General features: G+C 37.4%; 2 protein-coding genes across 7 annotated transcripts; both read right to left on the bottom strand.

The window, feature by feature from the left end:
• Positions 1 to 2,653: 2,653 nt before the first annotated feature.
• mid1 (midline 1) lies at positions 2,654 to 52,992 on the bottom strand. Of its 5 annotated transcripts, none has more exons than XM_048194872.1 (10): positions 52,847 to 52,992; positions 24,829 to 25,559; positions 12,994 to 13,089; positions 12,559 to 12,666; positions 10,890 to 11,038; positions 8,624 to 8,751; positions 8,114 to 8,257; positions 6,566 to 6,727; positions 6,214 to 6,421; positions 2,654 to 4,838 (listed from the first exon to the last, which is right to left on the bottom strand). In XM_048194872.1, exons 2-10 carry the CDS (start codon positions 25,504 to 25,506, stop codon positions 4,490 to 4,492), a joined length of 2,022 nt encoding a protein of 673 aa, XP_048050829.1. In that variant the 5' UTR covers positions 25,507 to 25,559; positions 52,847 to 52,992; the 3' UTR covers positions 2,654 to 4,489. The 5 variants fall into 5 exon arrangements, with proteins under 5 accessions (XP_048050829.1, XP_048050828.1, XP_048050827.1 ...); XM_048194871.1 differs by lacking the exon at positions 52,847 to 52,992 and adding an exon at positions 46,390 to 46,588; XM_048194870.1 differs by lacking the exon at positions 52,847 to 52,992 and adding an exon at positions 40,809 to 40,965.
• Positions 52,993 to 73,366: 20,374 nt separating this feature from the next.
• On the bottom strand, positions 73,367 to 115,044 carry LOC125270864 (rho GTPase-activating protein 6). Of its 2 annotated transcripts, none has more exons than XM_048194866.1 (13): positions 114,372 to 115,044; positions 92,679 to 92,838; positions 92,482 to 92,550; positions 89,166 to 89,446; positions 88,865 to 89,060; positions 88,551 to 88,606; positions 86,088 to 86,238; positions 85,856 to 86,004; positions 79,955 to 80,134; positions 77,806 to 77,903; positions 77,380 to 77,552; positions 77,149 to 77,229; positions 73,367 to 74,110 (listed from the first exon to the last, which is right to left on the bottom strand). In XM_048194866.1, the coding sequence occupies exons 1-13, from the start codon at positions 114,795 to 114,797 to the stop codon at positions 73,740 to 73,742; spliced, it is 2,391 nt and encodes a 796-aa protein (XP_048050823.1). In that variant the 5' UTR covers positions 114,798 to 115,044; the 3' UTR covers positions 73,367 to 73,739. The 2 variants fall into 2 exon arrangements, with proteins under 2 accessions (XP_048050823.1, XP_048050824.1); XM_048194867.1 differs by lacking the exon at positions 114,372 to 115,044 and adding an exon at positions 98,537 to 99,435.
• Between the last annotated feature and the right edge of the window lie 5,470 nt (positions 115,045 to 120,514).

Below are 120,514 nucleotides of genomic sequence, written 5' to 3'. Positions count from 1 at the left end.
TTCCGGTCGGACCATCCAACACAAACCTCCGTGTGACGATGAAAACATCATCAAAGTTAAATAATTACTTGACTATAAACTCATTTCAGGATATATCCGTACTTCTTACGTCACGTGATAAGCATGCCAGCGAAGCGGGACCAAAACAATCCTGAAAATTAAATTAATCAAATGAAACGTCACAGTTTTCTTGCAGAGTTACAGGGTAAAGGTCAGATACATAGAAAAAGTGCACGTACAATATGGCTCTGTTCGGAATATCATACTACTGTACTACTTCTGCATTATTTAATAAGACGCTCAAAAGTTATCTGTCAGAACTGTTCACATATTAATCACTTTATTGCCAATGTGTGAACAGCTTGTAGGAAACCTAAAAAACGAGACGATTGTTTCTAGGTGGTCTATGAAAGCCTGCAGACTGATTTGTATGTGAAGGACTCGGGACATTTTTGCCAGGAAAATCAAACGGTTATGTAGCCAGATCTGTCTCGAATAGCCTAAACACTTTATAATTATAACAGTGTAATTTTAATGACTTCATCTGTCGACATGATGCTGGTGCAAGCATATCCACATCGCTGAAAACAGATGCTTCTTAACTGCTGTTTTCTGTCAGTTTTGTTGTTCATTTTGTTATTGAGAGGAAAGAGAGCAGCACAGATTTACATTGTCATCTAACCGTCGCTCTCAGCAGCGTGGACGGCGTCGGGATGTTCGTCAACAGTAAAGGTTTTTACTTTTTACTTCTAAGTGAAGAATGAAAAGGTACGGAAGCTTGTTTCGACACTGAATAAAAAATAAAAAAGATAATTGTGACTTTTTTCTCACAATTGCGAGATATAAACTCACAATTGCAAGAAATAAAGTCAGAATTGCGAGAAATAAAATCAAGATTGCAAGAATTTATATCTCCCAATTCTGACGACTTTTCTCACAATTGCGTGATATGACGTCAGAATTGCGTGATATAAAGTGAAATAAAGATTTAAACTCGCAATTCAGAGAAAAAAAGTCAAAATTGTGAGTTTATATCACGCAATTCTGACTTTATATCTCGCAATTGCGTTCATATCATGCAATTCAAAGAAAAAAGTCAATATTATGTTTATATCACATAATTCCAAGAAAAAAGTAAAAATTGCGAGTTTATATCGCACAATTTAGAGAGAAAAGTAAAAATTGTGAGTATATATCACACAATTCAGAGAAAAAAGTAAAAATTGTGAGTTTATATTGCACAATTTAGAGAGAAAAGTAAAAATTGAGTTTATATCACGCAATTGAGAAAAAAAAGTAAAAATTGCGAGTTTATATTGCGCAATTCTGACTTTATATCTCGCAATTGCATTCACATCATGCAATTCAAAGAAAAAAGTCAATATTGTGTTTATATCACATAATTCCAGGAAAAAAAGTAAAAATTGTGAGTTTATATTGCACAATTTAGAGAGAAAAGTAAAAATTGTGAGGATACATCACACAATTGAGAGAAAAAAGTAAAAATTGCGAGTTTATATTGCGCAATTTAGAGAGAAAAGTAAAAATTGTGAGTTTATATCGCACAATTTAGAGAGAAAATTAAAAATTGTGAGTTTATATCACGCAATTGAGAGAAAAAAGTAAAAATTGTGAGTTTATATCGCACAATTTAGAGAGAAAAGTAAAAATTGCACGTTTATATTGTGCAATTCAGAGAAAAAATTAAAAATTTTGAGTTTATATCACACAATTTAGAGAGAAAAGTAAAAATTGTGAGTTTATATCGCATAATTTAGAGAGAAAAGTAAAAATTGTGAGTATATATCACACAATTCAGAGAAAAAAGTAAAAATTGTGAGTTTATATTGCACAATTTAGAGAGAAAAGTAAAAATTGAGTTTATATCACGCAATTGAGAAAAAAAAGTAAAAATTGCGAGTTTATATTGCGCAATTCTGACTTTATATCTCGCAATTGCATTCATATCATGCAATTCAAAGAAAAAAGTCAATATTGTGTTTATATCACATAATTCCAAGAAAAAAGTAAAAATTGTGAGTTTATATTGCACAATTTAGAGAGAAAAGTAAAAATTGTGAGGATACATCACACAATTGAGAGAAAAAGTAAAAATTGCGAGTTTATATTGCGCAATTTAGAGAGAAAAGTAAAAATTGTGAGTTTATATCGCACAATTTAGAGAGAAAATTAAAAATTGTGAGTTTATATCACGCAATTGAGAGAAAAAAGTAAAAATTGTGAGTTTATATCGCACAATTTAGAGAGAAAAGTAAAAATTGCACGTTTATATTGTGCAATTCAGAGAAAAAATTAAAAATTTTGAGTTTATATCACACAATTTAGAGAGAAAAGTAAAAATTGTGAGTTTATATCACGCAATTCAGAGAAAAAAGTAAAAATTGTGAGTTTATATCGCACAATTTAGAGAGAAAAGTAAAAATTGCACGTTCATATTGTGCAATTCAGAGAAAAAAGTAAAAATTGTGAGTTTATATCACGCAATTCAGAGAAAAAAGTAAAAATTGTGAGTTTATATCGTGCAATTCAGAGAAAAAAGTAAAAATTGCATGTTTATATCGCGCAATTCAGAGAAAAAAGTAAAAATTGTGAGTTTATACCGTAATTCAAAGAAAAAAGTAAAAATTGCGAGTTTATATCATATTTTTTATTCAGTGGCGAAAACCAGCTTCTATAAAGCCCTTTGCTGTGAGTATATCAGGCCTTGAATCACGTTCAGTCTCTTGAAAGTCACGTGTGCATGAGCAGTAATTTGCTGCTGCAGTTCACTTAACAGCCACCGGTGTTGCTAAAAACAAGGCTTTCTGAATTCTACATATAACCCCTATAATTACATAATCCAATTGTTATAAGAAATAAACTGTAAAATAACTTTATTTCCCAGCTAACAGAGTTTAGCTCACAGTATTGAGTACGCAGTAAGCTAGTATTCCATTCCGAACACAGCCGAGAAGAGCACCAGTCAGTCACACGGGAGCAGGATCACAACAGTAAATCATGTGAGTGTCAGCGCTGATTCCATCTCATGAATTTGGTGTTCGCACACAATCTTACACAGACGCTAAAACCCTAAAGAATGAGTAAATAAAGTGACTCGAGGTGCAGGAGACAGAAGAGTCATAAATAATTCTGCTCGGATGACAACTATTACGATTCAAGGTGCTTAATTATGGAATGTAGGTCAAGCGATTATTATTAGGTGAACCCGGGAACAGTGTTGTGGGATTTTCTTACAGGCAAACAGAGATTCTGGTCCAGTTCTGCAGGAGCCTGGTTTACCCCGTATTAACATCCATCTCAAATTATCACGTTCAGTAAAATATATCATCGGAATCGCTCAGATGATTGATTATATTAAGAACTGCAAACATTTTCTGAAATGTAAATATGCAAATGAGGCATTATCTAATTAAATATGCACTCATTTGCATACATTTCCAGAGCAGAAATCTGAACTTTGTATAAAGCCAGATTCATCATTCCTGTTTGATTTTGTTGACATATTAAAAGGTTTTTCCAGAGAGGATTCTCTTCATCACTCCAGAAACCAGAAAATACTGTCAACAGACAGAAGAAAAATTTATTTTCATCATGTTTTTAGGAATGAAATGTTCTATAAATCAGGCGAATGATACATGAACAAAGCTTCAGAATATAGATATGAAAGAAACTGTAAAGTTTGTGAATGTAAAGCTGATGAAGTGAAGATTTGACGCAAATTAAAACTTACAGATGCAAACAGATAAAGTGCAATAAAATAAACACTTAAAAGTGCATTTTTGATGTTTTCTTTCCACTAGTCTGGAAAAAAAAAGCCAAAACAGCCCAAAATCTTGATATTGAGCAGTGCATGAAAATAAAAAACAATATATTTGCCTGTAGTGTCCTGCCTTGAAGGGACATTCACCCAAAAATGATAATTCTGCCATCATTTACTCCATAACACTTTCCTTCATCTTCGAAACACAAATGAAGATATTTTAATGAAATCTGACAGATTTCCGTCCCTCCATTGAAAGTCTGTTCAAACAAAACTCGCTTGCAAACATTCATAAAGAGACGGTAAAATAAATCCATATGTTTAGAGCGGTAAATTTTACCAGCTCTTTATGAATGTTTCTCAGATTTCATTAAAAAAATCTTCATTTGTGTTTCAAAGATGAAGGAAAGTCTTACGGGTTTGGAACGACAAGAGTGAGGAAATCATCACAACTTTCATTTTGATGTGAAATATCCCTTTAAATCTGCCAAGTTTGTGGTTTTCCAGCAGAATTGGGCTCCTTGTAAACTCTTTCCGCAGATTGATTTTTCTCCGGTGGTTTAAAGGTTCGACATATTGCATAAATTGACTGAAATGTGTGTACTGAAAATGTGTGTTTTAGGTATGAGAGTGGCATGTGTGTTTTTGAGTCGGTTCTGGTACACAACCCTTCATCTGAGATGCATGTTAACAGCAGGTGTAACGGCTTCAGTCGTGCGGGTCACTGATCTCTAAGTGGTCAGGAATGGGCAGCCCCGTCAGGACGGTCAAGCACTTGTTCCACACGCTGAAGACGGGGCAGATGGGCTGTGAGAAGGCGATGTCGAAGGTGTAGAGGTGCTGTGTTCCCGCGGCGTCGTAGAACGCCAGAGAGCCGGAGTCGTAGTCCAGCAGGACGCCCAGACGCCGCATGTGAGGGGACGGTTCGATGGGAAACTCTTTACTGTTGTGACGCACGGCCCACGAGGTGTTGCAGCGGCTCAAGACCCACGACGCCGAGTCCTTACCGACCCAGCCGTGTTTGGGAGCAGATTTATATGCGATGCCAATGGCAAACCTGGAGGGAATTACAGAGCATCAGTACAGCAGGCTTCGGTTATTATATTAGAACAGCTACAGTTTGGAACAATTAGGACTTTATCATGTTTCTGAAAGATGGAAAGACTTATCAAAAATACAGTGAAAACAGTGAAATATCGTTATAATATAACTGCTAGTGTCACCTTATTTATTGCCTTTTTCCCTATCACATATTTTAGAAAACATTATAAATTAGGTTTCATTGGAAAGCTTAAACACAAAATTCATCCTGCGAAAAACATTTTAAAATTTGACATTGCATTATCATGAAAATGGTACTTAAAATCATTTTAGAGGCTTAATTTATATGATACTTTAAATTTCGAACACGACTTAGACTCTTTAAGGTTAAAAAGGTTAGACTAACATTTTTAAAGTGTTCGTGAACTACAACCATTAAAGTTCAAATGTGTGGTAAAAATTAAGCTAAATACAAATGTAAAAAAATAATAAAAATGACAAAAGCACAACAAAATTACTAAAACTGAAATAAAAATTAAGCTACAAAAAAGGTAAAAAATAATAAAAATGACAAAAGCACAACAAAATTACTAAAACTGAAATAAAAATTAAGCTACAAAAAAGGTAAAAAATAATAAAAATTACAAAAGCATATAAAAGTACTAAAAGTGAGATAATAATTAAGCTAAAAAGAAATGTAAAAGAAATAACTAAAAAATTTCTAAAGCACAAAATTACTAAAACTGAAATAAAAATCAAGCAAAAAAAATTTAAAATAATAAAATTGACAAAAGCACATAAAATTACAAAAACTGAAATAAAAATTAAGCTAAACAAAAAATAAAGTAAAAAAAAATAATAAAAAATGCAAAAGCACAACAAAATTACCAAAACTGAAAAATATACAAATACAAGCTAATTTAAAATAGTAATAAATACTAAAATATTACATAAATAATACTAAAATAACACTTTAGGCTCTATTTCAATATATTGTCATGTGACATATTATCATAATGTCACTAAATTTTAATTAGACAAGGAAACAATGCAAATGTTGGGAACTCTTTACTTAAAGCCTTTATAGACGATGCATTATAAACTTTTATGAAGGCATTAATTTGTCATTGTTTGATCTCATAACAGTTATAATACATCATGATGCTTATCTATTAATTGTTACACCTTTAAAAAGTATAATGCATTACAAACACGAGAAACAACCAATTTCAGAAGAAATCTGCAGAAATTATAATGCATTTTAGCTTTATTTATGAAGAGATATCATGCATTATAATGTGCATTATAGATTTAAGTGAAGTGTCAGCAAAAGGCCAATGAAAGAGTGTAAATCTCTGCTGACCCGGTGTGTGTGTGTGTGTGTGTTTTACCATGTGCTCCCTCCAATCAGAACCTCCCAGTAGTGCCGCCCGCTGTCGATGTACACGTTCCCCGTGACGCCGTAGTTCCCCGTGCCGCCGAAGCGGTCCTGAGCGTGGCTCTTCATGGACGAGGCTTCGTCCCGCTCCACCGTCAGATTGTCATGCGAGACCTTTAACTTCCTGTGGGCCGACTTGGGGTCAAGCTTAAACGGCTGACCTGCGATTCAACAACAATGCTGTTACTGCATCTGTTAGCAGTGACAGTGACTTCTGGAACATTCAGGACATCCTAAAGTATTTTACTCTGAGCTCAAAGACACTAAACTTCAGTGGATCTCATAATGGAAATGTGTGAACTCACTGTTTGTCTTGAGTTTTCCCGGCGGACTGCTGCGGCTCCCGGCCTGATTCATGGCCTTCACGATGAAGATGTACCTGGTTCCGCTCTGCAGGCCGTGAACGGTGTAGTGGTTCTGCTTAATGTTGGGCACGATCATCCAGCTGTCCATCGAGTTACACAGACCTGACACAGCACAGACATTTAAAACATCTGGACCATATATTGAAATGAACAAAAGTTATTAAAAATAGATTTGCATGTGCTATTTTAGAAAATTAAATTTCAGACATTTCAGACTTCGTTCTAGTATTGCTGCTACTATGTATATCTATAGTTAGAAACAAAACAGAATTTTAATTAGTAAATCAGTCCAGCAGGCCAGACATTTTTCCAGATTTTTGCATCCCAAAATGACTGATTGATATGATGTGGTTTTTCTTAAAATTTACAGTGATATTTGTGGCATTTCTTGTGTTGTTTTGAAGTGAAAACATCATATATTTTTTTAATTAGCATCATTGACTGTAAAAATACAATTAATTGTAAGTGTGCATAATCACTGAAATAGATTGTGTTCAAGTCAATAGTGACCACAGCATAGAAATATTCATAATTCTGCAAAAAAAATTTTACATTTTTTTTTAATATTGCTTAATATATTTTATATTTATATATAATATAATTAGTATTTTATATATATATATATATATATATATATATATATATATTTTTTTTTTTTTTTTTTTTTTTTATATCATTTTAAATATATAATACAATTAATATTAGTATATATGTAATTTAATATAAATATAATGTAACATTAAATAATAATTATGTAATATAATACAATTTAATATTATTTTTTAATGCATTTTGATGCAAATCATGCATCGATCACAAAATCTGGGCGGCACTGACGTTTACCTTTATATATATATATATATACACACTACAAATAAAATTCAGATCAATTCACACTCATGATATTTGTGAATAAACTCACTTTATTTCAGACAGACGAGGGAAATAAAGTGTCTGGAGTAGCTGTGAAGCGTGACAAAAGCAGAAAGACGGTTCTGACGATCATAATGGCAGCCATCTAATTTTATCGTTTGGAGATGCATCACGTGCTTCGCGTGCTTTGGTTCTGTGTTTTACATTCTTCCTCAGATCTGCCTGACACCAGCGGTTGCTCTTTAAGTACGCCGTGACCTTATTCACTCAGTAAGCTTTTCCGTCTGCAGCGGCCTCGTCTCTTCAGGCTATTCTCGACTCATATTGTACATTATAATCTGCTCTACTTTCTGTCTAATCCACACATCTACGCGGATACAAAATCAACGACACATTTCTGGCTGAATTCTGTTTGCTTTTGTGTCATAATTCCATCACATCCCCTGCAGTGCTTTATGAAGTGCTGGATTTATAATAAAATCACAGCACGAGATGATTCGATTTCTGTTTATTCAGATAATGGCATTAGAGACGGATACGGTCGACCTGTATATTACAGACAGCTCATATGGGCCGAGTTTGAGTTTCTGTTGACTTCCCGCTCGGTTTACTTACTGACAACATTAGCCTGGCCGGTGGAGATGGTATACTGGAGTTCATATGAAACCACGCTGAATTCATCCTCTGATGTCCAGTGGACTGTGATGGTGTCGTGAGATGCCGTGCAAAGCTCCTCGCGGATGGTGGGAGCATTCGGAGCTGTGACAAAACAACAGATTTCAGAAAAATGTTTGTGTCTTATGTCACACATCTCACATATGCAGTGTGTCAGTGTCTCTGCCTGTATTAACAGGTTGCATTATTCACACTGCACGCAAAAGGCCAGAAACATACGCTTGACATTATTTACTGTACATACAGTAACATGCAATGTTAAACAAACATTAAGCTGGAGTCACAACTCAGATAGCTAAAGTAGTTTCACTTCATAAGCAGGAAATTATCTTCAAACTGTTTCTGCACCATGACACCAGAAAACGTGAAAATGTATAATAGAACAATAGAAGTAGAACCTTTTATATATTAGCTGCATGATTTTACATACAAACCAAGCATTGAACCAACCTGTGAGATAATCCAGACCTTCCAGCATCTTCTTCTCTCTGGAAAAGTCCAGTGCGAATGCGTCAAACGCGTCATTCAGGTTGATCTCCGGAATCAGGACCTGTGAGGACGCTGTTGCCATTGAGACTCTGTAATTATATATCATGAAATAGCTTAAGACAAACTAATAGAGGCCACAATTTGATGTATAAACTTATCTATTTGCTTCCGTTGCATCTTTTGCACCAGTTATGAAGCCAAGTGTGGATTTCTGCAGATTGGAGTAATGGGCCTGCTGAAAGGTAGGGGGCATATCAAAAAGTAGGGGGCGAGTCGAAAAGTAGGGGGCATATCAAAAGGTAGGGGCATATCAAAAAGTAGGAGGCGAGTAGAAAGGTAGGGGGCATATCAAAAGGTAGGGGGCAAGGCGAAAGGTAGGGGGCGAGTCGAAAGGTAGGGGGCATATTGAAAGGTAGTGGGTGTGCCAAAATGAAGGGGGCGTATAAAAAGGTAGGAGGCGTGCAAAAAGTAGGGGGCATGCCGAAATGAAGGGGGCGTATCAAAAGGTAGGAGGCGTGCCATAAGGTAGGGGGCGTGTCAAAAGGTAGGGGGCGAGGCGAAAGGTAGGGGGCATATCAAAAGGTAGGAGGCGTGCCGTAAGGTAGGGGGCAACTTGAAAGGTAGGGGGCGAGTCGAAAGGTAGGGGGCATATCAAAAGCTAGGAAGCAAAGCGAAAAGTAGGGGCAGTGTTGAAAGGTAGCGGGCGAGTCGAAAGGTAGGGGTCATATCAAAAGCTAGGGGGCGAGGCCAAAGGTAGGGGCATATCAAAAGGTAGGGGCCGAGGAGAAAGGTAGAGGGCATATCAAAAGGTAGGGGGCGAGTCGAAAGGTAGGGGGTGAGTCAAAAGGTAGGGGGAATATCGAAAGGTAGGAGGCGTGCCAAAATGAAGGGGCGTATCAAAAGGTAGGAGGTGTGCTGAAAGGTAGGGGCCGTGTCGAAAGGTAGGGGGCGTGTCGAAAGATAGGGGGCATATCAAAAGGTAGGAGGTGTGCTGTAAGGTAGGGGGCGAGTTGAAATGTAGGGGGCGAGTTGAAAGGTAGGGGGCATATCAAAAGGTAGGGGGCGAGGAGAAAGGTAGGGGACATATCAAAAGGTAGGGGGCGAGGTGAAAGGTAGGGGCGAGTCGAAAAGGTAGGGGGCATATCGAAAGGTAGAAGGTGTGCCGAAATGAAGGGGGCATATCAAAAGGTAGGAGATGTGCCGAAAGGTAGGGGGCGAGTCAAAAGGTAGGGGGCGTGTCGAAAGGTAGGGGGCGAGGTGAAAGGTAGGGGGCGAGTCGAAAAGGTAGGGGGCATATCGAAAGGTAGGAGGTGTGCCGAAATGAAGGGGGCATATCAAAAGGTAGGAGATGTGCCGAAAGGTAGGGGGCGAGTCAAAAGGTAGGGGGCGAGTCAAAAGGTAGGGGGCGTGTCGAAAGGTAGGGGGCATATCAAATGGTAGGAGGCGTGCTGTAAGGTAGGGGGCGAGTTGAAATGTAGGGGGCGAGTTGAAAGGTAGGGGCGAGTCGAAAAGGTAGGGGGCATATCGAAAGGTAGGAGGTGTGCCGAAATGAGGGGGCATATCAAAAGGTAGGAGATGTGCCGAAAGGTAGGGGGCGAGTCAAAAGGTAGGGGGCGTGTCGAAAGGTAGGGGGCATATCAAATGGTAGGAGGCGTGCTGTAAGGTAGGGGGCGAGTTGAAATGTAGGGGGCGAGTTGAAAGGTAGGGGGTGAGTCGAAAGGTAGGGGGCATATCAAAAGCTAGGGGGCGAGGCGAAAGGTAGGGGGCGAGTTCGAAAGGTAGGGGGCATATCAAGATGTAGGGGGCATATCAAAAGGTAGGGGGCGAGGCGAAAGGTAGGGGCCATATCAAAAGGTAAGGGGCAAGTCAAAAGGTAGGGGGCGAGTTCGAAAGGTAGGGGGCATATCAAAAGGTAGGAGCCGTGCCGAAAGACAGGGGGTGAGTCGAAAGGTAGGGGGCGTGTCGAAAGGTAGGAGCTGTGCCGAAAAGAAGGGGGCGTATCAAAAGGTCGAAAGGTAGGCCACTAACTGCTCTCTAATCGCTCTTGCAGTACTTTGATGTCATACACAGCTAGGGGGCGAGCGCCGCTTAGGTTCTGCGCAGCGCCGCTTCAAGTCGAACACACCTATTGTGTACCTTTCAACAAACCCATTACCCGACCTGCAGCTATTCCAGTCTCGCTGCAGCCAGTTCTACTCTAGCGTGGCATTATGTCATGTTTTCTCACCTCTCTGAGATGCTCTTTGCAGTCTGTAGGAATCGAGCATGATCGGTCTCTTTCAGAGCCTGATCCGCTTGAGCGATGAGGGAGGACGATCTCTCCACAAACTGTTTGCAGTTAGCTATCTGTTGAGCTAGCTTTCTCAGCCGAACCACCTAAACACAGACAAACATGTTATGAGACCGAAAACAGGCCATTAGGATTCAGATACACACAGACTTTGCTAAACCAACATTAAAAGATGGCTTTCATTTTCTTTTTAAGTAAAAAGGCAAATGATCATCCATTTTGGCATTATGTGTAAACAGAAATATACACGTCAAAACTAAATCCCTAATATCACATGGTCTGAATAACTAACCTCTCACTTTGGCGATACACAAGTGGCCTTTGACACCGACACACAGTAAGGAAGGAAACAGAGTTTCCTCTGAGAGAAAATCTCAAAGCCTTTTGTTCTTTCCCATTTAAAGTACAACGAAATTTAGAGTGGCAGCTCTTAAAGAGCAAGAGACACCACACAACCTTTGAAAGTTAGGGGTCAGTAAGATTTTTACTTTTATTCTGCAAGAACGCATGACAGTAAAGACATTTATAATGTTACAAAAGATGAAGTTACTTTTGAAGTTTCTATTCAAAGAATACTGAAAAATAAAATGTATGACGGTTTCCACAAAAATATGAACTGTTTTCAACACTGATAATAATCATAAATGTTTCTTGAGCAGCAAATCATCATATCAGAATGACTTCTGAAGGATCATGTGACACTGAAGACTGGAGTAATGATGCTGAAAATTCAGCTTTGATCACAGAAATAAATTACACTTTACTATATATTCATATAGAAAACAGCTGATTTACAATGGAATAATATTTCACTATTTTTACTGTGTTTTTGATCAAATAAATGCAGCCTCGGAGAGCAGAAGAGACTCTCGGACAAATCTTACTACTCCTAACTTCTGAACAGTAGTGTGAACTTACAAAAAAAGTAAGAAAGAAGTATACAGAAAGAGGTACACGCTAAAATATATGCAATATTAATGTACATATAATACAATAATTTAAAATATAATTACAATAATTAGTTGCAGAAGTAGAGCAAGTTTTACTAAAACATTATGAAGGCAAACAGACCAGGAACATACATTAAGAAAGTAAATTTATCAAATTTCATGTTGACTTTAACAGTGACCACTGAACTATTCCTTAAAGAATATTAGTGAAGTCATGATTAACTATAACATTTTTATGCAAATAAAAGGTGCAATCATAGTTTAAATGTTTGAGGTCTGTAAGATTTTTTAATGAAATAAGTCTCTTCTTTTCACCAAAGCTGCATTTATGTGATCAAAAATACAGTAAAAATTGTGAAATATTATTCCAGTGTAAATCAGCTGTTTTCTATGTGAATATCTAGTAAAGTGTAATTTATTCCTGTGATCAAAGCTGAATTTTCAGCATCATTACTTCAGTCTTCAGTGTCACATGATCCTTCAGAAATCATTCTTATATGATGATTTGATGCTCAAGAAACATTTATGATTATTATCAATGTTGAAAACAGAATCTTTTATAACATTATAAATGTCTTTACGGTCTCTTTTGATCAATTTAATGTGTCATTGCACTAATTTCTTTACAAATGAGATGATTATGTTGATGATCGTACTTTTCCCTCTTTTATTTTGGTCCCGATGATTTGTCTCCTCTGCTGTACGATGTTGATCAGCGTGTCACACTCTTCCGTCAGTTTGCTCTCCTGATGAGCCGCGTTGTGCTGAAATCAAAACAAGCAAATCAGCGGAAATGTCAAAAATAACACAAAGTTATGTGCACAAGACAACAATAAAATACATCAATGTTGCAAAAACAGCTCATCCAATCAGAGAATCAATAAGAGTCTGAACTGAATTACTGTCACAAAAACATGTTTTCAAGCTTACAAGTGATAAATAACAATAAAAACTTTGGTAAATTAGTAAAACAACACGGGGAAAGTGCCTGACTTCCTCTTATCGTCCGTTTTATTTTTTATATTTTATGTAAATCACTAAAATCAAGTCAATATCATATAAGAAGCTTAAATCCAGCTGTCCGGCTTTACCTCCACATGTTGGCACGTCTGGATCAACTTCCCCATGAGGTTTTCCAGCTCGCTGTTCCTCTTGATCAAATTGCTGAGGTTGGAATCCAACATTTGCTGAGGAAAAACAACAGCAAAGCAGCAACATCAGAAAAGAGTGCCAGTTCACATCAGTGCAGCACAGTTTAACTCATTGAGGGAAAAAGTGATCATCTACCAAACATCCTACATCCATAATTCAGCGTGGCGGTTTCTGCTCCTTCGTTTGAAGCAGGGTCTCGCGCACCGATGCACCAATCTGTCGCTCAGCACGTCAAACAGCGTCTGGCTGAAGCCCGCGGGCCCAGCGCTCAGACTCGTCACGGGGGAGGGAATAGAGCGTCTGTCACGGATTTGGAATTAGACAAAAAAGTAGATCGAGTGCATTTGATGAGCTTTAACCCCGAAGCAGCTTGTGTTTCACCGTAACGTCCGCGAGCACTAATGCAAACGCTTTTATTGCGCATAAACAGCATGAGTGACAAATAAACATGAAATAAACCAGAGAATCTGATTTTAAAATGTAAACCAAAGCTGTTATTCAATTTCAAGCTATTTATAATTGAAATGTACTAAATTGCAACTTCATTATACTCCAAAAAAATAACTGTAAAAAAAAAAAAGAAAGAAAATTTTTTTTTAACAAATTTACACAATACACAGTTTTCCACTGAAACGGTTATGTTCCAAAAAAACATAAAAGCAATGCATTCTGGGTAATAATATTTGTCATTTTCGAGAAAGTAGCCTATAGGCCTCTTTTTTAAAAAAAAAAAAAAAAAACATATTACCTAGAATGCAGTTTTTATGGTATATTACCGTTTCAATGGAAAACGGTATTTTACTGTATAAATTTGGTTCGTTTTTTTACTGTTATGTTTTAGAATGTATTGCAAATGTGTGAATACAAATATATATAAATATATGCCATCAATAGAAATGACATTAACATATTTGTTTACTATAAATGCTTGTCAGTACATTCAGAACATTCTTTAACCATATTAAACCTCACCAAATCTGCATTTATTTGATCAAAAATACAGTAAAAATTGACATATTCCAATGTAAATTTTTACTGTATTTTTGATCACATAAATTCTTCATAATTCACATAAATACACTTATTTCATTAAAAAATCTTACAGACCTCAAACATTTAAACTATGATTGCACCTTTTATTTGCATAAAAATGTTATAGTTAATCATGACTTCACTAATATTTTTTAAGGAATAGTTCAGTGGTCACTGTCAAAGTCAACATGAAATTTGATAAATTTACTTTCTTAATGTATGTTCCTGGTCTGTTTGCCTTCATAATGTTTTAGTAAAACTTGCTCTGCTTCTGAAACTAATTATTGTAATTATATTTTAAATTATTGTATTATATGTACATTAATATTGCATATATTTTAGCGTGTACCTCTTTCTGTAATTCCTAATTTTTCTTACATTTTTTGTAAGTTCATACTACTGTTCAGAAGTTAGGGGTCGTAAGATTTGTCCGTATTTTTGAAAGAGTCTCTTCTGCTCACCAAGGCTGCATTTATTTGATCAAAAATACAGTAAAAATAGTGAAATATTATTCCAATGTAAAACAGCTGTTTTCTATGTGAATATCTAGTAAAGTGTAATTTATTCCTGTGATCAAAGCTGAATTTTCAGCATCATTACTTCAGTCTTCAGTGTCACATGATCCTTCAGAAGTCATTCTGATTTATTTGAAATAGAATCTTTTGTAACATTATAAATGTAACATTTTAACAAAGTAAAAATGTCACTTTTGTAAATCTGATGATCATTTTCTCCAGCATGATTTGAAGTAAATCTGAAGCATGTCACTAATTTGCTTAATTGTTTAGCGACCTAGAAACAGAGCAGAATAATAAAAATAACCTAATTTTGAAAAAACATTTAATATGAATATCATCTGATTCATAGGTATGGCCAGTAAATAAAACAGCAGAAGCATGTAAAATATGAGATTTGAGATGTTCATTTGTAAAGATAGGAAATGAGGTCGGTGAGTTCAAACGATGACAAGAGACCAAAGAGAGCATGTGTAATGTGCACAACGCTAAAAATAGATGGAAACCACATTCTGTGCTGGAGATCTGATTTACTGTATGACATTTAATTCTCTGTTTATCTTTGGGATTTTAACCCAAATGGCAAATGTGAAAAACAAACTCATTTTGGGAAACAATCATGAACAATCATGAATATTGCAGTAACGGAATCACTTCTTCAACTAGTAAAGTGGAGCAATAATGCAAAAATGAAACCAAGTATTCAATTATAGATTTGACATAATCATGTCCTGCACGTTTGGAAGTATGCATGCAGAATTAATCATGCAATGCAAGATTTTGCACTTTAGAAGCAATAAAAATCTGTATTACAATGTTGGCTATAATACTTTTATTGCAACTTTATCATAAATAATAGCATCCACAACCCTGATTCTGACAAAAGGTTTCTAGATGATTAAACCTGTTCAGCAGCATTTGTAGATGTGCAAAACACTGTAAATTATCCTCACTGATGATAATAATATACTTGTAGAAGACATGACAGCATTGTATAGCATGATTTACCCTCAGGAGACTGTAAACCTGCCATTTCTCCTGAACAGAACGTCTCATCTTCAGAGCAGTGAACAATAAAACGCCGTTATAATGGGAAGATGGAGGAATCAAGCAGGAAAATCCCACATGACTTTGAATGGAGCGGCTCACGTCACTTACAGCAAGTTTTTTAGGCCAGAGAATTTCAGTTGCGTTTCAAAGTGCCTCGGCCTGCACGAAAATAGAGGCTTTTATCTGAAACAGTGAATCATTTATGCAATACATGTTCAGGTGTGAAGAAGGTGGAGAAACCTTTCCTATTGTTAGCAGGCATTAGAGAGATTTCAAAATGGGATCCATTAAGCATGTGTAACACTGACATTTCAGAGCAAAACGAAAGCTGCTTAGTTAAATACTTTATCTCTGATCAGAAGAAGTCTTTGAGATATTAAAGAGTTCCTATTCTGCTTTTATTACATCTTAATCGGTCTTTAGTGTTTAATGCTGCTATGCTGCTGTCCGAACATGAAAAAGTTCTGCAAACTCCCTGAAACGCCTCCACTGTAGTCTTGAGTTTTCTTCCGGGAACAAACATGTCACAGTATTCCTCATTTAAATAATTCAAATGCAGAATAAAGGGGCGGGGCCTGGTTGAGTTAGTACACTCTGAAAAATGCTGGGTTAAAAACAACCCAAGTTGGGTTGAAAATGGACAAACCCCGAAGTTGGGTTAAATGTTTCCTATATGCTAGATTAAAATGAACCCAAAATATGTTGGAAATTAAAAATCAGACACAATTACTAGAGGCAACAAATAATATTCAAAAGGTGAACATTTATTAAGCAGTTTAATACATGTTTATTGTTTAATTATTATTCATTATAATAATTAAACAATAAATGTTTAAAATAATAAAAGTTAATTTCCAACATTTTGGGTTCATTTTAAGCAAGAAATACAGTAATTTTTAAACAATAGTTGAGTTAAATAAAACTACCCAGCAGGTTGGGCAAACTTTTAACCCAACCCCAAACTCTGGGTCAAAACAACCCAACCCCAACTGCTGGGTCAAAACAACCCTACCCCAAACTCTGGGTCTAAACAACCCTACCCCAAACGCTGGGTCAAAACAACCCAACCCCAACTGCTGGGTCAAAACAACCCAAACCTAACCCCTGGGTCAAAACAACCCAATCGCTACATCAAAAATAACCCAACCCCAACAGCTGGGTCAAAACAACCCAAACCGAATTGCTGCAATCGCTGGGTCAAAACAACCCAACCGCTGTAACCGCTGGGTCAAAACAACCCTACCCCAAACTCTGGGTCTAAACAACCCTACCCCAAACGCTGGGTCAAAACAACCCAACCCCAACTGCTGGGTCAAAACAACCCAAACCTAACCCCTAGGTCAAAACAACCCAATCGCTACATCAAAAATAACCCAACCCCAACAGCTGGGTCAAAACAACCCAAACCGAATTGCTGCAATCGCTGGGTCAAAACAACCCAACCGCTGTAACCGCTGGGTCAAAACAACCCAAACCTAACCCCTGGGTCAAAACAACCCAATCGCTACATCAAAATAACCCAACCCCAACCCCAACCGCTGGGTCAAAACAACTTAAACCCAATCGCTGCAAACGCTGGGTCAAAACAACCCAACCGCTGTAACCGCTGGGTCAAAACAACCCAAACCTAACCCCTGGGTCACAACAACCCAATCGCTACATCAAAATAACCCAAACCCAACCCCAACCCCAACCGCTGGGTCAAAACAACTTAAACCCAATCGCTGCAAACGCTGGGTCAAAACAACCCAACCGCTGTAACCGCTGGGTCAAAACAACCCAAACCTAACCCCTGGGTCAAAACAACCCAATCGCTACATCAAAATAACCCAACCCCAACCCCAACCGCTGGGTCAAAACAACTTAAACCCAATCGCTGCAAACGCTGGGTCAAAACAACCCAACCGCTGTAACCGCTGGGTCAAAACAACCCAAACCTAACCCCTGGGTCAAAACAACCCAATCGCTACATCAAAATAACCCAAACCCAACCCCAACCCCAACCGCTGGGTCAAAACAACTTAAACCCAATCGCTGCAAACGCTGGGTCAAAACAACCCAACCGCTGTAACCGCTGGGTCAAAACAACCCAAACCTAACCCCTGGGTCACAACAACCCAACCCCAACTGCTGGGTCAAAACAACCCAAACCTAACCCCTGGGTCAAAACAACCCAATCGCTACATCAAAAATAACCCAACCCCAACAGCTGGGTCAAAACAACCCAAACCGAATTGCTGCAATCGCTGGGTCAAAACAACCCAACCGCTGTAACCGCTGGGTCAAAACAACCCAAACCTAACCCCTGGGTCAAAACAACCCAATCGCTACATCAAAATAACCCAAACCCAACCCCAACCCCAACCCCTGGGTCAAAACAACTTAAACCCAATCGCTGCAAACGCTGGGTCAAAACAACCCAACCGCTGTAACCGCTGGGTCAAAACAACCCAAACCTAACCCCTGGGTCACAACAACCCAACCCCAACTGCTGGGTCAAAACAACCCAAACCTAACCCCTGGGTCAAAACAACCCAATCGCTACATCAAAAATAACCCAACCCCAACAGCTGGGTCAAAACAACCCAAACCTAACCCCTGGGTCAAAACAACCCAATCGCTACATCAAAAATAACCCAACCCCAACCCCTGGGTCAAAACAACTTAAACCCAATCGCTGCAATCGCTGGGTCAAAACAACCCAACCGCTGTAACCGCTGGGTCAAAACAACCCAAACCTAACCCCTGGGTCAAAACAACCCAATCGCTACATCAAAATAACCCAAACCCAACCCCAACCCCAACCCCTGGGTCAAAACAACTTAAACCCAATCGCTGCAAACGCTGGGTCAAAACAACCCAACCGCTGTAACCGCTGGGTCAAAACAACCCAAACCTAACCCCTGGGTCAAAACAACCAATCGCTACATCAAAATAACCCAACCCCAACCCAACCGCTGGGTCAAAACAACTTAAACCCAATCGCTGCAAACGCTGGGTCAAAACAACCCAACCGCTGTAACCGCTGGGTCAAAACAACCCAAACCTAACCCCTGGGTCAAAACAACCCAATCGCTACATCAAAATAACCCAAACCCAACCCCAACCCCAACCCCTGGGTCAAAACAACTTAAACCCAATCGCTGCAAACGCTGGGTCAAAACAACCCAACCGCTGTAACCGCTGGGTCAAAACAACCCAAACCTAACCCCTGGGTCACAACAACACAACCCCAACTGCTGGGTCAAAACAACCCAAACCTAACCCCTGGGTCAAAACAACCCAATCGCTACATCAAAAATAACCCAACCCCAACAGCTGGGTCAAAACAACCCAAACCGAATTGCTGCAATCGCTGGGTCAAAAACAACCCAACCGCTGTAACCGCTGGGTCAAAACAACCCAAACCTAACCCCTGGGTCAAAACAACCCAATCGCTACATCAAAATAACCCAACCCCAACCCCAACCGCTGGGTCAAAACAACTTAAACCCAATCGCTGCAAACGCTGGGTCAAAACAACCCAACCGCTGTAACCGCTGGGTCAAAACAACCCAAACCTAACCCCTGGGTCACAACAACCCAACCCCAACTGCTGGGTCAAAACAACCCAAACCTAACCCCTGGGTCAAAACAACCCAATCGCTACATCAAAAATAACCCAACCCCAACAGCTGGGTCAAAACAACCCAAACCGAATTGCTGCAATCGCTGGGTCAAAACAACCCAACCGCTGTAACCGCTGGGTCAAAACAACCCAAACCTAACCCCTGGGTCAAAACAACCCAATCGCTACATCAAAATAACCCAAACCCAACCCCAACCCCAACCCCTGGGTCAAAACAACTTAAACCCAATCGCTGCAAACGCTGGGTCAAAACAACCCAACCGCTGTAACCGCTGGGTCAAAACAACCCAAACCTAACCCCTGGGTCACAACAACCCAACCCCAACTGCTGGGTCAAAACAACCCAAACCTAACCCCTGGGTCAAAACAACCCAATCGCTACATCAAAAATAACCCAACCCCAACAGCTGGGTCAAAACAACCCAAACCTAACCCCTGGGTCAAAACAACCCAATCGCTACATCAAAAATAACCCAACCCCAACCCCTGGGTCAAAACAACTTAAACCCAATCGCTGCAATCGCTGGGTCAAAACAACCCAACCGCTGTAACCGCTGGGTCAAAACAACCCAAACCTAACCCCTGGGTCAAAACAACCCAATCGCTACATCAAAATAACCCAAACCCAACCCCAACCCCAACCCCTGGGTCAAAACAACTTAAACCCAATCGCTGCAAACGCTGGGTCAAAACAACCCAACCGCTGTAACCGCTGGGTCAAAACAACCCAAACCTAACCCCTGGGTCAAAACAACCCAATCGCTACATCAAAATAACCCAACCCCAACCCCAACCGCTGGGTCAAAACAACTTAAACCCAATCGCTGCAAACGCTGGGTCAAAACAACCCAACCGCTGTAACCGCTGGGTCAAAACAACCCAAACCTAACCCCTGGGTCAAAACAACCCAATCGCTACATCAAAATAACCCAAACCCAACCCCAACCCCAACCCCTGGGTCAAAACAACTTAAACCCAATCGCTGCAAACGCTGGGTCAAAACAACCCAACCGCTGTAACCGCTGGGTCAAAACAACCCAAACCTAACCCCTGGGTCACAACAACACAACCCCAACTGCTGGGTCAAAACAACCCAAACCTAACCCCTGGGTCAAAACAACCCAATCGCTACATCAAAAATAACCCAACCCCAACAGCTGGGTCAAAACAACCCAAACCGAATTGCTGCAATCGCTGGGTCAAAACAACCCAACCGCTGTAACCGCTGGGTCAAAACAACCCAAACCTAACCCCTGGGTCAAAACAACCCAATCGCTACATCAAAATAACCCAACCCCAACCCCAACCGCTGGGTCAAAACAACTTAAACCCAATCGCTGCAAACGCTGGGTCAAAACAACCCAACCGCTGTGACCGCTGGGTCAAAACAACCCAACTGCTGTGACCGCTGGGTCAAAACAACCCAACCGCTGTGACCGCTGGGTCAAAACAACCCAACCGCTGGGTCAAAACAACCCAAACCCAACCGCTGGGTCAAAACAACCCAATCTCTGTTGTAAAACCCAATTGCTGTTAAAACAACCCAGTCGCTGGGTCATAACAACCCAAATCCAATCGCTGCAAACGCTGGGTCAAAACAACCCAATCGCTGGGTCAAAACAACCTAATCTCTGTGGTAAAACCCAATCGCTGTCAAAACAACCCAATTGCTGGGTCAAAACAACCCAATCGGTGCAACTGCTGGGTCAAAACAACCCAATCACTGGGTCAAAACGACCCAATCGGTGCAATTGCTGGGTCAAAACAACCCAATTGCTGGGTCAAAACAACCCAATTGGTGCAATTGCTGGGTCAAAACAACCCAATCACTGGGTCAAAACGACCCAATCTCTGTTAAAACAACCCAGTCGCTGGGTTTGTCCATTTTAAACCCAACTTGGGTTGTTTTTAACCCAGCATTTTTTTAGAGTGTAGTGTGTTGAAACTGGCGGTTATGGTAAGGGGCGGGACATTTCCCAAACACCAATCACAACACACTGCTCCAGCCGACCAATCAGAGCGCATCGTGATTTTTAGAAGGAGGGGCTTCATAGAGACAGGAACTAAACAGAGCGTTACTGACAGACTGGGAAGAGAGGAGCTGCAACAATGGAGAATATGAGGAGAATAATCAACCTGTTCTAGTAGAGCCCAAAACAACATCAAGACTCGGCTGATATTTCTGCAGTACAAGTTCATTTTCAAAAGCACAAGCATCAGACAAACCCCAGTGAAATATGATAGCTGGAAATTATTACTGTAGTGTCTGTGAGCTTCAGAATCATTCCCAACGATCAGATTTTTCTCAGGAAGGAACGGGACGCTTCGAGACAAAGGTGTAGAAACAAACACACTTTCCAACAAGAGGAAACCGCCTGACTTCCCTTATTCATCCGTTTCCAATTACTTTCCACTCATTGTCCACCGGTGAGAAGGTCACAGTGTGTTTGGTTAGTGTTGCTGCTCCATTCAGTAAAATTAACATCTATATTATTGTTAGATTAGATTCGATAAACGTTATTTATCCACCGAGAGGGAAATTCACATGTTAAAGCAGCATTTGATATAAACCATATTCAGCAATACATTCAAAGAAGAGAAAACCGTGTATTCTTCTGGAGTCAGACGTGTTCGCGTGTCTTCACTAGGGTCTGAATGTTTTATAACACCACTTTAGGCTTTCTAAAATCTTCTAGCAGTAAATATAACCTCTGTCTATTATTTATTAGAAAACACAACAGTTATGAGGGGTTTAGTGTATAGACGGAGAGCAAAAATACTGTTTTACACTATCAGTCAAAAGTTTGGGGTCACTGAGGTTTATTAATGTTTCTGAAAGAGTCTCAAACTTGTGTTTATTTGATCAAAAATACAGTAAAAATAGTGAAATATTTTTACAATGTAAATCAGCTGTTTTCTATGTGAATAAATAGTAAAGTGTAATTTATTCCTGTGATCAAAGCTGAATTTTCAGCATCATTACTCCAGTCTTCAGTGTCACATGATCCTTCAGAAATCATTCTGATATGTGTGTGTGTGTGTGTGTGTGTGCACCCATCCGTGCTAATCCAAGCGGTCACAAACAACACAGCACATGTGCTCCTCTCTTCACAACACAAGCATGATCAGGCAGAGAAATCATGTAAAATAGGTCACATGACGCAGCAGTGACCCTCAGCATGAATCATTCATGGCCCGCAGCAGCGACAGACAGCAGAAGAGCAGAGGACGCCGAGATGATCTGCTGCATTCAGTTATTGTCTTCAGTGTGTAATAGTGTTGTGTTGATATGAAGGGATAGAGGGCAGGTCAAAGGTCACATATATAGAGAATCATAACAACCGTAAACATAAGACCATCTAAAGCACTTATGATTTATGCATTTCAGAAACATGTTATTCAGCCTGGAGGGGGTTATTGTTTTTATAAAATGTGGGCATGCAATATATGATAAATTATAAATATTTAAAAACTGCTCTGCCAAGAAATATAGTTTGTTAGCATAGAAGTTGGCGAGCAAAACAGAAACTTGGCACATTAATAGCTGGAAAAGTATTAGCATTTTTGAGGCGATACGTCAAAAACGGTTCTGAATCATAAAGATGTGAGTTAATGAGCTTGACGAATCAGTTCTTATAAAACACGGCTTCAGAATTCACTTTTGAGGTCTGACTGTAATTTATGCTGGAGAATAAAAAATGCACGTCTCTTCTAGTAACCTCAGACCTTACTTTATTCATAAACAGACAATATGGTATTATAAAAACCCAGAGGAACTCATGATGAATATCCTCAAAAATTTTTTCACTTTAGAAAATTGTCCTAATGTCTGTAGAAGCTACCTTCATCCTATTAGAAAATCCCTGTTTATAGAATCAAGATTTTACAACAGCGTCCAATCAGAATTTAGAGTAAACAATCCATTTTATATCAAGAGGTCGACCAAATCTGTTTGATTTTCCCTCAAATTCTGTGTTATGATTTAATACAAAATTGTATGTCAAAAATGGTGGTAATCAATGAAACAGTTTAATCTCTTAAAAATGTAATAAATGTAAATGTAACAATTCCTTTTATTAAGTGTTGCACAAGTTTACTGTTCAAAATAAAACGAGGAAAGAAAATTGTGATATTCCTTAAACATTTTAATAAACTGTATTATTATTATTATTATTATTATTATTACTACTACTACTTTAGGAAAGGACATTCTACTGTACACATTTCTTCAGTTGTAATGTAAAATAAATTATTATTACATTATTTTTTTACAGTGAAATATAACAATAGCAATTTCTTATTTTGTTTGCTTATTTAGTTATTTTTATTTTGTAGTAATAATAATAATAATAATAATAATAATAATAACAATAATAAATATTATTATTATTATTAGAAATCATATAACTTTAATGATTTAATAATTTCTTAACATTTTAACAATAATAGGAAAATAAATTTGAATTTTTCTGGATTCTGTGTTTTATGATTTAATAAAAAAAATGTATTTGTCTCATTGTGATAATGAAATGAAGGCATAACTTACATATGGATATAATAAAAATAATAAAAACAACAATGATAATAACAGTTATTATTATTACTATTATTTTTATTATTATTAATTTATATCCATATTGATATAATAATAATAATAATAATAATAATAATAATAATTATTATTATTATTATTATTATTATTATTATTATTATTATTGTCAGTATGGCTATAAAAATACTACTATTTCTACTACTACTAATAATAATTATAATTATTATTATCAATATTACACAGCCATTTTGATATAGTAATAATAATAATAACAACAATTATTATTATTATTACTATTATTATTATTATTATGTATCAATATGGCTATATAAATACAAATAATAATGATAATAATAACAACAATAGATATTATTATTTTTATTATTTTATAGCCGTGTTGATAAATAATAAAGGTAAGTATAATAATAATAATAATAATAAATAACTGTTATTATTATTATATTTATAGCCATATTGACAAAAAAAATATAATAATAATAATTAATATTATTATATTAATATGGCTATGTAATAATAAAATTTATAATAATAATTATTATTATTATTTTATGGCTGTATTGTATGGACTATTATTATTATGTCAATACAGCTATTAAAATACTATTACTTATTTTTATCATTATTATATAGCCATATTATTATAATAATAATAATTTTTATTTATTTATTTATTTATTTTATTATTATTATTATTATTATTATATGTCAATAAAAAATAATAATAACAACAGTTATTATCTTTATTGGTTTATAGCCATATTGCTTTATCATAATATTAATAGCATTATTATTACTAATTATTTAATAATTTATATATAAATCACAACATTTTCGCTCTAAAAACAAGCGTGGCAAACCTGGATTTTTTTTTTTTTTTTTTTTTTTTTTAAAATCACAATCTCAATTTTTATTCGATTTGTATTCAGTTTTTCCCAACCCCTCCCGTCTGGTGTGGGTGTTGGAGAGCGTCTCTCACCTTCAGCTTGTCGAATCGCTCCCCCAGCGCCGCCACCTGGTGTTCGCGGTGATGCCCCACCAGCTTGCACAGAGAGCAGATCAGCTGCTCGTCCGTCACGCAGTACATGTTGACCTTCTCCTCTCCGTGCTCGGGACAGGCCAGTCCTCGGAGACGCGCGTCCGGCACGGGCTCCGTCAGCCGGTGTCCGGTGAAGGGCTTCTTGTTGGGGTGAGTCGCACGCAGGCATTCCTGGCAGTAGGAAACCTCGCAGGTGACGCAGGTCTTCACCGCCTCCTGCGGCGGGTCCTGCTCGCAGAACTGGCACTGCACCGCCTCGCACGGTGAACTCATGGCCCTGCCGTCATCCACGGCCGGAGGGAACTGGCAGCGCCGGGTCTCGGTCGGCGAGTTGGGCCCGCTCAGAGAGGCCTTCTGGAAGCGGTCGATGATGTTCTGCAGAGTGACGTTGCGCTTGAGGCCGTCTAGACCCTGCTGGTCGAGGGTGATGACATAGCGACAGGTGGGACACTGGAAGGCGGAGTACGGTTTGCTGGACTCGTCGAATGAGCTGCAGTGGGACACCAGGATGCGGTGGGCGCAGTTGAAGCACAGGCTGTGGGCGCAGGGCAGCAGCAGAGGATCCTCGAAAAGCTCCAGACAGATTGGGCAAGTCAACTCCGACTCCAGTGTGTCCATCTTCAGTGAAGCGATGGTGACGTCAGCGAAACCCAGGGAAGCCGTTTAGCCGTCTGTGAAGGAATGAGAGTCTGCGTGAGAGAGCATCTCTGGTACTTTAACACTCGAAACACATCAAGACCAGTGATAATCATCCATTCAAGCGCATTAAACGGGACAGTGAAACACTGATGATAATCATAAATGCATCAAATCATCATATCAGAATGATTTCTGAAGGGTCATGTGACACTGAAGACTGGAGTAATGATGCTGAGAATTCAGGAATAAATTACACTTTACTAGATATTCACATAGAAAACAGCTGATTTACACTGGAATAATATTTCACTGTTTTTACTGTAGTTTTGATCAAATCTTTGCGCAGTAGTGTATTTTATTTATTTATTTTTTAACGGTAGTGTTCTTTATTTTGAGCGGTAGTGTTTCTCGCTTCACATCCCACTCAAAGCTTTCATGACTCATTTATATTTGATAATCATAAGCTGTAGGAGAGAAAAAGCTCAAGTGAGAGCTCTTTATCCTGAAGTTTTCTCCTGCTACTCCAATGTTCCTCCCAAGTAAAAAAGACCCCAGTAACAGTAAAATCCTTTAGTGTTTCAGATCTCAGATTTGTCTGTAATTAGATCTCAATATGAACTCATTTATTTCTCATTAAACCAGCTGCTCCACATTCAATGGGTTCAGTCCATCTCATGTAAATCATTTTAATTTTGACTTTGACTTTTTTTTGACTTTTTTAACTTGAGTAAGTGTGTAATGTTGCCGTTTGATCATAAACAACATCTGCAAAGTTACGACGCTCAAAGTTCAATGCAAAGAGAGATATTTTCTTTTACAGAAGCGGCTGGTAGGGACTACAAAGAGCTTCTTCCTGGGTTAGTGACATCACAAACCATAAAATTTACATAAACCCCGCCCCCGAGAACACACAACAAAGGGGGCGGGGCCATGTTGGGCTGCTTTAGAGAAGAGGAAGAGTTGTTGTAGTAGAGTGTTGTTGACATGCCGTCATTTTACGCCGGACTGCTTCACAAACGAGGGTCAATTCAACACAAAAGATGAACATGACGGCACATGCTAGTGGATGAGTTGAATCAACTCCACAGCAACTACATCAATTTATCCACTAACCATTCAGAAACGTCTAAAAGTTGTAACTTCTTCCTGAGTCTCTCCATCAGTGTCGACTCCGGTTTGAACAATGTAAGGCTGAACACTTTCGTCATTTTGGCTGCGTGAGATTCTCCAGCTTTGTTGTTGTTGAGCTGTTAAAGCTCCGCCCTCTTCTGGAGCAGCAGCTCATTTGCATTTAAAGGGATCCACACAAAAACGGCGTGTTTTTGCTCACACCCAAAGAGACGCAAATTTGACAAGCTATAATAAATGATCTGTGGGGGATTTTGAGCTGAAACTTCACAGACACATTCTGGAGACACCAGAGACTGATATTACATCTTGTGAAAGATGGTCATGGTATAAGTCACCTTTAACTGTATGTATTGTTAATGCAAAACCACCAGACAAATTTTACTTTATTCAACAATCTCTCACACGCATGCGTTGTGCTGATCACATGATCAGCTTTGGCCAATACTAAGCCAGCATTCGGATGTAAACACAGAAGCTTCACTGTGTTACTGCGTCACCTGCGTAAGGTTGAACCACTGCAGTCACATGACTGTTTTAACGATGTCTTTAGTACCTTTCTGGACCTTGAAAGTGTTGATTATAATGCTGTCTATGGACGAGCAGAGCAGCTCTCAGAAAGGCGGAGTTGAGAGAGACCGAATCTTTGATCGAAGCGTTTCAGACACTGAGAAAATAGCTGATGCTGCAGTGGATATTATGACTTTGGATGAATGTGAACCTGTTGAATGACACTCCAAAACTAAATTAGGAACCTTTTAAATTGCATAACAGGGGCATTTTTAAAAATTACCCAAATGTTTGAGTTGATAATCTCTAACCTAAAATGTTCAAATATAAGCCCTCTGGTTGCATTCTAGTGTAAAAATGTTTGAGATTTTACAACCAGCCAAAATCCAACTTCAAAGCAACCAACTTTATAATTTTTCAACCAGACCCAGTGACAACTATTGGCTCATTTGATGTAGTTTTGTTTCCCACAGGGAATTTTGGGAGAAACGTCTGAAATAAGTTGATACTTTCTGAACTATTAAACAACTGCAAACACAGTGAATGTTTGCATACGTCATTAAAGCACCACAGTGATTCTGCGTCAGGCCTGATTTCATTGTGTTTCTGATTGTTTAATGTTATACTATGATCTCCTTCAGAGAGTGGCTTGACGGCTCAGTCGAGCAGAATCGCCGCTCGTACACTGAGGCTTTGTTTCTGATGGGTCCATCACGCCAAACCGGCCAAATTCTCATCATCCGCTCATTATGTGTGAAAGAAGCTCAAGCTCGTTACTCCACAATGACCTCTGAAGCCTGTGAAGATGCAGTAATTACTGTCGGAGCAACTGTTCCTCAAAGCCATCAGGAAACAAAAGACCGATTGTTTAAAGTTAATTCAATATCTGTAAAAATTTGCACAGAAACAGTCGGCTGATGTAAACAATGACCTTGATTTTTTATGTGATGAATCTATGAATCTGAACCACAATGAGGAAGTTCAAATAAAGCATGCATTATATTAATATTAGTGCACACAAATACGGCCACACATATTTCATATTTTAAAATACACAAAAAAAAATCAGCTGGGTTAAAACAACTTCATTTTAAGCAACAATATAGTAATTTTTAAACATAATAGTTGAGTTAAATAAAACTACCCAGCAGGTTGAGCAAACATTTAACAATTCGCTGGGTTAAAAACGACCCAATCACTGTTAAAACAACCCAATCGCTGGGTTAAAATGAAATTACTAGATTAAAATGACCCAATCTCTGTGTTAAAACGACCCGATCTCTGTATTAAAACGACTCAATCTCTGTATTAAAACGACCCAATCTCTGTATTAAAACGACCCAATCTCTGTGTTAAAAACGACCCAATCTCTGTGTTAAAACGACCCAATCTCTGTATTAAAACGACCCAATCTCTGTATTAAAACGACCCAATCTCTGTGTTAAAACGACCCGATCTCTGTATTAAAACGACCCGATCTCTGTATTAAAACGACCCAATCTCTGTATTAAAACGACCCAATCTCTGTGTTAAAACGACCCAATCTCTGTGTTAAAACGACTCAATCTCTGTATTAAAACGACCCAATCTCTGTATTAAAACGACCCGATCTCTGTGTTAAAACGACCCGATCTCTGTATTAAAACGACCCAATCGCTGGGTTAAAACGACCCGATCTCTGTGTTAAAACGACCCGATCTCTGTATTAAAACGACCCAATCGCTGGGTTAAAACGACCCGATCTCTGTGTTAAAACGACCCGATCTCTGTGTTAAAACGACTCAATCTCTGTATTAAAACGACCCAATCTCTGTATTAAAACGACCCAATCTCTGTGTTAAAAACGACCCAATCTCTGTGTTAAAACGACTCAATCTCTGTATTAAAACGACCCAATCTCTCAAAACGACCCAATCTCTGTGTTAAAACGACCCAATGACCCAATTGCTGGGTTAAAACGACCCGATCTCTGTGTGCTAAAACGACTCAATCTCTGTGTTAAAAACGACCCAATCGCTGGGTTAAAAACGACCCAATCTCTGTGTTAAAAACGACCCAATCTCTGTATTAAAACGACCCAATCGCTGTGTTAATACAACTTGATCGCTGTGTTAAAACGACCCAATCTCTATATTAAAACAACCCAATCTCTGGGTTAAAAACGACCCAATCTCTGTGTTAAAACAACCTGATCTCTGTGTTAAAACAAACTGATCGCTGTGTTAAAACGACCCAATCTCTGTATTAAAACGACCCAATCGCTGGGTTAAAAACGACACAATATCTGTGTTAAAACGACCCAATCTCTGTGTTAAAAACGACCCAATCTCTGTGTTAAAAACGACCCAATCTCTGTGTTAAAAACGACCCAATCTCTGTGTGTATTAAAACGACCCAATCTCTGTATTAAAACGACCCAATCTCTGTATTAACCCAATTAAAACGACCCAATCTCTGTGTTAAAAAACGACCCAATCTCTGTGTTAAAACAACCCAATCTCTGTGTTAAAACGACTCAATATCTGTGTTAAAACGACCCGATCTCTGTGCTAAAACGACTCAATCTCTGTGTTAAAAACGACCCAATCACTGGGTTAAAATAAAATTGCTAGATTAAAATGACCCAATTGCTAGGTTAAAACGACCCGATCTCTGTGCTAAAACGACTCAATCTCTGTGTTAAAAACGACCCAATCGCTGGGTTAAAAACGACCCAATCTCTGTGTTAAAACGACCCAATCTCTGTATTAAAACGACCCAATCGCTGTGTTAATACAACTTGATCGCTGTGTTAAAACGACCCAATCTCTGTATTAAAACAACCCAATCTCTGGGTTAAAAACGACCCAATCTCTGTGTTAAAACAACCTGATCTCTGTGTTAAAACAACCTGATCGCTGTGTTAAAACAACCTGATCGCTGTGTTAAAACGACCCAATCTCTGTATTAAAACGCAATGTGTTAAAACGACCCAATCTCTGTGTTAAAAACGACCCAATCGCTGGGTTAAAAACGACCCAATCTCTGTGTTAAAACGACCCAATCACTGGGTTAAAATGAAATTGCTAGATTAAAATGACCCAATCTCTGTGTTAAAACGACCCGATCGCTGTGTTAAAACGACCTGATCTCAGTGATAAAACGACCCGATCTCTGTATTAAAACGACCCAATCGCTGGGTTAAAACGACCCGATCTCTGTGTTAAAACGACCCGATCTCTGTGTTAAAACGACCCGATCTCTGTGTTAAAACGACCCGATCTCTGTATTAAAACGACCCAATCTCTGTATTAAAACGACCCAATCTCTGTGTTAAAAACGACCCAATCTCTGTGTTAAAAACGACCCAATCTCTGTGTTAAAACGACCCAATCACTGGGTTAAAATAAAATTGCTAGATTAAAATGACCCAATTGCTAGGTTAAAACGACCCAATCTCTGTGTTAAAAACGACCCATTGTCTGTGTTGAAACAACCCAATCTCTGTGTTAAAACGACTCAATATCTGTGTTAAAACAATCAATCACTGGGTTAAAATAAAATTGCTAGATTAAAATGACCCAATTGCTAGGTTAAAACAACCCAATATCTGTGTTAAAACGACCCGATCTCTGTGCTAAAACGACTCAATCTCTGTGTTAAAAACGACCCAATCTCTGTGTTAAAAACGACCCAATCTCTGTGTTAAAAACGACCCAATCTCTGTGTTAAAAACGACCCAATCTCTGTATTAAAACGACCCAATCGCTGGGTTAAAATGACCCGATCTCTGTATTAAAACGACCCAATCGCTGGGTTAAAATAAAATTGCTAGATTAAAATGACCCAATTGCTAGGTTAAAACAACCCAATATCTGTGTTAAAACGACCCGATCTCTGTGCTAAAACGACTCAATCTCTGTGTTAAAAACGACCCAATCTCTGTGTTAAAACGACCCAATCTCTGTGTTAAAAACGACCCAATCTCTGTGTTAAAAACGACCCAATCTCTGTATTAAAACGACCCAATCGCTGGGTTAAAAACGACCCAATCTGTATTAAAACGACCCAATGGCTGTTAATACAACTTGATCGCCGTGTTAAAACGACCCAATCTCTGTATTAAAACAACCCAATCTCTGGGTTAAAAACGACCCAATCTCTGTGTTAAAACAACCTGATCTCTGTGTTAAAACAACCTGATCACTGTGTTAAAAACGACCCAATCTCTGTATTAAAACGACCCAATCGCTGGGTTAAAAACGACCCAATCTCTGTGTTAAAAACGACCCAATCTCTGTGTTAAAACGACCCAATCTCTGTATTAAAACGACCCGATCTCTGTATTAAAACGACCCAATCTCTGTATTAAAACGACCCAATCTCTGTATTAAAACGACCCAATCTCTGTATTAAAACGACCCAATCGCTGGGTTAAAAACGACCCAATCGCTGGGTTAAAAACGACCCAATCTCTGTGTTAAAAACGACCCAATCTCTGTGTTAAAACAACCCAATCTCTGTGTTAAAACGACTCAATATCTGTGTTAAAACGACCCGATCTCTGTGCTAAAACGACTCAATCTCTGTGTTAAAACGACCCAATCACTGGGTTAAAATAAAATTAAAACAACCCAATCTCTAAAACGACCCAAGATTAAAAAAATCGCTGTGTTAAAACGACCCAATTGACCCAATCTCTGGGTTAAAAACGACCCAATCTCTGTGTTAAAACAACCTGATCTCTGTGTTAAAACAACCCGATTGCTGTGTTAAAACGACCCAATCGCTGGGACCCAATCTCTGTATTAAAACGACCCGATCGCTGGGTTAAAAACGACCCAATCTCTGTGTTAAAAACGACCCAATCGCTGGGTTAAAAACGACCCAATCTCTGTGTTAAAAACGACCCAATCGCTGGGTTAAAAACGACCCAATCTCTGTGTTAAAAACGACCCAATCGCTGGGTTAAAAACGACCCAATCGCTGGGTTAAAAAACGACCCAATCTCTGTGTTAAAACGACCCAATCACTGGGTTAAAATAAAATTGCTAGATTAAAATGACCCAATTGCTAGGTTAAAACGACCCAATCTCTGTGTTAAAACAACCCAATCTCTGTGTTAAAAACGACCCAATCTCTGTATTAAAACGACCCAATCGCTGTGTTAAAACGACCCAATCTCTGTATTAAAACAACCCAATCTCTGGGTTAAAAACGACCCAATCTCTGTGTTAAAACAACCTGATCTCTGTGTTAAAACAACCCGATTGCTGTGTTAAAACGACCCAATCGCTGGGTTAAAAACTACCCAATCTCTGTATTAAAACGACCCAATCTCTGTATTAAAACGACCCAATCGCTGGGTTAAAAACGACCCAATCTCTGTGTTAAAAACGACCCAATCGCTGGGTTAAAAACGACCCAATCTCTGTGTTAAAAACGACCCAATCGCTGGGTTAAAAACGACCCAATCTCTGTGTTAAAAACGACCCAATCGCTGGGTTAAAAACGACCCAATCGCTGGGTTAAAAAACGACCCAATCTCTGTGTTAAAACGACCCAATCACTGGGTTAAAATAAAATTGCTAGATTAAAATGACCCAATTGCTAGGTTAAAACGACCCAATCTCTGTGTTAAAACAACCCAATCTCTGTGTTAAAAACGACCCAATCTCTGTTAAAACAACCCAATCTCTGTGTTAAAAACGACCCAATCTCTGTGTTAAAACAACCCAATCTCTGTGTTAAAAACGACCCAATCTCTGTGTTAAAACAACCCAATCTCTGTGTTAAAACGACCCAATGGCTGTTAAAACGACCCAATCGCTGTGTTTGTCCATTTTTAACCCAGCTTGAGTTGTTTTTAATCCAGCATTTTTTAGAGTGTAATAAAGTCAAGCCACGAAACCTCAATGATACAATATAATAAATATGCAAGAGAATTATGTAAAGCCCAAAAAGGAGCTTCGTCTAGATTTGTGCCTCATTTCTACTGTAAACGAAACCATAATAGATCATCAATCAAAAGTTGAGTTTATCATTATTGGAAAGATCTGAACGGGTTAAAATCGAAGCATCAGGGCGAATTAATGTTTAACTGTTCAAATGCCTTCAGAGCAACAGACCAAAAACCATCTTCTGTTACTCTAAACATTCACTGACTTGATAAGAGCAGTTTAACACAACAAAATCTGGACCATTTCCACAGGAATCAACTTTAAACTCTGTGCGGGCGCAGTTTCACACCGAACGCGTTTGATTCAACACTAAACATGCGGAATATTAGTCTGCTGTCACTCACACACACACTAACACACACACACACACACACACACACACACACACACACACACACACACACTATTACAGTACGCAGTTCTGTTTCACCCACCGATGGATTTCGCGTCGCTTCTCGCTTCACAGCCATTTCCAGAACTTCTGTACAGATTTCAGAAAGCGTGTTTTACGCGGAGAAAAGCTCTAGTGCCAGAGCAGCAGTTCCAGATGGTTCACGCTTAATCCAAAGTCACGGCCAGTGCGCAACGGTGAACTCACACACACACACTCTCTCACACACATACACACGCTACAGAGGGAAGTCCGACCCATTTCCGCGAATCGGTTCTTTCGAACAGTTCGTTTCAGCAAACAAGAGATTCGGCGATTCTTTTGCGTCATCACGTAACCCTTGACATCACGGCGTTCCCATAAATATGTCAGTATATCAGTTATTTCAGTGTCATGGATATATTATTATAGTTTTTGTTAATATTTTGAATTAGATTTTATTTTTTATTTTCATTTTAATAAAATATCTTATTAAATATCTAATTAAATATCTTTAAGTAGCTTTAGTACTTTAACTATTACTTTATTTCAGTTGATGTTTATTTTTCATTTCAATTAATAATTTCTTCTTTTTTAAATGTTTTTAGTTTTAGTTAACACTAATAACCCTGAAGGTTATGTATTTGGTTGTTTATTGTAATTTCACAGATGCCAGTTCAGGTTCAGATTTGAAATGGAAAGGAAAAGTTTTGGTCAATATCATTTTGTGATGATTTTGCATTAAAAGAAAACAAATAAAAAAAAAACAATTTAAAAAATGTGAAATCAGAACATAGAAAAATACTAGAACTTCACAAAATTAATTTGCATCTTTCAGATTTTGCATGTTCAAGCTGTAAATATTTCAGCACATTTTATTTCCTAATATTTCTGACAATTATACAGCAAATTATCAATCAAATCCTTGCATGATTATCAAAATGATCAAAAACTTGTTAACTGTAACTTGCATCACCAAATATAGTAAAAATTATATTTTAAAAGAAAATGCATTTTATTGGAAATGTTGAGGCTACATTCAAGTTTTAATGATCTTGATATTTAATAAGCATATATATCATTTTAAATAAATAGGCAGGATAGATAGCCAAGTAAAATATTATTAAAATTATTAATTCTCAGAATTAACTATGAGAACCACTAAAATTTACATATGTTATGACCCCATTGTTTACTGCAATGTTTAACAAAAATAAAAAAATAAAAATGACATTATGAATCACACATGAGCCGCTCCCAATGATTCAAAACGATTCATGAACGAATCCTTTAGAGTGCAGTATTGTGAACTGGTTCATGAGCGGACTCGACTCAAAAGAACGAATCTTTGGCGAATCGGACATCACTAATAAACACACAGACTCAGAGAGAGAGAGAGAGAGACGCTGGTAAGTGAAGTCAGCACAACAGGAAAAGCTGCTGATAATTCCAGGAAAAGCGACTCCGCCTAGAGAAGTGCCGTGGAAAGAGATTCGGGAGTCACTGTCTGTCCGACTCACTTCTGAGTGACAGAGAGAAGTAAAACACTGGGAATAAATGTGTTGATTTAGTCAAGAGCAGAGACTGATCCAGATTCAGCCGGTTAACTGTAATTATATGGTTTATCCTGATGGATTGACCTCCTCCTCTGCTGTCCAGTCGATTGGTTTTGCTTCAGGCCCAGATGTTACACGCGTATAAAAAGTTCTTCAAATTAATTAATGTTTTAAATTAATTAAAGCCAAACAACATGCAACATCATGACAGAGAAATGCAGATTCACGACGGATACACAGAACAAAATCTGGGACAAACATTGTTCTATATTAGCCATAATACCAAGTGACAGATGGATTTATATCAAAACATCAGAGTTTGTTTGGACACATGACCTTTGATGACCCGTTATGATTTAGACAAAGGGTTTATATATATATATATATATAAGTATACAAAATATAATATATTGATATATAGAAACACTGCAGCGCAAAATGGATCTTGATGATTCTAAAATAAAATATTTTCTTCATGCAGAATGTTTATTTTATATATTTACGTGTTTATTATTATGAAATATGATTGGCACGTTCTTGACAGATTCATCAAACTCCCATCGGCTGCAGTTATTAAATATGGATGATAAACAGAAAGTGATTCCTGCAGTATCACTCACATCTCTCTGATGGAAAATGAATTGTGACCGAGCGAGTGTGTTTTTCCCAGCAGCTGTTGGAGGATTCAGAGTCGCTCGTGTCAGAAGTGGCCTGAGGACCAGCAATGACTGCCATCATCACACTGAGATCCAGTTCACACACACACACACACACACACACACACACACACACACACACACACACACACACACACACACACACACACACAGAACACTGTTCATGCACTCAGTGTTAAAACAGCACATTACACTGACTACAATCAGCAGGCGAGTGAGAATCTAGTTTGCATGTGTGGCCTTGGGCCAATAAAAACCTTTGATTCGTTTTTTTTTCTTTCACTGTAAAATTACAATAATATGAAGTCTTGGTATATAAAATAAATTAAAATAAATCTGCTTAAAATGCTAGAAGAAAAATAAAATGAGTATTCTTTGAATACTATTATTATTTTGCACAGTTTTGCTTCTCGAGTAAATCCATGTAGTACGTTTAGACACTTTGCAGTGTATATTGTGATATTTGACAGTAATTATTCATCTGAACACTTCTTCACCATCACTCTCTCATGTGACTGACCTACACATGTCCTGATCTCACTGATCAATCCGTCCAAGTACGCAAATATACTGCATTAGTGTGAACCAAAACTGACACTGCCAGTCAATGACACACAGATCGATGCTGTGAACGACCCGTCCTTGTTTCACCAGCTCCATTCTGAGCGATCCAGAGCTCCTGAATGAAGGGATTTCAGGATTAACCTGGAACTGATATTTGAACACATCCGGTGTGATTATTGGCTGCTGTACGAGATGATAAACGATAACAGAGGCTTTCTGCACTTCAGATCTTGATCTCACCAGTAAGATATTTCAATACTTCACTCAGATGCATGAAAGCTGTTCGTCTCTTTATGGATCTGGACACTTAAAACAAGTGACTGTCTCTGCATTTACACACTCTAAACTATCCTGGGCTAAAAACAACTCAAGTTGGGTTAAAAATGGACAAACCCAGCGATTGGGTTGTTTTAACCCAGCGATTGGGATGTTTTAACCCAGCAAATGGGATGTTTTAACCCAGCGATTGGGATGTTTTAACCCAGCGATTGGGTTGTTTTAACCCAGCGATGGGATGTTTTAACCCAGCGAATGGGTTGTTTTAACCGAGCGATGGGATGTTTTAACCCAGCGAATGGGTTGTTTTAACCGAGCGATGGGATGTTTTAACCCAGCGAATGGGTTGTTTTAACCCAGCGATTGTGTTGTTTTAACCCAGCGAATGGGATGTTTTAACCCAGAGAATGGGTTGTTTTAACCCAGCGATTGGGATGTTTTAACCCAGCGATTGGGATGTTTTAACCCAGCGAATGGGATGTTTTAACACAGCGAATGGGTTGTTTTAACCCAGCGATTGGGATGTTTTAACCCAGCGAATGGGTTGTTTTAACCCAGCGAATGGGATGTTTTAACCCAGAGAATGGGTTGTTTTAACCCAGCGATTGGGATGTTTTAACCCAGCGAATGGGATGTTTTAACCCAGCGAATGGGTTGTTTTAACCCAGCGAATGGGATGTTTTAACCCAGCGAATGGGTTGTTTTAACCCAGCGATTAGGATGTTTTAACCCAGCAAATGGGTTGTTTTAACCCAGAGATTGGGTTGTTTTAACCCAGCGATTGGGATGTTTTAACCCAGTGAATGGGTTGTTTTAACCCAGTGATTGGGTTATTTTAACCTAGCGATTGGGATGTTTTAACCCAGCGATTGGGATGTTTTAACCCAGCGATTGGGATGTTTTAACCCAGTGAATGGGTTGTTTTAACCCAGTGATTGGGTTATTTTAACCTAGCGATTGGGATGTTTTAACCCAGCGATTGGGATGTTTTAACCCAGCGAATGGGTTGTTTTAACCCAGCGATTAGGATGTTTTAACCCAGCAAATGGGTTGTTTTAACCCAGCAAATGGGTTGTTTTAACCCAGAGATTGGGTTGTTTTAACCCAGCGAAGAGTTGTTTTAACCCAGCGATTGGGATGTTTTAACCCAGAGATTGGGTTGTTTTAACCCAGCGAAGAGTTGTTTTAACCCAGTGATTGGGATGTTTTAACCCAGCGATTGGGATGTTTTAACCCAGTGATTGGGTTATTTTAACCTAGCGATTGGGATGTTTTAACCCAGCGATTGGGATGTTTTAACCCAGCAAAGTTGTTTTAACCCAGGATTGTTTTAACCCAGCAAATGGGTTGTTTTAACCCAACGATTGGGATGTTTTAACCCAGTGAATGGGTTGTTTTAACCCAGTGATTGGGTTATTTTAACCTAGCGATTGGGATGTTTTAACCCAGTGATTGGGATGTTTTAACCCAGCGATTGGGATGTTTTAACCCAGTGAATGGGTTGTTTTAACCCAGTGATTGGGTTATTTTAACCTAGCGATTGGGATGTTTTAACCCAGCGATTGGGATGTTTTAACCCAGCGAATGGGTTGTTTTAACCCAGCGATTAGGATGTTTTAACCCAGCAAATGGGTTGTTTTAACCCAGCAAATGGGTTGTTTTAACCCAGAGATTGGGTTGTTTTAACCCAGCGAAGAGTTGTTTTAACCCAGCGATTGGGATGTTTTAACCCAGAGATTGGGTTGTTTTAACCCAGCGAAGAGTTGTTTTAACCCAGTGATTGGGATGTTTTAACCCAGCGATTGGGATGTTTTAACCCAGTGAATGGGTTGTTTTAACCCAGTGATTGGGTTATTTTAACCTAGCGATTGGGATGTTTTAACCCAGCGATTGGGATGTTTTAACCCAGCGAATGGGTTGTTTTAACCCAGCGATTAGGATGTTTTAACCCAGTGATTGGGATGTTTTAACCCAGCGATTGGGATGTTTTAACCCAGTGAATGGGTTGTTTTAACCCAGTGATTGGGTTATTTTAACCTAACGATTGGGATGTTTTAACCCAGCGATTGGGATGTTTTAACCCAGCGAATGGGTTGTTTTAACCCAGCGATTAGGATGTTTTAACCCAGCAAATGGGTTGTTTTAACCCAGCAAATGGGTTGTTTTAACCCAGAGATTGGGTTGTTTTAACCCAGCGAAGAGTTGTTTTAACCCAGCGATTGGGATGTTTTAACCCAGTGAATGGGTTGTTTTAACCCAGCGAATGGGATGTTTTAACCCAGAGAATGGGTTGTTTTAACCCAGCGATTGGGATGTTTTAACCCAGCGATTGGGATGTTTTAACCCAGCGAATGGGTTGTTTTAACCCAGCGATTGGGATGTTTTAACCCAGCGAATGGGTTGTTTTAACCCAGCGATTAGGATGTTTTAACCCAGCAAATGGGTTGTTTTAACCCAGAGATTGGGTTGTTTTAACCCAGCGAAGAGTTGTTTTAACCCAGCGATTAGGATGTTTTAACCCAGCGAATGGGTTGTTTTAACCCAGCGATTAGGATGTTTTAACCCAGCAAATGGGTTGTTTTAACCCAGAGAATGGGTTGTTTTAACCCAGGTTGTTTTAACCCAGCGAATGGGTTGTTTTAACCCAGCGATTGGGATGTTTTAACCCAGCGAATGGGTTGTTTTAACCCAGCGATTGGGATGTTTTAACCCAGCGAATGGGTTGTTTTAACCCAGCGATTGGGATGTTTTAACCCAGCGAATGGGTTGTTTTAACCCAGCGATTAGGATGTTTTAACCCAGCAAATGGGTTGTTTTAACCCAGAGATTGGGATGTTTTAACCCAGCGATTGGGATGTTTTAACCCAGTGAATGGGTTGTTTTAACCCAGTGATTGGGTTATTTTAACCCAGTGAATGGGTTGTTTTAACCCAGCGATTGGGATGTTTTAACCCAGCGAATGGGTTGTTTTAACCCAGCGATTAGGATGTTTTAACCCAGCAAATGGGTTGTTTTAACCCAGCAAATGGGTTGTTTTAACCCAGAGATTGGGTTGTTTTAACTCAGCGAAGAGTTGTTTTAACCCAGCGATTGGGATGTTTTAACCCAGTGAATGGGTTGTTTTAACCCAGTGATTGGGTTGTTTTAACCCAGAGATTGGGATGTTTTAACCCAGCGATTGGGATGTTTTAACCCAGTGAATGGGTTGTTTTAACCCAGTGATTGGGTTATTTTAACCTAGCGATTGGGATGTTTTAACCCAGCGATTGGGATGTTTTAACCCAGCGAATGGGTTGTTTTAACCCAGCGATTAGGATGTTTTAACCCAGCAAATGGGTTGTTTTAACCCAGCAAATGGGTTGTTTTAACCCAGAGATTGGGTTGTTTTAACTCAGCGAAGAGTTGTTTTAACCCAGCGATTGGGATGTTTTAACCCAGTGAATGGGTTGTTTTAACCCAGTGATTGGGTTGTTTTAACCTAGCGATTGGGATGTTTTATCCCAGCGATTGGGATGTTTTAACCCAGCGAATGAGTTGTTTTAACCCAGCGATTGGGTTGTTTTAACCCAGCGGTAGGGTTAAATGTTTGCCCAACCTGCTGAGTAGTTTTATTTAACTCAATTATTGTTTACAAATTACTGTATTACTTAAATGAACCCAAAGTAGGTTGCAAATGAACATTTATTAATAAGTTTAATGAATAATAATTATTAATAAATGTTCAACTTTTGATTATTATTGTTGTTCCCTCTAATAATTATGTCGGATTTTTAATTTCCAGCATATTTTGGGTTCATTTTAAGCAAGAAATAGGCCTACAGTCATTTTTAAACAATAGTTGAGTTAAATAAACCTACCCAGCTTTGGTCAAACATTTAACCCAATCGCTGGGTTTGTCCATTTTCAACCCAACTTGGGTTGTTTTTAACCCAGCATTTTTTAGAGTGTACGGATGACATCTCAACAGTGACATCTATTGGTAGATATTAGAAAAACAGAAATGTCCCGAGATAAACTTTACCGATCACTTCAAGACATCTGAGGCGCTGCGTTCATATAAAGTTTTCTTTCCACTGAAGGAAGTAAAGAGACTGGCTCATGATTCAGTCTGACTTAATAATGACTTTCACAGACGTCCGAAACTGAAACGAAAGCTCCTCAAAACTCCGTGTCTATTCAATATAAAGTACTGAAAAGAACAAATCACTTCTCTGAACAGCAGCTTCATTCGGCCGGAGGAATGCAGAATGTTTCTTCTTACCTGCAACATGATGAAAGTCTCACTGTCTGATAAAAGCGAGCGAACGGAGACAGTTTCGGGCTGAATGAGTGGAGAGTGTGTCCAGTTTCAGACTGTCAAAGAGCTGCTGTGTTTCACTGTCTTTCGCTTCAGTTTCTGCCCCTCTTTCCATCTCTAATATCAGCCGATGACGGACCACCGAACCAGCCAATCAGAGCGCAGGGATCGGGCGTCTACCAGTGTGGGCGGGGTTAAGTGATGTTAGGGTTTTCAAACTGGAGGTCGAAATAAATGTAAAAATAAATAAATAAGAAGATTAAACTAAAATAAAAAAAATGTAATAAAATAAAACATTTGATTAAACTATTTGATACTATTTGACGATTTGATATTTGATAAAAGTATTTGATTACATTCTGTGGAAAACGTGCGAATTCATGTTCCAAACTGCTGAAAAGCAGTCGGGACGGATTTCGCGGGAAATAAGCGACTCAGAGCTGAAGCACAAGCAAATCAATGTTCTTCTGCGGCAAGATTCTTGCAGTTTTATTTTTTTTACCGCTAGAGGGACACAATTTTATGTAAGCCCGTTTCCGCCACTAAATAAAAAAAATAAAAAGAGTAATTGTGACTTTTTATCTCAGAATTCTTACTTTATATCACACATTTCTGACTTTATATCACGTAATTTTGAGATATAAATTTGCGATTGCGAGATAAAAAGTCACAATTACTCTTTTTATTTTTTTATTTAGTGGTGGAAACAGGCTTCCATACAATTTACCTAGTGTAAATTTAAATAAAATAACTTTTGAACTCGATAAAGTATGACTAAATGTTAAATGAACGATTAATTAATGCTTTAGGATTATTTTTCACTGCTAGTTCATGTTAACTAATGTAGTTAACTAATGTTAATAAATGGAAAATTGTTACTGAAAGATTAAAGATTAAAAAAGATAACAGCACACAGGTTTGAAACCACATCAAGACCTTTAACACTAAAGATTAAAATAGTCTACATATTTGCAAGCACAGACTCGTAGTTCATGCCTTCACTTTACTGCAGAACACATGATGACAGTAAAAGCCAGACTGAGAAATCCAGTTTAATTTGATCTCACGGCTGCCAGTCAGTGAGAGTCAATCATCTTATGGAGAGACAATAAGTGACGACACAAACATTAGAGTCAAGCAGCAGCTGACACAATTACAACAACATTCGATGGTTTAAAATGCAAAGAATAAAGGATCATCTGTGATGTTTCTCTTTGCTTTTGGTCCAACATCAAAAGCATTACATCATGTGTGACACATTCAGGGTGTTTCTTCAACTTCAGCCACTTTCACAGCTTGATTTTCATTCAGACTAATAACAGATTTCAATTTTTTGTTATATGAAGGTCTAGGTATATGCCTCTAATAAAGTTGTTGAAAAAAAACAAAAAAAAAACGAGTGTACTTGTTTACAAAGAAAACAGCAGTGACAGTGAAGAGCTTGAGATGAAATGTGAGATGCATGATGTAAAAACAAAGACAAATTAAGATAAACATCACTTTTATTCTGCATTATTTCCAATCAATATGCCAAATGATGCAAAAATATGGTTAAATATACATGCACTAAAACTATGAAATTAAAATAGTCCAGATAAATATGAGATGTGATGAAAATGATCATTAGCCATGTTTCCATTCACCTATTTTTATGCGCATTTTAGGATATTGCATAAAAAACACTGGATGGAAATAACAAGATGTGCATAAATTCTAAAAATGCAAATAAAAATCATATGCGCTCAATTGAGGTGAATAATAATTTTATCCGATAAGAAGACGTGCATAAACTACAACAGAAACTCCAAAGCTGAAATATAGCTGCAAGCAGCAATGACGGGTCCAAACCTCGGCGCCACTGTCACCTTAAGGAAACCTATGCATGGCGGGCAACAATTTTAATTTAATTTAAATCAAACAATGATTTTACATGATATGAGACACTTCCTGTTTTCCTTTTTTTGTCATTACTTTGATCCCTCGCCATGGCAACACTGTTCGAGATAGGAACACTGTTCCTATAATCATTCGCAATTTAGCATCTTCAGTGTCTTTGTTTCACGTTGAACGAGTTTGGTGGCGATTGCATGAATCTCCTATGTTTTTAAAAACTCAGAGCCTGATTATTAAAAAAAAATTCACATTCAAAATATCTGACTCCCTGTTGGTCCGAGCTAATGACTGTAAATTAGAAAGTTGTCCGGCTCGATGAAGACAATATATGTACCAAGTTTGGTGACTGTAGGTAAAACTAACCCCTAACTTTAGACAAAAGGTGGCGCTATAGAGGCCCTCCTCCATGCACATTTCTAAAGCTTTGCCCATGTCTTCTGGCTGGCAACTCTGATGTGTTTCATGCAATTTGAGGCATGCTAAGTGCCTCAGAAACCCCCATAAAGAATATTAAAGTTTAATGCGTTGCCATAACAACAGTATTCAAGATATCAAGAATCCTTTCACAGGTGTGCATCTGCGGTGTCTTGACATTATTCTGACGAAGTCTGAAGCAAATCGGGTAAAAATAAGAGGCCGATTTCAAAGCATTTTGAAAGTGACACACTTCCTGCTGCCAGTTGGTGGCACTATGACTTTGATGATGACGATTCCTACGTGTGTGAAAAGTTTCAAGGGTTTTTGAGCATGTTATGGGACTCAAAAGTGCCCAAAAGTTCAAAAAAAAAATTCACATAAGGAAAACAATAGGGCCTTTGCCCTTTTTGAGGCCTTGGGCCCTACTAAAACTGATGTGCAACAATCGTGTCTTTGCCTCAGCAGAGGCTGTGATTGGATAACTGGACTAACCAGTGGACCAATCACATCGCAGCATCTCAAATGTTGGTTTGGTGGTTCTGAAATGCCTGAGTCAAAGTCTGTCATCAGAATGATTTTTTTTCATTTCCTCCAGAAGCGTCTCACACGATTGTGTTCCCAAACACCAGCATCCGAACGCAAGATCACATGACAGCGTTTATTGCATTTCGTCTGACGCTCTGAGACCAACTCATTTATGATGGAGGAAAAAAGAGCCACAGTTTGGGAACCAAGTTTGCACCTTTTTCGCAGGAAGTGATGATTTTGTTCTCTTGAACTGGATGGAAACGCTGCTTTATTAACAAATGTTCCGATTTTGCGCATAAGTTTAGGATGGAAACATAGTTATTGTTTGTTTGTTTGACTGAACTAACCTGTAATGATGTGCATGTGTGTCTTGAATGCTGTTATTGTCAAATTAAAAGTTCACAAGAAGTTTCCAGCGTTGAAGAAACACTCGCTTCTATAGATTTAACACGCTGCTTTTTACGATTGGACATGCAATCTGATAGCCTGTTCTAGGGAACTCAACCGCTTTCACTAAACAAACGTTTATTCTGCTCTGTATAAAAGCGTCGGCGTTTCCAGTCAGTGGCGTTGTGTGCATGTGTGGAAATACTTTGGTTGACTGCTATAATATCACTGCAGCTCTTTCCCAAGTCTGCGGTAAAACAGAAGAATGCTGGAATTTCTGCTGCCTGCAGTCAGACGAGTTCAACAGAAACTGCCCTTCGTCCTCACTCTTTTCAACTTAGATAACGTTTAGAAAAGTGAACCGTTTCACCAGCTCTTGCAGCATGAATGTCATCGATACCTCCAGCCATCTGATATGGATTGTGATAATGATTGTTCCACGTATGATCTGTGGATCTGTGCCCAGATCATGCGTTTTTTCCAAGCCTCACTCTGGCATTATTCTGCAGCTCTAATTCTGTCCGAAGACCTTCAGCCAAACCAGAGCAACACAAACCACAGTCTCAGTGAGTGTGGGCGATGGAACAGTGAACACAACTATAACTAACTAACTAAAACGGGTATTAAAATGGGTGTTAAATGGCTCAACGCAGCTGCAGTACGAGGACTGAGAGTCGACATCGATTCCAGGATGAGATCATGAAAATCTGGCTTTTGTGAATTCAAGGGAGAGTTCAGATGGAAGTGAATTACTCTTGTTGTTTATCTCAAGCCACATTGGACATTTTTTCCTGCAGATGCAAGAGTTGCACCACTAAATGTTTATTTCCTGAAGGAAATATCAGTGTTTGTGCAAAATGCAATCAAGTGTTAGGTAAATTCAGTTTGTATTTTTAGCATTTGATTCTGTGTAAAAAACATTCAAAACATAATCTAACACAGTCTTTGCAGTGCAGTAAAAAGTTAAACAGATGCAAGAAAGAAAGCCAATCAGAATTCAGTATGCAAATATTACAAGAGACCATCCAATTTTGAATGGTGAACATTTGCATAAATAATGCATAAATAATGCAAATCAATGGGGATCTTTTTTTTAAACTTTAATCTTAAAATTCTTAAAAAGTACAAAAGCCTATACATTTTTGTGCACAGTGTAATTTTCTACTTATTACACTCTAAAAATGCTGGGTTAAAAACAACCCATTTTGGGTTGAAAATGGACAAACAGTGCAATTGTGTTGTTTTAACCCAGCGGTTGGGTTAAATGTTTGCCCAACATGCTGGGCAGTTTTATTTAACTCAACTATTGGGTTAAAACAACTCTTTCGCTGTGTTAAAACAACTCAATCTCTGCGTTAAAACAACCCAATCTCTGTGTTAAAACAACCCAATCGCTGGGTTAAAACAACCCAATCTCACTGGGTTAAAACAACCCAATCGCTGGGTTAAAACAACCCAATCTCTGCGTTAAAACAACCCAATCGCTGGGTTAAAACAACCCAATCTCACTGGGTTAAAACAACCCAATCGCTGGGTTAAAACAACCCAATCTCTGCGTTAAAACAACCCAATCGCTGGGTTAAAACAACTCGACTGCTGTGTTAAAACAACCCAATCGCTGGGTTAAAACAACCCAATCTCACTGGGTTAAAACAACCCAATCACATCTCTGGGTTAAAACAACCCAATCTCTGTGTTAAAACAACCCAATCGCTGGGTTAAAACAACTCGACTGCTGTGTTAAAACAACCCAATCGCTGGGTTAAAACAACCCAATCTCACTGGGTTAAAACAACCCAATCACATCTCTGGGTTAAAACAACCCAATCTCTGTGTTAAAACAACCCAATCGCTGGGTTAAAACAACTCGACTGCTGTGTTGAAACAACCCAATCTCGCTGGGTTAAAACAACCCAATCTCTGTGTTAAAACAACCCAATCGCTGGGTTAAAACAACTCGACTGCTGTGTTGAAACAACCCAATCGCTGGGTTAAAACAACTCGACTGCTGCGTTAAAACAACCCAATCTCGCTGGGTTAAAACAACCCAATCTCTGTGTTAAAACAACCCAATCGCTGGGTTAAAACAACCCAATCTCTGTGTTAATGCACAAAATAAATGAATAAATAAATAAATAAGTAGTTGCATCCATAAGAGTAAAATGATCTGCCAAACAAAGTTTTGAATGAAGACTGCATGGTAAACACTTCAGATTTAATGAATTGTTGAAGTACTTCAGGTTTAATATACTTTAGGTTTAGAAATTTAGAACAAACTGTGAGCAGAAAGAAAGAAGGAGCCAAACAATCCACGTCTTACCCTACTTATATCCAGCATTTCTGTACGAAAACCCTGTCTGTTCCTTCAGCACCTTCCACTAAAAAACAGATACTAAATGTGATGTTTTTCTCCCAGCGTTATACTGGCAATCCCAATCCAAACGCTTCCAGCAGTTTCAAGCTCTGAGTTTTCGTTTTTTTATTAATGTTATGTTTTTGTCTGTTCGCTCACTCCTGTCGTCCGGTGAAGCTGCCACTCACAGTGAGAGACATGCGGAAGGAGGCGTTTGTGCTCACAGACACTTGCTAATTAGGACAAAGGCATTAAAACAAGGTTAGAAGGACCTGACAGCGTGAGGGCTGCGTCTAAATAACGGCCTCCTGTTCCCAGAGCTCATTTGCATTGAAATCATGCCAGGCTGCATTCACTTGATCCCAGATTAAAACAGGCCGTGAAAAGGGAACTCAAAGGATGTCGTGGTGAGTAGTCGACTTCAAGACTGAAACTTAACCAATTTGTACCCAAAATGCTAATCCACAACATCTCTTTATCAAGCAGAGCCTAAATTTACGATTTATGTTTGTGAATTGCAAATAAAGTTTCCATGCATTTGGATTACAACTAGTGCTGTCAGATCGATTAATCGCAATTAATCGCATCTAACATTAAAGTTTGTAAATATAACTTATATATATATATTATTATTTATTATTATTTTATTTTTTTTCTACAAACTTAAGATGTTAGATGTGATTAATCATCATAAAATATCCCACAGAAGAAAATAACAGTGAGGAAATTTTTGTTATTGAACTGAATTGATCTGTATTTTTAGAGCTGCTTTTTTAGTTGATGAATTTTGCAACATTAACACCATTTTTCCGTTTATCCCTGCAGAACTGCTTTGAAACTATCTGCATTATTGTATAAAGCGCTGTAGACATAAAGCTGAGTTTATGTGTGTGCACTGTTACTTTAAGACCATCGCATGCTTGTCATGCCAGCTGTTGCCATGGTGTTCTGCGGGCATCTGCCACACATCTTGGCGCTGCTGTAAAACCCCAGACTCCTGCACTCTTGGAAACACAGAGGAGTTTGGGGCAAAGCAATTGGTTTTAAATTGTGCTAATGACACACAAGCCTTCAGATGGTGGAGCTCGACTGTAAACTGTTACGCTCACACACGGGGTGACCAGCACTGATCTGTTCCTCAGGTTAGTGACATCACACAGTTATTTTCAGACATTATGCTCTGAATATGTTGTTTTGAGTTATGTCTGTGAAATCATCAGAAATACTAAAATATGACACTAAAAGCAGAAAACATTTTCGTTCCTTTAAATAAAATAAAGCAAAATATATAAAAACTTATTTTATTTCAGCTAGTTGCCAAGAAAACATTTCTCATTTTCACTTAGTTTTACTTGATTTACTAAAATAACTCAAACTAAAACTGAAATAAAAATGAATAAACACTATATAGACATAAAAAAATAATAAAAATGAAAAAACACAATGAAAATTACTACATTTAAAATGAAACCATAAAATATAAAAATAAAAACCAATCAAAAATATTGATTAAAAAAACTATAATAGTATCCCAATTATACTAAATTTTTATTATTATATCATCAGAAATTTTCATATTGATGGTATCTGCCTAGCAACAGCCCAGCAACCTCCCAGAACACCATAGCAACCACTTATTAACACCCTAGCAACCATTCAGAACACATTTGCCTTAACAGTAACCTAGTAGCAACCATTCAGAACACATTTGCAACTCCTTAGCAACACCTTAGTAACCACTCAGAATACTTTAACAGTAACCTAGTAGCGACCATTCAGAACACATTTGCAACTCATTAGCAACACCTTAGTAACCACTCAGAATACCTTAACAGTAACCTAGTAGCAACCATTCAGAACACATTTGCAACTCCATAGCAACCACTCAGAAAACCTTAACAGTAGCCTAGTAGCAACCATTCAGAACACATTTGCAACTCCTTAGCAACAGCTTAGTAGCCACTCAGAATACCTTAACAGTAGCCTAGTAGTGACCATTCAGAACACATTTGTAACTCCTTAGCAACACCTTAGTAACCACTCAGAATTCCTTAACAGTAGCCTAGTAGCAACCATTCAGAACACATTTGCAACTCCTTAGCAACAGCTTAGTAGCCACTCAGAATACCTTAACAGTAGCCTAGTAGTGACCATTCAGAACACATTTGTAACTCCTTAGCAACACCTTAGTAACCACTCAGAATTCCTTAACAGTAGCCTAGTAGCAACCATTCAGAACACATTTGCAACTCCTTAGCAACACCTTAGTAACCACTCAGAATACCTTAACAGTAACCTAGTAGCAACCATTCAGAACACATTTGCAACTCCTTAGCAAACACCCAGAAAATCTCAACAGTAGCCTAGCAACCATTTAGAACACATGTGTAACTGCTTAGCAACACCTTAGCAACCACTCATAATACCTTAACAGTAGCTTGGTAGCAACCAATCAGAACACATTTGCAACTGCTTAGTAACACCTTAGCAACCACTCAGGATATTTTAACAGTAGCCTGGTAGCAACCATTCAGAACACATTTTCATCTGCTCAGCAACACCTTAGCAACTGCCTAGCAACCACTCAGAAAACCTTAACAGTAGCCTAGCAACCATTTAGAACATATCTGCAACTGCTTAGCAACACCTTAGCAACCACTCAGAATACTTTACTGGTAGCCTAGTAGCAACCATTCAGAACACATTTGCAACTGCTTAGCAACACCTTAGCAACCACTCAGGATACCTTAACCCTAGCCTAGTAGCAACCATTCAGGACACATTTGCATCTGCTTAGCAACACCTTAGCAACTGCCTAGCAACCACGCAGCACACATTAGTAACTGTTCAGCAGCACCCTAGCAACCACCCCAAACACTTTAGCAACTACCTAGAAGGACATATTAGAAGTTTCCCTTCAAACTGATAAAAACTTTTTAAGCAAGTCTGTGTCAGATTTTCAGTCGTTCAAACGTACGTTCTCTTTTCCTCCTACGCGACACATAAAACACACTCTCAATCTGAGAGCGAAACTTTCAGATCAATATGTGTCTTCCTCTCAGCTCGTGTCAAGAGTTGATGCAAAATCCACCAACGCTGGAGAAGGAACGTTTCTGTGCTCACAGTGAAGTGTTGCCAAGTCCACGGTTTTCCCGCGGAGCTGGATTAGTTTCACACTGTTGCCGTGGGTTGTTTTTTCCTTCTTTTTTTAGTCTGCAGGTTGAAGTGATTTTCACCCCCCAGAACGCGATTGGGCTAGATTTAACCGGGTTTGGGCGGGTTTTGAATAGTATTTGTGGTGGTTTTGTTACGCAAATCTGGCAACCCTGTCCCTGAGAGAGGATCGTACTGTACTGACTCCAGTGTTAGTGAGTGAATGACAGCAGCTCAACTCTTCGTTATTCAGAAGCTACGATAACAAATGCTGAGCATTGATTTATTTAACACGCTTGAATTATACATCAAAGGACGGACCTGACCGTTTCAAATGAACTCAGTGTCCAGTGAGCTAACTGTATATAACCACATCATAAACATGTGTTAAAAAGCAGTTTAAATCATTATAGACAGTATTTAACAGTTTTTGAGACATGAATTAAAACATGCACATATCTGTGTCGATAACGACTCAAAACTAATAGTGTTTGTGATTTTACACTGTAAACAAAATCATTTTCTGTCTTGCTTTTCAATAAAAAAATATTTAAACATTCTTAATAAGTGTATATAAGTTTAAACCTTCACTATATTGTGTTAGAATGTTTTTTACAGTGCACAACTGATCATAATAATCTTGTTTTCCCTTTGAATTAAGATATTTGTTCTTGTTTTAAGCACAAACTCACTTCATTTTGATCAACTTTTCATTACACAAGTCTTCTTCAAGTGCTTCTCCAGTAAATGCATCTGGATTTAAGAATGTTTCGAGACAGAAACAGTGAGGAAGAGCACGATTAGTTTGCAGCGCGCTGGTGTCCAACACTGTCATCTGCTGCTCAACCAACAAATAAAGCAAGTAGGTCATCAATTAAAAGGCCGAAGCGACAGACTCGTTAAAGCATTTAGAGCGACTTACACTGAATCTCAGCTGAGCGTCCACCAGTAAACATCTCCAGGAGCCAAACAGAGATGATGTTCGGACAGAAGCACATGAAGGACAACAGAACAATCGTGTGTCCGCGCCGCCCCTCCTGTAGGCCGTGTTCACGCGAGCATGAAGCGCAGCGGGGGAATCGCCTCCATCAGCCTCACAGCAGAACGCTTCACCACAGACAAAACTAACTGCTGTCCAGTACAAGTATCTAAACATCCTTATATCAGCATCTTCTCACTGTACTCTAATGAGCATAAAAAACATGCACACAAAAAAGTGTTTAATAGCACCTTCTGCTTCACATTTGAACTTTTAAAGACGTCACATTGTTTTGTGATTAAGTGTTTTCTGAGCACGTCTGAAAGAATAAATGAGGGCGAGTTCTTCACACTGATTCGCTCGTGTGTAATTAGCACGTGCTCAGCTGACCGGAAAACTCTTTCTTTCGCTCCTGGAATAAAGCGAGGGAACTCCCACCACTCCTCTGTCTGTTATTGTGCCATCAACTATTTCACAAGACATGTGACAGCAGAGCGAGCTGTGATTGGCTGCTCAGACGATCTGATTGCATGGGGGATCAGACGTGTGTATCGACCACAGACCGGAGATCACAAGCACCCTTCAGAATCATACGTGACAGACGGGACACGGGCGACGGCCATCACACTAAATGAACATGAAGGGCTCCGTTAGAGAACGAGTATGAGTGACCTCAAGCTGACCTCAATAAACTGAGTCATATGAACAAGTAGAACTAGAACTAAAGCTGATGTCCTCTGCAGATCGAGTCCCACAGCCTTCAAACACCTCTGATGAAACGAAAATCAATAACATATTATTTTAATCATCTATTTAGATACTTATTATACCGTTTAAATAGATACATTTAAATATATGTAAATGCTGATTAAAAATATATAAAAATATATGTATTTGCATATATATATATAATTTTATATTTTACTTTAATTATATATAGTTACAGTAAAAGTTGTTATTATTAATAAAAATTATGATTAATTTGTATTAATTAGTAATTTTTTATATTTTACTATTATTTATTGTAACAATATGCATATTGTTACAATAAATAATAGTCAAATATAAAAAATATTATTTTATTATTTAATAAAAATTACTCAATTATTTACATATACAAATAAACACAAACAAATAAATATAAATAAAAATATATTATCATATTTGATATATCGTTTAAATAAATGCAAAATGGAGTTAATTAAAAGTTACATTAATATATATATTTAATACATATACACATTCATACATATATTTAGTTACAGTAAAAGTTATTAATAAAAAGTATTATTAATTATTTGTGTGTGTGTATACAGTAAAAGTTGTTATTAATAAAAAATATTAACTTTTGTTAATAATAAATAATTAGTGAATAATATTTTTTTATATTTTACTATTATTTACTGTAACAATATACTTATATATTGTTATAGCAAATAATATTATAGAAAATATTTAATTATTATTTTATTATTTAATAAATTATGATAATTACTTATCAATTATTTATTTACACACACACACACACACACACACACACACACATATATATATATATAATCATACATATAAATAAAAATATTGTGTCATATTTGCTATATTGTTCAAATAAATACAAAATGAAAATATAAATATTTTGAAGTTACATTTATATAAATTATATAAAAATAAATATTTTATATTGTTTATATATAAAACAACAAATATTTAAATTTATATAATTTAAATAGCTAAATGTAATTTTAAATAATTTAGCTTTAAAATATTTATAATATATTTATATAAAATATATATTAATTGAGTTTACTGTAACTACACACACAGCACACAGTATATATAGTATGCATTCATAATGATATGATATGTATCGAGGCTTTTCATTATTCGGCCCACACTGAGTTTAATAGTTTATAGTTTATAGTTTATATTTTATCTGCTCTGAAGTATTTCATCTGCATGTCTTTGACGTCTTTAGAGTTTCTGAAGCTGATCTGGTCCAGATTTCAGACCTTCACTGACATTAACAGTTAATTCTGAACATCATCAGTGTTTGACCACAGAGTCACAGAGACGTTTGAGAGCACAATAGTTGCTGAACAACACCACAGACCTCCACAGCACAACCATGATCAGAAAAACATGTTTGTGTTTGACTGTGTATTGACTCGAGGAAATAAAGTGACTCCCGTAGTGAAGATGAAGTTCAACATTTCAGCCACTTCTGCACGAGTCTCCTCTGGAATGGAATGGGAAATAATCTCAGCCTGTAATAATATGAGTCTGCTGTCTTACCTGCTTCCCCATGATGAAGATGATGATGATGATTATGGTCAGATTTAGTGTCTCTGATGCAGGAAATCAGGCGTCTGACGATAGTGTTCATGCAGTGGTGAAAATCCTCCGTCTCTATCAGGGTGTGTTCATGAAACACGCCTCGCTCCAGACCGATCTGCAGACAGGTTCACACAGGAGCCGTCAGGAGTCAACACACACACAACTACACACAACTACACACACTTCAACACACAACTACACACACTTCAACACACAACTACACACTTCAACACACAACTACACACAACTACACACTCTTCAACACACAACTACACACACTTCAACACACAACTACACACTTCAACACACAACTACACACAACTACACACACTTCAACACACAACTACACACACTTCAACACACAACTACACACACTTCAACACACAACTACACACAACTACACACTACACACACTTCAACACACAACTACACACACTTCAACACACAACTACACACTTCAACACACAACTACACACAACTACACACACTTCAACACACAACTACACACACTTCAACACACAACTACATACAACTACACACTTCAACACACAACTACACACACTTCAACACACAACTACACACACTTCAACACACAACTACACACACTTCAACACACAACTACATACAACTACACACTTCAACACACAACTACACACACTTCAACACACAACTACACACACTTCAACACACAACTACATACAACTACACACTTCAACACACAACTACACACACTTCAACACACAACTACACACACTTCAACACACAACTACACACACTTCAACACACAACTACACACTTCAACACACAACTACACACACTTCAACACACAACTACACACACTTCAACACACAACTACAAACACTTCAACACACAACTACAAACACTTCAACACACAACTACACACTTCAACACACAACTACAAACACTTCAACACACAACTACACACACTTCAACACACGACTACACACACTTCAACACACGACTACACACACTTCAACACACGACTACACACACTTCAACACACAACACACACTTCAACACACAACTACACACTCTTCAACACACAACTACACACTTCAACACACAACTACACACACTTCAACACACAACTACACACACTTCAACACACACTTCAACACACAACTACACACTCTTCAACACAACTACACACACTTCAACACACTCTTCAACACAACTACACACACTTCAACACACAACTACACACACTTCAACACACGACTACACACACTTCAACACACAACTAAACACTCTTCAACACACAACTACACACACTTCAACACACAACTACACACTCTTCAACACACAACTACACACACTTCAACACACAACTACAACACACAACTACACACACTTCAACACACAACTACACACACTTCAACACACACTTCAACACACAACTACACACACTTCAACACACACTTCAACACACATCTACACACACTTCAACACACAACTACACACACTTCAACACACGACTACACACACTTCAACACACGACTACACACACTTCAACACACACTTCAACACACAACTACACACACTTCAACACACACTTCAACACACAACTACACACTCTTCAACACACAACTACACACACTTCAACACACAACTACACACACTTCAACACACATCTACACACACTTCAACACACGACTACACACTTCAACACACGACTACACACACTTCAACACACGACTACACACTCTTCAACACACAAAACTACACACTCTTCAACACACACAACTACACACTCTTCAACACACACAACTACACACACTTCAACACACAACTACACACACTTCAACACACAACTACACACACTTCAACACACACTTCAACACACAACTACACACTCTTCAACACAACTACACACACGTCAACACACAACTACACACACTTCAACACACTCTTCAACACAACTACACACACTTCAACACACAACTACACACACTTCAACCACGACTACACACACTTCAACACACGACTAAACACTCTTCAACACACAACTACACACACTTCAACACACAACTACACACTCTTCAACACACAACTACACACACTTCAACACACAACTACAACACACAACTACACACACTTCAACACACAACTACACACACTTCAACACACGACTACACACACTTCAACACACGACTACACACACTTCAACACACACTTCAACACACAACTACACACTCTTCAACACACAACTACACACACTTCAACACACATCTACACACACTTCAACACACGACTACACACTTCAACACACGACTACACACACTTCAACACACACGACTACACACTCTTCAACACACAAAACTACACACTCTTCAACACACACAACTACACACTCTTCAACACACACAACTACACACTCTTCAACACACACAACTACACACACTTCAACACACAACTACACACTTCAACACACAACTACACACACTTCAACACACACAACTACACACTCTTCAACACAACTACACACACTTCAACACACACAACTACACACACTTCAACACACACAACTACACACTCTTCAACACACAACTACACACACTTCAACACACGACTACACACACTTCAACACACGACTACACACAACTACACACACAACTACACACACTTCAACACACAACTACACACTTCAACACACGACTACACACACTTCAACACACGACTACACACTTCAACACACAACTACACACACTTCAACACACAACTGCACACTATCACTCACTTCAACATGTACCATATATATATATATATGTGTGTGTGTGCTTTTATTCATCAAGGACGCATTAAACTGATCAAAAGTAAAGACATTTATAATGTTACAAAAGATTCTATTATAAATAAATGCTGAACTTTCTATTTCTTTCTATTCATCAAAGAATCCTGAAAAATAAAATGTACGACGATTTCCACATAAATATTAACTGTTTTTTCAACATTGATAATAATCATAAATGTTTCTTGAGCATCAAATCATCATATCAGAATGATTTCTGAAGGATCATGTGACACTGAAGACTGGAGTAATGATGCTGAAAATTCAGCTTTGATCACAGGAATAAATTACACTTTACTATATATTCACATAGAAAACAGCTGATTTACATTGGAATAATATTTCACTATTTTTACTGTATTTTTGATCAAATAAATGCAGCTTTGGTGAGCAGAAGAGACCTGACCTCTATAAAGTCCAACAGTAGAGCATTGAGTGGAAACTGATCTATAAACAGTCAGAGGAATTCCCCGGCTTCTCCAACTCTATAAAGAACGTTTACTGCTTTTATCCCGAAACCTTCTGCTGCTCCGCTTAATTATCATCCGTCTTTATGTGCAGTCATTCCCAGACTCCCTGCAGATGCTCCAGACAAACACAAAAACATATTTTAAGGGATTATAATAGTTGAACTGAAACTAGAAAAAAAAATCATTACTTGAAATAAAATAATGTTATTTAGACATTTAAAAAAACAACTAAAAATAAAATGGAAAACATAAATTAAAAATTACATAATAAAAAAAACTAAAATAGTATCTCAATTACACTAAAATAACACTGGTTTAAGATGTAATTTACAACACAACAAAAAGCATGAAGAAATCGTTTGATCATTCCAGAAACTTTGGGCTGAAATGCTGTAATTATTTCCATTCCTGCCGTCGTCAGGGAAGGGCCGTGTTGTGTTTACACTCCGCTGGGTTGCCATGATTCTCCCGTCTCTGCAGAGCTTGACTGATACATATAGATGTGTTTTTAATAGACGTGCATAAACTTGACAACGAGTATACAAAGTGTTTTAATGCCAGACGAGTGAAAATCAGAGAGTGCTTCAGATCAGCAACTCGAAACTGACGAGTCTCACATCTGCAACTAAACATATAATATAATATATATGTGTGCATTCACAATAAACTCAGGAACACAAGAGCCGAATGAACGTGGGACACATGGAAGTAAGAATAGTTTGCAGATTTTAAACAATCAATTGTTGTTCCAGTGGAACATCTGGAGATGTTTTGGATGCGCTGGAGGGAAGACGGCGTGTTCTTGTATGAGGATTGTTTTCGAGGCCGTGTTGAAGAGCAGATCGTGTTCAGATGGAAGAAACGAGTGTTTGATCAACGGCTCAACTGAACACTTCACAGGTCTCAGATCTGCTCCTCTCATCTCAGAGCACTACTGAACATCCCTGCAAACAAGCCTGCACTGGCCCTTCACGGGCACACTGAGGGATAGCATAAGGGCCATCTGGAACCTCTCACAGGGCCCACACTATTAATCCACAACAATGAATCTGGCAGCACAGGGTGCCACACGTTTATCAGTAATGAAAACGGTTAATGATCATTAAAAAATAAATGGTCAATGACTGACAGGAGCGTCTGCCACTCAAATAGTCTCTGTAAAATGTAAATCTCTTTGATTCTGACTACTGCATGATGGTTCAATCATCAATAAATAATTAATCAGAGTTTCTCTCGCAGTTTTTGCTTTAACAAACATGCTTCAGAAACACAGTTACAGCAGAGAGACACTAAAATGAGGAAGTCAAGAAGAGCCCAATGAAAGCAAACACTGACCTCCATAACGGTGACTTCAATATAACTATTTTCAATAAAACATCAACATCTAAAAGTTTTGTATGAAAAAATAGTCAAACTGGATTGTAATAAGCGAAGATGCTGAGATCTAGACAGATCTGTTCGTGTTTAATGTTCTGCTGCTGCACCGTGTTTTCAGGAGATTTAAATAAGGAGATTTTACTTTACTGCCAGTCATCCAACTGTTTTGTTATTGCATTAATTACAAATATGGTTAAAGCAGAATCTCTTAGTGTTAAACGAGAACAAAACCAAAATCATTCTGTTTGGTTCAAAGTCATATGAAGACTGTGCCCTTCATTTTGGTCATCTCTCTTCTTTTTTTACACCTTGTGGCAAAAAATCTTGGAGTTCTTTTTAATTGCAACCTGGGTTTTGAGAATCAAATTAGTGCATTGGTCAAATCATGTTTTTTCCATCTACAGCGTTTATCAAAAATAAAATCTTTACTCTGTTAAACAGTTTGAACAGATTATTCACTTGTTTGTTCAATCTCGTCTGGATTACTGTAATTCACTTTACTATGGTATAAGTCAGTCTTCTATAGTACGCTTACAGATGGTCCAAAATGCTGCTGCGAGATTGATTTCAGGCAGACGAAAGTTCGACCACATCTCGCCCATTCTTATTTCACTAAACTGGTTACCAGTTAAATTTAGAATTAGTTTTAAAATTTTAACTTTTGTTTACAAATCCTTGCACAATCAAGCTCCACCACACAGCAAAATCTCCAGAGTTAAATCAGCTCTGCTCAGAGTACATATGGTCCCTCTCTACATAGAGTTAAAATAACACTGAAGCAGGGTTAAAGTTAATGAGATAAATAAGCAATTAATTAAGTGATGATTGTGCATTAGTGATGAACGCCTGCTGTTAACAAGCAGAATCACTGAAGAAAAGAGAAACACAAGAACTACAACTGACTTCAGTCACAGCCTTATTAATTGCTTAATTATCTCATTAACTTTAACTCTGCTTCAGTGTTACTTTAACACTATTTAGAGAGGGACCATATGCACTCTGAGCAGAGTTGATGGATTTTACTGTGCATATCTCTCCGAGGCAATCTCTATTATAAACCAAATAGGTCTCTAAGATCCAGTAATCTTGCTCTCCTCACTGTTCCTAGATCTAGGTTCCATTGCAGAGGTGATCGAGCCTTCGCTGTTGCTGGTCCTAGTCTATGGAACAATTTACCAGCTTCTATTAGAGCTGCGCCCTCTTTGCCTGTATTTAAATGCCGGCTTAAAAATCATCTCATGTCAATAGCTTTTATCTAGCCATATAAATCGTATTGTCATGTTGTGTTTCGATGTTTTGTTGTCTCTTATTCATTTTATTCTGCCTGTATTGTACAGCACTTTGGATCAACTAGTAGTTGTGTGAAAGTGCTTTATAAAGAAAGAAAGAAAGTATTTTTGTAATTTTACATACATTTGAATGTCATTTAAAGCTGCAGTCCATAACTTTTTTTTGGTTAAAAATAATCCAAAATCAATTTTTGAGCAAGCCAGTGTTCAAAACTATCTCATTATCTTAGCTCGATTCACAACAGTAAGCTTGTAATAATGTTTTATAATAAGAGCGACATGGTGGAAATTCAAGGATGCAGCAGTTCGTCTGTGCGTCATTACATCACGTCCGTAAACAGAAAGAAAGGAGTCCAGGCTAGTCGGTTTTATCACGTGAGGATGCTGCTGGTAGCGGATTATTTATAGCCTGTTCTCACAGCAGCTGAAATAATTAAACATCAATCTGACACTGACAATCATCAGTGACAATTAGGGGTGTAACGATTTATCGTAGTACGATATTTCGCGATGCAAACATGTAGTGCTGTAGTACTCGAGTCCGGACTCGAGACGTTTTTCTGTTGTCTCGGACTCGTCTCAGACTCGTTGGTATTTGCACTCGGACTTGTCTCGGACTTGGTCATTGGTCTCGCCAAAAGTTCTAGTTGGTCTCGACCGAGTCCAGCAGGTCAGTCTCACTTCTTACCATGGGCGTCGGAACCATTGTATGTGGGTGGGACAAGACCCACCCACTTTTTAAGACCAATGATATTGGACCCACTCACTTTTACCGTCTCTAATTCAGCATTTGTCTAATCCCCCCCAGGTGATGCTACTCCACAAACCACCAACAGAGCATAAAAAATACCAAAAATAAAAATATTTTTTAAAATATCGCCAAGTAAAACGCTGCGTTTATAAAGAAATGTCTCTTTACGACCACAACAAACGGGACACTTTTCAGACGCGCATTCCACCTTCGCCTCAGCGTCAAGCGCAAGTCAAACAAGCGCGGTGAGGACGGGGGACCTTCAGTTGAACAACAGTGAACCGCGGTCAGATGAGATGTTGTCAGGATATGTCAGTAAAACTCCAATCAGCCGTTAGGCTATAGCCTACTGTGCTCGAGGCGCGAACTCAAGAATTGCTCGCGCTGCAAATTACTTTATTATAGCTTAACTAAAGCGCTAAAGAAGCTACGGGCATGCACCGTCGTTATTTCTGAGGTAAATTAAGTCATGGAATTACCAAACATGCAATTAAAGCTGCCTCAAAACTGCGTGCATGTATGTATTTGTTGACATGGTTTTAAAGCTATTGTTATCCAATTTGTTGGCCTTAAAACGTCTTAAAATGCATATATGTACACCAAGGAAATCAAAATTTTCTCGGGGGAGCATGCCCCCGAACCCCCCGAGCATAATACATTTTGTGACCTCAGTAAATAGAAAACCCTGCGTACGGCCCTGCTTCTTTTCTATCTAACGAAATCAAAGGTGTGGCACACACTCGCGCGGGCGCCTCCTCTCTCTCGCTCTTCTCATTCGCTCCGGTTCCCGCAGGTTTCGCGCTCACAGCGAAAGCGCGCGCACCACTGTGGAGCGAATAAGCCACGCTCAGTCTCAAACAGAGACAGAAGTCAAACAGAGTCACCAAAATGAGTGGCTTATTGCGCTTAAAAGATCAAATACATACAAAATTATGTCAAAATGCTCGTCTTGGCAATTATTCAGATAAACACAGTCAGTTTTGGATTGTTATATATCTAAGAAAGAGAACGCATGTTGTATAGAGGGTATGCATCGACGTCAATTTCCCGACGAAAACGCGCTCCCTCAGCTGGACTGAGTGGCAAAAGAACCTGCTGCATGACAGGAAACTGCGAAAACGTGAGTAAAACAAATGATTACACTAAAGGTTGGAATTGAATGTGTTCCTTACAACTTATAAAAATAAACCTAATCCATGGATATTGACATGCAGCCAGGTGTTTCCTGACATTTATATGTGCCTGATTTCGATGACAGGGAAATACATAAAGCAAATCTGCCTGTGAATATTTTATATAACTACAATATAGGTAGCTTTAAATCCGCGTAATCACTTATATTAATGTTATATCGTCATATTGTCCAGCCCTAAAACATATATAGTTTTATAGTACAGTTTTTGTCAGTGTTGTTTATTTAAAAACACCCAATTATGCAGAATATAAGATGGTAAATATTTAATTGATGAGTTGTCAACATAATATATAACAATACAATATATACGGTATGATTTTACCTCAAAATACAACAATTTGACACAAAATGATAACTGCAAAACATGTTTCTCTGCTGGAGTCCAGCTGTTTCTGTGAATTGCAGTGATCCATTTGCTTCTTTTTTCTGTAGCTTTCAGCAGTCTTTAAATATATACCTCAGGTTTTGTGTCAAAGCTATTTGTACAGTCAATCACAAAGCTTTTTCCATTTGGATGTGTTTTGTGTGTTTTTCGCGAAATTCACGCTGAAAACCAATGCTGCCGCTCAGTCTTTTGCCACTCAGTGGGCGTGACCGCAGTCCTAACGGTCGACAGTTTACAATAAAAAATACAGAAATTAAGGTAACCAACGTGGATGTGTTATTTTACATTTGATTACTTTAATTTCTGTAGTATTTCTTATCTAAATAAAAACCTACTTAACCTGAAAAAAATTAGTTTCATAGCTCTTTATTCTAGTGCATTTATTTGCTGTTTGGAATTTTTTTATTTGTTCTTATTTTATTACTGAGTTTTACTTTTTTTATGAAAATAAAACTTTGCGTTGAAGAAAGGTAGATTTTTGTTTGTATATGCTGTCAATTATAGTTCTTAGAAAGAAAATCAGAATCGGCAAAAATAGGTATCAGCAGATCACACTATCCAAAAATCGGAAATTGGAATCGGCCAAGAAAATTGCAATCAGTGCATCTCTAGTTCAAACGAAAGCCACAGCAGAACTGCGACTGATATCGATGTTTTGTGAACAAATCTGTGGCTGTGTGAAAACCATGAGAGTCAATGATTCAATTACCCTTTCAAAAATACATCTACTTGCTTCGCTACTGAATGAATGAATAAATGACTCAATGACTCACTCATTAAGACAGTGACTTACTGCCACCTACTGGTGGTTTTAGTTCAATATTTAAAAGTATCACACGTTTTAACATCATTGCTTGTTTCTCTTTTGGACATTTTTAATTTAACACATTTATTTATTTTATAAGGGTATTTATAGAGGTAAAAAAAGCACTTTAATGCACAATCAGTTTAAAGGGGAAAATATTGTCCCTTAATGGAAAAGGTGAGACTGCAGCAGTCTAAGTGGAAGAGAGGGGGTATGCAGAAGAATGTTAAATGCCTCAGGGTGTACCCGTCTGTAAAATGTTTGGGAACCACAGTTGTAGAGAATTTAAAAACAAGTAATAATGCAAAAAATAATAATGCAAAATTATTATTTTAGAATCTAAGATATGCTGTCTCTCGCATGACATAAATTATCAATAGTTATGTACGTGGTCTTGAAGAGGATTCTTTTTTTTCTGTCTCTGTCTTGACTGTCTCATTTGGACTCGGACTTGACTTGGACTCGACAAAGGTGGACTTGACTACAGTCCTACAAACATGTTACGATATGCATCGTAGAGTGATGGCGATACTTTTACGATATGACGGCAGTTTAATCTTATTGGTTGAGCTGCCGACGTGACTTACTCTGCAAGGTGGCAGTGAGAGAAGCCGGTTGTCACCGCATATAAATGGTGTGTCTCAATCAGATCTCTAGTTCAGTAAGTGTTTCGGGCTCACATTGAATCTTGCAAGCAGGTTTAAACGTTTCTCATGTCAGTCTCTTGCATGGTCGCGTGAGAAAAGTCGTGGCTTTCTTTCACCGCAGTGCACAGCAACAGCTGTGCTCACAGAAAAGCAAAAGACGCTTGTGATGCTTTGCTTTAAGAAGTTCTGTGGGGCCGTTCACATATTGCGTCTTTTCTGCGTGCAAGTCAGTTATTTTTTTCAAATGTAGCCGCGCGGCAGGCGCGCTCATAATGGGATCAACGCGGTCGCGACGCGCATGCAATTCTCAACTTCTCAGAATGCCGCAAGCGCACCGCAGGTCGTGTGACAAGAATCAACCGATCAGCTATGGCCTTTCCGTAACAAAACATCAAAAGCTCAGCCGAACAGCTGATCATAGCTGCACAGGGTGGTTTTTATATCTTATCTCCATCAATATATCTCGTAGTAAAACTAATGCAAGGGCTAGAAATCATTTATCCTTTGCAGAAACATCCTGATCCTCTTTGAGAGCTCAGTTCATGGTTGCATAGCAACGACCGACGCCACGGGAGCGCAAGCGCTTTGGAAAGAAGGAGAAGCGGTGCGGCCGATAGTCACGCAATGCTGATGTTGTTAACATTAACAATTTGAGAACAATATAACAGTAATAATAATTTGCACGGTTTGGTGTGATCAGAGCGAAGCGATCGTTAGATTTAATCATCATTAGCAGCGTGATTTATTGTAGGCCTAATGCTTTTTTCCTCAGTTGGTCAGAACAAAAGTGGCAGAAATTTTACTTACTTGTTCAGATGATATTTTCCAGTGAAAATTCTTATATTTGTCATATTTTCAAGACGTAGAATCTGTGATTCTGAAGTGCAGTATCCACACCGGTGCGTGACTGACAGCGAGCATTAGATTCATCCGCACTGACGAGCCGCGCCGAGGCACAACGCACGTACAGATAACTGTTCCGCATATGACTGCAATCGCAAGTTTCAAACAGAGATGGCGACAAAGAGAAAAAATGGCGAACTGCAGCTTTAAGAAAACAGAAAATACTGTATAAAAATACAGCCAATCAGAGCATGGGAAATGAAAGTGGGCTGCTTACACAAAACCTGCATGGGCCCAAAGGTACAAAAGTTGCCCTGAGCTGAACGGGCTGACCCAGACTGGGCCATTAATGTGGGCAGTTCACAGAGAGCCGCAGAGAGCCTCGCCTGGGCAAGCCTGCACTGAGCCTGTTTAGGTTTGGAGTGTGATGGCCCTCGCCTACTGTGACAGATCATTCACACTCATTCGATGCTCATTAATTAAGCTGCATTCCCGTAAGTCACGACTTCAAACCACGACTCACGGCTTTGTAGCGTTCCTGGCAAGTCACGTCAAACTGCCTGAGCGCAAGGACTTTACCTTAATGTTAGCTATGCCCAACATTTCCATGTGGCGATATACTTACACTACATACCTATCGTTTCAGACACAATACATTGTAAAACATAATTGTGTGTGTATTAGGGGTGTGACGAGACAGGTATCTCACGAGACGAGACGAGACTCGAGATTGAGTTCACGAGACGAGACGAGACAAGATTTTTACACACTATTTTTAAGAAATCCTCAATGGCGAAATACATGACTAGAAAAAATATTCTGCAGGTGTATTTGAAATGTTTTAACTAATCATCTTGTAATGAATGTCATTTCAGTTCTACTTTCTGAGACTAAATTATCATATGCAGTAAAAGACAACAATACTCAAGTACTGTAAAAGGTTTTGCCACTAACTCAACTGACTGACTTCTCTTCTGTATGATTTCAGTCTATTCAGACCTTACTATACATGATTTATGAGCTTCTACAACTTTTGACCTCCTAACTGAACTCCTTTCCACAAACTGATCATAGAAATAAAAATAGTATAAATAAAAAAACACTTTACAATAAGGTCTCATTTATTAACATTAATGTATTAACCAACATCAACTAACAATGAGCAATATATGTGCTACAGTATTTATTAATCTTTGTTTATGTTAGTTAATAAAAATAGTCATTCATTGTTAGTTCATGATAGTTCACAGCGCATTAACTGATGTTAAAATGAAATATTGTTTGTGCTTAATAAAATGAAGAGAAAACTCTTATTCATTTTTATGGTAACACTTTACAATAAGTGCAGCCATAATCGCACTCTCGACTGAGACGGCACTGCTGTCGGTCACTGAATCCCTGCGGATTGCAAAGGCTGATTCCAAATCATCAGTTCTCATTCTGCTCGATCTATCTGCTGCCTTTGACACGGTGAATCATCAGATCCTCCTGTCCACCCTCTCATCACTGGGCATCACAGGTACTCCGCTTCTCTGGTTTGAATCCTATCTCACAGGAAGGTCTTTCAGGGTTGCCTGGAGTGGGGAGGTATCCAAAGCTCATCAACTGACCACGGGTGTTCCTCAGGGTTCAGTTCTTGGACCCCTCCTCTTCTCCATTTACACTACATCACTTGGTCCCAGCATTCAGGCACATGGTTTCTCCTACCATTGCTATGCTGATGACACACAACTCTTCCTTTCATTCCAACCAGATGATCCCACAAGTAGCTGCACGAATCTCAAGCTGTCTGGCAGACATCTCGGCATGGATGAAAGAACATCATCTACAGCTCAACCTGGCTAAGACTGAGCTTCTCATCTTCCCTGCCAATCCGACTCTAAATCATCACTTGCTGCTCGCATCAAATTCAAGGCGTTGACACTTGCTTACAGATCTACCACAGGCTCAGTACCCTCCTACTTCCACTCACTCTTACGAGTCTACACTCCTACCAGAACCCTGCGCTCATTAAAGGAGCGAAGGCTTGTGGTACCATCACAGAGAGGCACGAAATCACTTTCCAGAACATTCTCATTCACTGTCCCTTGCTGGTGGAATGATCTTCCTGCCTCCATCCGGAATGCGGAATCCCTGGCAACATTCAAAAGACAGCTGAAAACCCATCTCTTTCGTGAGCACTTAACCTCATCTTAAAAAAGAAAATTTCCTATTCCTATCCTTTCACTTCCTCTAATCCCTCTCTATTGTAGCTTAGGATACTCTGAGCACTGCCTATAACTTGTATTATGAGCACTTCTTGTCTATTTGCCTCGTCATGGCGACTCGCTTGTTGTATTCCTCACTTGTAAGTCGCTTTGGATAAAAGCGTCTGCCAAATGAATTAATGTAAATGTAAATGTAATAGCTTTCATATTGAGAGATATCTGTATTCATCAGGGAGCTGCTTTCAAAGGCGGGGTATTGAAATCGCGTTTGAACGCGCACTCGTGTTTACTTTCACTTTCAGCGATCGCGCGTTTATATGTAAATATGGAGCGGCGGCGACCGTTATCCAACTGGATTAAATTTTTTTTTTATTTTTTTTTTTAAATACAAAACAAAAAGCAAAACGACAGTGGAGGCGTAATGTAAACGAAGCGGTGACATATTCTTTCCTAATCATCCTAACACTCTGTCATGGCAACATCATGAGACTACTTTTCGCCTCGACGAGAAATCTCGTCACATTTTAGTCTCGCGAGATCTCGTCACACCCCTAGTGTGTATTATTTATCATAATTATATTATTATTAATTTGATTGCAACCTTATATTGTCCTAAAATCTATTTCTCACCGTGTACCACATGCATAAACACTGCATCCGTAGGGGCTGCCATTGTTGTTTCGCGGGCTATGTGACGTCAGAGCGCGGAACTGGGAGTACATCAATCTAGTATGAGTTCACGGGTTTGACTGCCATGCCGGTGCACTTTCACTGGTAGAAGGATGGAAAAACACGGGTTCAGGCTGCCTGGAATGCGGCATAAGTTGGCTTGAGAAAGTGATGATAGCAACGTGTTAAATCATGCTAGCAACATGCTAACAACATGCTAAATAATGCCAGCAATGTGCTAAATCATGCTAACAACATGCTAATTCATGCTAACAACATGCTAATTAATGCTAACAACGTGCTAAATCATGTTAGCAAAATATTAGCAATGTTTTAAAATATGCTAACAACATGCTAAATCATATTAGCAAAATGCTAACAATGTGTTATATAATGTTAGCAACATGTTAAATCATGTTAGCAATGTTAAAATATGCTAGAACAATGCTAACAACATGCTAAATCATGTCAGTACTGTTAAATCATGCTAACATGCTAATTTATGCTAACAACATACTAAATCATGTTAGCAAAATGCTAGCAAATGTATTAAATCATGTTAGCAAAAAATATGCTAAATCATGCTAGCAAAATGCTAAATCATGCCAGCAATGTGCTAAATCATGCTAACAACATGCTAATTCATGCTAACTTGTTAAATCATGTTAGCAAAATGTTAACAATGTGTTAAAATATGCTAGCAATATGCTAAATCATGATAGCAACAAATACCAACAATGTGTTATATCACGCTAGCAACATGTTAAATCATGCTATCAACATGCTAGCAATGTGTTAAAATATGCTAGCAAAATGTTAAATCATGTTAGAAAAATGCTAGCAATGTGTTAAAAAATGCTAGCAACCTGTCAAATCCTGTTAGCAAAATGCTAACAATATGTTAAAACATGTTAACAATGTGCTAAATAATGCTAGCAACTAACATCTATCTATCTATTTTTTTTACGGAAGAGGATTAGTGTGAAGCAATAATTATAAAAATAAAACCATATCGAGATTAAAGCCGTTGTTTCGAGAAAAAACTCGTTAAATTTTGAGAAAAAAAGTCCAAATAAAATGTTGAGAATAAACTTGATAAATTTTGAGAAAAAAGTCGATAAAATGTCGAAAATAAACTCGTTAAATTTTGAGAATAAAGTTGATAATAAAATGTTGAAAATAAACATTAAATTTTGAGAATAAACATTAAATTTTGAGAAATATTAGATAAAACGTTGAAAATAAATTTGTTAAATTTTGAGAAAAAAGTCAAAATAAAATGTCGAAAATAAACATTAAATTTTGAGAATAAATTTTAAATTTTGAGAAATATTAGATAAAACGTTGAAAATAAATTTGTTAAATTTTGAGAAAAAAAAGTCAAAATAAAATGTCGAGAATAAACTTGTTAAATTTTGAGAAAAAAGTCGATAAAATGTCAAGAATAAACTTGTTAAATTTTGAGAAAAAAGTCGATAAAATGTCGAAAATAAACATTAAATTTTGAGAATAAACATTAAATTTTGAGAAATATTAGATAAAACGTTGAAAATAAATTCGTTAAATTTTGAGAAAAAAGTCAAAATAAAATGTCGAAAATAAACATTAAATTTTGAGAATAAATTAAATAAAATGTCGAGAATAAATGCATTCGATCAGTGTCATGATCATTGCATACTGAAAAAGGACATGACAGAGTTGGATCACTTAGTCAAAAAGCTTAACGTGGCTTAATGCATTAACAGTGGAATTAAAAGATCAAATTCTCTAAAGACCTTATTAATAAACCATACTATGTGCAGATAAACATAATGACTTCAAGCTATAGGCTGGAAGAGTGTGTATAGACATTTTTCAATAGTCTATAGGCCTATTTCTTTTTGTGTAGCCTGTATAATATACCTGTAAGCCTGCTTATGTAGCTAGATATAGACTGTCCTTTTTGTTTCTGTTTGCACATGTACAGTAAAACATATGGACGCCACTTTTTTCATTCTTGAAGTGAACTTTTTGTCTGTATGGTGATTAGATTCACTGTTTTGATCTGCCGCCTTGAACTAGAGAACGCGCCGCATCTGGTGTGCACATGACTCTTCATCCACAGCACACACAGAGAGAGAGCGAATTTACGCTTGAACGGACAAATACACATAATTAGCTAAAGCCGATAGTATATTTGTTACTAAAAGAAAGCCAACTCTGTCATGTCCTCTATCAGTATGCAATGAACATGACACTGATCGAATCCATGTTTATTCTTGACATTTTATTATCAACTTTTTTATCTCGAAATGTAATGAGTTTTTTCTCGAAACAGAACGACTTTATTCTTGAAATTTAACGAGTTTATTCTTGATATTTTATTTAGACTTTTTTCTTGAAATTCAACAAGTTTAATCTCACTTAATAATGACTTTAATCTCGAGATGGTTCTATCTATGGACTAACTTTTTTTTATCTATAAAAGCATACCTGTACACACACACTACCCTTAAAAGAGTCTCTTCTGCTCACCAAAGCTGCATTTATTTGATCAAAAATACAGTAAAAATAGTGAAATATTATTCCAATGTAAATCAGCTGTTTTCTATGTGAATATATAGTAAAGTATAATTTATTCCTGTGATCAAAGCTGAATTTTCAGCATCATTACTCCAGTCTTCAGAGTCACATGATCCTTCAGAAATCATTCTGATATGATGATTTGATGCTTAAAACTTCTGGTAACGCCCACTTTTAGTCATCCAATCAATTCCTTGGATAAAATCGAATCCTGCCCGACACTTTTCATCTCACTGAATTTCCTTTTTCACTCTGAAATACTCGTAATGACAGAGCAGCTGATGAACGCTCAGCGTGTTCAGACACAGAATCACAGTCGATCCTCCTCTGTCGTTCAGCTGTAGATCACTGCTGCACCGTCAGTCAAAGAACATTCACAGCTGTGCTGCAGATCCTCCTCGTAAACTTCAACCACATGTTACGACAAGAGAGCAGCGTATAGACAACAACCAGACATCAGGAAGGAAATGTTTTCAACCAGAAGTGAAAATTCAGTCATCATTTACTCACAGTCGTGTTTTTTCTTGTGTCTGTTGAACAGAAAAGAGATGTTTGGAAGAATGAAGAATGTTCAAGCTGCATCAACCGCTCATCAAGGCTGCATTTATACAGAAAAATCAATAATGTCGTGAAATATTTTTACACTTTAAAATAATGCTTTCTATTTTAATATACTTTAAAATATAATTTATTCCTGTGATCAAAGCTGAATTTTCAGCATCATTACTCCAGTCTTCAGTGTCACATGATCCTTCAGAAATCATTCTGATATGATGATTTGATAAAAAAGATTTCTATTGTGAATAAATGCTGATCTTTTTAACTTTTTATTCATCAGTGAATCCTGAAAAAGTATCACAGATTTACAAAAAGCAGCACAACTGTTGATAATAACTAGCAAATCATCATATCAGAATGATTTCTGAAGGGTCATGTGACACTGAAGACTGGAGTAATGATGCTGAAAATCACAGGAATAAATTACACTTTACTATATATTCACATAGAAAACAGCTGATTTACATTGGAATAATATTTCACATTTTTGATCACATAAAAGCAGCTGTGGTGAGACTTCTTTCAAAAATATTAAAAATAGTAATGTTTCCAAACATTAAATTGATCAAAAGTGACAGTAAAGACATTTATAATGTTACAAAAGATTCTATTTCAAATAAATGCTGAACTTTCTATTCATCGAAGAAACCTGAAAAAAAAAAAAAAAAAAAGTATGACGGTTTCCACAAAAATATGAACTGATAATAATCATAAATGTTTCTTGAGCAGCAAATCATCATATCAGAATTATTTCTGACATTTTTCAAGCATTTTTAAATAAATTCAAATCGAAAACAGAGTTAGTAACTGAACAGAAGTTCACAGGAATGAAAGTCATTCAGTGGTTTGGAAAGGTTCACTTTTCCTTTGAATCACTATAACAGACCCGAGAACACAGAATCCCGGTTCCCACATTTTCACCACTGAATTTCCAAGACCTTTCCTTGACTTTTCTAGGCCTGGAAACCACAGTTTTAAAATTCCCTGCGACTTCCAGGTTTTCCGTGACTGTGGAAACCCAACATTATTTCTCGGACCGCAACAGGGTTTGCCTTATTTTAAGTTTTAAGTACATTTAAATTATATTTCATTTGCACATTATAAATTACTCAGCACATCTAAACACAGACAATCAGCTTCACTCGTTTTCTCTTGTTATAATGTAATGTTTTAACCCTAGAATAAACCTCAAACCTGTTTGCTGATGATCTGGAAATCCTGTGTCTCCCTCTAGTGGTTCATCTCATGAAGTGACTCGGGATCATCTAATCAAACAGCTCAAATACTGAACTGCAAAATAAAACAATGATTATTGAAGCATGTTTCAGGTTTTCTACTTCAAAATGTCATGTATAATGTGATACTTGCTGTTCTCAGTAATTAACTGAGACATTTTCTAGCAATTTATGAGGAAAAATTGTTTCTACACCAATTTTGTTTTTCAGTGTACACAACCCCCCTCCACCCCCTGCTGTAAAATAGCAATAAAAATCAATTAAATACTAATGAATGTACCTGATGGAATATAATCAAGCATGTGTGGCCAGACTTCATAAATATCTGTAAAATAAAACAGTGCAAATCATGTGTGAATCAAGGTCATCCAAGATGCAAAACATGAAATATGATGAATTAATAAATCAAAACTACTGTATATTCATCTCTCACCATGTGTTCTTCCTAGAAATCATCGTCCATCGACTGTTCACTGCAAAAACGATGTTCTTCCTCAGTATTTCTGTCTTGCTTTCCAACACAAACATCTAAACATTCTTAAATCAACATACATTTACTGGAGAAGAGAAATGACTGAAGATATTACGTCTTCACTGACAAAAATCATCAAAATGAAGTGAATTTGTGCGCACAAACAAAAAAGAAATCAGAGAAATAAACTTAATTCAAAGGGAAAAGATGATTTTTCTGACCCCACTGACTGATATTTTTTCTTGTTTTAAGCAAAAACCTAAAAAAAGATGTTAATTTTCAGCATTTCAGCATGACCAATAACAAGTAACTCCATCTTTCGACATCCACAATTGTGCGCTCTCTATGCAGTCCAGTGAATTGTGGACATCTGGTGCAAGTGAAAGATGTCATCTACATACTGGTGAAATGAAATACTGTATTGATTAATTACTCCAGCTAAAGGAAGCATGTACAGGTTAAATAAGAGAGGACCCAAAACGGAGCCTTGAGGAACACCAGAAGAAATGACGTAACGCCTGGAGCTGTAGATACCCAGAGTACCGCAGTATTCCCTGCTGCTCGAGTAGATCTGAAGCAGTCTAAGACACGACCCAGATCTGAAGTCGGTCGAGTAGAATCTGATGATCAACGGCGTCAAAAGCTGCTCGTAGGAAACCAAAACAACTGACTAGATAAAAAACTGAAGGAACTGGAACTGAAATGAATGACTTTGACGGACATTCTTTTTATTGTGTTTTAGAACACCGATGCCAAAAAACATAAAGCACAGGCGGATATGATTCCCGTGAGCTCGTGAAACAGTTTGATCCTCACAAAGACTATCGCTGGAATTCACGGCACTTTGAAAACGATCAGAAACATGACAACAACAGCTCTTTCTCCTGTTATTTGGATAAAAATAATTGAGCAGCAAAATATATATATATGTTTTATAAAAAGCAACATTGCTCATCTTGGCTGTACAAATACATGAATATAAAATATTACACAGAAAATAAGGTCACTCATCATTATAATGCATAAACTGTGTTGCTGTATAAAGGACATGATTCGCATTATTTGTGCTTCAGCTGATCAAACGTGAAACTAATATCAAACAAAAAATTGTTGTGCAAGTTATTGCATTTAAAAAAAAAAAAAAACATACATAAATGTTTCTTCAGAATAACGTGCACCGATTTTCTCCATTTAGACTTTAAGGATATCTAGATGCGGTGAAGATAACAAGTTTCACTAAATAACCCATTCAACTGAGAACTCATTCTGTGGTGACTATTATATACACAGTGGCTACATACTAATTTAATAAATAACATTAATAAATACATACATTTGATATTGTAACTCTTTCTCTGGAAGGATATGAGAAATATGACATTCTATATGTTTGCAGTCACACATTTACACTGAAATGGACTCAAATATCATCAGATTTCTTTGTTTCTGATGATGATGCAAATATAAGGCATTACTGACAGATATTGACAAACATGAAACATGAAACTGCTGAACGGAAATAGAGATAAACGGGTATTTTTACACGGGTTGAGCTTCATGAAGAACTGAACTGGGAATGTTGTTTATATTCCAGTTTAGTTCCTGAATTTAAATCGAGCTTCAACTGAGACTGAACTTTATTTAATGAAATGACACAGAAATTCAAATCAATTCATATACCTGCTGTAAGAGTAGATATTAATAATACTTTAAATTTTCAGTATATTTCCAGAAACACATTAATAATCAATGTTTACACCTAACACATAAATGTGCACTAGTGTTCAAAAGCTTGGGATTTCTTAATGATTTTTAAAAATAGTCTCTTCTGCTCATCAAGACTGCGTTTATTTGATCAAAAATACAGTAAAAATAGTGAAATATTATTCCAGTGTAAAACAGCTGTTTTCTATGTGAATATATAGTAAAGTGTAATTTATTCCTGTGATCAAAGCTGAATTTTCAGCATCATTACTCCAGTCTTCAGTGTCACATGATCCTTCAGAAATCATTCTGATATGATGATTTGATGCTCAAGAAACATTTATGATTATTATCAATTCATATTTTTGTGGAAAACGTCATATATTTTATTTTTCAGGATTCTTTGATGAATAGAAAGTTCAGTATTTATTTGAAATAGAATCTTTTGTAACATTATAAATGTCTTTACTGTCACTTTTGATCAATTTAATGCGCCCTTGATGAATAAGAGTATTAATTTCATAAAAAAAAACAAAAAAAAACAACTTTTGAACATTAGTGCATTTTGTTAGAGTTAAAACATTTAAATATTAATCCTAAATATTAATATCAATAATTATTTTTCTATCCGAAAACTATGTGGTAACATTCTGTGATGCTTCCTGTCATTCCAATTCAAATTCCGAATCGGATTCTCTGTGTTGTGGCTGATTTAAATTCAAACGTTAAATTAAAAGGTTCTTAAAGGGACAGTTCACCCAAAAATGATCAATCCGTCATCATTTACTCAATCCAAACCTGTCTTCTCAGTGAAAAAAATGTCTCAGTGTTTATTAAATGTCCAATGTCTGAACTGTCCCTTTAAACAGTGTTTCACACCATAGTCTCTGGAAGTGTGTCTATACTGTCTGATGACAAGAGCTGCCATATCTGCCACTTCTCTGTCGGCCAGTCGGGGTGTTGCTCCGCACTGAAGGTCTTTGATGGCACAGCGATGTGTGACCCCGCCCCCTGACCAGCGAGACAGGAAGTGACCCGCAGCTGCAGTCTGTCGTCTTGTTTGGCAGACGGCGAGGGCTTAACAGTCGCCTCCTGTGATTGGCTCGATGTGATCGGAGCATGTGGTGTTTGAAGCCGGGGGACGTTTGTACGGGACTCTTGCGTCTCGAGCACAGGTTTTGCGTCGCTGTCGTCATCATAGAAGACATCAGAGGAGGCGCGTTTGTACAGGTTTCCATCTGAACCTGGAGGACAGAAACATGGTGAGATGAATGAATGAACATTTGATGAACGTTTGTTGTTTTGTTATTTAACTCTATAGTCCTGGAAGGAGTTAAAAATGATAATAAACTTCTAACTTCTATTTTCTTGCTTGAGAAAAGTTTTGTATAAATATTTTTTATTGCCATAAATAGTAATCATAAAAATCAACTTTTGAAAGTTAGGATAAGCTCCGATTTGTCTTAAATCCCCAAAGAGAAGATGTTTAATGAATTTATTGTGTTGTTTCAAATTAATTGCTGTAATTAAGCATTACAACACTAGCGACATATTATGGAAGCTTGCCACGGAATAAAAAAGGTAAATACGATTTTCTGTCTCACAATTATGACTTTTTTCTTCACTATTCTGAGTTCGTTTCTCACAATTTGAATTTTATAACTCACAATTGCAAGTTTATATCTCACAATTATTAATTTTTTTTATAATGTTGAGTTTATATCGCACAATTATGACTTTTTTATAATGTTGAGTTTATATCGCACAATTATGACTTTTTTTGTTATTGCAAGTTTATATCTCACAATTATTAATTTTTTTTATAATGTTGAGTTTATATCGCACAATTATTAATTTTTTATAATGTTGAGTTTATATCGCACAATTATGACTTTTTTATAATGTTGAGTTTATATCGCACAATTATGACTTTTTTTGTTATTGCAAGTTTATATCGCACAATTATGACTTTTTTTGTTATTGCAAGTTTATATCGCACAATTATGACTTTTTTATAATGTTGAGTTTATATCGCACAATTATGACTTTTTTTATAATGTTGAGTTTATATCGCACAATTATGACTTTTTTATAATGTTGAGTTTATATCGCACAATTATGACTTTTTTTATAATGTTGAGTTTATATCGCACAATTATGACTTTTTTATAATGTTGAGTTTATATCGCACAATTATGACTTTTTTTATAATGTTGAGTTTATATCGCACAATTATGACTTTTTTATAATGTTGAGTTTATATCGCACAATTATGACTTTTTTTGTTATTGCAAGTTTATATCGCACAATTATGACTTTTTTATAATGTTGAGTTTATATCGCACAATTATGACTTTTTTATAATGTTGAGTTTATATCGCACAATTATGACTTTTTTTATAATGTTGAGTTTATATCGCACAATTATGACTTTTTTATAATGTTGAGTTTATATCGCACAATTATGACTTTTTTTATAATGTTGAGTTTATATCGCACAATTATGACTTTTTTATAATGTTGAGTTTATATCGCACAATTATGACTTTTTTATAATGTTGAGTTTATATCGCACAATTATGACTTTTTTTATAATGTTGAGTTTATATCGCACAATTATGACTTTTTTATAATGTTGAGTTTATATCGCACAATTATGACTTTTTTATAATGTTGAGTTTATATCGCACAATTATGACTTTTTTTATAATGTTGAGTTTATATCGCACAATTATGACTTTTTTATAATGTTGAGTTTATATCGCACAATTATGACTTTTTTTATAATGTTGAGTTTATATCGCACAATTATGACTTTTTTATAATGTTGAGTTTATATCGCACAATTATGACTTTTTTTGTTATTGCAAGTTTATATCGCACAATTATGACTTTTTTATAATGTTGAGTTTATATCGCACAATTATGACTTTTTTATAATGTTGAGTTTATATCGCACAATTATGACTTTTTTTGTTATTGCAAGTTTATATCGCACAATTATGACTTTTTTATAATGTTGAGTTTATATCGCACAATTATGACTTTTTTTGTTATTGCAAGTTTATATCGCACAATTATGACTTTTTTTGTTATTGCAAGTTTATATCGCACAATTATGACTTTTTTATAATGTTGAGTTTATATCGCACAATTATGACTTTTTTTATAATGTTGAGTTTATATCGCACAATTATGACTTTTTTATAATGTTGAGTTTATATCGCACAATTATGACTTTTTTTATAATGTTGAGTTTATATCGCACAATTATGACTTTTTTATAATGTTGAGTTTATATCGCACAATTATGACTTTTTTTATAATGTTGAGTTTATATCGCACAATTATGACTTTTTTATAATGTTGAGTTTATATCGCACAATTATGACTTTTTTTGTTATTGCAAGTTTATATCGCACAATTATGACTTTTTTATAATGTTGAGTTTATATCGCACAATTATGACTTTTTTATAATGTTGAGTTTATATCGCACAATTATGACTTTTTTATAATGTTGAGTTTATATCGCACAATTATGACTTTTTTTATAATGTTGAGTTTATATCGCACAATTATGACTTTTTTATAATGTTGAGTTTATATCACACAATTATGACTTTTTTTATAATGTTGAGTTTATATCACACAATTATGACTTTTTTTATAATGTTGAGTTTATATTGCACAATTATGACTTTTTTTATAATGTTGAGTTTATATCGCACAATTATGACTTTTTTATAATGTTGAGTTTATATCGCACAATTATGACTTTTTTATAATGTTGTTTATATCGCACAATTATGACTTTTTTTATAATGTTGAGTTTATATCGCACAATTATGACTTTTTTTATAATGTTGAGTTTATATCGCACAATTATGACTTTTTTATAATGTTGAGTTTATATCGCACAATTATGACTTTTTTATAATGTTGAGTTTATATCGCACAATTATGACTTTTCTTTTTTGCAATTCTGAGTTTATATCTCCCAATTATTATGTTTTTTTTTGTAATTGTGAGTTTAGCAAACCACAACCATCCAATCAGTTCCCCGCAGACAAAATCAAGCCCCGCCCTACATTTGTTCTTTTTTGCGAAGCCGTTTCACTCGGATTTACAGCACAAATATAGGAAAGTAAAGACCAGCGCAACTTTAAAAATGACAGAAGTGCTCAGTTCACACACAAAAAGTGCAGCTTTATTATGATGCTGTACATCTGTCGAATCTCGATGCTAATGTTGGTTTGATTGACACATGTGTTGTCTTGTACCTGTGAGGAGTTTGTCATGAAGTCCTGACAGAAGAGTGTGTCTCGTTCTCCAGATACGGGCCTTATCATGTAACATTTCCCCTGAGGAAAAGAGTATATTCATCACTGACACGTACAAAACAAGAAAATAAACTAGTGAGAAGTTTAGACGGGTATGACTATGATTATGTGGCCTAATTTAACCACATTTTTAAGGCAGCATTGCATGTTTATTTTTCTTATTTTTCTCACCGGAGTCGGCTTGTGAGGGCGAGAGGCAGAAATTCACTGTGACGTCCCCAGCGAGAGCATCCTGGACGTCTGACAGACCGTGATGCTCTTGTCCCGACGGATGAAACCACTCGGACAGCACCGGAGAGTTGTTGTCATACGGAGAGATCTCGCCGCTCGAGCACTTGGAGTCTCTGGAGGAGTTCAGTGGATATAGTGGGAACGTATGAGCATTTGAGGACAATCTTTGACCTTTATAACAGTGTTAACAGTATCAGAAGACATGATATCTCACATTTGATAGCATTAAATTTAAACTGCACAGTTATTGAGGTTATGTCAAATAATTGTGATTAGACTGAATAACCATGATCAGACATTATTATAGTCTCGGAGGACGGATGTGTTGATTGTCGTCAGGTGTTTAGATGACCTAAATTCACTTACTCACACTGTGGTGTTTTCCTCCTCAGCAGATAATCCACCACGTCACTGTCCGTGTCCAACAAACTGACCAGAACCTCGTTCTGCAGCTCCGCAGAGATCTAGAGAGAATCAATACAACATGTTGACCGCTGCTCATGTGATGGAGCTTCTGAGCCTCAGGAGTATTACCAAACCACTGCAATCATGTCAAACACAACTGGGGCCAAAAACACTTCTATGCAAAAGAGGCTTTTAGCGTGGGTGCTTATCGAACCATTTACAAGGACTAAATTAAACATTCTTCTGAATTTATAACATATTTAGAGACACAGTGTGATGCACAGCCGGCTTAAGATCACAGTAATCTTACTAGTGACTTTAAAGGGCTCATATCACGAGGAATCAAACCTTCTCTGATCATTTGAGATAAAAAAGTTTGATATGCAATGTACCGCTCAGAACATAAACCTTCTTCCAGAGTGGAAAAAAGAGCATCTATGAAAGGAAGCTGTAAAAACGTCTCGTTCTGGCCTGAGTTATTTTTAACTAAAAATAAAACGTTTTCGTAAATTAAAATAAAATATAAATATTGGATGAACTTATAAAAAACTGTTGCCTCTGCAACTAACAAAGATAAAATAAGGTGAAGTATTAAATCATTTAAACTACAAATTTAAAATATAAAAATATAATTAAGATAAATATAAAAAAAGTAATCAAAAATTCAAAAGCACTTAAAATAAAACGTAAACTAAAATAAAAAATCCAAATAAAATAAATTAAAGCTAAATAAAAAAAAATAAAAATGACAAAAAACATTACAAAATTACTCAAACTTAAACTAAAATAAAAATTTTAATTAAAATGAATTAAAGCTAAAAATAAATATTAAAAATCTAGTAAATTACAAAAGCACATAAAATTACTAAAAAAATTAAAATAAAACTAAAACAAATTAAAGTTAAATACCTAATAAAAATGATAAAATCGCATAAAATTACTAAAACAAAGTAAAATAAAAAAATTAATTAAATTAAAATGAATTAAAGATAATAAAGCTAAAAAAACTAATACAAAATTAAATTTACTAAAACTAAAATAAAAAACTAAATTAAAATAAAAATAAATTAAAGCTAAATATAAATATGAAAAAAATAACAAAAATTACAAAAGCAAACAAAACGACAAGAAGTTAAACTAAAGTAAAAACATTAAAATAAAAATAAAATTAAAATGAATTAAACAAATATAAATATTTAAAAATATATATTAAAAAAGACAAATGACTAAAACTTTACCATAAAAAAAAAGCTAATTCAAAATAGAAATAAATACTATAACAGTATATAAATAATCTTCAATAGTAATATTATGACCACACTACAGTACTGGAGAAAGACGCTTTAGCACACATTATGGTGTAGTTACAACATCTACCAGCAGGGGCGAACTAGACCAGACTAACCTTAAACCCTCTGACTTTTACTATATATATATATATATATATATATATATATATATATATATATATATATATATATATATAGTATTTAAATTTACTTTTATATATATATATATATATATATATATATATATATATATATATATATATATATATATATAAACCCTCTGACTTTTACTATATATATATATATATATATATATATATATATATATATATATATATATATATATATTTAAGTAAAATTGTAGCATATTTATTTAAAAATATAAATGAATAATGTATAATAAAATAATAAACTAATATGTCAATATGTAATTATTTAAATAAATATGATATAAAATATATAATCAAAATTATAAAACTTAATAATGACTAAGTTATGATTAGTAACAGGGACCATAGAGGGAGAAATACATAAATAAATAAATAATGTGCAATAAAATAATAATAAAAATCCTTTTAAATGATGCAATCTGTCTAAAAACACGTGGGAAAACAGAGCGTTTCAGACGACCAAATGAGCAACATAAACTAGAACTCAAGCACTTTCATAAAACTGCCACAGTGAATAGACATTAAAGTCAAGATTTATCGGTACTGTTGTATTTTCTTAGGCTGAGCATCATCATATCTCAAATCATAAAGTCAGCGCAGGGCCTCTGTCCACATTCTTAGCATGTTACGTAAGCAGATCTGCGCTCCTACCATGAACAGGGTTTGGTGCGTGTCGATCATGTGCTGGACAATGGCGATGATGGCGGCGCTGTCCTCCATACGGGCCGAGCTCTGGACGCTGAACTCCTTCTCTGAGCTCTTCTGCTTGTGCAGCAAATTCGGCCCAAATATGGTGGCCAGGTTCAGTGATGTCATCTTGTTGCCAATGACCTGAAACAATGAGCCAAAACCACAAATTCTGCTGGACGTGTAACAAACTGCACTGAGTGTTTGTGAGCGCTCTGATCCTCACTCGAGCACTGGGAAAAATGATTTTTTAAAGTTGTAATTAAAGATAAGTAAAGTATGTTTTACAAGAAAATACGTCTTTCTTCTGAAAAAATATGATGTTTAATTCTTTGTTACTTGCCAATTCTTTGTAAGCAATTGTGAAATTTACTCGACGTTTCTGAGTAACAATAGTTTCTACACCAGTTCTATCTGTCAATCAAGCGTGACAGATGCTTTATGGAAGAAAGATCCGCAAAACATTCTCCTGGAAGACGTAAAGTCATAAAAGGTTGAAAAACATGATTAAATAAGTTTTCTTCAGGGCGAACAAAACCAAGACTTAAACTGAAAGAGATAAACAAACAAACAAAGGCAACAGAAGGTGTGTTTTGATCTGTGCTCTTAGAAACTGATTCCTGAGCACAGATGACTAATGTATGACATCACTGATTTCTGCTGCAATAACAAGCTGTTATCTACAGTCCATCCATCTGTGTGTCACTGCACTATTCCACCCATCCTCTCACACACACACACACACACACACACACACACATTGTGGGGACATTCCATAGGCGTAATGGTTTTTATACTGGACAAACTGTATTTTCTCTCCCCCTACATTACCCCTAAACCTACCCATCACAGGAAACTGTGCACACTTTTACTTTCTCACAAAAACTCATTCTGTATGATTTATAAGCCTTTTGAAAAGTGGGGACATGAAGTAATGTCCTCATAAATCACCCTCTCCTTGTAATACCTATGTCATACCCATGTCATTATACACATTTGTGTCCTGATATGTCACTCTCTCAAATACACACACACTCTAACAGTCACACACACACACACACACACACACACACACACACACACTCACACGCTCACGCACACTCACGCTCTCTAACACTCACACACGCACACTCTTGCGCACTCTCGCGCTCTCTCGCACTCTCTCGCACACTCGCGCGCTCTCTCGCGCTTTCATGCACACCGCACTCTCACACACTTTCACACACTCTCACACACACTCTCGCACTCTCTCACACTCACACACTCTCACACACTCTCACACACTCTCAGACACTCTCAGACACTCTCGCGCTCTCTCGCACACTCTCTCGCACTCGCACTCTCACACACTTTCACACACTCTCACACACACTCTCGCACTCTCTCACACTCACACACTCTCACACACTCTCACACACTCTCACACACTCTCACACACTCTCACACACTCTCAGACACTCTCGCGCTCTCTCGCACACTCTCTCGCACTCGCACTCTCACGCACGCACGCACCTCACATGCTCACTCTCTCACTTGCGCACACTCACATAACACCTCTCATACACTCTCATACACTCTCTCGCACACTCGCGCACTCTTTCGCACTCTCGCGCACTCTCTCGTGCTTTCACGCACACACTCGCACTCTCACACACCCTCGCACTCTCTCGCGCACACTCGTGCTCTCTCGCCCTCTCATGCTCACTCTCGCACTCTCGCACACCCTCGCACTCTCTCGCGCTCTCTCGCACTCTCTTTCGCACTCTCGCACACTCTCTAGCACTCTCGCACACTCTAGCGCTCTCGCACACTCTCTAGCACTCTCGCACACACTCGTGCTCTCTCGCCCTCTCATGCTCACTCTCGCACACCCTCGCACTCTCTCGCGCTCTCTCGCGCTCTCTTTCGCACTCTCGCACACTCTCTAGCACTCTCGCACACTCTAGCGCTCTCGCACTCTCTAGCACTCTCGCACACACTCGTGCTCTCTCGCCCTCTCATGCTCACTCTCGCACTCTCGCACACCCTCGCACTCTCTCGCGCTCTCTCGCGCTCTCTTTCGCACTCTCGCACACTCTCTAGCACTCTCGCACACTCTAGCGCTCTCGCACACTCTCTAGCACTCTCGCACACACTCGTGCTCTCTCGCCCTCTCATGCTCACTCTCGCACTCTCGCACTCTCTCGCACTCTCTCGCGCTCTCTTTCGCACTCTCGCACACTCTCTAGCACTCTCGCACACTCTAGCACTCTCGCACACTCTCTAGCACTCTCGCACACTCTAGCGCTCTCTCGCGCTCTCTCGCACTCTCACACACACTCTAGCACTCTCGCACACTCTCGCACTCTCTCGCACTCACCTCACATGCTCACTCTCTCACTTGCGCACACTCACATACCTCTCATACACTCTCTCGCACACTCGCGCGCTCTCTCGTGCTTTCACGCACACACTCGCACTCTCACACACCCTCGCACTCTCTCGCACACTCTCTAGCACTCTCGCACACACTCGTGCTCTCTCGCCCTCTCATGCTCACTCTCGCACTCTCGCACTCTCTCGCACTCTCTCGCGCTCTCTTTCGCACTCTCGCACACTCTCTAGCACTCTCGCACACTCTAGCACTCTCGCACACTCTCTAGCACTCTCGCACACTCTAGCGCTCTCTCGCGCTCTCTCGCACTCTCACACACACTCTAGCACTCTCGCACACTCTCGCACTCTCTCGCACTCACCTCACATGCTCACTCTCTCACTTGCGCACACTCACATACCTCTCATACACTCTCTCGCACACTCGCGCGCTCTCTCGTGCTTTCACGCACACACTCGCACTCTCACACACCCTCGCACTCTCTCGCACACTCTCGCGCACTCTCGCACTCTCACACACACTCTAGCACTCTCGCACACTCTCGCACTCACACACTCTCACACACTCTCAGACACTCTCAGACACTCTCGCGCTCTCTCGCACACTCGCGCACACTCGCGCACACTCTCGCGCTCTCTCGCACACTCGCACCTCACATGCTCACTCTCTCACTTGCGCACACTCACATACCTCTCATACACTCTCATACACTCTCTCGCACACTCGCGCGCTCTCTCGTGCTTTCACGCACACACTCGCACTCTCACACACCCTCGCACTCTCTCGCACACTCTCGCGCTCTCTCGCACTCTCACACACACTCTAGCGCTCTCGCACACTCTCTAGCACTCTCGCACACACTCGTGCTCTCTCGCCCTCTCATGCTCACTCTCGCACTCTCGCACACCCTCGCACTCTCTCGCGCTCTCTCGCGCTCTCTTTCGCACTCTCGCACACTCTCTAGCACTCTCGCACACTCTAGCGCTCTCGCACACTCTCTAGCACTCTCGCACACACTCGTGCTCTCTCGCCCTCTCATGCTCACTCTCGCACTCTCGCACTCTCTCGCACTCTCTCGCGCTCTCTTTCGCACTCTCGCACACTCTCTAGCACTCTCGCACACTCTAGCACTCTCGCACACTCTCTAGCACTCTCGCACACTCTAGCGCTCTCTCGCACTCTCACACACACTCTAGCACTCTCGCACACTCTCGCACTCTCTCGCACTCACCTCACATGCTCACTCTCTCACTTGCGCACACTCACATACCTCTCATACACTCTCTCGCACACTCGCGCGCTCTCTCGTGCTTTCACGCACACACTCGCACTCTCACACACCCTCGCACTCTCTCGCACACTCTCTAGCACTCTCGCACACACTCGTGCTCTCTCGCCCTCTCATGCTCACTCTCGCACTCTCGCACTCTCTCGCACTCTCTCGCGCTCTCTTTCGCACTCTCGCACACTCTCTAGCACTCTCGCACACTCTAGCACTCTCGCACACTCTCTAGCACTCTCGCACACTCTAGCGCTCTCTCGCGCTCTCTCGCACTCTCACACACACTCTAGCACTCTCGCACACTCTCGCACTCTCTCGCACTCACCTCACATGCTCACTCTCTCACTTGCGCACACTCACATACCTCTCATACACTCTCTCGCACACTCGCGCGCTCTCTCGTGCTTTCACGCACACACTCGCACTCTCACACACCCTCGCACTCTCTCGCACACTCTCGCGCACTCTCGCACTCTCACACACACTCTAGCACTCTCGCACACTCTCGCACTCACACACTCTCACACACTCTCAGACACTCTCAGACACTCTCGCGCTCTCTCGCACACTCGCGCACACTCGCGCACACTCGCGCACACTCTCGCGCTCTCTCGCACACTCGCACCTCACATGCTCACTCTCTCACTTGCGCACACTCACATACCTCTCATACACTCTCATACACTCTCTCGCACACTCGCGCGCTCTCTCGTGCTTTCACGCACACACTCGCACTCTCACACACCCTCGCACTCTCTCGCACACTCTCGCGCTCTCTCGCACTCTCACACACACTCTAGCACTCTCGCACACTCTCGCACTCTCTCGCACTCACCTCACATGCTCACTCTCTCACTTGCGCACACTCACATACCTCTCATACACTCTCTTGCACTCGCACTTGCACTCGCAGGCACACTCTCACACACACTCGCACTCTCACACACCCTCGCACTCTCTCGCACACTCTCGCGCTCTCTCGCACTCTCACACACACTCTAGCACTCTCGCACACTCTCGCACTCTCTCGCACTCACCTCACATACTCACTCTCACACTTGCACACACACTCACATACCTCTCATACACTCTCTTGCATGCTCTCACACACTGTCACGCACTCTCACGCACGCACTCTCACGCACGCACTCTCACGCACGCACTCTCACGCACGCACCTCACATGCTCACACTCTCTTACACTTGCGCACACACTCAAATACCTTTCATACACTCTCTTGCACGCGCTCGCACTCTCACACACTCTCGCACACACTTTCACGCACTCGTGCACACACTCTCGCACGCACGCACCTCACATGCTCACTCTCTCACACTTGCGCACACTCATACACTCTTGCATGATCTTGCACTCACTCACATACGCACGCGCACTCACTCACACTCACACGCGCACACACACACTTGCGCGCACACACTCTCGCACACACACTCGCGCTCACACAATCTAGCACACTCTTGCGCTCGCACACTCTAGCACACTCTTGCACACGCACTCTCAGACACTCTCACACACTCTCACACACTCACACACTCTCACACACTCACACACTCACACACTCACACACACACTATATGAATGCGTATGTGAATAAAAGTTGGAGTATGATTTACAATTTTCACACAAATAATTACAAAGAAACGGCAAGTAACATTGATTGAAATGTGATAATGTGTGATAATGAAAATGTGATATTTAGCAGCAGTAGAAAGACTGAGATAGTATTTTCTTGTAAAATGTGCTTCAATAATCGTTTTATTTACAACTTTGAATTTTTTTTTATTTATTTTTTTTATTTTTTTACATTGTATAAGGGATCATCCACACAGAAAAAAACATGCACTTTTATACAAGTCTTTTGCAGCAAAATTACTGAAGACTAATGAAGTCTAAAATTATCAAAATGATGCGAGTTTTTGCTTAAAACAAGAACAAATATCTGCCAATGGAGTCAGAAAAATACACTTAATTCAAAGAGAAAACAAAATTATTTTTCTGACTCCACTGGCAGATATTTATTCTTGTTTTAATCACAAACTCACTTCATTTTTCATTAATGAAGACTTAATATCTTCAGTCATTTCTCTTCTCCAGTAAATGTATCTTTAATTTAAGAATATTTAGATGTTTGTGCTGGAAAACAAGACAGAAACACTGAGGAAGAACATTATTTAGTTATAAGCCTCACCTCCTTCCCGTCGGCGTCCCGGGAATCCTCCGCGTGATTGGCCACGTTAGACAGGAAGTGAAGTAAGCACTGAAGGGTGTCACTGTTGCAGGCGGGCAGCAGACAGATGAGCAGCTGTATGGCCGTGTGCTGGTCTGACTTATCCAGAGCTGCAGAAACACCAGAGACACATGATGAAGTGGAACACAGAAGAAAGAAAGATCTGGTTATTGTGTTGAGCATCGTTCCTCACATGCGCAGCTAATGAAAGCGGAGTAGAGCTCTCTGGTCAGCAGAGGATCAGGCATGTCTCTGAGAAACTCCTTCAGCAGCGCCGCCACGTCATGAACACTGTGCCGCTGGTCCAAAACCACTTCTGCGCCCTGATCGAACGCTTCACGTAACTGGATTTCACACAACAAACACAAACTATATCAATACTGTCACAACTGACACTGGACTCACACACTACCTCCATGATCTTTCCAGTTATTTGTGATTGTAAGGGTTTAAAAAAATCATTCAAATTCACTCAAAATGGACTGATTTTCACTGATTCACTGAAGTTTTGCAGCATTATCTATATCAGGACTTCCCAAACTTGTGTTCATGTAGGGGTTTCATGAGTTAATAAAAAGCCAATAAATCAACTTAATCATAAAAAATGTAAAATTTAAAATAAATAAATACATTTAACAAATCAAAATACTTACTAAAATGTTTTCATTAAGAATGTTTTCATTTGTCATGTTTTATTATATTATATATTAATCAATGTCGAGCAAGCAAGATTGCCAGTGTGATATTGTTTAATAATTTTTTTTTCATTTCATTCATACTTTGGCTAACGTTACATTATATAGTCACACTTTTATTCATGTAAATGCTGTTAAACTATTCAAGCGCCACAAGACAAACAAGAACGCGCCATCTGTGAATGTCGTGTCATGTGACACACAAAGAAAGACGCGCACCAGTATCAAGTTTTCTTTCATGCTTCAGCAAACAATAACACACATAATTATGCCAAAATGGCCGTTTTGTGGAGTATCCTCATAAGAGCAGTCTTAAATGAGTTAAATAACGTCTAAATTAACTTAAAAAGTTGTGAGAAAATGAGATGCACGTCAGATCCACATCATGTTCGGCAGCGGCAGCTCTTAAAGTGACACTGAATGACTTGAAAAGAACAGTGGCATAGCTACCTGACATCAAAGCAAATTTAAAAGTGCGGGGTAATGCTAATTGTAAATACTCTAAGATTATTATTCACGTCAGCACTAATGATGGTCGACTTCGCCAAAATGAACGTTAAAGAGGTGTGTGAACTCGCAAGTACGATGTCAGACACTGTAATTTGCTCTGGACCCCTTTCTGTTCCCCGGAATGATGAGATACTTAGCAGACTATCATCACTCAATGGTTGGCTGTCTAAGTGGTGTCCGCAGAATAATATAGCCTGCGTTTAGAAACAATTCTCAGAATTGACTTTACAGGGACGTTAAAGGGGAAAAAAGGGGCAACAAAAAAAATATTTAAAGCCTAATAAATATTGAAATTGATATCTTTCAGTTATACTGTAATGTTGAATGTCTATAATGTTTAAAAAGTCAATTTTATAGAGACATCAATACAGTATTAGAATCAGTGATACTGACCTTCATTTATAAAAACATGCTATTAAACAAATATTTAAAATATATTGATCAGTTCTCCTTGCGTTTGAATGGTCAAATACACACATAGTTGTCAAAATGTCCATCATGTGGAGTATCTCACGTAAATACAGTCGGTTATGGCTTAAATCGACGTAAACATTTGGGTGAAAACAGGATATGTGTCAGTATCCATGGATTCGGTCTTAAAGGGACCGTAGCCTATATTTGTCATTAATATTAATAAAACAACAAAAGATGTTAAATAAATGTATACATGGTAAATAAACCTACTGTATCTGAAAAACAAGTTTATTTAATTTGTATCTCTATAGTATTTGTTGTATTGTTTGTAATTTGTTTGTAAATTTCTTTTTATATAACAACAATTATATATTAGTAATTATGCCCTTTGAAGGTTATTGGACACTGTGAAATTTTTGTTCTTTAAGTTTGTGACAAGCACATAAAAATGATTATTTTTATTATTTTTAATCACAATTAATTGCGATTAATTACAGATAAAATGTGCAATTAATTAGTTTTTTTTTTAATTGACTGACACCACTAGAAAAACACATTAGAGCAGTTTTTCCCAAACTAGGGTGCGTGAGTTAACAAAAAGCTAATAATCAATTCATAAAGCAATAAAACAACCAAAATGAATCACTAAAAACATTTAAGAATATATAATTTCATGTGTTTGCATGTCATGTGACCATTAACTGACATCAGAGAAGAGTGAATAAAAAATTTGGGAATCCCTGGTCTAGATAATGAACATTTTGTAAAACAAGAAAAAAAAAAAATAAATAAATAAATAAAAAATATTATATATATATATATATATATATATATATATATATATATATATATATATATATATATATATATATATATATATATATAAAAAATAAAAATTCTCTTATTTTTTCTGTTTACTTTTTTCCACTATACTTTCAAAATGCATTGCCTTTATTTATTTTACTGACCTTTACTGTCATTTCATTAAAAAAACATTTAAAATATAGTCTCTGAAACATAAAACATGTGCTTCTCACCTGTCGAACTCTTTTCTTGGAGCTTCCGACACGGAAAATGCCGACCGTCTGCAGACCTGAACAGCAGCAAAGCAAACGTTACGTCAACGTCTATATGGAAATAGTCTTGCAACTCTGTTTAGACTGCGCTCAAACTACTCCGGCTGTTATTCTGAACTCTGAAGACCCCATGAAATGGAAACGGAAACATTTCCTGTGTTCACAATCGGGGGCGGGGCACATTGCAGCATAAAGACAGGAACTAAGCCACAATCTTGATTTGAGCGGCTCCTTAAACCCCTCAGAAACACATGCTGAATGAAGGAGGCACTGACCATATTTCTGCAGGTGTTGGCAGCAGCTGTCCAGCACACGCGGCACCTGTCTGTAGATGGGGTTCAGGCTGAGCTTCGCGTCGCTCATCTTCTTCTTCTCGCTGGGCGACTCCACGGGCATGGACAGCTGCAGAGCCTCCAGCAGACGAGAGTGACTGTCGTCCAGGTCAGTGATGCAGTCCACAGACATGCCGCCCTGCAGGAGATAAACCAAAGTCCCTTCAGGCAATGCCCCGGGAAAAAGGATCTAGCGACGCCCCGTCAAGGTCTAACTATAGCTGTGAATAATACGTTAATTTACCCGTCGGCGCGAGCGCAGGGCCGTCTCCGGAGTGCCGGGGGACGTGCTGTCATTGGGCGTCTCAGAGGAGGAGCTGAGGGAGGAGTTACTGCTGGAAAGCTCCTTGTTAGTGGATCTGCGGCCCGTCAGGTGCAGGAGTGAAGACACTCGGTCCGCCGGGCTGCGCTGCTCCTCCTGCTCCTCCTGCTCCTCCTGCTCGCGCTCCTCCTGAAGCTGCTTCTGACGCCGGTCGTTAAAGATCACCTGCGAGAGCGGCACGCCAAACGCCTGAGGATCCGAGTCTGAGGAACACAGAGGGACAGACAGTCACTGCAAAGATTCACTTCTGATCCTCTAATGCACAGGATTGTTAGCCGACCCACTTTTACAGTCCCTTTTCCAAATGTATAAACATTCATAAATCATGATATATTTATTGGAGAAGCAAAATGACTGTAGATATTAAGTCTTGTTTACTGAGAAATGAAGTGAGTTTGTGCTTAAAATTAGACAAAATATCTGCAAATGGAGTCAGAAAACTAATTTTGTTTTCACTTTCAATTAAGTCTATTTTTCTGACTCAATTGGCAGATATTTGTTCTTTTTTTGAAGCACAGACTCACTTCATTTTGATGATTTTGTCAGTAAACAAGAATAATATCTTCAGTCATTTTGCTTCTCCAGTAAATGCATATCGATTTAAGAATGTTTATATATTTGTGCTGGAAACTAGACAAACATTTTTTGCAGTGTGCTTGTTTTATATTGCTTAAATCCATATTTACAGCCATATAAAAAACATAAAATATTTACAAATCCTTTTTATCATTAATATATTTGTATAGTCATATCTTTACCATTTTATAGATATATTTTAGATCCTTTAACACTACTCTCAAACCGAAACACAACCATTGTTATAGAGTATAAAAAGAATACATAAAATGTAAAAGTAGAAAATGTACAATAACAATTTTATTTAGAATTAATTAGCAGCCTTAAACTTTAAAAAAAACATAATACAAACAAATTAAATATTGTTATTAATTATTATTTATATATTATTAATTAGTTTTTAATTTAAAATGATTTTAATTTTACACTTTAATTATTAGTGTTTTATATTATTATTATTTTTAATTATTATTTATTATTAATTATTTTATTTATTATTTTTAATTATTATTATTATATTATTATTTTTAAATTATTTATTGTAATGAACATTTTTATGATTTAATTAATTAGTGTTTCATCACTTTAGAAAGTGTTTTATTTTGATTGATGAAAATAAAAAAATATTTTAAAAATCAAAATAAAATAATAAAACTTACTACTGATGATAATTAATTAATCATACAAATATAAAATTAAAATAAATCATTTCAAAACAATCAAAATAAAACACTAACAAAAGTGTTCAGGAGTGATGAAAAGCTAATAATTAATTAATGTAAAATTAAAATTAATAAATAATTTAAAAATAAAAATAAAACGAGAGAAGTGTTAATGATTAATGAAAATATATATATTTAAAAACAATAATGAACAATTGTAAGTGTTTCAGTTTTGTTTTTATTTTTAAATTATTTAATTATTAGCTATTCATCAACTCATGAAACTCCTGCACTAATTCCCAGTTTCTCCAATGCCTGTAATTTGACTGAATTTTGACAAACAAAACAAATACAAACCTGCCATATTTATTAAGCAATATCACACTGACGCTCTTGCTTGTTTGATATGGCTTAATATATCACATATCAAAACATTTTTGTATTGTGACATTCCACAAAGAGCATCTGACCACATCAAACATGAGACTCCTTTAATAAAAATGTGCAAACGAATCCTTCATCACTGAGGAGTCAAGCTCTGAGCTGCAACACAAATAAACGGAGCGCCTGCGGAACGTCTCGGATTGTTTTTGTTATTTCTTGGGGCACTCGGAGCGCAGCGGGAGCGTCTGCATTCCAGCACACATTACTGCTCAGGGAGGAGTGAGAGCTGCTCAGGCGGATCACCCGGTGCAATGGTGCATTCTGGGTGAAAGCACTATATATCACCATGATAACGGACCTATAGGAGTGCAGAAGTGTGAGAGCAAATCTGGCACATCTCGCTTTCCATTAGATCCTAGAAATAAAACATTTTAGGATTTGAAAAGGTTAAAATATCAAAGTTCTAAAGTAAAAGCAGAAATCGTTCTCTGATTTCTAGGCGGCTAATCAAATGTGTGTGTCATTGATCATGTGACTCGTACAGACGGTCAGATGTTCTTCTTCCACTGAAGCGCAAGATGCTCTTCAGAACATAAGTAGTGCATAAAAATGAAAATCTATTTACTTATTCAATTAAAAAAAATAAACATGAACATGGTATATAAAAATGGTATATTATCGACCAGGACACCGTTATTGATCAGTACTGATATCTCTAATAACTTTCACACGTCTTATTTTAAACTGCAAGTTTAAAATACTTTATTCAATCTGAAATTGGTTTATGTACTAATATTTATTAATATATTATGAATTAGAGGTCTACTGATCTTGGATTTTGCTGATATAATAATAATAATGTGTTTAAAGTAAACCAATCAACAGATTGTTGTGACAATAATAGTAAAATTGATGTGTTAAATGATGTTTTTAGTCTTTCCTTCTTGTGACGGGCGGCCCAGAGAGAAAATACAAGGGTTTTACTTTGAAATAAATGCCACATACAGTTTATTGTGTAACCAAAATGTCAATAATATCCAGTTTATGCAGGATTTTTAATTTTAAACTGAATTTAAGACCTTTTAAAGATACAGCTGAGGACTAAAGTATAATTTCTACAATGCTATGTATTAAATTAAACCATTAAATTGATCAAAAGTGACAGTAATGTTTCAAAAGATTCTATTTCAAATAAATGCTTTTATTTCGAACCTTCTATTCATCAAAGAATCCTGAAAAATAAAATGTATGACGGTTTCCACAAAAATATGAACGGTTTTCAACATTGATAATAATCATAAATGTTTCTTGAGCAGCAAATCATCATATTAGAATGATTTCTGAAGGATCATGTGACACTGAAGACTGGAGTAATGATGCTGAAAATTCAGCTTTGATCACAGGAATAAATTACACTTTACTATATATTCACATAGAAAACAGCTGATTTACACTGGAATAATATTTCACTATTTTTACTGTATTTTTGATCAAATAAATGCGGTCTTGGTGAGACTTTTAAACAGCATTATATATCCATTGGAAAAACTCCTTTACTTGTAGATGCATGATGGTTTACAGTAGATTCCCCAAGTGTCTACAAACCAAATCCATACCTTTGTCTCTCTTCTCTTTTGATAAAGAATCCAGCTTCCTCCTGAGTGACTTTTTCCGCTTCTGGCCATCTGGAAAACATAAAGCATAAGAAACATTAAAAATAGAGCAGAAAACAACAACAGCAGAACAAAAACAATCATACAAGTGGCACTTCAGGACGTCTCTTTTCTTTGGCAAAGTGTGAGAGTTTGAGTACCTTTAGGGATGGTGATCTGGCATCCCAAATCAAAGTCTTTCATCAGTCTGACCAGAGCGACTTCCTGTAGCCGGACTCTCTCCAGCTCGGACAGACTCTGAATGGGAACTGACTGCATGTGGAAGTTATGACCACTTGTTTTCTTACAGGTAAAATCTCCCTAAAAGAGAAAGAGACAGAAAAAGAGAAATTCTATAACTATAAAGTCCCAATTTATGAGCACAAACCTGGAGATTTCCAAATAAATTGTTGTAAATCTTAAATGTTTAATTATAGAAGGGAAAAAGTTATAAAATTGAATTACAGAATCTATGCAAGTTTCGCCGCTAGAGTTCGCCAATTCAGAACAATAACATAGATGTAGCTTGTTGACACACTGATGGAGTGTGGAGTCATGGGAACTGACGCTTTCGCTTTATGTTGTTTTCTTTGGCGTCAGAATCTGCAGCAAACGATTATTAATAATTGTGGTCCATCACGAATGTCCAAAACAAACAACTGTGTCTCGCTAGACGCTACCAGGGATCATTGAGTAGTTGCTACAACTACTTTTTATCAGGAAGTGCGCTGTTTTTCCATGTTTTCTACTTCTACGGCCATGTCACTGATTAAAATTACGGATTTCATTGTTGGGATCATTTAAGTACATAAGTCAACAAAATATATAACATTGTTCAGGTGGTTTTTGGATATTTTAATGCAAAAATCTTATATATTGTCCCTTTAAGTTTATAAAAATGTATAAAATCTGTATTTTTGTATTTACAAAACATTTTTTACTGTAAAATCAAAGCAATCAATCTAAAGAAGTTGTGTACCAAAGTTGAGGTTGATATCTCAAAAAACTAGCTTTCAGTAAGATTTTGATTGGGCGTAGTTTTCCACTCCACACATGACTGTAGATGTTAACCATACATTTCCATACTATTCACACTACAAAAATGATGTTCTCTCTCAGTATTTTTGTCTTGATTTCTTGATTTCAAGCACAAATATCTAGGGGTGGGGTATGGGAATCAATACAGCATTGCATTTTGCGTGGGGATATTGTATCAATACACGGGCGCCACTAATGTGTCCAAAATGGAACCCTCATTCCCTATTCCCTACATTAATCCACTAATACAGTTCACTTGAGGAAGTGAATGAAAATGAGCGAGTGAATTCAGACACTGAGTGCGCCATCTTCTGGTCAGACGTGGGAATTTATTTTACACCCAACTCTCACAGTGCATTATGGGTATTCTCCAGCCGTTGCAGTGTTGCCAAATCAGACTTGTTCATTATGGTGTTAGCCCTAGTTGTTTTAAAGAGCACCTATAACGGCCCTTTCACAAGGTGTAATATCAGTCTCTGGTGTCTCCAGAATGTGTCTGTGAAGTTTCAGCTCAAAATCCCCCACAGATCATTTATTATAGCTTGTCAAATTTGCCCCTATTTGGGTGTGAGCAAAAACACGCCGTTTTTGTGTGTATCCCTTTACATGCAAATGAGCTGCTGCTCCCGCCCCCTTTCCAGAAGAGGGCGGAGCTTTAACAGCTCGACAACAACAAAACTGGAGAATCTCACGCAGCCAAAATGACGAAAGTGTTCAGCCTTACATTGTTCAAACCGGAGTCGACACTGATGGAGAGACTCAGGAAGAAGTTACAACTTTTAGACGTTTCTGAATGGTTAGTGGATAAATTTATGTAGTTGCTGTGGAGTTGATTCAACTCATCCACTAGCATGTGCCGTCATGTTCATCTTTTGTGTTGAATTGACCCTCGTTTGTGAAGCAGTCCGGCGTAAAATGACGGCATGACAACAACACTCTACTACAACAACTCTTCCTCTTCTCTAAAGCAGCCCAACATGGCCCCGCCCCCTTTGTTGAGTGTTCTCGGGGGCGGGGTTTATGTAAATTTTAGGGTTTGTGATGTCACTAACCCAGGAAGAAGCTCATTGTAGTCCTTAAAAAGCAATTTCTGTAAAAGAAAATATCTCCTTTGCATTGAACTTTGAGTGTCGTAACTTTGCAGATGTTGTTTATGATCAAACAGCAACATTACACACTAACTAAAGTTAAAAAAGTCAAATCATAATCAAGCACCACTTTAAGCAAAACTGCTTAAAACAATATTTATTGTATTCACAGGACTGACCTCTCTTTTGGAGTACAAACTTCTCTTCACAACAAATATGAATTTCATGACTGAAATCAGACTTATGTTTTCTACAGCATCAAATATCATCACTGAACAGTCTCCTGGCAGGTTTCCCTATGGAGAATAAATGGGAATTCTGCTTCCGGAATCCCACTCTTGCGCTCCGTTGGGTTTATATTCGGAGATCAGAGACACGCCGTATCTTTACATTCCCTCAGAATAACCCCAGGTTTTTGTGAACACGCAGTGACAAGCACTACAGAACTCTTGGCATCTCCAAAGACGTTCTGGCAGCGCTGATCGTTGTGAAATCGAACCAGACACTCATGTTTTGTTGGTTTTCCTTTTATTCCTCTTTTCCTTGTAGGGGTTTCTGGGAATGATCACTAAAGTAAATTTAGCCAGCAGTCTCAAACTGAGTTAGATTTGTTTTTGAAGCAGCATCAACATATTAGCGAATTTCACAAATCATTAACAACCTGTGCTGTGTAATAAACACCGGCTGGCAGCTGTTACCTCTGCTTAAGTACATGCCATCATCATTATGCCTTGATTATTTTAACTATAGTTTTTATTATATTTACTTATTGCCTTGTTTTTTTTTTTTTTTTATTCAATTAGCTATAATGTTTGTTTGAAATTACGGTTAAAAAGAGCAAATAAATATTGAGATATATCAGACATCATTAAAAGGGTAATACATATGTACATACACAGTATTGTCCAAAAGTGATGTCCAGAGGGGATATTTGTTTTTAATGACCCTATTGGTTTGATTAAACCATCAAAATATGAGGAAAATATTTGATATTTGTTAAATAAGTGGGAAGAACAAAACATTAAACTTGGTTAAAATATTTATCTGATGAAATTATTTGGCAAAAAAGGCAAAAAAACAGCAACAGGTTTTATTTTAGTATGCAAAAAAAAATGCATAGAATAACAAAGCTGGCAGGAAAATGCAAACATTGATTACAACATAAAAGGTTATTAATATTTGGTTGATTTTGCTATGTTTCACACAGACAACTCAATGACATAATATGCACAACATGTCTATCCTTTAATTAAATTAGTGATAATATCATTTATTTTTGGTGAGACCTTTTAATTTTTACGATTATTATTTTATGGTGAAATGGCACATTTTCAGGATCACACAAAAATATGACATTTTGTTGATTTTGCATTGTGTTCAGGAACTGCAGAATGAATGTCGGCTCAGGAAAGTGATACCTTTGTCTTTGTCCTTTTAATGGTTAGGGGATTTCCTATGACAGCGCTAGTCAAAGTATTTGTCAGCTGCGTCTTATAAAGGTGTTGATGAAAGTAAAAACAATGTCCTTTTCTTTCAATATAAAAGTCTTTGCTCCTGACTCACACAAGACAGTCTTATTAATAATAATAATGTAACTTTCACTGGTCACAATCACTAACAGACCCTTTCTCAATATTAAATACAGCATATTATTTATATAAAATAAATGTATTGAACAATAATATTTAAATGAATAATCATTATAAAAGTATAAGAATTTTGTCCAATAGGAAATAAACAAAAGCAAACAATTTAGTCAAAAGTACAAAAGCAGCTCTATATATTTATTTAATTTAAATCCTGTACTAACTTAAAGTTATGAAACTTAACTTTGCCCTTAGCCAAATTGATTTGCTCTGGAACAAGTAATAGATTAATAAAGACCAAAGATTGCCCATTTGATATACACAAAACGAATTATATCTCATGTTTAACCACTATCTGCATAAGAGTCAACGGCAAGGACTGGACTCTCTCGGCGGGTACAGGAGTGACGGAGCTCACATCCCCAAAAACATCTAAACAAATGTTTAAACGGGCTATGTTTATATATAAATTGCAAATTTAATGTCTAAACAACTACATTCTCACCTAAAAGCTCTTAAAACTATAATCCGTGACACAATAACACTAAAATTATAGTGGTTTGCTCCTCCACCATTGATGCTCGCTGTGAGAGATGTTGCCATTACAGATCCGGCAGAAACAACCGTGATACAAACTGTGAAAACGTTTCCATTTAATATTGGAAGAATATTTCTTTTTACCTATAAACAAATGTAATCATCATCTATTTATTGCAAAAATGCAGTATAAAATCATCTTTACTGTTCCACTGAAGAAAAAAAAGTCACCTACATCATGGATGGCCTGAGGGTGAGTAAATTATCAGCAAATGTTCATTTTTGGGTGAACTATCCCTTTAAGGTGGCAAGTTTTGCATTTAAAAAAAAATGAATAGCTTTTCTGATCATTTCAAATTGCATTTTTAGTGTATTTTATGTTAATTCCTTTGAGTCCCACAGCAAACTAAATAAATATTACAATTAAGCAATTACAGAAATGTTATTAAGTTGGCTTGAACCCTAGCAACACCCTAGCAACCACCCCGAGAACCCTAGCAACCACAAAGCAACACCTTAGCAACCACCCCAAGTACCCTAGTAACCGCATAGAAACACCATAGCAACCACCCTGAGTACCTTAGCAAGTGCATAGCAACCCCTTAGCAACCAGCTAGAGTACCCTAGCAACCGCATAGCAACACCATAGCAACCACCCCGAGTACCTTAGCAACCGCAGAGCAACACCCTAGCAACCACCCAGAGTACCCTAGCAACCATGTAGCAACACCTTAGCAACCACCTAGAGTACCCTAGCAACCAGAGTACCTTAGCAACCGTATAGCAACACCTTAGCAACCACCCAGAGTACCTTAGCAACCGCATAGCAACATCTTAGCAACCACCCCGAATACCCTAGCAACCGCATAGCAACACCTTAGCAACCACCCCGAGTACCTTAGCAACTGCATAGCAACACCTTAGCAACCAACCAGAGTACCTTAACAACCGCATAGCAACCTTAGCAACTGCATAGCAACACCTTAGCAACCACCCTGAGTACCCTAGCAACCGCATATCAACACCTTAGCAATCACAACGAGTACCCTAGCAACTGCATAGCAACACCTTAGCAACCACCACGATTACCCTAGCAACCGCATAGCAACACCATAGCAACCACCCCAAGTACCTTAGCGACCGCATAGCAACACCCTAGCAACCATCCAGAGTACCCTTAGCAACCGCATAACAACACCCTAGCAACCACTCTGAGTACCTAACAACCTAACCTAGCAATCTAAACTCATTCAAACTCATAAACTCTATCTATCTATCTATCTATCTATCTATCTATCTATCTATCTATCTATCTATCTATCTATCTATCTATCTATCAAAACTACTAAACTAAAACTTTCAAACTAAAAACTTTGAAACAAACTTTTAAAACTACTTTAAACTTTCTGGACTGGCTTTTTCAAGCCAACTTAAAGTTTGTCTTGACGAACTTTTTTATCTAGTTACTTTTAAGGTTTTTCTGTGAAATCTTGTTTAACACTGCAGCAGAAATGACACAGAACAAAATGTTCTAACAAATGAAGTAAATTAATGAAAACTGTGTTAATTTGAAATTAATTGAATTGAAAAAATAACCTCATTGATCATGAATACAATAGAATTAACTGATTACTACAAGTATAAGTAATTGTGTGTCGCTTCTGGAACACAATCACATAAAAGCACACACAAACACAGACTTTTTTAGCTATATCGCCCAGCCCTAATGAGCGGTAAGGAAGGAAACAGACGTTACAGGCAGATACTCACAACCTCTGATTAACCAGCCCATGAATCTGCCTTGACCAGATTATACTTTCTTTGATCCATGTTGAAGTGGAAACGGTCATATGAGTCCAGCTCCAAAGAGGCTTACAGTCCAACAACAATGAAACGCACTGCTCCTTTCAGGAATCAACTGACCCATTTCTAGGGCCTTCCCAACAATTACAGGTGAACTTAATGACATTCATGGATGATCTATTCTGTTAAAAACAGTTCATAGTGATCAAGCTCTAATAAGAAAAAAATACCCATGCACTATATTCCAAGTTTCTAAAGTCATGTGATTCTATGTGTGTGATGAGAAAAGAAGAAGTTTAACCATGCAAAGCCTGACATATAAATAAACAGTCAGTTAAATGCATGAACAATTATACTAAAAGACTTTTACTTGCTAAAAAAGTCTAAACTATCAATCAGATGACTGTAGGAGATTGTGTGCGACAGGTTTATCAGATCATTTAGAGGCTGATCAAATATAATACAGTAGGCTTTATAGGGTTAAGCTTTTATTCACTGCTTCTTTCAACCTTTATCACAAAATAAATACTCCCTACTATTGAGTCATTGTGTAGCATGTGTAAGATGATGCAACCCAACTTTATTTTTCTGCCATTTTTTATTTCACTTTTCCATTCAAGTCGATCTCAAACTTGCATGTCTAACAGCACAAGTCAAACATTCACTGAGCATTTCCTTCCCAGCTGCAGAAGGTCAACACTCAATCCAAACACCAGCAGTTCCTCATCTGCTTGCATAATCCAGATGAAATCACACATTGAGCAAAGACATTAGCTGCATGCACTCCAAATAATATAATCATATATTTTTATCATTCCGTTTTTTCTATTAAAGGTGCCGTAGAATCAAAAATTTAATTTTCCTCGGCATAGTTGAATAACAAGAGTTCAGTACATGGAAATGACATACAGTGAGTCTCAAACTCCATTGTTTCCTCCTTCTTATGTAAATCTCATTTGTTTAAAAGACCTCCGAAGAACAGGCGAATCTCAACATAACACTGACTGTTACGTAACAGTCGGGATCATTAATATGTACGCCCCCAATATTTGCATATGCCAGCCCATGTTCAAGGCATTACACAAGGGCAGCCAGTATTAACGTCTGGATCTGTGCACAGCTGAATCATCAGACTAGGTAAGCAAGCAAGAACAATAGCGAAAAATGGCAGATGGAGCAATAATAACTGACATGATCCATGATATCATGATATTTTTAGTGATATTTGTAAATTGTCTTTTTAAATGTTTAGTTAGCATGTTGCTAATGTACTGTTAAATGTGGTTAAAGTTACCATCGTTTATTACTGTATTCACGGAGACAAGAGAGCCGTCGCTATTTTCATTATTAAACACTTGCAGTCTGTATAATTCATAAACACAACTTCATTCTTTATAAATCTCTCCAACAGTGTGTAATGTTAGCTTTAGCCACGGAGCACTATCAAACTCATTCAGAATCAAACATCCAAATAAATACTATATAAAGTGTTCTTCATGCAGCATGTCTAATCGCATAAGTAAAGATCCATTTTTAGGGTTATATTAGCTGTGTGAATTTTGTTTATGCTGTTTAAGGCAGTCGCGAGATTTAAAGGGGCCGCAGCCTGAATCGGCGCATATTTAATGATGCCCCAAAATAGGCATTTAAAAATATGAATTAAAAAAAAATCTATGGGGTATTTTGAGCTGAAACTTCACAGACACATTCAGGGGACACCTTAGACTTATATTACATCTTGTGAAAAAGCGTTCTATGGCACCTTTAAATTACATAGCCACTAATGGTGATGGAAAATATATGAAAATTATCTTTCACTAAAGTATTGCATCCCCAAGAAATTGTGCTTTTCTCACAAAACAGTTGCATTCTATCCCAAAAGTGTTGTGTTCCTTGAGAAATGTTGCGTTTACTCGCAAAACATTTAAATTTATGCATGCTTTTATCCAAAGCGACTTACAAGAGAGGAATAAGGCAATTTGTCAAAGAGCCAACAATAGAGTGGTTCAGGTGTGATGTCAGAACCTGGAAGACCGATTCGCCGCTGGTGCCTTCGATATTTTACTATATAATGGGGTTTTCAATTTATGTGTAAAATAAGGTCTGTGTTAACACTCTGAGGTCTGAAAACGCGCCGGCGCGTTTTGCAGGTTTTTTTTCACATTGCAGCAAAACAGACTTAAAATACTCCGTCATTTTTTGTCATAGAGACATAAGTAATATATCAATTGAAACTATAGAATATCTTCTTTTATTTGTATACACTCAGAGTAAAAACACGAAGTCCAATCTGATAGTTCTCAGAAAATGAACTGTAACTTAGTGAATACTAATCACAGAAAAAATAAACTTATGTCTAAAAAAACGTTAAGATGTCAGGTTTTAAATCATTTAAGTCAAATCGAAAACAAACCTTCTGTGTTTATGTAATCTGTATGAAAAGAGAGCCATGTCAGAAGTCCGTGATTCAGCTCATTATCCGCTAATGCGGCCACGCCCACGGAGCCAGCGCTATTCAGAGGCAAATTCAGAGGCAATACATGCATTCATCGTCTCAATCGTGTATTTATTCTCTTGAAAAGTGTTTATCTGGATGTAAAAGTCATGGTTAGCGAGCTCTAGAAGACATGCAGTTAGTTCCTGTTTTCTTTTCTTCTACAGATGAATTTTAGATGAGTTTTTGTTTCTTTAGCGCCCTCCGGCTGCAGTATGAATTGGAAACTCCATTCATGGAATAGCCTCTTCTTCTTTTAGATGAATTTGTGGACTAAAAATGCACAGAGAGCGCCCTCCGACTTCAAGGATGAATTGAAAACACCAGCGCTCATAGTAATGACAATGAATACTAAATAAATATAACTTCTCTGTATAGAAAATTGACATAAGCATATGAGAATCCAATATTTCTCCAAATGTGCATGCTTTTAAACTAAAAGCCTATATTCAGACTCTTTGCATCACAGAAATACATTATATTTTAAAGTATAATATAACACCATTACTTTATATTGTAATAATATTTTTCTGTATGTTTCATATATCATGATGAGCTTGAGACATCACAGAAGGTTTTTTCACAGCCTACCTGACTGAAAGGCCTCATTAATATGCAAGTCATTTCAGCTCATTACTATCCAATTCTTTTGTCTTCTCAGGTGAGAATGGCCCATTATTCAGTGGTGATTCACGCCTCCTCGCATACCGTGTTTCTTGGCAAAAAGTGTCTTACAAAAACTAAATCAATATATTGTTTTATATGAAGGAGTAGGCAGCATAATTTTTCCATAATTTTGAAGCAAAAACTCTAGTCTACAACCTCCAATACCCAAAAGTCTTGTGAACACAGATTTAATATACTTATTTTGGCCTTATTTCAGTGTTTTTTCAGTAACCATGCATAAAGATTATTCCTTCAAAAACACAAACATGTACACACATGTTCCTCACATATTATGGTAGCCTAGTTTGTGCTGAATACAGTGTAATGACACTTTTGTCATTTATATGTTTATGAACAACTGAAAAAAGCACAAATGTCAGGGCATGTCAAAACTTCTCCAGGCCCCAAATCAGCCTCAGACTCCAGAGGGTTAAACATCATTTGACGATACTTTGACGTTTTGTTCTACAAAACACACTGCACACACTCACACCCCAAACGTTCTTATCTAGTAACTTAGAAACATATAGTATGTTTTCAAAAATAAACATAACTGCTTCAAAATTCACATTTTTAGTATGGGTGTGTGTAATTTACTTACAACAAAACGTCAGAGTTTTTAAAGTGATTTCTGAATCATCAGACTAGGTAAGCAAGCAAGAACAACAGCGAAAAATGGCAGATGGAGCAATAATAACTGACATGATCCATGATATAATGATATTTTTAGTGATATTTGTAAATTGTCTTTCTAAATGTTTCGTTAGCATGTTGCTAATGTACTGTTAAATGTGGCTAAAGTTACCATCGTTTATTACTGTATTCACAGAGACAAGAGCCGTCGCTATTTTCATTTTTAAACACTTGCAGTCTGTGTAATTCATAAACACAACTTCATTCTTTATAAATCTCTCCAACAGTGTGTAATGTTAGCTTTAGCCACGGAGCACTATCAAATTCATTCAGAATCAAATGTAAACATCCAAATAAATACTATACAAAGTGTTCGTCATGCAGCATGTCTAATCGCATAAGTAAAGATCAATTTTTAGGGTTATATTAGCTGTGTGTATTTTGTTTATGCTGTTTAAGGCAGTCGCGAGATTTAAAGGGGCCGCAGCCTGAATCGGCGCATATTTAATGATGCCCCAAAATAGGCATTTAAAAATATGAATTAAAAAAAATCTATGGGGTATTTTGAGCTGAAACTTCACAGACACATTCAGGGGACACCTTAGACTTATATTACATCTTGTGAAAAAGCATTCTATGGCACCTTTAAATTACATAGCCACTAATGGTGATGTTTATTTTCAAAAATAAACATAACTGCTTCAAAATTCACATTTTTAGTATGGGTGTGTGTAATTTACTTACAACAAAACGTCAGAGTATCGTCAAGTTATGTGTACCACAGACCGTATTTTACTCCAAATTGAAAAACCTCATAGGAAAATCTCGAAGGAACCAGCAGCGAATTAGTCGTCCGGGTTCTGATGTCATCTGAACCATTCTATATTCGTAATATATTGTATATTGTGCCAGTTTTATTAGATTAGGAAGCAAACTAGAGAAGAGGAGAAATGCATAGAAGTTTTTGTTGTAAGTGAATTGGTTTAAGGGTGTGGGCAAAAGCTCTGAAATATACACAAAAAAACCTTGGGAAATGCAAACAAATGAAAGCTAAAATTTTATGAGTGAAAAGTTTTCTCTTGAACACCGAAGATTTTGGGAAATGCAAACGTTACAAATTAAAAAGCAAAGTTTTGTGAGCGAAAGTTTCTCTGGGCTAAAGTTATAACACAAAAGCATTGGAATAAAATGTTATCACCATGTAGTAAATACGCACTTTTGTTGAACATTTAATTTCAAAAGCATGGCAAAAAGCATTGCAGCGATAACAGCTTCCACTCTTTCCATTAGATGTTGGACCATGGATGCAGGGATTCACTCCCAAGAGCATCGGCGAGGTCAGACATTGACGTCAGGTGAGGATGGTGTCTCGATCTGTGTGCAAGAGTCAAGTCTGTCCGCACCAGACTCAATAAATCATTTCACTTTTGACCTCTCTTTGCTTTCAGAAACTACAGACATACCTTAAAGCTAGAAATGCATCACGTCATGTCGGTTTAGAGCACAATCCATCAACGACAGATATTTAGAGGTGTTGCACCATCTTTATCATTTGAGCACAGAGGAAGTTCATCTGACTCATGTTATATGAATGAAAAATGTCATCAGAACATTAAATTATTGCATTCTTTCTTAAGTACTTACACTACACACCCCACTAACTCCGGCACTTCTTCACTTTCTGACAGAAACTCTCTGCTCTTCCAGACAAGATAAAGCTTGTGCACAGATATGGAATTAAACAAGGCTAGCTTCACATGAGTTACTTGAGTGTGATTGATTTCTGAAGGATCATGTGACACTGAAGACTGGAGTAATGATGCTGAAAATTTAGGATATAAATTACACTTTACTATATATTCACATAGAAAACAGCTGATTTACATTGGAATAATATTTCACTATTTTTACTGCATCAAATAAATGCAGCTTTGGAGACTTTTGAACATTAGTGTATCTAAAGTGCAGCACACATGAAATATTAATACCAAAATGAGCCAAAAAACTCCATATTCAATGTAGTCATAAATGGCACACATAAAGAAATGAAAACAATGAGCAGGACACTTATATAGTTACATAAATGAAGATTTTAATTTACTTTAAAAGACTTGTAGAACGGTGATCTGTAGTGCCACTCAACGACCGCACACTTACCATTAATGAAAGCCTCGCTCATTAGCATAAAAGGTGAGCAACAGCTTCATTTGAACAGCTGTCTAACAAGAGACACTTGAGGACCATCAAACAAGCATCACATTTGTGTCTGATGGTAATTTCAGGCCCAGCTGCTCGCTGCACATCTATTATCAATGATGATTTCAACGATGCAATCTCATTGGTATTCATAAGTATTCAATCATAAAATGTGCTTCTAACTCAAAATATATTCTAAATGCTATTATTATTATTATTATAGACAATGAAGGAAAGAATATGTGTCCTATGTTTCTTCCTACAGTAAAAAATACAGTAAAAATAGTGAAATATTATTCCAATGTAAATCAGCTGTTTTCTTTGTGAATATATAGTAAAGTGTAATTTATATCCTGAATTTTCAGCATCATTACTCCAGTCTTCAGTGTCACATGATCCTTCAGAAATCATTCTGATATGATGATTTGATGCTCAAGAAACATTTATGATTATTATCAATGTTGAAAACAGGATTGCACAATCTTTGCTGAATAAAGGTATTAATTTCTCTGATTTACATATTTACTTGCTCTGTTCTTGCACATTTTATTATAGTGTTGGACTAAAGAATGTTACATTTCTTTGAACTGTAATTCAGAAAAATGTCCTGTCAACCAAATCTGTGGGATGTGTTCAATTCGCTACAAGTTCACACTCATGATCTAAAAACGAGCCAAATCTCCAAGTCTTCAGACAGTCTTAAAGCAAACAATACTAACAAAAGGTACAGAGTTCAAGTTCAGAAACTCGATGACGTAACAGCGCTAAATATCACTTTATCTCGTTCCCAGTGTCAAAACCCCGACTGGCACAAAAAACAGGAAGCACAACACTGAGTGAAAGATGCTGGTTTCAACATCACTACATTAATCACAGACGCACCCTCGCAGGAGAACACATGAAAGTCATACAGTAGCTCCCTGACAACGGAAACACGTCTTGCTCTTGCTTATTTCTAACCGCCGTCAAAGGAAACTGGTGTGGGAAAAAATTTGAGATTCAAACAAACTTCTTTTGTTGGCCGCACTGCATTGTTGAACCTGTTGACAATGAATTCAATTGATATATGAAGCTGGAAAAGCTCAGTAAAGCCAGATAGCGTGTTATACAAACACAATACTTTGCAAAAAGAAACTACTGAGTAATGTGAGTTATGCAAAAGTCGTCACACAGATGCAATCATGTGCCACCACCACAAACGGAAGTGAAACTTAGAACCTATATTTGTGTCTCACACACTCATTAGGAAAGGATGTTGCCATTCGAATGCATTATCACTGCAATCATGTGCAAAAACTCTAAATAATAATGTGTTGGCTCTCCATTAATGCATTAATTAATGCAACAGTTTGCATCAAATTTTTTGAGTTATGACAACTTACGTTCAACCAAGGAGCTACTTTGAGTTAGAGCAACTTATTTTTAAATTAAGTTGTAGCCCTGGAACCAATTAATCGTATCTATTTCAGTTTAAATCAACAACTATTACAGCACATGCTAACATAACTTATTTAACATGTATATTTAACATTTGAACAAATAAGATATTACTTGTCACTGGCATTGGCGCAGTCAATAGTGTTTACCTTCATGTATCTACTCTTCAGCACAATGGTAACCACAAAACCACAAATCTTTTAAATGTCACACATAACAGCAACACTAACAGGTCTTTCCCTTCACTAAAAACAAATAAATGAACACTTAATTTCAAAGCATGCTGGGAACTAGAAATCCACTGCCTAATTTCAGAAGTTAATGACAATTTTATTAAGTTATTAAAAAAAAAATTGCAAAAGCAGAAATTTGAGTTGTTTGTCAACAGAACTCAACAAATTAATGTTTGCAACTTAAAAAAATAAATTAGAATTTTTAACTTGCGACCACGCATTTATTTAAGTTGTGGTAACGTTCTTAGCAGAAAGCTTTGATGCAACTGAAGCAGACTAAATGAAATGCTGCATTCATCTATATTTTCATGATTAAGTCAACTGTGCAATCATATTGATTTATTAAAAAAATAAATACATTTAAGTATGCAGTCATGATTTGGTTTGGATAAGTATTGGCTTTGTTGCAAGAAAAACCTGTCTACTTTTGAACGTCCGTCAATTCTAATGTGTTTCTGACTACATCCAAATGCATTTTCAGTGAACAGATCACAAATTTACATTTATGCACTTGGCAGATGCTTTTATCCAAAACAACTAGGGATGCACCGATATGAAAATTTTGGCCGATAACCGATAAACCTTTATATTTTGGCCGATAACCGATATATTGGCCAATAAATCTAAATCAAAATTTTTATATTATTTTTGAGAGCCTGATTACAAAAACAAAAGTCTCACCATTAAAAGCCATGTCCCAAACACACGATTATAATGTTCTCATTATAATATTATGTAGTCTATATGACAGACTTGTGCTGTACCTTTTTAAAGTGATTTCAATCATATTTCAAGTTTTCTTATCAGACCCATAACGATAACATTAAAAATGAACATATATCAGCCGATAACGATATGGTGGCTGATATGTCGTGCATCCCTAAAAACTATTTAAATTGCATTTGAGGTACACATTTGATCAGTTCGTGCTTTCCTTGGGAATCAAACCCGTGCCTTTGGTATTAATCACTTTTTGCATGCGATTTTGCATGGTAATACTTGATGTAAACAGGGTCACAAATCTGCAGTATGTCACTGAACGTAAACAATGTGTTGCATGTGTGTACACGTGTTGCAAAACACTGAGATGACTGGCAGGAAGAAAATAAAAAGGTTAAAGGTTATGCTGATACTGACATTTTTGCTTTAAAAGGAATCTCAAAAAGGTCCAACCGCAGGGGACAAGTTTTTTCCATCCATCATTCTGGAAAATCAGATACACAACTTTGGGGATTGGAGATGCTTATCGCATGTTGCAACTGTACTGAAAGAGATGCAATAATCTAAACCATCTTACCGAAAACACTGAGCCACTCACGGACTCTTATGCTGGATCTGCTCCAACAGAAAACAGCCTAAAGTGAGTCAGACCTCATGAACATGCCCCACTTTCACTGGTCTGTGAACGAACCACATGTTTCTGCAATGTTTCTCAATGTAAAAATCATGCTATCTGCATTCCATAGTGTTGAATCATGGTAACTTGTCAACATGAACCATAAAATGATGCATTTCTAAGGGAAACATGATAGTCAGTGAGAAACTTGTTGACTTCAAATATTGCCTAATTTTAGATATTCCTATGAGACTGTCAAACGTTTTAAAGACCACTGCAAGCTTGAAGATTCACAAAACTGTTGAACATGAAAGAAGACCTTAAAAAGACCCTAAAGTGCTGTTGTACTCAGTTGACAGTCTCCAGTGGGAAGAACTATTTGCCTGGGTAGCGCTGCCAAAGATCAGGTCATGCTGCTCTGCTGTGAGAAATAGAAGCTTAGGCAGACTTCATGTAAACCAGATGTCACTTTACTGAAGAACTGCGCTCCGCTCTTACACGCTTTCTTCTAGCACAGCAAAAAGACTTACTGCAGAGGAGATCAAGAGTTTTTGCTACACAGAACATAAAAGAACAATGTGGGCCTACTGACAAAAAGTTCATTCAGTTTACTTGTTTTCTGAGCAACTGTTCATTATGCAACAAAAGTAAAAACATGCCGTTTTCATTGTTTGTTTTTGTTTCCTTTTTCAACTGGAAAACAAAATACCAAAGATGTTTTTTTTTTTCATAGCAATTTCCCAATAAAACATTTAACATGACATCTAATATTTTAAGCCATACTTAACCCTCTGGTGCTCTTCAGTCATTTTAGACCGAAAAAGTTTACGATTTTGTTTTTTGTTTTTTTAAAGAAATTTTTACGTCATCGGAATGGTACGAAACTTGGTAAACATTTTGGCACTTGCTATGTGAACACACACACACACACACACACACAAAAAAATCACGGACATGATTCGAAAAGGTTAAATACTCCGCGCGGTCAAAAATGAGCGTATTGGAAATTAATGGGAGGCGAATTTCATCTAGTGGAAACTTTTGGTACTGCAGCCAAACAAAATCTTACTAAAAGATCATTTTTTGAGATATCAACCTCAAATTTAAAACACAACTTGTTTAGATTTATGGCTTTGATTTTCTTGCAGTTCTAGAGTAAAACGTGTTTTTGAAAATATTCATATAAAAATTGATAATAGTATTATGCATTTTTCAAAACAATAAACGTAAAATTCTGTAACTTTTTTTAAGTTAACATTTTTAAACTTTTTTCACTTCAGCAATAATTTGCCAAGTGTTGACTTTGAAAAGAGACCAAAATTAAAAAGTCTAAAGCATTCAAAAATTACTATGACACTCTAAGTTGGAAATGTAATTATTATTAGGTCTATGCTCAGAAAATGAATAAAATGGATTATAGCTACAGCATGAATATAATTTAGTACGATAAAACCCCCTAAAATACAAAATATAAAAAAAAAAAAAAAACTACATTCATTTAATTAAAATAACCTAAAAAAAGTGGTCATTTTTGACCGGCACGTGAAGAGCACCACTGCAGATAAATGCAGTTTGACCAAAAATGGGAATTTATTTAAAACCAGTTGAAAGCAACTCAATAAAGGTTGAACGGAGATTTTACAGAGATATACTAGAGCACTTTGCCTCTAGATCTAAACATTGTTAAGCTGCAACAGATTCGCTGAAATGGTCTGCAACGAGGCCAAAGGGAAGCAAATATTCTCAAGTAATACTGTTGTGTCTGGCAAGACCACTACTTTGTTTTTTCATTTGTCTATGACCCTTAGTAAATGACCCTTAACATAAATCAAAGGATTACTGTATTACTGAACTTACTGGCTTTTTCACTCTGCACACAATTCCCAATTGGTTAAGAATCACTGTCATTTTGCAATGTTTTAATTGGGACTGTAAAAGGATTTCAGGTGTCTTTTTTGCAGTTTTATGCATGCATTTGAGTTCAATGTGGCAAAGAACAAACCATGCCTTTTGTTGCCAGTCAGTTTCATTGGCCAAATAATAGAAAGAGCAGTGCTGTAAAAGACACTGCTAAACTGCTTTATAGGAGGAGCTTTATAAACTCCAGATTCCTGAGAGGTTAGGTAACTGTTACAAAGAGAGCTCCCCTTTGGGCTGGCCAACACAAACATCTACAAATTTGGTATTTTGGTTTCTCAATATTGTAGTATGGCAAAACTGTGATGAAAGAATACATGCATTATTTATGAAGAGGCCTTTATTGATTAGTCTGTGGTCATATATGCCTTTAATAATGCAATTTCACTGGTTCCTGATCCTTGCAAAGAAGCAAAAACCCAAAAAAACAAGCACTTTCGTAACATCTTGGTATTTCCTGGAAACGTCTGAGATTAATGCCACATTATTTTATCCTGAGCTTGTAACACATCTTGACAGCAGGTTCCACTTCAGAATGTTCAGCTCACAGAACTGCACATTATTTTCTCATTATCTTAACTCTCAATCAAGGGACAACAACAGCAACAACAAATGTACATCGTCTCAAAGGGGTTGTGTATTGAATTAACGTCAATGGTTTGAGGATAATGCATTTATTAAAGTCAGGATCAGCAGCTAAACCACTGTTTGAATTCAATATCTTCAGCTGTCTTTGGGGTTAGTATTTCTTTTTATATTTGTATTGGATTCTGCAGTGGAGAAAAGCGGACATTCCAGGGAGACTTCCCTGCTGAAACCCTGCGGCTGGCAAGATCTAATGCCAAATCATCTGTCTTCATCCTACCAGCGCTGTCTGCTGCCTTCGACAAGCTGAACCACAAGATCCTCCTTTCCACACTCTCTGCGTGTCTCATCTTCAATCAACCAAACAGAGTCCGTGTCACAGCCCTCTTTGTCTCACTCCACTGACTTCCTTCAGCCGTCTGCATTAAATTCAAGGCTTTGACGTCAGCCAACGGTCACTGGAACTGAACCTCAACACACTCTTACAGGTCTAGGCTTCTTCCCATCCTCTATCATCAGTAAAAAAGTGTCACTTGTTCCATTACAACAAGATACAAGGTCGATTTCCAGAACCTTCAGCGTCTCTGTTGTTCAGTGGTGGATCAAACATCACGACCTTCAAGAATCAGTTGAAGACATCTTTCAGTTAGTGTTGCTTTCGTCAACGAAAATTATGACTAAATATCGTCGTCAACGAACCTTTATCACGTGACGAAAACGAGACGAGACGCAACGTAAATGCTGGTCATGTGATGATGACGTATAATGCAATATTGTTGACGAATAAAAATGAGACTAAATATGGTTTACAAAATAAAAACTATGCTAAAATGTCTCTTCATTTTCGTTGACCAAAACGAGACGAGACAAAATGTTGTAATGTTATTTTGTCTCGTTTAGTTAATTTTGCAGTATTTCTGTTTCCTGTGTCTCACTTCAGGGGCTGCATCAGGTCGCACTGCGCAGACGCAGGTGACGTCACTTCCTCAAGCCCCACTCGAGGAATTATATAGAAGATGCAGTTAGCTAAGTTAAGTTAAGTCTGACACAGAGAAAGGGAAATATGTAGATTTCACGTGCTCATAACTTCATGAAAAATGCACAGATCATAGAAAATGCACATCATTATTTAAAGCAGATTCTCACGATTAAAATTAACCCAATCAACATAATATATTGCATTGATCATAAGATATTACTCATGGAATGATGTAACATACTTGGCTAAAAACATTTCTCTCATCTTTCCAGGATGCAGTGTGTATCCAATGTTCCCGGATCCATCCATGTTTGTTTTCCAACGTGGAATAGGTATCATCTTAAAGCTTAGAAACTCAGCTTTTTAATGCATCTAACCATTTTGAAAAACTCATAAAGAGTGCTGAGAAATGTCTCTAAACCAGAGTTTACCGCCCGTGGGCGCCATCTAGCTGCAAAAAAATGAATAACACTTTATTCAATATACTTTATGCTATCTCCACAAAATCTGAGAAAGATGCAGCTCACATGTAGGAGAGCATCACCAAAAAAGAATTTTTCTCTGATCTTATTGCCTTCCTGAGTTATTCCATGTCAAATAAAAAAAATAAAAATTATTAAAAAAAAAATTATATATATATTTCTTGTCTTTTATCAGCTGTTTTTCAGCATTAAAATGTCCAAATGTTTATATTTTCTAAAAAAAAATTAAAAAGTGTTCTATCAAATGATACCTACCTTTTGACTCTCCTTGCTACAGTTTTTGAGTTATGAGTCTTTACTTTTGTGTGTGTCACTCAGAAAAAAAAAAAAAACTCTAAAAAAGCCTTCAGGTCTTAAAGGGTTAAGAGACATCTCAAGGCATTATAAGGTATTATCTATAAGGTAACAATAATATAATAAGAACCTTGTTTGAAATGGGTTTGGCTAAAAGAAAATTTTTTGTTTTGTCTATATTACTAGGTACTTATACTATATTGACTGGGTTAAATAGAATTGCATTACTAAAACTAGACTAAATGTCATCAGTTTTAGTCGACTAAAAACTAGACGAAAATAGTCATGGATAATTCTGACTAAAATAAGACTAAAATGCTCAGACTTTTAGTCTACTGAAACTTGACTAGACTAAAAAGAGTATGAACGTGACTAAAACTAATAAAAACTAAAATGACAGCTTGACACAAAGACTAGACTAAAACTAAAATTAAAACAGGCCGCCAAAAACAACACTAGTTTCAGTAGTCTTAAAGGTGCCGTAGAATGGAAAATTGAATTTACCTTGGCATAGTTGAATAACAAGAGTTCAGTACATGGAAATGACATACAGTGAGTCTCAAACTCCATTGTTTCCTCCTTCTTATATAAATCTCATTTGTTTAAAAGACCTCAGAAGAACAGGTGAATCTCAACATAACATCGACTGTTACGTAACAGTCGGGATCATTAATATGTATGCCCCAATATTTGCATATGCCAGCCCATGTTCAAGGCATTACACAAGCCAGTATTAACGTCTGGATCTGTGCACAGCTGAATCATCAGACTAGGTAAGCAAGCAAGAACAATAGCGAAAAATGGCAGATGGAGCAATAATAACTGACATGATCCATGATATCATGATATTTTTAGTGATATTTGTAAATTGTCTTTCTAAATGTTTCGTTAGCATGTTGCTAATGTACTGTTAAATGTGGTTAAAGTTACCATCGTTTATTACTGTATTCACGGAGACAAGACTGTTGTTATTTTCATTTTTAAACACCTGCAGTCTGTATAATTCATAAACAACTTCATTCTTTATAAATCTCTCCAACAGTGTGTAATGTTAGCTTTAGCCACGGAGCACTATCAAACTCATACAGAATCAAATGTAAACATTCAAATAAATACCATACTTATGCGATTAGACATGCTGCATGACCAACACTTTGTAAAGATCCATTTTGAGGGTTATATTAGCTGTGTGAACTTTGTTTATGCTGTTTAAGGCAGTCGAGAGCTCGGGGTCGGGGAGCGTGAGAATTTAAAGGGGCCGCAGCCTGAATCAGTGCATAGTTAATGATGCCCTAAAATAGGCAGTTAAAAATATGAATAAAAAAAAATCTATGGGGTATTTTGAGCTGAAACTTCACAGACACATTCAGGGGACACCTTAGACTTATATTACATCTTTTGAAAATGCATTCTACAGCACCTTTAAAGGGGTCCTATTATGCTTTTTGCTATGTTCATCTTTCTTTAGTGTGTAATGTTGCTGCTTGAGCATGAAAAAGCTCTGCAAAGTTCCAGTTCTTCTCTATATCAGCGTCAGTGTTTCTGAACTCCTTGAAACGCCTCCATCTTGAGTTTTCTTCACAGTATTCCTCATTTAAATAATTTATAAGCAGAATAAAGGGGCGGGGCCTGGTTGAGTTAGTTAGTAGGGTGTTGAATCTGGCAGTTATGGTAATGGGCGGGACATTCCCCAAACACCAATCACAACACACTGAGCATCACTCGAACCCTGCCTAAAACGCAGATTTTACTCTCATGAATGCGATTTTTACTGTTTTGGGCTAGTTTTGAGTAGCAATCGGGTGGGTTTTGTTGTGAAAACCTGGCAACCCTGTAACTGACAGATTGAGAAGAGAGGAGCAGCAACAATGGAGAATATGGGGAAAATAATGAACATTCAAGCAAGAAAACCTGTTCTAGTAGAGCCCAAAAACCAGCATCAAGACTTTGAAAATGGGAGGAATATGTCCCTTTTGATTTAAAGGCACTATACATCTCTTCTTGTTCTTGCTTTTCTCTGTTGGTGCAGTTTTACTTCAACTCTAGTTTCAAGCATTCTCTTGAAGCTTGGCATTGCAAGCAATGCTTGCTCCTGTAAGATAAACTGATTGTGAAGTTTCTTGGGACAAAACGCTTGCTGAATGACTAAATGTCAATGCAATCTGAATTAAAAGTTATGGTGATACAAAAAGAACCAGAAAAGTGTCAATCTCAATACTGAAACTTGGATTCATGCTTCTAAACATATATCTGCTGCCAAGACTCACAGTTAATCAATTTTAAATGCTAATTGTTAACTTTAAAGCTATAGTATGGTTTTTTAGTTTAAACTGAAATGACATTTTGAAAAATAATGCAGTTTAATTAAGAGACTAGCTATATGAAATATTTATCTGGATAAATTCCCACAACATGACCATTTAAATTGAACTAGAAGTCTCATAATTTACTTTGATATTTGGAAACTATTAAAAATCTGTCACTGGATTTATAATCTATAAGTCAACAACAGCTCGTTTGAACTTCTTCAGCATGTTTTCAAAATCTTACCTCAGATTTACAGATATTGTGGGAAACAGCATCCGACTGAGGCAACTTTCTCTGAAGCCACTTTCTCGGTGAGAAGATGTTGCTTGAACCAGAGAGGTTGAGAGATAAATCCCTGGACGCGTTGCGTTTGCCACTTCTGTAGTCAAAATGAGCACTGGAGATCGACGAAGCGTCTGAAGATGTCGACAAACTCGACGAAGAAAGCCGTTGTTTCAGTCTGGAGTCCTCAGAAGCTGTTTGGCTGTTGGTAAATCCAGCTGTGGAGCTCGAGAACCGCTGAACGGTATTCGCGTCTCCGGGCGTCGCGCCGTTCCTCATCAGCGCAGAATCCAAACTACGAGTCTGCTGTAGTTTTCTCTTTGCGAGGGTTTTAGAGCCCGATGAGGAACACGAGAAGACGCTGTTTAGCAGCCCCTGTGCGGACATCCCTGCGATATGAGACACAGACTGACGCCCCAAACACAAACCCCATGTGAACGTGACTGACTGATGATGTTTGTCTCTCAACAGCAGGTGAAAATCTGGAAAAATATATTTGATCAAAATAAGTATATCCTCTCATCCATCTCTGCTATATTTGTCAGCAGATAAACGAGGATGTTTCCACTGTTCACGCCAAAAAGCGCGTCAGTGAAGTTTCTCAACATCTCTCTGAACGTTCCCGCCCATTTTACCCGCGCTCCGGCTCTGCCCTCCTCAGAGAGAAAAACTGAGGTAAACTTTTACAATTTTTGTTAATTGGCCTTGTCGATTCTATATAATACATTTCAGGGGGGAGTCCAAAAGAGTTATTTAAATATAAAAATATATTCGTGTTGAATTCTGTTGAAGTTCGTCTCGCCCAACCCAAATTGTCTTTTGGCGCGTTTCGCTAAGATCGATGAACGTCAATTGTTCAATTGACTTTTAAAACAAATATGTTTGTAATATGTGTGATATTTATTTATCTAATAATTATTAGATAATGTATTTAATGCTACCTTCATGTGCTATCGGAAATTTGACGATGAAGTCGTGATTACAAGTATTTTCCCCATATTCTCCATTGTTGCTGCTCCTCTCTTCTCAATCTGTCAGTTACGGGGTTGCCAGGTTTTCACAACAAAACCCACCCAGATTGCTACTCAAAACTAGCCCAAAACAGTAAAAATCGCATTCATGAGAGTAAAATCTGCGTTTTAGGCAGGGTTCCGAGTGATGCTCAGTGTGTTGTGATTGGTGTTTGGGGAATGTCCCGCCCATTACCATAACTGCCAGTTTCAACACACTACTAACTAACTCAACCAGGCCACGCCCCTGTATTCTGCTTATAAATTATTTAAATGAGGAATACTGTGAAGAAAACTCAAGATGGAGGCGTTTCAAGGAGTTCAGAAACACTGACGCTGATATAGAGAAGAACTGGAACTTTGCAGAGCTTTTTCATGCTCAAGCAGCAACATTACACACTAAAGAAAGATGAACATGGTAAAAAGCATAATAGGACGCCTTTAAAGGTGCCGTAGAATGTCATTTTCACAAGATGTAATATAAGTCTAAGGTGTCCCCTGAATGTGTCTGTGAAGTTTCAGCTCAAAATACCCCATAGATTTTTTTATTCATATTTTTAACTGCCTATTTTGGGGCATCATTAACTATGCGCTGATTCAGGCTGCGGCCCCTTTAAATTCTCGTGCTCCCCAACCCCGAGCTCTCGACTGCCTTAAACAGCATAAACAAAGTTCACACAGCTAATATAACCCTCAAAATGGATCTTTACAAAGTGTTTGTCATGCAGCATGTCTAATTGCGTAAGTATAGTATTTATTTGGATGTTTACATTTGATTCTGAATGAGTTTGATAGTGCTCCGTGGCTAAAGCTAACATTACACACTGTTGGAGAGATTTATAAAGAATGAAGTTGTTTATGAATTATACAGACTGCAAGTGTTTAATAATGAAAATAGTGACGGCTCTCTTGTCTCCGTGAATACAGTAAGAAACGATGGTAACTTTAACCACATTTAACAGTACATTAGCAACATGCTAACGGAACATTTAGAAAGACAATTTACAAATATCACTAAAAATATCATGTTATCATGGATCATGTCAGTTATTATTGCTCCATCTGCCATTTTTCGCTATTGTTCTTGCTTGCTTACCTAGTCTGATGATTCAGCTGTGCACAGATCCAGACGTTAATACTGGCTGCCCTTGTCTAATGCCTTGAACATGGGCTGGCATATGCAAATATTGGGGCCGTATGCAGTTTTTACCTAGGAAACTCGTAGGCCTAATTCCAAGAGCATGTGAAGGCAGCATAAGTTGTTAAAAATGATCTTATAGGGATAGTTCACCCAAAAATGAAAATTTGATGTTTATCTGCTTACCTCCAGCGCATCCAAGATGTAGGTGACTTTGATTCTTCAGTAGAACACAAATGATGATTTTTAACTCCAACCATTGTGTCTGTAGTCATGTAATGTATGTCAATGGGAACTCCATCTATAAGAGTAAAAAAAAAAACATGACACAAATCCAAATTAAACACTGCAGCTCATGACGACACATTGATGTCACAACAAAACCCGACCAATTGCTCCTCAAAACTAGCCCAATCACATTTGGGGTCCCATGAATCGCGTTCTGGGGGGTCCGCGTTTTTGGGCGGGGCTCCCTGGTAAAATTCACATTCAAGGACTAAATATCACGTTATTTGGGGTCGATTCAACCCACGGACATGAAAAACAACCCACGGGAACAGTGTAAAACTAGCCCAATTCCACGGGAAAACCGCAGACTTGGCAACACTGAATGGGAGGGTGTTCATGTGCAAATTTTACCTAGGAAACTCATAGGCCTATATACGATAATTCCGAGAGCACGTGGAGGCAGCATAAGTTGTTAAAAATGATCTTAACTTAAATTAATGCTACCTTCATGTGCTATTCTGAAGTCGTGATTACGAGCTCGTCGCGTTGAAGACTCCGGTTGCTGGAATCATAGAGATACCAGGTTTATTCTTTCCTATTTATTTGGAAAGTCTTATTAAACTAATTTATAGTAAATACTATAGTGTTTTTGAACCATACTATATTAAATTGTAATATATACAGTACAGTCCAAAAGTTTGGAACCACTAAGATTTTTAATGTTTTTAAAAGAAGTTTCGTCTGCTCACCAAGGCTACATTTATTTAATTAAAAATACAGTAAAAAACAGTAATATTGTGAAATATTATTACAGTTTAAAATAACTGTTTTCTATTTGAATATATTTCACAAAGTAATTTATTCCTGTGATGCAAAGCTGAATTTTCAGCATCGTTACTCCAGTCTTCAGTGTCACATGATCCTTCAGAAATCATTCTAATATGCTGATCTGCTGCTCAAGAAACATTTAATGTGTACAATTGTACAAAATATTTGTGTACAATATTTTTTTCCAGGATTATTTGATGAATAGAAAGTTCAAAAGAACAGCGTTTATCTGAAATCTAATCTTTTGTAACTTTATAAATGTCTTTACTGCCACTTTTGATTGATTTAATGCATCCTTGCTGAATAAAAGTATTCATTTCTTTAATTTCTTTTCAAAAAAATAAAAATAAAAATTCTTACTGACCCCAAACTTTTGAAAGGTAGTGTATAATGCTACAGAAGCTTTGTATTTCAGATAAATGCTGTTCTTTTGAACTTTCTATTCATCAAGGAATCCTGAAAAAAAAGTACACAACTGTTTTCAACATTGAAAATAATCATAAATGTTTCTTGAGCAGCAAATCATCATATTAGAATGATTTCTGAAGGATCATGTGACACTGAAGACTGGAGTAATGATGCTGAAAATTCAGCTTTGATCACAGGAATAAATTACTTTGTCAAATATATGTAAATAGTACACAGTTATTTTAAATTGTAATAATATTTCACAATATTACTGTTTTTTACTGTATTTTTAATTAAATAAATGTAGCCTTGGTGAGCAGACGAAACTTCTTTTAAAAACATTAAAAATCTTAGTGGTTCCAAACTTTTGGACTGTACTGTATATAGGCTCTTATAGTATTTACAACACTGTGTTAATGAATGCTACAGCATACTATAGTTAACAGATAAACTGTAATGTAGTATACTTTATTTGTTTTACTACAGTGAACTGTAGTGTATTGAGTATATAATAGTAGAATAATAGTTGTAGAAACTACAACTGTTCCGTGACAGTCCATGTGTGACATAATCACATCGTCATCAGGAGAGTCCGTGGACATTGTTGAGAATACTTTGAAAGCCTTCCGCAATCAACTGAAATAAAGTTTACCCTTGCCTTTAAAAAACAACCTGTGGCAACAGTGTAAAAGTAGTCCAATTCTGTGGGAAAACCACGGACTTGGCAACACTGCTTGGGTATCAAAAGTATCCCTGAGCTTTCCAGTGGTAAATACCAGTTGAGAGGGAGTTCATGTCCAATTTTTAACTAGGAAACTCGTATTTCTGATATAGGGCTGTGCGATATGACGATATATATCGTTACCACGAAATAAAATGTCTATTGTTAGAGATTTTGTTATATCGTAGTACTTAAATAGATTGCACTATTGACACTTCAAAGTGATGAAATGCATGACTGAGAATATAAAGAGTGGGATGTGCTTGATGTTAAAAGAGTTATAAGGGCAATATATCCTGAAAAGGAACTCAGAGTGCAGCGAGTGCATTGGAACCTGCCTCTCTCAGAAGGTGATCACGAATTAGAGATGTGCTCCATGTTAAAGTGTAAGAAGGGGTGGGTCTGGTAGAGATTTTGGACGCATGAGGTTGCTATGCTGCACGGTCACAAAAGCTAAAAATTTGCATGAGTTTTTAAGCATTGCGGTTTAAAAACAAGTGGTTTAAGTGCAATTAGCAGCGAAAGACAACTCATTTCAGTATATGCACGCGCTCTCTGAGAGAGACTGTTGAGATGCGCGCAACATGAAGCCGCATAGAGCGTGTGAGGACTGAACTGAGTGCTTTCTGACGCCTAATTGAGCTTGAACGGTTAAATACACATACCTATGTGCCAAAGTGTCCATTCATTTGCAAGTAAACAGAGCCATTTATGCTGGGACTGTAATTTACATAACATTATAATTGTATACAAAATTGTATGAAAATATTGTGAATTCTAGTTGCTGTGTTTCGGCGTGTTATAACAGGATGAACAAATTCACGACACGAGCTGACTACATAGTTCAAGTATATGCGTGCATGATTTTGTGCAAATATAAGTTGTAATTTTATGTCTATCTTGTATAAATATATATGAATTACTCTATATAGGATGTGTTCCTTTGAGTTAATTAACCTTCTAGCAAAGTGCTTCATTTTACGGGTGTTCATTCAGCGCGTGCAGCTCAAATAATAGAGTGCCTCAAGGGATGACGCATTTTTGTAGGCAAAACCCGGAAGCGAGTTAGCATTTTTGGACTTCCGGTTCCAACACCGTAAAGTCTATGGTTTTTTTGAATGGGTTTTTGCTAAATCGCCTGAAATAAGGTCTGAGGTTAACAAAGCCTCTAAATACTTTCACGTTTTGATCTATGACATAAAACACACCAGTTATAACCCACTTGTGATTTTTTTAAACTTTTACTGTGTCTTAAAATCGGCGGTTGCTAACAAATTGCTAAAAGGGACTACTTCCTTTGGAGGGGACTTTAGACGTCATCATTAAAAACGGGACATTTGGACAGCATTTCTCATGAAAAAGTGGATAAGTATTCATACACAGCGCAGATCATAATCAGCGAGCATGTTTTTAAATAACGTAGTTTTTTAAATACAGTTTGAGGAAGTTTGGTGGTGACGACGTTGATCCGCGACTGTGGTGCGCTGTAGTCCGTTTATAGCCTACTGTTAGCCTTTTATATCTGACGATTTTATTTAGGCTTCAAAATCTATAAATGTTGTGTTAACTTGTAAAGATTATCTTGATAGACAAAACGTTAGTGTCATAACTAGGGCTGTCAAACGATTAATCACGATTAATCGCATACAAAATAAAAGTTTGAGTTTGCCTATAAATGTGTGTGTATATATAAATACAAACACACATGTATATATTTGAGAAATATTTACAAGTAAGATATATCATTTTTTGTACATAAATAACATATTTC

This window comes from Megalobrama amblycephala, linkage group LG6 (genome assembly GCF_018812025.1).
Source record: "Megalobrama amblycephala isolate DHTTF-2021 linkage group LG6, ASM1881202v1, whole genome shotgun sequence".
Classification (NCBI taxonomy): domain Eukaryota; kingdom Metazoa; phylum Chordata; class Actinopteri; order Cypriniformes; family Xenocyprididae; genus Megalobrama; species Megalobrama amblycephala.
Note: the sequence above shows the minus strand (reverse complement) of the source record. Positions and strands in the feature narration are given on the sequence as shown.

Coding starts and splice junctions, on each gene's coding strand:
- mid1 (XM_048194872.1), bottom strand. CDS start 25,506: ATGGACACACTGGAGTCGGAGTTGACTTGCCCAATCTGTCTGGAGCTT. Junction 6,728..8,113: donor CGGCCAGGCTAATGTTGTCA/GTAAGTAAACCG, acceptor GTGCTGTGTCAG/GTCTGTGTAACTCGATGGAC. Junction 4,839..6,213: donor CTGATTGGAGGGAGCACATG/GTAAAACACACA, acceptor AATTCCCTCCAG/GTTTGCCATTGGCATCGCAT.
- LOC125270864 (XM_048194866.1), bottom strand. CDS start 114,797: ATGTCCGCACAGGGGCTGCTAAACAGCGTCTTCTCGTGTTCCTCATCG. Junction 89,061..89,165: donor CCCTGCGCTCGCGCCGACGG/GTAAATTAACGT, acceptor TATCTCCTGCAG/GGCGGCATGTCTGTGGACTG. Junction 80,135..85,855: donor GGGACGCCGACGGGAAGGAG/GTGAGGCTTATA, acceptor TCATTGTTTCAG/GTCATTGGCAACAAGATGAC.